General features: G+C 48.7%; 2 protein-coding genes across 3 annotated transcripts in view; one reads left to right on the top strand and one right to left on the bottom strand.

The window, feature by feature from the left end:
• The first annotated feature begins 27,384 nt into the window (after positions 1-27,384).
• On the top strand, positions 27,385-122,470 carry LOC142585275 (protein Wnt-5b-like). 2 transcript variants are annotated; one of them, XM_075695907.1, is made up of 6 exons: positions 27,385-27,939; positions 35,654-35,861; positions 85,128-85,387; positions 102,345-102,637; positions 117,103-117,364; positions 118,198-122,470. In XM_075695907.1, the coding sequence occupies exons 2-6, from the start codon at positions 35,728-35,730 to the stop codon at positions 118,392-118,394; spliced, it is 1,146 nt and encodes a 381-aa protein (XP_075552022.1). In that variant the 5' UTR covers positions 27,385-27,939; positions 35,654-35,727; the 3' UTR covers positions 118,395-122,470. The 2 variants fall into 2 exon arrangements, with proteins under 2 accessions (XP_075552022.1, XP_075552021.1); XM_075695906.1 differs by having other exon boundaries at positions 27,385-28,297.
• A 21,150-nt stretch (positions 122,471-143,620) lies between these two features.
• Positions 143,621-144,179, bottom strand: part of LOC142585274 (protein Wnt-2-like) — a 91,181-nt gene continuing 90,622 nt past the window's right edge. The window contains exon 5 of the mRNA XM_075695904.1: positions 143,621-144,179. This exon is cut by the window's right edge and continues 1,730 nt beyond it. The gene's annotated coding sequence lies outside the window, so the exon portion shown is untranslated.

Genomic DNA, 144,179 nt, shown 5'->3' with positions numbered 1-144,179 from the left:
TGATCGCCTTTGCACTAACATCACCACATTCACCACTGTGTAAATGACAGGCACTCGCAGTAAGCAATACTTGACGCTTCCGACGTAATAGCCTTTCCACAGACATAGAGCAGGGAATTTTCTTGGTTATGGGGACGTGGAAAATGCCCTATGCAAACAACTAACCCCGAAAATGCGCCAGTGCAGACAACTGAAAGCAATCAAGGGCAGCAGCAGCAGCGGACGCGGCGTCAAAACACAGCGGAAGAAAAAAAAAACGTTCAGGGCCAAGGTTTGTACTAACCTGGGTAATAGCGAAGACATTTTCAGTGCGCTGTCCAACCTGTCTGACGCGGCGCTACTACTGCTGCCTGCTTTGTGGAGACAGCAGAGTAAGACCGCATTTTTTGTCACTTGCAAGTTCGATGCCGATGTGCCTGCGCCGTATGGGTGCTCCGTAGCAGATCAGATATTCTGTCCTCGGCAGGTAGCCGTTCCCGCGGCAGCGGTAATTAACTTGCAGCGGTGAAATTCGGCTCTGACCGAAGTCCGGGGGTGCCTAACAAAAAAAAAAAGCAATCCTGGGAGAACCTGAAGAAACAGTTTCAGTGTGCTCTCCAACCAGTCCCACCATCCGCAACCACTGCTGCCTGCTTTGTGAGCACTGTCAGTGCTCACTATTCAAAGTAGTGCCACTGACAAATTATATCAGATGTTTTCAATGCGTAGGCGTTATAGGCGACTCACCCTGGAAATCTGTCTGTCGATCTGTCTGTCCGTAACGCGTAACGTGATGCTCTCCATAAAAAACAATAATAGCAAAGGAAAAATTTGAAAGAAAAAGAGTTGGCGGTGGCGAGTCGCAAACCTACGAGCCCACGCTCAGAAGCCGAGTGCTTTACCTACTGGGCTTAACACTCACGCTTGCAGAAGGTGAATATATCTGAACCATATGAATGTGTTGTATACTAGCGGTACAAAACAAATGCCAAAAGTTTCTGTGAAGGCTTGTTGAAAGATTTGGTGATGATGGAATAAAAGCCATCTTTGTAGCCCTGCAAGACGTCAGGAAAAGTTTGGTTTTGTCAAAATAAAATGCCAAACACGCCTCATGCGCCTTTCGTTGGGGCGTTCCTTCACACACCGAATTGCCACCGATCTCTGAGGGCTTATGCGCTTCGCGTTGCACAACACAGACAGATAAGCAGTCAATCAGTGTAGAGAGAGAAAGTGAGAGAGAGAGAGATGCAAATGAGAGAAAGGCAGGGAGCTTGACCAAAGTTAAAACCCCCGGTTTGCTACCCTGCACTAGGGCAAGGGAAAGGGGAAGTACAGACGGAAAGAAGAGCATGACAAAAATAAAAGCGTGAAAAAAAATTAGAAGGGAAATGAGGAATGAGAAATTATACTCTTTCTAATAGGCCACTGCCACGAAAAAGGTCACAAAGCCTTGACGGATTTTCGGTGCGACGACAGTTCATGTCGGCTTTCCAAGGCTGTTCTGAAAGTGGCCTGTCGTCAAGGTGTGCCAACGCGGTCGCTAGTGACAGCCAGTGCACGCTGTATCGAGGACACTGGCAAAGTACATGTTCGATAGTCTCCTCGCGCCGCACTGACTGCAAGCCGCGCTCTCGTCCATACCGACTCGGAAGGCTAAAGATCTTGTGTAAGCGACACCAAGCCACAGTCGGCAAAGTACTGCTGTCTCGAGTCGAGAGTCCAGATGGGGGTCGAAATCGAAGGGATGGGTCCAGTCGGTGTAGACGTGTGTGCTTCAAGCTTGGTGTATTCCATAAAATTCTGATGGCTTCATTTGCAAGCACACGAATTTTCATTGCAGCGTCTGTTCTTGAGAATGGAATGGAGTCTTGCAAGCCCTCCTCATGTGCAGTTCGTGCTGCTGCGTCGGCATGTTCATTGCCCATTATGCCACAGTGGCTTGGAATCCACTGTAACGTGATGTGTTCTTGCTCGACGAGGTGGTGAAGCAGCAGTTTTATTTCTAGAACTAGTTGTTCGTGGGGTCCGCGGCGTAAGGCAGAAACCAAACAATGAAGAGCAGCCTTAGAATCACTTAACACGCTCCACTTCTTGGGTAGTTCATCAGAAATTACACGAAGTGCACAACGAATAGCAGCAAGCTCCTTGGAAGTCGATGTAGTCTGGTGAGATTGTCGAATCTTTATGGCGGAGGCTTTTGCAGGAAATATCACCGATCCTGCAGATCCATTCACCGTGTTTGAAGCGTCAGTATATAGATGATAATGCTCGTTGTATGTCTCGTACAGCAAGAGCAGTGAAAGCTGCTTGAGTGCTGGAGACGAGATTTGGGCTTTTGTTCGTATTCCTGGTACCATTAGTCGACCTTTTGCTTGAGCCAAGCACCATGGGGGAAACGGAACCCTCGCTGAAGCTGTATAACCTGATGGAAGGTATGCACGAGAGGGCAGGACTGTTTCACAAAAGGAGGCACGTGGTCGATCCTCTGGCAGTGAGGCTAGATGATGGGCAGGGGCTCAAGCAAGGTGTCTTACGTGTGCTCTGAGCGCTTCCATGAATATGTGGGTATTGGCTGGCAAATCGTGTGCAATCGCAATTGTTTCAGCTGTTGACGAGCCCCGCGGCAATCCAAGACACACTACGTGCCTGGGCCTGGACGCTTTCGACTGTATGGATATTACTTCTGTAGGTGTTGGTCAGCACAGGCAAACTGAATCGCAAATACCAAGAAAGAGCGTCCTGTATAGTTGCATCATTGCATTTACTGACGTACCCCAGGCTTTTCCTCCGAGAAACTTGAACACTTTAGAAACATCTGTGAGGCGCTTCTTTAGGAGGCCACATGAGGAGTCCAGCAGAGGTCACGATCAATGATTACGCCTAAGAATTGGTGTGTCGTGACATAAGGTATGCTTTGACCGTCGATAGAGACATCGTATTATCTCATTGGCTTTCGGCTAAACACGACCAATGTGCATTTTTCTGGCGAGATCTTGAGGCCTTGTTCATTTAAGTACGTCGATGTTGACACCACAGCTTTTTGAAGCCTTGCGCGTACTTGCGGCCGTGTCACGCCAGATGCCTAGACGCAGATGTCGTCGGCATACATTGATAATTTAACTGTGTTCGGAAGTCGTTCCACGAGACCAATGAGTACAAGGTTGAAAAGCGTGGGACTCAAGACACCGCCTTGTGGAACTTCATGGTGCGCATATTGGAGGTTGGGCCAGCTTGAGTGTTAATAGAGTCCGCCTGTGTAATAACTGCGTGTCCAACGATATAATGGACTGCCTAGGCCCACTGATCCCAATGATTCAAGTATGGCGTAGTGAAGAACGTTGTCATAGGCTCCCTTTATATCTCAGAACTTTTCAACAGATAACCTCTTACACGTCTTTTGGTGTTGAACATAGGTTACCATATCGATAACGTTGTCGCTAGAACATCGGTGACGTCGAAAGCCAGCCATGGCGTTCGGGTAGATTTTGTAATGCCCAAGGTACCACTCAAGTCTGGCGAGGATCATTCGCTCCATTACCTTCCCAGCGCAACTTGCCAGCGCAATTGGTCGGTATGAAGTAATCTCTAAGGGAGACTTGCCGGCTTAAGAAGCGGTACCAGGCGGCTGATCTTCCAATCTTGAGGAACCTTGCCCTCCTGCCAGGACTCGTTATGGATATTAAGGAGCGCACTTCGTGCCCGTTCACCAAGGTGACATAGCATACGGCAAGATATGTCATCCGGACCAGGCGACGACAACCGATTACATAGGGCGAGCGCCGCGTCAAGCTCTTGCGTCGTGAAAGGCAGATCCATACGTGAATCTCGTGAATCTGGAATACGGTTCAATGTAAGCCAACCTGTGCGAGTTGGCTGGCTCGCAATCATAGCACAGAAGTCTTCCGCCACATCAATGTCTTGCCGGCGCTGGAATAGTGCTAGGGCCTTAAACGGAAAACGCTGTTCCGGAACAGAACGTAGACCTCGCAAAGTTCTCCATACTTGAGATAGCGGTTTGCGGGGATCTAGCGACGCACAAAATTTCGACCACCGCTGAGCCTCTAGTTTATCCATGCGGTGTTGTATCTTCTTTTGCATTCGCCGTGCTGTCCTTAGATCCTGAATTGACTTAGTGCGTCGATATCTTCTTTCAACATATAATAATAATAATAATAATATTTTGGGGTTTTACGTGCCAAAAGCACTTTCTGATTATGAGGCACGCCGTAGTGGAGGACTCCGGAAATTTTGACCACCTGGGGTTCTTTAACGTGCACCTAAATCTAAGCACACGGGTGTTTTCGCATTTCGCCCCCATCGAAATGCGGCCGCCGTGGCCGGGATTCGATCCCGCGACCTCGTGCTCAGCAGCCCAAGACCATAGCCACTGAGCAACCACGGCGGGTATTCTTTCAACATGACGGCGAATCATACGAAGCCGCTCCAATTCCAGGTCGAATTCAGAATACCTTGGAGAACACGTGAATGTGCGCCTGGCTGTCTGTGCCGTTTTCTTGATAGCTTGTTGAAGTTCACAAGAGAGGCCTTTGTGACAGGCCTCCTCAATCTGGGATTTAAAGACAGTCCAATCTGCTCTTCGTATCGTGGTGGACGTACACGTGTTAGACATCCCCTTGTTCTTGAGGTAAATGGGGATGTGGTCACTTCCGTGCGTTTCGATGTCCAAAAACCACTTAGCATGTGCGGCGAGGCGGTAGGAGACAAAAGTCAAGTCGAGGCAGCTGCTGTACTTTATTCCCCGCAGAAACGTCGGACTCGCGTCATTGAGCAGGTAGAGACCATTGTTGGAAACTAATGAAGCTAGTCGTCGTCCCATCGTGTTAACCTTTGAACTTCCCGAAATGGTATGGTGCGCATTGAAGTCCCCGGTGATAATCCATGGACCAGGTTGTGTTTTTAAGATGTCTTCTAGTCTTTTGGTGTCAAATCGACTTGATGGAGACAGATACACCCCTAAGAGTGCAAAGTTGACTTTCCTATTTTTAACAGTCATGCACACATACTGATTGTCATCAGGTGGTTGCACCGGCTGGACGACGTAAGTGAGCTCACGGCGAATAAACACGACGACCTTGCTACTTTTGCTGTCGCTTGATGAGAATATTGTATGGTAGCCGGATATTCTTATCAGAAATTAAATTAAATTATGGGGTTTTACGTGCCGAAACCACTTTCTGATTATGAGGCACGCCGTAGTAGAGGACTCCGGAAATTTCGACCACCTGGGGTTCTTTAACGTGCACATAAATCTAAGTACACGGGTGTTTTCGCATTTAGCCCCTATCGAAATGCAGCCGCCGTGGCCGGGATTCGATCCCGCGACCTCATGCTCAGCAGCCTAACACCATAGCCACTGAGCAATCACGGCGGGTGATATTCTTATTGGACGTAATAATCTTGGTTCACAGATGACAATGATTGGAAATCGATTAGTGAGAACAAATTGACGAAAATCGGTGATGCGAGATATTAGACCTCTCGCATTCCACTGAAGGATCGACGCTTCTCTGACCTCCTGACGAAATTACTGGTGATTGTCAGTCATGGCTTCACTTAAGGCTTGCTAGAGCGGGGCTCAGCGCGTCGAGCACTTGTTGCCCACTTCGAGCAGACGGGGTGTCAATGCTTGTCAGCAGACCCCTGATGACATTCACAATGGATCGCAGCACCGGAATCATTTGGCAGTCTACTGTTGAAACCTCACCAACAGAAGCGGGATTCGATGGGAGCACCAAGCGTGGAGGCTCTTTAGGAGACTGAGAGCTTGCGAGCGCCGGCCCGGGCCACTCTTCCACGGGGGCAGCCTTTTCAGTCTGAGGCCTCCTTGCGCAATCAGTTGATAAGGATGATAAGGTGGAGTATGAGGGGCTATACAAGTGCTACCATGGTTGACAATGGTTCGACGCTGATCGATAATGTGCTAAAGAGCGATAAGGTCTTATAATGGTCGGAACAATCATGATAAGGTTGATAAAGAGCGCTAAGGGTTGATAAGGGTCGGGTCAAGTCCGATAAGGTTGATAACAACCGATAAGGGTTGATAATGGTCGGATCATGTCCGATAGGATTGATAAGGATAGATAGCGATTGATAAGGATCGGATCTATTTCGATAGAATTGATAGCGACTGATAAGGGTTGCCAAGGGTTGCATCGGCTCCGACGACTGATGATGGTTTATAAAGGTTTATACCGGTCGGATGAAGTTTGATAAGGTTTATAATGAGACCGGGATGCGTGGAGATGAGTAAGTGGCACAATGCTTAGCCATACTTCGAGTGAGATTGCTCAAGGAGTAGAAACAAGCTGTGTGGGCAGCTTTTGGTCAGCTTCCGATAGAAACTCCAGTGGAGTTTCTGCATATTTTTTTATCTGTACAGAATTAACAAAATTGCGACAATGGGCTAGTTGGTTGAACATACTAAGGATTTTGCGCAAGGATAATGAAAGGAATAGTCTGAATTCTCAAATTCACCTGCGGTAGATATACCACGATTCTGCACCTTAAGATGAATCCCTGGAAGAGACAGTGCATAATCAACTAAGCAACCAAATCTTACTAAATAAAATTTTAACTGACTAATTCAAAGCACGTATTGCAAATGGTGAATTAGGGCCGGTCGGTTAGCAAGACATCGGAAGCACTCGGCGCTCAGAAGGAACTCTGAGGCTGGCACTAATATCTAGATATGTTCCCCAAATTGTGCGATCAAAGGCATAGATGTTCCAAGTTAGACTTGTCTTGGAATGTTTAAAGAAAAAAAAAACATGCGCTATGCGAAAAAGAGAAGAAATGTATGTGGAAAAATAACGTCTACTGCCGCAAGTTTGAGGCGCTTATATCGAAACTGGCGCTGGTTTCCAATTCGTTCGAAGCTGACGTGACTTGAGATCTCACTGGATTCATTTTATCAATCGTCACAGATGCCCTAAAGTCATAAATTCCAAAATCATCAGTAAAGATTTGTCGATTACTGGAGTGTACATACCTCTATCTCCTGCGAGTAATGTCAGCATCTTCGATTAAAAATTCTCAAGGAATAGAAGCGTGCTATGCGGGCAGCTTTCGGGCAGCTTTCGAAGGAAAATTAAAGTAACGTTTGCAGCGAGAACAAAGACGTTCAGAGCAAACTGCGGATACGTCTCTAATCCGCGTGGTCACGAAATTGAACAGCGACACAGTGGAGTGCGCGTAATAAGACGTGTTGCTTGAACAGGAAATTTCGAAAACGAATGTTCTAAAAGACTTGGTACATGAAGCTCGCTGTTGTAACGGTCGATCGAGACTTGCTGACTTGGCTGTAGAAATTCAGAGGGCGAATCGGATCATACATTTGTATCAGACATTTTCACGGCGGAAACATTTGAAAAATTTGCTAACCAAGTGCAACGCAACCTAACTCAATTGTGTTTGTTAAAAATATGTGCAGCCCATAGCTAAACAGAAATGGAACGGAGATGACGTGCAATGCTACTGGCACATCTCTAGATTTCATGAAACGAGGCAGCAACAGGTGCAAAAAAAAAAAAGAAAGAATCAGTTCAACGTCCCCGCAACATAAGCGAGAACTTAGAAGAAATAATAAAGCACAAATAACCCCGACAACAAAGTGCGACAGGGCGTATACAGCACAATGTGAGCGGCGACGAAATGAAGAAAAATACGGAGAAGACATGTCGCGAGTCAAAAGCCCCCACCTCCTTCCTACTCGGGTAGGGTTCATTTCGCTTTCTTTCCTTTTTTTCACTTCTTACAGGCTAAGCACGTTCGCAGTGCCAGGTGTCGGGCCGACGCTACACCTGGCGTGAGTATTGGCTCAATTCGCGCATTCACACTCCTACGCCACGTGACGCGAGTATAGGCGCAATGCACGGGCTTGCAGAGCACTGCGCCGCTTGGAAGAAGCTCTGCTGCATCGAGGACCTCGCAGGCGTGGATTCTGGCGAGATAGGTCATTTAAAAGAAGAGAGAGAGAGAGAGGAAACGGCTCAAAAAAGAAGGGCTCATTCAAACCGAACAACGCCCTGCTTTATTTCCACCCGCTGCATCTCCACTTCGCACTTCTTGCATCCTTTTTTTTTAAAACTCAGAAGCGGATGTCGTTAGCGCTGCCGCCTAAATCCTGCTGCGTGGTGTTGGTCGGGGTCCTCCTACTTTTCGCGCTATAGCTTACTCGAAGGAAAAAAAAGAAACACTCGCACCCTTGTTCGTCCCACGGGTTTCGCGGTGGTTGCATTAGACACTTCTGGCCATTTTTTTTATTAAAGTTCTTTAATGATACAGAAATAAAGGACAAGTTATCTGAGCTCGTGCGGTCTTTGACCGGACTAGATCTGTTGACCACAAAAGCATGGCGTCCCAAAGAGTGCCATCATCCCGTTAAGGTGCGCAAATGGTAGGTTTAAGGCACATCAGACCGCAGTTTGCAATTTTTTTTTTAGGTGGTGTCCACTTACTCTATACGAACAAAGCGATTGAGTTCTGGCGACTCTTTTATACGAAAGTAAACGCTTATCCTATATTTGACCCCCATTTTGAGAGTTATTTTACTCTCATACGGGCATACGTTTACTCTCAGCGAACGCACTTTTTTGGAAGGTGCACAAGTACTCCGGAGGCAAACATTTACTCGCCTCATGGAGGAGTCGCTAACTCTCCTTCCGTTCTTTGAGCACATATATGGAGGGGCATCTTTTTATTATTCTTTTTGTTATCGTTAACGAAATTTGTAAAAGTCACCCATGCCATTCAGTAAAATATAACTTCCTGACCTAGATTACTCTTAGAGGTGGATATTCCTTGCACGGGACATCAAAATGAATATGCAACTAATTAACAAAGGTTTGTTAATTTATAACAAATTACCTTACAGCGCATGTTGCAATTGCCGAATCGTAGCCGGTAACTTCGAAGGTCACATCTATTTAGAGCGAACTCCGAGCATGTCACCATGCTAAATTGGAGATCGCACTCCTAAAGGGAGAGATTAAACAGAAGGAAATAAAGACGGGGAGATTAACCGAAGGACATCTCCATGGCTACCATGCACTGGGGAAAGAAATGAGGGTTGATGTCGCGAGCGTGTTCACCTATATAGAATGCTACTCCTCGAAAAGTCTATAACGGCTTTCGTCGCAAAGCGAGCCCGTCCTCAAGTATAGGGTCGCGCACTCAAGCTGAGTGCTTGACTTAGCAGCGGTCGGTATATGGTTCAGTCGCACCAAGCGGCCCGGGTTCTGTGACACTGTCTCTGTTTCGAGTACTTAGGAACCTGTCAACGGCAGTGAACTGCGGCATGTGTCATACGACCGTGCTGTAAGCCGCAGCTTGGGAAGCTGTATTGGCTCAATGAGATTCAGGGACTTTATAAGACGCAGCTGCCTCAGTGATGTGTCGAGGGAGCCGACGACCACCGTCATGACGCTGGTATTCCGAGGGCATAGTTCAAATTTTGATTCCATCAGTGCTATACTTATTCAGACAGAAAACAGTGCAGAGATGAAGTTATATACCTAACGCACAATGTCGTTGGAACGCCATTCTTTTGTAATGAGAGAGAGAAGAGATGAACTGTCAAGGTAGGAAGGATGACCACAAGAGGTCTACCTTGCTTCGCTGCGCGGATGGAAACAGGAAAACGAATCTGAAAACAGACAGAAGATAATTGGCAGAGAAACATAAATAGGTGTGCTAAAATGCAAGGCAACGCGCGCCACGTAGGTGCATGTAACGCATGAACCGATCTAGCACGCCAGTACGTTTCTTTTCCTTAGGCATCCGTTGTTGCCACTCTGCGGATGTCTTGATTTTAACAGTGCACGACGCCTCTCCTCCCCCACCCATTCAGGCTTCGCACATAGAACTTGCCTCTCGGTACTGAAACAAAGGCAAATTCAAGGCAGCTGCACGATTCTTTGTTACAGCCCTGCAAGTGTCACAGGTAATAAGGCCGCGGCACCATTGCAATGAGAAAGTAATTGGGCCTGTAATAAACGCGACAGCAATCCACTCACAATGCACAGCAGAGTTTACTTCCCACTGTATTAGTACAGGGAGAATGCTTAGCTCAAAGCCAGAAGCTCGCGAAAGTTTTGGACATTTAGTAGGCCAATGGCCGCTCGCGTACTACCAGACAAGGTTAAGCCGCGGCGTTCGTTTTTGAAAGCGGGATCTAGGCGCACCTCCCGTTGGCGACTCTCGCGAGCAGATCGAACGGCGTCATCGCTGCGACCATTTCTCCTGACACCAGGTCATCGAGTAACAGGCAAGGAGCAGAGAGAGAGAGAGAGAGGGAGGGGGAAAGGGGAATGGCAGGGAGGTTAACCAGAGGGGAAGAACTGGTTTGCTACCCTACGCTAGGGAAAGAGGGGAAGGGGAGGTAGAGTGATAACAAAGTAGAGATAAAGAAAGAACGGTGCGCAGACATACAATCACAGTTGGTCACTGTCGCCGCACACTGTAACCGCACAGCACAGTAGCACTTGCAGCACCATGAACATCTGTTCAGGCTACAGCCGCTTGTCCAATTCTGTCGCCCTAAAAAACCGCAACAGTGCCCTCGTCGCCCTCTGCTGCGATGGCTTGTGATGGCGGCATGTTAATATAACTTCCTCTGTTGGAGGTCTTCGGTCAAAGCTCCCTATCATGTTTGCGAGCGATCGTCTTCGTAAATTATAGTGAGGACAGTCACAGAGAAGGTGCTGAGGAGTCTCCTCGTTACCACAGTTATCACACGAGGCGTCGTCGGCCCATCCTATTTGGAAAGCAAAAGACTTGGTGAACGCCATCCCTAGCCATATTCGACAAAGCAGGGTAGCTTCGCGACGGCAGAGTCCAGCTGGAATGCAAAGGCGTAGAGAAGAGTCTAGGTTGTGCAGCCGGTTGTTTTGAAAACTTCCTGCATTACACAAGGAGAACGTGATATCTCGGCTGAGCATTCGAAGTTTTCTTGCGGCATCTGTCCTTGATAATGGTATCGGCTCCCCTTCGCCGCCTTGAAGAGCCTACCGAGCTGCGTTATCGGCGTGTTCGTTTCCTATCACGCCGCAGTGACTTGGAAGCCACTGAAATGTCACGTGGTGTCCTTTCTCAGTCAAGGTATGGATTAGTTCTGTAATCTCGTATACCAGTTGTTCGTGTGGTCCACGCCGCAGGGCTGATAGCAAAGACTGCAGTGCTGCCTTCGAGTCACTGAATATTGACTATCTTCGAGGTTGTCCTTGGCTGACGAGACGAAGTGCAGCCCGAATAACTGCAAGATCCGCAGCCATCGGTGTCGTTGGGTGACATGTCTTGAAACTGATGGTGGTGGTTTTCGCTGGAAAAACCACGGCTCCAGAGGAACACTGGAGAATTGCCGACCCATCAGTATAAATATGTACGTGGTCGGTGTACCTCTCGTGCAAAAGGAGCAGAGTTAGTTGTTTAGGAGCAGGTGATGACAGCTCAGATTTTTTCCTGATTCCTGGCATGGTGACGTCCACTGCAGGTTGAGCCAAACACCATGGAGGAATCGATGGCTTAGTTGCGGGGGTGAAGCCTGATGGAAGGCAGATGTAATACTCCGAAATCGTAGTACAAACTGATGCCTGCGGCTTTTCTGACGGTAGTGTTGCCAGATGGTGGGAACGGGCACGGGCAACGTGCCTAATGTGCACTCTCAACACTTCCACCGCAATGTGTGTTTGTATGGGTTGGTCCCGGGCGATTGCAATAGTCGTTACTGTCGATGTGCATTTTGGCAAACCAAGGCAAACCCTGAGAACCCGAGCTTGAATAGCCTGTAGAGCACGAAGATTTGTCTGGCAAGTGTTGGTCAGTACGGGCAAACTGTATCTCAAGAAGCCCATAAAAAGAGCCCTGTACTATTCCAACATTGCATGCACTGACATTCCCCAAGTCTTTCCGCCCAGAAACTTGAAAAGCTGGGAAATTCCTGTCAGACGCTGTTTCAAGTAGGTCACGTGTGGGATTCATGAGAGATCTCTATCAATGATTATTCCAAGAAATCTGTGAGTCTTCTCGTAAGAAATTATGTGGCCATTCATTGAGATGGCGTAGGGTGCCATTGGTTTGCGAGTGAATGCCATCAGTGCACATTTGTCTGACGAAATTTCAAGACCTTAGTTGCGGAGGTATATAGCTGTCAGAGTAGCAGCTTTTTGAAGTCTTGCACGTATCTGAGCACGTGTCACACCTGAAGTCCATATACATATGTCGTCTGCGTACATTGATATCTTGATCGCTGCTGGCAGATGATCAACGAGACCAATGAGTGTGAGGTTAAATAGGGTAGGGCTTTGTACACCGCCTTGAACACTTCGGTAGGTGTAGTGTCGTGAGGTCTTATCGCCGATACACATAAAGAAAGATCTCATAAAAGGGTAATGAGAAATCCATTGCAAAACTCGACCACCTAGGCCAACCATCTCAAGAGCATCGAGGATAGCCTCGTGAGATACGTTATCGTATGCCCCCTTGACATCCATGAACAAAGCTGCAGATAACCTTTTGCGTGACTTTTGATGCTGGACATACGTAGCGAGATCAACAACACTGCCTACCGATGAGCGATCTCGGCGAAAACCAGCCATGCAATTTGGTAACAGGTTGTAGTGTTCCAGGTACCACTCCAAGCGGGCAAGGATCACCTTTTCCATTATTTTTCCCCCACAGCTAGCCAGCGCTATTGGGCGGTATGAGGTGAGTTCAAGTGGGGACTTGCCTTGCTTCAGGAGAGGGACCAAGCGGCTTGTCTTCCATTCTTCGGGTACGATGCCATCTTGCCAAGATACGTCGTATAGATGTAACAGTTCTCTCCGTGCGCCATTACTCAGGTTGTTCAAGGCGCGGTAGGATATTCCATCTGGTCCCGGGGATGAAGAACGCCTGCATAGAGCAAGAGCCGCTTCTTGTTCCTCCATTATGAAAGGAAGATCCATGCGGCAGTCACGTGAAACAGGGATGTGACTGGGGGCTGGAAAGCCTGGACCGGTTGCTTGGCCAGCGATCCTTGAACAAAAGTCTTCGGCAACGTCAGCATCCTGTCGCTTCTGGAAGAGCGCCAGCGCTTTGAATGGGAAGCATTGTTCAGGGAGGGAACGCAGACCACGTATGGTTCTCCAGATGTGGGAAAGTGGCTTTCGTGGGTCTAGTGACTGGCAAAACGTTTTCCAACGTCGAGATGCCAACCTATCCATGCGACGTTGAATTTTCTTTTGTAGTCGTCTGGCTGTCCTAAGGTCTTCGACGGATTTTGTACGCCGGTAACGCCGCTCCGCACGCCGACGGAGCGCACGAAGTCGCTCCAACTTTATATCAAGTTCCGTGTGCTTCGACGAAACCGTGACCGTGCGCGTGGCGTCTCGTATTGCAGACTTGATTGTTTCCTCTAATCCAGAGGAGAAGCCCTCCCGACAAGCATCTTCCATGGTGGAAGTAAAATTATTCCAGTCAATTAATCGAATGGTGTTCCGTGGGAAGGACCTGGACATCCCTTTGATGACAAGGTACGTGGGAATGTGATCACTTCCGTGTGTCTCGATATCCGAGAACCATTTAACACATCTTGTGAAAGAGCTGGAGACGAAAGATAGGTCAAGACAGCTGCCATAATTGACGCCTCGTATAAACGTAGGGCTGCCGTGATTCAGGAGTGAAAGGCCGTGGTTACAGGCGAAGTTTGCAAGTCTTTGCCCTCTTGCATTTGTTCTTGCGCTTCCCCATGCTATATGGTGCGCATTAAAATCTCCGATAATGACATATGGAGCAGGGCACGCCGACAAGATGTTCCTTAATCTTTTGAGATCAAAATTACTTGAAGGCGATGTATAAACACCTACAAGTGTAAACATGAGTTTGTCCTTTTTAATTGTTAGGCAAACATATTGATTGTTATCATAAGGCGGCATCGGCTGGCAAACATAGGTCAGTTCTCGACGAATAAAAACGATGACTTTGCTGCATGCCTCAGTTGTTGCGGATATAACAGCTTCGTATCCCGATAATCTGACTGGTTTTGACACGTTAGGCTCACATATGACAATGATTGGGAACAAATTCGTATATATATACTGACGAAAGTCTGAAAGGCGTGACCTTAGTCCTCTTGCGTTCCGCTGCATGATTGACGCTGCCTTTACTTCTCCTCGAAAGGATGGGCGATGGTTGGCCATGTCTTTACTCGAGAGACTCAAGCACTGGGCTTAAGGCGTCCAGTACTTTCAGTGCCCTTCGAGCAGACGTTGTTCCAAGGTTCGACAAGATAACTCGAATGGCATCTATGAGGGGACGCAGCATTGAAATTACTTGTCGATTTGCTTTGGGCGTGTCATCAGCGGCAGGAGTAGGCTCCCGAGCGACCTTGACAATCTGTGGTTCTGTGGGAAGTTGCTGGCTCGGAAGCGCAGGCCATTCTTCCTGTGCTGTTCTTCCTGTGCTTCTTGTGCTGTTCAGCCCCTTTTTGGCCTGATTGGAGAATGTCGGAGCTACACTGGAAGGACCCCTCTCCTTTCGTGTGTCTGCCTTTTTTTGAGGAGGTTCGGTGACGCCAACGCCGGATCGTTTCAGCAGCCTCCCTGTGAGTCGAATTGCCTCGAACCATTTGCTTGAGAACAGCGACCTCTTTTTTGATGCGAGGGCAGTCCCTAGACGAGGCAGCATGGCACCCATTACAGTTGCCGCACTTTAGGACAGTAGCCCGGCACGTGTCCTCCGCGTGAGGTTCAGCACACCGGGGACACAGTAACGAGTTTGGACAGACCCCCTTGACATGTCCAAGCCTAAAGCGCTGATGACATTGAAGAGGCTTTTGTACGAAGGGCCAAACAGGGTGTCGGAAGTGGCCGACTTTGACGTGAGATGGTAGGCAGTCTCCTTTGAAAATCACTTTGACGCAACGCGAAGTTCCAAGGCGGCTCACACGCGTGATGACAACACCCTCACTCGCTGGTTTCACGAGGATGGGCAAGTCAACGTTGGGAATGGGGACATCAATGTCATAAATTACACCTGCTGTGGATACATGATCCATCGGGATATAGGAACGCACAGCTCCGAGATTTGCTTAAATTTTTCGAGCGCACTCCCGTTCGAAACATCGATTGCGAGGGCATTTTTTGTGTATTTATCCGAATGTCCTTAATTTCATTCGGCACGACCTCTTCCAAGAAAACGGATAGTTCTTGCCTGTTTAGCAGTCGGAGGTTGCTTGAGGGTACCTCGGGTACGAACATGATGGGGTGAGGCCAGCGTTCAGGCCTTGACTTCCGAGTCGCCGTGCTCGCTTGCGTTGATGTACTCGCGTTGACAATCCTCCTTTTGGCCCTCTTTCGGCGGACAGTGATGAAGCTATCATCCGAAGAGTCATCATCTGACACGGAGTACAGCTCAGTGTCCTCGGTGTCACTGAGCACGCTTCTTCTCTTCCTCGTGAAGGACGGCCTTGATGACCTCTGGCCAGGAGGGCCTCTGGAAGGCTCCACGTCCATGACCACAAGGCCGGGAGCCGAAGCACCAGGATATTCCGAATATTTTGCCAGAAACCAGAGAACACAGATAGAAGCGTTCTACCAAGAAGGCACTTCGTCGTCGTCCATCCAGGCAAGGAACAGAATGTGCATTGTCAATACATGTCTTCTTATGCGAATTTATCTTTAGAAGAATGCATTATAATCGGGTTGTATTCATTCATGAACTCAAAGTGCAGTGCTCATGAGCTCCCTTCACAATGACAGCATAGTCATCAACATTGTTAGTCTCTAGCTTCCTCGCATTTTCTGCCTTTCTGACCTTTACGCACAGTATAGCTGGCGTGAACCCGATGATGAACGGCAAAATCTCACACTTCTTCCCGGTGACATCTCACCTCGATGTTTCGACAAGACTCCTTTTCGAAACGTTGGCTCGAGCGACATTCCTTGTTCGACTATGCATTGACAACAGTTACCGCACACTGTACGCAGGGGCTTATTCTCCTAGTCCTCCCTCATCGAGGGTTGAGGGAGAGTGAGTTATACGCGTAAGTAAAAAAGCTGCTAAGGAAAGCGGTTGCTGCCCTTTCAAAAAAAAAAAAAAATTAGTCGGAGCATTGGCTCCGCTGACACTTCCTGGCCGACTGCTGCTCATCACTTCCTTCCAATTTAGTTATTCATCTCATTAGTGAATTTATTCTTTATTCCTTTTATAAAGATAATTTCAGGGCGCAATGATATTACAGAAAGGAGGGGTTTCATACATACGAAAGTATGCACACAATACATGACCAGCATCCTGTATGGCAGTTTTGGAAACTAGGCAATGACAGCGATGGGGTCGCGAGGTGGCACCATTCAGCGCTGGTGTTCGCGATGTGAGAGTCATGTGGCGCGTGTTTCGTTTGTTTTAGTTCTCGCGCAGCAAGCCTAGCGGTCCCTGCGAAACACCTCCTAAGCAACGCGTCCCTGAAAAGCCAGGCACCCAGCCGGGGTCCGCTTGCACTGGGTCTGTAATTCGGTGGGTGTTCGGCGATGGGGTTCCAAACACTTGCAAGTTGCCTCACTTCCTCTCTCAGCGAGTAAACGTCTGTCACTGAAATAGTTCAACAACGAGAGCGACGGACGACAGATGTTTCCGGGCTGACACGTTTTGTTTTCGCACTGTCGTTATGTGTAAAATTATTATTTCTCCGGTTCCGTGAGTTTCTTTCAGCTTGCTTTCCTTCGTTACGTTCCCCACTTCGTCCCATAACAGTGCCGGTGTGCGGGGCCGGATGCGAAAATACGGCAACTCTTCACATATATATATATATATATATATATATATATATATATATATATATATATATATATATATATATATATATATATATATATGTATAGAGAGAGACAGAGAGAGAGAGAGAGTTCTCTTCTTTGCTATATCTTCTCTGCCATCATTTCATTAGTAAGCTGTACCTCGCCATTTCCCTCACGACCTCTAAGAAGGCCTTGAGACATCATCTAGAATATGTTTCCACCTGATCTGTGACAAAGCTGCCCTGAATATAGCGGGGACGGAGTTTGAACAAGTTGGCGCAACAGCAAGCGGTGGCGAAAACGGTAAAAGACGACGTCTTCCCCACACAAAGTTTGTTTTACTGAGTGTGACGCACACGCCTTCAGCGAGTCACTGTACATCCCCAAGTTTTTCCGTAGCACTTGCACACTGTGCACAAAACGAACAGCTATATGGCCTGAGTTATGTGGAACGAAGCGGCTCAGCCTAAGAGACTAATGACATACCTCTCACAGCTCAGCACCAAGAAAGCACGAGGGAGGTGTGCAGTACGCATATATATAGAGAGAGCCGAGCAGCGGAAATATGGCCTTCTATAGTTCGCGTCCGCGCAACTCCGTTAACGCTTTGCGGAGCGAACCGCCGTGAGATAAGACCTCTCGTGGCGGCAGACAGCCACGGCTTTATAGCGCGATGGCTGAGGCGAAGTGGGGGCGAGTGTTGCACACTTCACAAACGAGCGGCACCGCCTTTTTTTTGCGAGGCTTCGCGCTGTATAAAGACTACAGGGCCGCTCTGTATGCGTGCGTGCGCGCAAAAGCTGTCCGCATCTCTGGCGGACTCCTCGAGCCAGGCGAGGCGCTTGGCCCCACAATGGCGCCCTTTGTGTCTCACCTGTGGCCCAATTGGTGCCGCCTCTTGGAAGGGCAACGCCGCGGGCCGACACGCACATACGCACAAGCACACACAAACACACACGCACACACACACAAATATACATGCACGGTGGAGTGAAGAGGGTAGTCCGCGGCGGCGGCGGCGGCGGCACGCCGCAGGTGTTGGACGGGACTTCCATTAGCGGCTCTGCGCCACGCTCTGTACACCGACGCGCTAACAACCGTACAGTGTTGTGGACGCTATGCAAGAATCGGTGTCTTTCATTTCTGATATTGCTCGTGTTTTTGACGCAGTTAGCGGGTCTCCGGAACTCTGGTCACTGACGAAACCCAACATGCCCTGTACGATTTCCGAGGATGACGATACGGCAAACTCGAGTTGTCGTTCACCTCGGTGATTGCCAGCGAAGGACGATGAGAAGCACGCGGACGCAAGCGCCGACCCGAAACCCGCATTTCGCTTGAAATTTGTGCCGCTATGTGTTGTATGCATACCCACATTTGGAACCCTGACATCAACGGTGCACGAAAAAGAGACGTGAAAGAATTTACGCCATGCCATGTCATTAAACCATAATATCGAGAAATTGAGTGTAATAGAGCTGGACACGTGCGGGTGTCTCACAACGAGCGCAGCAGTACCAGGATTACGAGATACTGAAAATCGCTAGAAAACACGTTTGCTTGTCGTCCGCCTGAGCCACAACCACTACCTCCCTCCGCCCGAAGTGATTTCCGCGACATCAAACCAATCACGAACCAGAAAGAATTAGGCGCGAATGGATCCGCGAACTCGTGCCCCTTTGCACGGTTAACGCCATTAACAGCTTTGACAACATTGCACGGTATTAAGTGTGGCAGAGCACGAGGCGTCCACTGCAGAGGTACTGCGTCGGGAGAGAGAGAGCGAGAGAGAGAGAGAGAGAGAGGGAACGGGGGAGAGAAGGTGGCACGGACAGTGGACGCTGGATGCGAGGCCCGCTATACATGTGAGCTGCCATTGTCTGAGCTTGCGTGTGCGTGTGTGTGTACGTGTACGTGTGCCTCCGTTCGCGGGCGTTGTGCATTCGTCGGCGTGTTTCTGCGAGGAGCCAGCGAAGAACAAACTCGGTTATCTCCGCGAGTCCTTAATAGGCCTAATGACGGACTGCGCGAGTGCCACGCCGCCGATCGAGGCACGTGTACACCGCTCAGAGAGGGCTATGCACCTTCGCGCCCCTCGGCTTACGGGAGCGCATCGGGCTGCATAAGAGCCTCTCTCTATCCTCAGGTGGACACCGAGGCTACGCTTGAGAGATAACTTGTTTAGTGTCGCAGCTGCTACTCTCTCCTAGGTATCCTGTTGAGATCCGAAAACAGATCGGAGACGTAATCGCTTTTCAAGTCGGTCCTTATTACCGACTGGCACGTTACTAATGCGAAAAAAAGAAAATGCCAATACTTTGTTTGAAGTACACCGGTTAAAAGCTGGAGGTGGCTTTTCAAGCCGTTTCAAATAAAGTTGCATTCGCTTATTCGCTCATTATGTTCCTTGTAGTAAAAGGGATATACTGTGCCTAAACGCATAGATGAAGGTGCAACATCGTGTGGTAAGCTGGCATGTTGATGCTACGTCGCGATACTTTGTCCAACTTGCTGTATTCGAAACTCGCTTCACGGGCACTTGTCCTCGCCTGCATGGGATGACACGACTGTCGAGATAAAATTATTGTTAATTTTTTTTAGTAAAACTTACCGCAAGGATTTGATTAAACCACTTGCATCCATTTCCGGATGGATCAAGGTTTATATCTGCGATGACTACCTTACGCATACTTCCTTTAGAGTCAGTTTTAAAAAGGGATTTAAGCCAATGGGCATTACAATGTACAAGAATTCGCAGAGCGAACGAAGCTACAGTCGTGTCTTCCAGTGTTGTAACCAAAAACGTTGGTTGTGACGCAGACTTGTTGGTACACGCCATCTTGGATCCGCCGTGTCTGTGTGTTCACGTGCCTTCTATTGTTCCCGCCTGTGGGCGCTACGCTAGTATTGCAAATGTCTTCGAAGAGTGCACTCAGCGCGCGCAATATATGAGGCGCCAAAGAACGATGGCGGTCATCGTCACGCGTGAAATTCGCGCACACGTCCCAAATGACGAGCACGTGGGCGCTGCAACTTGCGGCACAGGCTCCACTTGAAACTCCGCACATACTTTGAGTGCGGCGTTGATTGATTGATTGATTGATTGATTGATTGATTGATTGATTGATTGATTGATTGATTGATTGATTGATTGGAGTGCCACCAGTGAGCCAGAAAATAAAACTTCGCTTCGATGTACCGTCATGTATCGCCGGGTAAAAGGTTTCCAATGGGAGAGAAAGAGGTCAGGCATGGAGCTTAACCAGATGAATGCGTTTGGTTTCCTACTTTGCGGTGGTGTAGGAGAAATAGCTCGGAAAGAGCGCAGAGACAACTTATTTTTTTTTTAAAGTAGGAAGTGCGTTTCCAGACTCGCCATGCACGTAGCATACACCTATAGTGACTATGACGTTGCGCTGATGGGCTCGAGGTCTCAAGTTCAATCTCGGCGACGGCGGCCGCATTTAGATGAGAGCGAAATGCAGAAACGCTCGAGTACTTAGATTTAGGTGCATGTTAAAGGACTCCATGCACTCAGAATTAACCTGGAGTCCTCCATTACGGCGTGACTTATACTCACATCGAGGCTTTGGCATGTAAAACCCAGGAACTACATTTCTTCGGAACGTTCTTATTGAAGGCGCTTACGCATGGTGGTGAACGGAAGAAAGCACAGTAACGCTTGCACGACGTTCTGATATGACAATAAGTCCCGTAGATGCCCTGCAGAGTACTCAATATGAAAAATCTTGATTAAGAAAAGTATCGATTCGCAATGATTTATACATTTATGCTTACATTTTTTTGTGGCGGTGCTGCGAAAGCAGAGCTTTATAGTTATTTTTGTTATCCATAGGTGACGCAGCAATCAGCACACTCCTATTCTCTTCGTCTAGATTTTTAAATTCTGTGAGTAGTTTTGTTACTGCAGGTCTTACTGAAGAACACTGGCTCGCAATCTAACAAATGTGGGACGGTTTCTTACCCTTGACCTCTTGCATAATTGTCGAGTGGAGTGTCACGTTAATGGAATAAATTCAATCGTATGCAAATTCCGTCGTTTCCGCGTTTGAACAATTGGCGAGATGAAGGCGTCTGGTTGCGCTCGCGTGCAACAGCATGCATACCCGCGCGCGCATTCCTTCTGCGCCTCCTCCCACAAGTCTCTGTCCGCTTATCATGAAACGTCGCTTCAACCCCTGACGCCGAAGTAAAACATTGCGCGCAAACAACGCAGACGCACCTCCTCGCACTGAAGTCCAGGCACACAAGCGCTTCGACTAAGCGGCAGAGAACACTGGGGAAGAGATAAGAGAGAGATAATTTATTTGAAAGAAGGCAGAGGGGTCACGGCCTGAGCCAGCGCGCTCTGTATAGGCTGCTACTCTGCACAGGGGGAGGGGGAACGGGGTCGTAAAGGCGTGTTGGGGATGACGTAGACGATGATGACGTAGATGATGACGTAGGACGGATGCGCAATGGGGAAGACAAGCTCAGCATTTTGTTGATAAACATTAGGAAATGTCACCTGGGTATCCGCCACCGGGTTCCAGGTCCTTGCAGCGGTCATCGTACGTAGTTCAAGTAAGTTTTCGGGAAAACGCGCAAAGAAAGATTATGTGTGAGCTTCCTCCATATGGGCACAGCACAGATGCCAAGAAGAGGCTTCGCGGTGTGTATGTAAAGAGCTGCGACAAATGTCTCCAGCACACGGCGAGTACCTGCACGGCACTTTCAGCGGCTGGAGACCGTGAAGAATGGCGCGCATTGACTCTAGCAGATGCTTCAGCATTTCCTGAACGAGGCTTTTGTTCTCGTCGTATACCCATCCCTTTGCTTGCCTGTAGTTTCGCCTGCTTTATTCGCCCTATCATTTGTGTCTTCTCGGTGTAGATGACCACTGAAGATAGCATAGCAAGAATGTGATCAGTAGGCGTCAAATTATATTTTCTTAATTGAAAAATATTAAAAAGAAATTAGATAAGGTAGATTCATGTGCCAGAGAGAGAGAGAAGGGAAGAAGGAAAGGCAGGGAGGTTAACCAGACTGAGTCCAGTTTGCTACTCTACACGTGGGGAGGGGAATGGAGAGAGAGAGAGAGAGAGAGAGAGAGAGAGAGAGAGAGAGAGAGAGAACTTAGGTGTAGGATGTCTATAGTCGGGCACTCAAGTCTATTGCCCTCAGGTAGTGAAAAAGCGCTCGAACTGCTTTCTGGGCTAATGAACTGTGAGGCCAGGCTCCCAAGATCTTCGCTTCCGTAAATGGCCTGTCATCCAGTCTATTTAAACCACACTGGAGAGTCTCACGTTTATTATCGAAGCGAGAACAGTGGCACAGAAAGTGACTGATGCCAAAGCCACGATCTGCTTATGAGGCACGCTGTAGTGGGGTACTCGGAAGAGCTTAGGCCCATCTCTCTTACATCATGTCTAGGAAAGGTGTTCGAAAGGTTAGTAAAAGCTAGACTCCAACTTCTTCTTGAAGAAAACAACTTAATGCCTGACACCACGTTTGGCTTCAGATCACATATTTCGATACAGGACGTACACTCCTGCAGGACGTAACACTCCTGCTTTTAAAAGAGGAAGTGTTAACCAACGTCCCCAAGTCAGGAGAACACATTTTCATGGTTGTCGACACAAAAGTGACCTTTGACAAGTTAAGTCACAAAGGGTTACTGGATGCACTAGCAGAGAGCAGCTATGGTCAAAGGACGTACCAGTACACCCGAAGCTTCCTCAGCCAGAGAACAGCAGTTATCAAAGTAGGAGATGCCGAATCTCAAGTCATCTATCCTCCTAACAAACGAACGCCCCAGGGTGCGGTAATCTCGCATACGCTCTTCAATATAGCCATGAATGGACTAGCTAAAGAACTTAAAGAAATTCCCGACATCCGTCATTCCCCATACGGGGATGATATAACAATGCGGATAACCAAGGGAAACTTGGAAGTGAAGGAGGAGAAGCTTCAACAGGCAGCCAATACAATAGAAAAACATACCCAACAATTAGAGGTTGGACTGCGCAACATTTTGACGAGACACACGGAAGAGAAACACCCACCACAGAGCGCCCTGTGGTGTGCGTTTTTCTTCTGTGTGTCTCGTCAAAATGTTGCGCAATCCAACCTCTAATATTCTATACCAACACGCCCAGTCTTCAACCTTGGCAAGTTTCATGCCCAACAAAGAGGACTCCAATGCTCGGCGTAGAAATCAGAGCTCATTCGCCTCACAAAAAATAATGAACTGACCCGAGACTCAAACTCGAGATCAGGCTGGAAGGGAAAATTATTCCTTAGAGGTCAATAGTGAGAGTGTTGGCGATGTGTCTGCAATCGAATCTCAGATGTCTCTACAGTTTAAACACGATCAGAAAAACAACGCAAGAGATTAATTGGATGATAGGCCGTGTGGGTCATAATCGGACAGGGATGAAGGAAGAAGACACCCCGCAGACTAATGTACTCCCTACCTAAGCATGCCATGAATAGGGAGGAAGAAGAAAAGGCTGATCAAATAATAAGGATGGCATGCATATAAGACAGCCCTGAGGCTGCCACGCAACACTTCAACTGAGAGAAGCTTCTAGACCTCGGCCTCCACAATACATTTCGTGAGCTGGCTGAGGCCCAACTCATAGCGCAGACTAGTCGATTGGCGCAAACGACAGCCACCAGAGCTCCTCTTCAAAGAGTCGGCCTTCGAGAATGCATACAAGTGCAAAAAAACACCAAGGGGCTACCCCGCCAGATATTTGTATGGAGTATCACCAATACCACAAAACGACGCATATCGGGCCAACGCAAAGAATATGGTGACAGTTGTCGTAAACGCTGAAGGTGAAATCACGGCCTGTGCATCGGTTTCCCGAGCAAACATTATAGCAGCCGAAGAGACAGCCATCGCCTTACTGTAAGAGAAGGCATACAGCGCAATGCTACAATGACAATAATCACAGATTCTCAGGCCGGATGTAGGAACTATCAGAGGGGACAAATCGGCGCGAAAGCAAACCGGATATTTACCGAGATCAGCAGAGGACTCAACGTCAGGTACACCCAAACAATAACATGTGCCCCGGGACACGAGGGTGTTACTGGGAACCTCCATGCGGATGAGGCGGCTCGAGGTTTCACTAATTGCCGAGCTGCCGATGGCAACGCCATCGCGGACCCGACACCCATAGATCCACGTTATTGATCAATCTTGAAATACCACAGGGAACTGAGATGACTCTACCCATCACCGCATAGGAACCTTTCAGCCATGGACTCTGCGACTTTACGCAGGCTCCTAACGGACACATATACAAACCTCCATAAATTGCACATATGCTATCCCACCAGCATACAAAGACATATATGCCCGTGGTGTGGGAGCACACCGACACTGTACCACATCACATGGGAATGCACTGCTCACAGCGAAGAGCAAGAAGAGAATAACATGAGAGTGAGGTGAGAGGCATTGCTATCCAGCTCTGCCCTCGGGGACCAACACAGGCTGGTCCAGAGGGCAGAAAGGATAGCGAGGGCCAGCGGTGCAATGGAATAGGGGCCAGACCACACGGCGTTACCCCGTTTTAAGGGCAACGAATTCCTTTATGGAAATAAAGTTTCGTTCTTCTTCTTCCGAGAGTTTCTTTTCCTTCTTCCCTTGAGGTTTCCGTCTTTGTTTTGCCGTGCTTCTTTTCGCGTGCAAGTTGCTCCGCCGCTTAATGTGCGGAACCATTATTCCAAAGCTCCGTATATTGGGCGCGGGTGCTGGAATTGTTTTGACGATTGGTTGAATTGGTTTGACAATCGACGTGGCTGCCGGAACTTCTTGCTGGCGCAAGTACCGGCAGCCACGCGCGCCTGTAGTGTCGCGATTCAATCGCTGCGCACTGTTCGTTGGCCGCAAACCGCCAGCATAACATTGGTTTCTTTCGCGGCAGGGTGGAATCATTCGTCGATAAATTCGATGCCTATCTGGCTCCATCGTCGGAAATGCACCGCGCGACAACCGTATAAATTTCGCATATAAGACAGCATTCTCACGGGGGGAAAGGAGTCACTCCAACCCCTCTCCTCCTGTTGAGCTCTTCTTTTCCTCTCCCTCTATAGGTCTCGTGGTCCCTTTTTAGCGAAGTTCGACAACGACGACACATGATCCGCATAAACAGCTTCGCTGTAAAAGCTTTCTGTTATAAGCGGCTGTTTGCCATTGACGTACCGTCTTCGCTAATAACATGCGTCGAACATACCGAATTGCTGGAAAGTGATTTCACCAACAGTTCCGTCGTAAGTCGTTTGTAGGTGAATACGGGCTATTTCATTCTTCAGATACACTGTCTGCTTGCATTAAAGTCAAGAAGGCCAGGCACCTATAGCTATTTTACCAGACTATAATGTCTGCTGCGATGCCGTGATGAGCCCGATGCACCGCCTGCCCAATTCACCAGTCGTGCAGCTAATGCCGCCGCGTTCGAGAGCCGCTCTCAAGCGAAGGCAAAGCGAGAACGCGCGCACACGCACAAGCACTCGAGGTCCGATAGAAGCGCGAATCGGGCTTATCGCCACCGCGTATACGCTTCATTAAAATGAAAGTTTGACCGCGCCGTGCACGGTGGCCTTCTCCGCACTCCCGTCGGGCGGCAAGTCACGAACTTCTAGACAAAGCTCGCATGTAAAGAAAACCGACGAAAGAAAGAAAGAAAGAAAGAAAAGAAAGCGGAGAAAGCGGAATCAACACCAACAAAAGAAACAGTCTCCTGGGTACTGAAACAGCGAACCCTGCAAATGCACTGTCGCGCGCCAGAGGCGAGCGAGCACTAATTTGTTCGTGAACTCGAGAGAGAGAGAGAGAGAGAGAGAGAGAAGGCGAGATAGAGGGTGAGGCAGAGCAGTAACGTTGAGGCAGACCGAGTGAGAAGGCGAGATAGAGGGTGAGGCAGACCGAGTCGGGACAACGCGTAGAGTGTAGACAAGACGGCGGCGCACTTTGAGCGCCCTCCGCGGGCCAATAAGATAACGCGAGCGAGGCTGTCAGGCGAAGCGCACGAAGAGGGCCTAAATCATCCGGCCTGGCCTGTATGCCTTCGAGAAAGGCGTTCGCCGGTGCCTGTAGTGCATGCTGTGGCGGAAACAGTCCTGTAAACAAACAAAGCGAAACGTATACACAGGATGGCGCAACGAGTACCCGTCGGTGCCCAGCGTAAGCTCCGAGAGAGACTGTACGAGCGCAAGCATTATTTCGGCATCAGGCGAGTTAGTTGGCACGATGTCGTGCCCGGGAAGCTAACTTCCAGCCCGTTCGCCCGGAGTGTAATTAACCGGTAACTCAGTGCTCGCGTATAGCGTCTTCAAGTGGACGGATCGCGCGACGACGAATCGAAGCAATGTGTTTTGAATATCGCTTTTCTGTGGCAAAAAAGTGATCCTGGCCTCGGCTCTATAGAGGAAGTCGGGTCTGTTGTGGAATACTCCCGTTGAATCGCTTTTGGGGAGAAATTGTGCGCAGGGTATCAACAAAAGTTGCTGCAGCTTGGTGGTGGGTACAGGATAATAACTGCACCGTGCAAGCAATGAAGGAAAGCTCATTCTTTCTTCTGTGTCATTTCTCTCTTTTCGAGACTGCCTCGGCAGTACGCTACATTTAGACAATTAAACCATCAAAATTGGCTGGCGGGGTAGGCAATGCGCAAGCACTCAAACTATAAACACTTCGAGTACAGTGCTGAAAAACGAATTTAACTAAGGAAATACGAAAGTCAGTAATAGGAAAGAACAAAGCTTCATGAAATCACTGCAAGAAGCAACCATAGACATAAAGAAAAGAACATGTTCCATGGTACTCCTAAACATAGCCCTTAAGAATGTTATAATGAGGGGGTTTTCATCGTGTTTGTCTAGTTGGATGACACAGACAACTGCTTGCCTTTGCGGCGTTCCAAAAACGGGTGAATTGGAATGCACCGTAACCAATCATTGCTGTGCCCAGTAAAACGAAAACATCGTGGTGTTTCTTCACTGTTTTTGGATACCTTGTTTGCTTCTTGACAGGGCCTCCTTTCTTACTTTTCGGTGTAGGCTTTAATTACGGGAGCATAACTTTTTTTTTTTCGCCGAAGGACATCGTAAGTTATACTAATTACTCGCCATGACAATGGACTGACACGTAACGACAATCTTCGCAAATGAAACTAAAGAACGAGAATGCCCCTGAATGAGAAAGTGGCTCATCGAAAACTTTTTTTAAAAAAATCAGTGCGACCACTATATTTGCCGTCAGACAGGTCACTTGAAGCCGGGGCTCGTCTACCAGCGTCCCCAAAAGGACCAAAAGAAGCCAGCGCGCGACACCGTAAACTTTGGGAAAACGAAAACTTCTCCGCACAACCGAAGAAGGAACCGGTGCGTCCGAAAAGCACGCCGGCGAGCACCTTTCGCGACCCCCGGGGACCAATCGGAGAGGGGCGCGAGGCGCGACGTCAGCGGTCGCGCGGGCGCTGATTGATCAGCCGCGTCGCGTGGAGAGAGAGAGAGCGGCCGCTATGAATGAGGGAACGGGAAGGGGGGGTGGGGGGGCACCCGACCGCCGCCGCCACCACCATCACCACCACTACAGCCACCAGCCGCTTCGGCAGGCGCACGCCGCGCGCACCACCGGTCTACGGGCGCGTTATTTTTCCTTCGAGCAAGCCAGCCAGACTGGATGTGTCGAGAAGTTTCGGCGTTGGCAACTATACTAACTGGTTGTCGGGGTGGTCGTCGCAGCCGACGACGTTCGACGGCTTCGTCTCCTCGTCGGCGTGCAGACGAGTCAGGAGAGCGTGCCCAAAGCTGCTGTTCTTCTTCTGGGACCGCGTAGTCGTCCATCCTTGTCGGCTGTCTCGGCAGCAGCGATCGACTCCCGTGTTTAGGACATCGAACACGTCGTCGGTCTTGTTGACCACCGAGACGGTGGCAGCAATACCTCGTGTTGCTTCATACCAGAGATTGCCAGAGAAGGTTTGGACACACGCACTGAGGTACGGCATACACGCACTGACACGTGCGATGAAGAGAAAAGTGACTCGTCCAAGGTCCAGGTTACCTGTCTACCTGGAATTCGGGGAGCGCCGACGGTGGTGTTGGCGGCACTGTCCCTGACTTCGACGTCTCGGAATTGACGACGACTGTGGTGCGCTCGTTTCTATTATTATTTTTTTTTCGCGTGTTCCTGGCTTCGAAAGTGCGCGTGTGTGCTTGTGGTGCCGCTGCCGCGGCTTGTTTCATTTTGTGCTCGCGTTTGCACCGGAGGATGACGCCGCGAACCTCCTCGTCTCCGTCCCGTTGACGTGGCCCCGTTGCTTCACCTCTCGTCTGACAGTTCCTGGTTTTTCTTTTTTTATTTTTTTTATTTCGTTTCTGGCAACCGCTTTGTGACAGCGTCAACCGCTGACATTCACGACACATCGCTGTCGGCTCCATCCGCACCTTCGCGAAACGGAAGGAAGAGGGAATAGACCTTGCTGGAGTGTCGTACTTCATGGTTCGGGGTAAGTCTATAGATCGTAGCCAATCGGTTTCTACCTATACAAACGCGTTCTGCATGGTTGGTGTCCTTCAATTAATTTCGAGTCATTGTTAAAAGCTTGCCGAGACCGCCAGCAAATGAACGCGCACAGATAACGTCAAATGTTTTTTTTTGTTGTTGTTGTTTAATGCGGGATTTCGCCGAAGCATTGCATAGTGGTTTCGGGAGTAAGGCCGAGACCACCTCATGGGTGATGATGTTTGCTTTCGAAGTTGTCAACATTATCGTGATACGGAGCCGACATTTCGGCTCCAGTCGTCCATCTGATCGAATAGCGATTACGACTAAAGTAGTACGACAGTGGTAAGTGATGTTCTTTTCCTTGTCATGTCGTTCTGCACGATTGTGGAAGCGTGACGTTTTGTTCGAGGGTAGCAGAGCTACACGATGAAAGAGTTCGCAGACTAACCGACCTTGTTTATAGCGCAGGCCATAGGAAAAAAAAAAAAAAGCTGAATGAATTTTTTTTTAAATTAAGGGGTTTTACGTGCCAAAACCACTTTCTTATTATGAGGCACGCCGTAGTGGGGGACTCCGGTACTTTGGACCACCTGGGGTTCTTTAAGGTGCACCTAAACCTAAGTACACGGGTGTTTTCGCCCCCATGGACATGCGGCCGCCGTGGCCGAGATTCGATCCAGCGACCTCGTGCTCAGCAGCCCAACACCATAGCCACTGAGCAACCGCGGCGGGTAATGAACAAATTAACGAAGCTGTTGCTGCCACTCGTTAAGACAACCCCTTCTGTCAAATGTAAGCCCTTCCTTAAGGTAAGTGTACACAATAGATAATAACTGGGACACGAGGTACAAAATTATTCGTTCGCTTAGCGGCTATGGTGTTGCAGCCACATTACGATGGCAGCGAAAGGCACTAAGGCGTCCCTCATAATCAAATGGTGGTTTTGGCACGTAAAACACCAGAACTCATTCAAAATGATTCACTTTTTTTTTACGCCACACTGACCCTTACCACATTGATGGCTCGCAATTTCACAAAGAGCTGTCCACAAGGTAAGCTATGCTGGGCAAAAATAGACTTCCATCGTTCTTGTCCTCGAAGCAAGCAAACGTTGTGAACTGAACATCATTCGCGTTTTTTTTTCTGTCGAGCGAAAGGCCAATCGAAGCAGTTCGACACGTACTTGGCCCAAGTGCACGGCGAACTTTCATTTCGAAGACGCATGCGAGTTGTCAAAGTTACAAGGTCGCCCGCGGCAGATAAGCAGCTCGGACTGCTTTGGTTTTCCTTCACTGTACCATTATGGAACTGGATTTTCTGGATACAGTCGGTGGCGCCCGCAGTGCTTCGCTTATAGTGTAGCGATCCAAAAGTGATTGAGAACGAGAGCACTCATCGCTTACCCAGAAAGCGGCATAGATTCCCAACTGGGAGCCCTGTAGCGATGACCATTCATCACTGCAGGTTACAGCGTATACGTAAATGTGCGCAGTCGTTTGTTTTGCTTCGAATTCAAAACATGCGCGCAGGTAGGTTGGAACTGCCTGTATACCCCTCAGCCGAGTCTTTCTTGCCACTCTTCTTTTTTTGTTTGTGGGTCTTGCTTTTGTTCAATTGACAGCGCCATCGACGAAACGCGACCTCTTTTCTTCAGGAGAGATAAGATCTGGTCTTATTGATGACGCTCAGCGCTACTGTAAGAGAAAGAACCAGGAAAACAATGAAGTGTGACACTGTTGTTATCCGTGTTATATTTCACCGAAAGTGCTCCAAATGCGAGTTGGGAGCAGATATGTGGAACAAGTCTTGAAAATCTCGTTTTCGAGGCGACAATGTAAATTTATGTTTGGGTGCGTCTTAACTCGTCCAAATTGGGTCATCTGGATGCTTAAGCCTGGTATGACCTGAATTTGTCGAATAGAAGAAGGCTATTTTAGTGGAGGGTTACTTTTGTGGTGACAACATCCAAAAATGTAAATATTTGTTCACATCAATTGTCTTTATGTACTTGTATACCTTTTCGTGATTTACGCCTTCTGACTTGAGAAAAGCAGCGGCCCATTTCTTTGGCATCCTGCGAAACCGAACTTTGGAATTGGTTCATCTGAGTCCTTGAGGCCACCTGAATTGCTTGAAGTCTTCAGCATCGTAGTAAAATCGGTGTTCAAAGTTTTGTTTTCAAAACGAGAGTTCCTGATTCACCCTTACTTTGTTTTCAGGCAGACAGACGTGATATCAGCTTTCTTTCTTTTTTCGGAGACGCACCCCGTTTTGATTTATGAGCTCACAGCCGGTGTACCGCGAAATCTAGACGATTGACTACAACAAGTCAATAGAGCAATAGTAATGATGGTTGTTACACTCTGCAGAGGACTGACTTTGCAGACAACACCATCTCTCGTAATTATTAGAGACCAGAAACCTGTGGTAATTTGACATTGGTGTTTGCCTCTCGAACTCTAAATCCATTACCAATATTTGAAAGTTACTTTCTTTAAATATCTAGATAACCTTTTTACTGCAGGAAACGCTCATACTTTATCACTGAATCATAGTGTCTGGTTTTGACAATTCTGTCGCAAGGCGATTCATTTAGGCCACGGGACACCAACGAGAAACCCAGCTCGCTCAAGCACGAGCTCCGATTTCGCGCACAGCGAAAGACCAGAAGCACATCTTCTTCTTCGTGATAATATCCCCCCTGGAGAGAAGTGAAGTCATCCTGGTGACTTGTGGCGTACGTAGAATGAGCCGGTCGCAACGCGGCTTAAGTCGGCTGACACGGACTGCGTTGCGCTCACGATGTCTCTCAGGTCGTGTGATTGTGCCAAAGGTTCGAAGACTTGATGGACAGTGTAGCTGAGGTATATGAAGCGACCATCATGGCGCGCGGCAAGTTTCGGTGAAAGGCGAGGGCTGTGAGGTGAGATCAATATAGGGAGTCCATTGGAGAAGCTGCTTAGGCAGGTCGCTGCAGGGTCATGCCTTTGGCGACTCTTAAGCCGCAGTATTCCGCATGCCTGGCCGCCAAAGACACCGGCGTGCACTGGGAAGCGTCGGGTCGGCATGGGAGCGAAGCGTGCAGTCTATATACGTGAGGTTCCTCGTTCGTACAACAGGAAGAATGGCAAAAACAGAGTTGTAGCTTGCGTAGAAGTATATACGTATACTATAGAGGCGTACGTGACGAACGGTAGAACAGTGTCTCAGTTTGTGTTAGCCGCTGCGACATTCATAGTCAACATGTCGCCGAGTGCGCTGTTGGAGCGTACGCGCTTCAACCGCACACTTGGCGACCTGTTCAAAACAAAGTAGGTGGCTGCATACATTTTCATGTTTTTTTTTTCACAGTAGGAATTTTGGGTATGCTTACTATAGTAAAAATATGGTATGATGGTAGCTTCATACGAAGTGAATGAAAATGCACCGCGATGGATACACAACATAACCTTTTAGAAAAAAAAAGAAAGAAAACGCGCATAAAATTGCTGCGATGTAGCTGTTTCTTGTCTTCACCATGCACTGAACACAGTTTACATGGGTGCGGGTAGAACAACAACATGAACGTTCAAACCGCAAGACGAGAACGAAAAAAAAAAGGAGGAACTTGCCACGTTTCGCAGTAACGTCGACCAGACATAGGTATACGATTCAAAGAACGTCTTTATAATTGTATTTCAGGATCAATTGGTCAGTTAACCCCATGAGCGCTGCGGAAATCCGCTCATGGGGTTAAAAGCCGTCATCAGGAGGTAATTTCATTGTGGTTTCGCGTAGACGCCAAGTTCCATATCCCTAATTACAACTTTAGGTCTGATGAGGAGTCAGTGGTTTTGTCGTTCAGAAAAGTTTAAGCGACATCAAGCTCTGCTTCGCCGGTCGTGTGGAAGTGGTCGAACTATTCAATGGCAACGTGATTTTCGTTTGCCGGTGCAAAGTGAGCATAAACACGCAGAAGTAGTTTTAAAAATAAGTGAGAAATGTTGCCCCTGTCCTGTGACATCTCGCTCAGACGCGACAGGGAAACTCCAGGCACTTTCTTCTTAAGATTTGTGCCGTTTTTACATCGTTCAATCTTAGGACCCTCGTTACCAATGCTGCGCGAACTGCCACACTCCATGGAACATCCAGCTTGGCTCCCTCACTTAGCAGCTAGAAAGAGACACTGCGTTTAAATGCAACACCGTACATCCAATGAGGACAAATTTTCTATTACGTCGCTTTGCACCTCCGCATCAAAATTTTACTGAATACGATATCGTGCAACAAGTGGAAGTGACGAAAAATGGGGGGAACTGCGATGATGCGTAGCGAACTCCAAGTGACTCCGTTCGAAAATAAATGGAAAAATTCGTGACTCTCGTAAAACTGCGACTTTGATGTTCTGCAGCTCGAGGCCGGGCGTTCGAACCCGGCGACCGCATTCGATGGGGGGCAAAATGCGGCAACCTTCGTGTAGTTAGATTTAAATGCACGTTAAAAAACCCCAGATGATCAAAATTAACCCATAACCCTACTACGGCATGCCTCTTAATAATATCGTAGTTTTGGCACGGAAAACCACATAATTTAATCTTTTTTTTTAATTGTCGGGTGTTCGACTGACCAGCTGTTTATCAATCCGTAATTTACAGCACATCGTGTGTTGATGTCCTATCATTCAAATTCAAGAACGGCCGTTGCGGAACTTCACGTCATTTTGCATGCAAAAGTTTGTTGACTCGAGTAAATCGACTAAGAAACATGTATTGTGAATAGATTTAACATCACCGCTGCATGCGCTATTGGGGCACAAACTGTCACGCAGTAAAACCAATGTGAGAACTCCGGAGCTTACGCACACTGGAGTAGCCTATATACCACCGCGAGATTGTGTTTCAGTGGGTGCCCAATCACGCTTACTTGTTTGAAAGTGGAACAGCGGATAAACTAGCGCTCACCGACTGGAAAGGGAAGCACATCATTCCAGAACTCAGAGGAGTTGTCAACGAGGGATTAAAAAAAAAAAAAATCCCCGACGATTTAGCGATTTAGTGGTAAACGCGACAGAAGCACGCTAACATTACGTAGGACCTATTTGATATCCTGAATCCGTGATTTAATCGCGTTCACCACATTACAAAGTGTCGTTCAGAAGCTCACTCGACAGGCATCCTGCCTCTCTGAGGAGTGAAGCGCACCTGACGTAGGTCCGGAGTATAGACCGCGGTCAGTTGCGCTATCTGTATACAGTGGCGTTACATGTCTGTAGCGCGCATCGACAGCTGGCGGTGTTTGATCTTGGGGTCCATGACTCGACCCTATCAGTGCGATAGTGACAGTGAAGGGTGCTTGAAATATTTTGCTTTATAACGCGGACGCGTAGCGAATTGCAGCATAACAAAGGACGCTTGCCTTATGTTGCGGTATACATACGCATTCCTTATCCCCTGGCTTCATTTTGATTATACTTCAGCTTTCTTTTCTTCCCACGTCGACTATTAGCCGCCAACAGTTTCGCATAGACTTGTATGAAACTGTATTAACAGGTAACCAATCAAAAATGAGTATCCATCTTCGTTTCAGGTTTATACGTATTATGCTATTCCACATTGTTAGTTATTTCTACGTTTGTACTGCTTTAGCTATTATTATAGTAACAGGAATATAACAAACCCTGCAATCACGCACTTCGAAGTACGTACTGTTCCCCTCATAATGCCTCTGGCCGTGAGGTTGACAGAAATAAAGAAATAAATTAAATAGTTTAATTATTTTTTTTCAGGGCAGGCCGCAATGCAGAATGCTAAGTCAGTCTCTACCTTATTTTGGCAATCAATTCTTTCTCAAGTGGCACCCTGGTTCGCCAAGATAGAGTTGAAAAATGGTGCAGAAACAAATGATTCTCGCTCTTAATACGACGGGGGAACTTTGCTATGGGATGACATCTTCAGTCCCACTTCACATTTTTATAATCGCTGGACATGTTAACCTAGTCCCACACCTGTCAAGCTACTCGGGATGTCGTGGGTTACGATCAAACTTTAATCGGTGCTTTGTGTTATGTGAGCAACCGCGAGGCTACTGGTTTCATTGTCGCGCTCGCAGTTTTCTGTACTCTTCCAGATATTGAGCAGTCAGGTGATGCGAAGTAGAACACATACTTTCCTACCTACACTTTCAAGGTGCGTCACGCCCTCTAGGAACTAGTAGTAATTTTTTTACGTATTTATTTATCTCATTGGAACATTAATTCTCGGCAATTGCGAAACACGCAAAGCCTATTCTACCGAATATTTGAAGCTCTCTTTGGTTAGTAATTCCTAATAGTATTACATCCTTACTCCTTTATTTTTTCAAGACACCTCGCAGCCGCAGCATCACCAGTCAGTCCGATTCTTCGTGCAGAAGAAAAAAAAAATGGAAGCATAAACCAACCGAAATGACCCTCCACTGTGTTACCAAAGTTAGCTTATTGAAAAATAGTTTATCGGCGCAATAAGTGAATTCCCGTAAGAGATCTCTCAGTACGGCTTCATCAAAATCGCGTTCGCACATCGTACCAGATTATTAAATTTTGTAATGCAAGTATAAGACAAAAAGAGTGCGTGCCTCACGGCAAAGCTTGGCGGAAAATTCCGATGTGGCTTTGAGCAATGACGTAAACATTGTATTTGATGTTAGGTAAAAAAGGAAAAAGCTGCTGTTTCTTAACTGCAGTGTAATAATAATATTTGGGGTTTTACGTGCCAAAACCACTTTCTGATTATGAGGCACGCCGTAGTGGAGGACTCCGGAAATTTTGACCACCTGGGGTTCTTTAACGTGCACCTAAATCTAAGCACACGGGTGTTTTCGCATTTCGCCCCCATCGAAATGCGGCCGCCGTGGCCGGGATTCGATCCCGCGACCTCGTGCTCAGCAGCCCAACACCATAGCCACTGAGCAACCACAGCGGGTTAACTGCAGTGTAGTCAACACGAAGCGGGGCCATGCTTCCGTCTCTCATAAAGCTGCGTCTCCGGTTCTGGCTTTAAATGTTATCCTGAGGGTGTAGTTTCAGAGCTCAGATACAATTCGACGGGCTTGTGTGAACGTCTGTGACTATTAGTGCAAGTACTATTAGACCACACGCGTCAGCGACCTCACCGCTAATTTCCTTCTTTCCTTCCCTCCTCTCTCTTCCTGCCATATTTGTTTCCCCCTTTCGCATTCCTCCGGTGTAACACCTTGATGTGAACCCTTTTCTCGACGTTCTCGAGGCGCGTGGGCTTCACAAACCCTCTCCAATCTCCACGTGGCTGGCGAAAACAAAACATACAAATAAAAAAAACTACTGTTGCAGCTCATGCCGCCTCGTCTCTTTATCGCATCGCAGGATCTCTATCGGGCTACGGCGCACCACCGCGGGAACGGAGGCGCGGCACGGCGGAAGATGTGAAACAACGCGTCATGCCGGGCGCTGCCGCCGCCGCCTCCACGGCGTCTGTGCCGTCCGCGTCGGCGATGGCCCGCGGCTGCATGGTGCTGCTCGCGCTGGCCATGGCGGGCCTGCCACCCGCCGCCATGTCCCTGGGAACGTGGATGTGAGTGAACTCTTCCTGTTGTTTCTCCAGTGAGCGCGCATGCCGGACATCTTTTTTTCCTCATTGTCCGAAACATTAAGGGCACGCAAATGGACGCTCCATGGGGGCGCATTCACGTATACGCAAGAGATGCGTCGCTGTTGAAGGTGTATGTATACTACGTGCTCGTATATACGGCACTCTTGTAGGCACTTCAAGCGCGACTTTTCACAGAGGCATCAGCCTTATTTCAAGTCAAAAAGGCTGGGGTTTAGCTTAACGATATACCGCCACGCACTGCAACGCACTACTGACGCCCACCGACTCCTTGATCTTCACTGGTGACTGCAACGTGCATCACCAGCTATGGGGAAGCACCAAGGTTATATAGCTTCAGACAGCAGAATGAGGGAAGCCTAACGTATCGGCGGAGCACTTGTTTGGACTTGACCGATTTCCAGGCGCTTTGCTGCGTGCACAGACAGTGTTCCCTCTCTCTCGCTTTCCTCTTTCTGTTCCGCTTTCCCTTCACCCAATGTAGGGTAGCAAACCAGAGGCTCCTCTGGTTGTCCTCCCTGCCTTTCCTCTCTCTCTCTCTCTATCACACACACACACACACACACACACACACACACACACACACACACACACACACACACACACACACACACACACACACACACACACACACACACACACACACACACACACACACACACACGCGCACGCACGCACGCACACACGCACACACGCACAAGTGCGAATGACGACGCAAACATTGATCAAAGACGGCCTGGCTGACCTGCAAGCTGCGTCAGCGCTGCCGCGCAAATAATTTTGAATTCATGTTTGCGTAATCCTAGATAGTATATATAGACTTCAATAACTAAACGCCGCGCAGCCATTTGACACGAGAGGTGCGGATCTTGTCGCTAAATTCTTCGAAAAGCCGTGGCACCTTTGAACAATACAGTCGCTGGACCGCTTGTAGGGGGGGGAGGGGCTCTGAATATGTTTGGGTATACTCCAGTGACCCCTGATGATGCCCAGATATCGCGAGAGATAGTGGCGCTTGCGTGCCTGCTATCCCGGTATACCGGGATAGCAGGCACGGGATACCGTAAGGCCGCCTGATATATCAGGCGGGCTTACGGGAACCCTGCCAAAGCGCTTTGGGACTTGTGGAAGTAGCTGAAGAAGGTTTTGACAAAGACAATGTGTAAAAATTTCCCCCGTTGCCAATTCAGTGAAAGAGCACGTTGAGATTTGTGCTCGCTGTGGCCGTTTGATGACAGAAGGAGGTTGAAAAAGAATGCAAAAGCGGGCTCCCCGCTCTTCGCTACGGCGCATGGATGCTGCGTGTTTCCTTTTTCTTATTAAGGCACGAACATCATATCGAACATTACATTTTAAGTACGGCAGAGAAAGTAGTTCATTCTTTTATGAATAACGAGAGGAAAAGATCACTTCTTCCTGCTTTCTGTAATGTGGAAATACTTTTACAAACATTTAAAAAGATGGATGGATGCCCAGGATCCACATTTTATATGCTTTCTCACTCTTGGACAACAAGCGTGTGTTCTCGCCTCATGCGCAGCGATGCATCGCGTCGCGCCAGCAGGCAGTTCCTGATTACGCTTCGGTAACTGCTGGTAAGCGCCCGCAAATTACGCATAAGAAATTAGAACACGCAAAACAAGCAACTTATGGCGCTGGATAACACTTCCAAAGGGCCGGATTCAGTGCCCGTAAGAAACACCGAAGAAAGTGCACAGGAGGACTGCTACCACCGTAGCTCAGTCGATTTTTACATTTGGATTGAAACCACAATTAATTTCCCCTATGCTTTGCTTGGTTTAGTTTTCTACTTGCCGTATGTGGTTGTGTCTAACAAGAATCGGGCCCCTTGAATCTCATTCTTATCGTTCATGAACGACATAGTCCGTCAGACTTTGCCATATTTTCTCTTTCGCTCGTTTTCGTTTCGTCCTTCTCTTTCCGCAACTCTCAATCACACCGACGTTCACATCAATCGAAGTCATATGCACAGAACGACTGCCCCCCCCTTCCCCCCGTCCTGTAATTTCGAAGCATGCTCTGATCGTCCGCAACCACACCACCAACACGCGACACTGAGCGACAGACGCCGTTCACGAGACGACGACTACACGGTCCAGGAAAGCTTTCGGCGCATATCTTGTTCCGGCACCTCTCAGATCTACCCGAGTCGAGCGACACCACGCTGGCTGTCATCACCGACGTCATCATTCTCACGACGACGGCGCTTGCAAAAAGATGCTCGCACCATCCGCGCAACAAAAGACTCGCGAAACCTCTGCTCGAAACGGAGGTGACGGCCTCGTCGGCGGCACAGCTCTACAGAGGCATAGCCGCGCGTCCTTCTCGTACGCTCCGCGTCTGCCAGCGCTCCGGTACATCTCGGCATCACACACACACACAGGGCCTTACAGGCTTACGGCAGGAGCAGCAGCCGCGCCCCCCTGGTAGTCGACAAACGAACGCGAAAAGCCGAACGGCGCGTCCGTTTGATGTCTCCGGCCCTTAAACAGGAGGGGCAAGGCATTCCGACACGACCTTGCATGTAACGCTCACCACGCCGAGAACGCGACTACTTGGCTCTGCGTGTGCGTGTGTATGTGGATGGATGCGTGTGAGGCGGCGGCGGCGGCAGCGTGGCAATCCGCAAGGCGAAAAAATGGGCGGCTACCGGTATACCCGCGAGTGCGGAGTTGTGCCGCGGGAGCAGGCAGGAGGAGGCTGAGGAGGAGAGAAAGAAAGGAGGAGGCGCGAAAAACAGCGCACAAAACGGTGGCGACGGCCCCGCCGGCGGCACTAGTTGGCGAGGAAGAAAGGGGAGCCTTCGTCTTCGTCGCCGCTGGCTGCATGGCACCTGAGAAGAAGCGGTCAGGGAGGGAAAAGTGGCCGGCATAACGAAGAAGGTGTCCGCGGAAAGATCGAAAGGCCGAGAAAGACGGAGGCTCCATGGAGCCCGCGGACACTCCGGCCGACCCCTCTCACTTTCCCGGTCGTTCCTTCTTCTAAAAGACCCCGGCGCTTTAGATCATTCCGAGTACACGCATGCGCCGTAGACGTGAAAAAAAGCTTCCCCACCTTGCCGGAACGAGGCACGTTTAGGCCGTCGCTTTTGTTGCTGGTGGTTTGTGCACCTTTCTTGAGACTTACGTTCTCCCTCCCTCGGATACTAGGACGACGGACACTGGGACCCGTCCGCGGTTTCCGCACTACAGGACATGTTTTAAGCAGAGGACGCCTGCAAAGTTTGCATTGTGTCTGTAATTGCGGATACACATAAAACGGTGAAAGTGTTGCCTTCGCGCGCGCGCGCGCACGCGTGTGTGTGTTTGCGTGTCGACATGCGCACACGCACACGCACTGAACACCGCAACTGAAGTTGGAATTCCTGCTTGTAGCAGGGCTGACATCTTCAGCTTTGTTTAAACCATCTCTTTCTCAGATGTGTTAAGCGCTCCTCGTTCAGAGGCGTTACCTCGACATCTCCGACAGCAGGACACCGGACATCTCTCAACTAAAAATATCGCAGACCTTCGAAATGTGAGACCTGCTACATGACCCCTTTGTTGAGAAACACTTGCATTTCAGTAATGTCTGAAGGCCGATCAAAGTATGTTTTAAAGAACACTTGTATGCAGTTTGTGTGCTCAAGTGATCCAGTCGCCGTGAAGTGTCGCCGAAGCGTAGCGAATGTACAAGAAAAGGCAGCAGTTCACTTACCACTTCCACATAGCCGCTCGAACGGTGGCTTAAGGTTGGGTTAATATTATTTCTCCTTAGTACGCTTTTTCATAGACCACCTTAGATAGGTCACCTTGCAGACTTTAGTAATTATCCAAATAGTCATCATCATGATAAAATTGAGGTGAGGGGGCATTACCTGGATATGCAACAACGTTTTATTTTATTTTTTTCATACGCCCGCATCCGCGGCGTTGCAAATCCTTGGCACTACATATACCTTTGAGGTGTCATACCTGTAGAAGCGTTTAACGTAACACTTAAGAGAGAAAAAAATAACTTTACCTGCGTCAGTAAATTACCCTTCTGCGATACCGAAAGCACACTCTCACCGTAAGAAAAGATTTGGTAAACCATACAGGGAGGGAAGATAACCGATGGTCATTAAGGGTTACGGACTGGATTCCGAGGAAAGGGAAGCGTAGCAGGGGGCGGCAGAAAGTTAGGTGGGCGAATTAGATTAAGAAGTTTGCAGGGACAACATGGCCACAATCAGTACATGACCGGGGTAGTTGGAGAAGTATGGGAGAGGCCTTTGCCCTGCAGTAGGCGTAACCAGGCTGATGATGATGATGAAACCATACACACACAAAAAGAAAGAATAAAGAAAGAAAAACGAGAAACGGGAAGACACGTGGCGACGCCGCCTTGAAGTTCCCGCAACGGCACGCTGTGACGTCATGGATTTTGACGGCATCTTCTCAAACCTGATTAAGTTTCATTTATCGTCGGATATGGACTAAAGGAGTCAAAGACAGCATTAATCAAGTTTCAAGAGCCTATTACAGCGAGCCAAACAACGACACGTATAGGAGAATACATATTGAAACGAGTGACGTCACAATGACATGTCGGCGCTGCTGCTGCGTTGGCACGAAATTCAAAATATGAAAGTTTGTCTTCTTTCACAATAATCAAACATATCACCATGAAGCTAGAGAACATAGAGTTATTAAAGAAATGGATTCTTGGTCTAAACTGGTGTAGTATTTTGTTTGTAGTGTCATTTTAAGAGACGGGGATGAAATGGGCGAGGGAATGGCTCCTCAAAGATGCTACTAGAGGTTGCTTGAAACAAGGGGACTACAGCATTCCAGTTCGATGCCTTATTTCGCCGCCCCCCCCCCCCCCCCTCAATATAGAGAGGGGGATGTCCTGCCCGGTTTATACGTGGGTGGGTTCACGAGTGCGGTGTGCACCATGTGGTTGCAGGCTGTAAAGCGCTCCGCAGAGCCCAATATAGCCGACTTGTGGATACGTGCGGGTCTCCGAATGACTTGCGGTTCGCACCCTTTCATGTGCCACAGAGATACCCCGCTGTTGCCTCGGCTCTTCAAAAATAAACGCTCCGAAGTCAGGTGCTCGCCAGACGTAAAAAGGTCATTCGGATGAGTCACTTGCGCAAGTATGGTAGATTCATTTTGGGAGCCCTGCGGACGATCAAGAAGAGGCGGCATCGAGCAGAAGATACGAAGTCGTGTTCCTTGCGGTAACGGTTTCTTAAAGGGACACTAAAGGTTACTATGAAGTCAAGTTAAAGGGATAAAGCAATGCTCTAGGACGTCTAAGGCGTCAATATAATCGCGAACAGAGCTTTAGTTATCGAGAAATTAAGGTAAATGCATGACACGATTTGAGACTCCCCAGCGACATTCCGGTACTAGCCCGATGACGAAGGCACTCCTCATCATAATTTATGTCACTAGTACTCAACTACTCAAATTAAAAAGATAATTTCATTAGATTATAAGACGGAAGAAAATGCTGCTTGTTTACTTCTATCCGATTCTAAGAAAAAATAACATTTTGACGTTACCCTTGAGTAGTATGGGTGATCGAAAGATTTCGTTTTCGCTCGACTCTGCGCGCTGGACTTTGAGCCGCGCGCGCTTTGGAGTTTCAGTTGTTTCGTTATCGCGTCGTGCTGCGCTGGTCCTGCTGGCTCGCGAAACTTGCATTTGGAACAAGCAGCGAGAATGCCACGCCCATGTGATGTCGTGGGATGCGCGAACGGTCCGCGAAACTTGGCCAAGGGCAGTTGCAGCGGCGAATCCAACGTTACTTATCACTGTGTGCCAACGAGTGAACCTCTCCGTTCGAAGTGGTTAAGTGCCGTACCTCTGCCACAGCGCGCTGGCAAAGAGCCGAAAAACCACGTAGTGTGCTCGCTGCACTTTCGTCCAGAGGATTACGAGTTCAACGCCGACGTACTGAAGTCGCGTGAAGTGCTTTTCAAAGCAGGCCGTCGTTGTAGTAGTACGCAACGATGCCGGCAGTGCGAGCCTTCAGCAGCAGGTCACGTTCATCAGTGCTTAAATCGCTGAAGTCGAGCCCAGCATCGCGAGCCAATGTGTCGTTGTCAGGGTCGTCCATTGCAAGGAGCGTCAAAGTTGGCGTCCTAAAATAAAGAACCAGCTTATCGTCGCGCGCTTTCCCTTCCGCTAGCCACCATAGTTCCGCTTTCGCAGTGCTGACGGCTCTACTTGGCTCTGTTTCTGGCCGCGCACTTGCGTTTTGCGCAGAAAAGCTGTAGCGCCACCTGCGGGCGCCGTTTTACTCACCGACGGAGAAACGTCACTATTAGACCATGACATCACCATTCCTCGATCGGAGGGCGGGCGATTTGAAGTGCGCTAGAGGTACGCGGACGCTTCAGAACGCATTTTCTCTTAATATAAGTCTCTTCCTCGCACGAAACAAGCGTTTCGAGGTTTCTGGGGTGGTATTTCAACAGTCCACGTGGACTTAATATTAACCTTTCGTGTCCCTTTAATGTGCACCGTGGCTTGCGCAAAACCTTCATATTTCTTTATAATTACTTACACATATAAAAGCATTATTTTATGTGTTTAAGGAATCACACCATAGTAGCAAGAACTTCACCTCGTAGATTCTTTATAGGAAGAAAAGAGAAAAGCAGAAGGCAGGGAGGTTAGCCAGAATAACGTCCGGTTGGCTACCCTACACCGGATGAACGGGAAAAGGGAAACAAAGATGAGGGAGAGAGAGGAAGGAGATTCTTAAGAATAACTGCTTTTCGTCGATACTCTACCATATTCTGGCTCGGAACTGTTTCACCCGCGAATATACAACGCACACTGAATCATGCACTCCACATTCAGTTGAATCTAGACGACAACGATGCTTATCTTTTCATTTTTTTCTAAAGCGAGACCACGGCAGCGAATTCGCACTCGTATCCGCTCCCACGTGACACTTGGGCGCCTTCGACAAACGCGCTCAAGAGCATCCCCATCCATCTTGCGGACACCACACCGGGGCGTTGTACACAACGGACCGTGGAACAACCCTACGCAAACTGCCACGGAGCGGGTCACGAGCTCGCGCGCCAGGAGGACTTCGGCGAGAGCATGCAAAATTGAGGAGCAGCAGCAGCGAACGGACAAAAGGGATCAACGCGGGCGCTCGCCGTTGAGACCACCCCTGCTCGCGCCTCTACACTACAAAAGCCTACGCTCTCTCGCGCAACGCGTACGTTTCCTGGCAAAAGAATGCCCACGTCGCACATCACGTACGCGCGCAAACACGCACGCACGCCAGAGACACACGCCCCTGCTGCTGCTGCGGCTACAGCGCCATGCATGCATGCGGGAAGAGCGCCTCCGTCGTCGCCAACACCGAGCTCGGGGCGCGATGACAAATGACGGGCTCGCGGGGCAGGTGGCATGTTGCACGCCATCGGCGGGCGAGGGACGAACATTAGGGCGCCTGCGCGCCAATCGATGCTTGTTCGGGGCGGTGCGCGGGCACGCGATGAGCTCGGGGAACACACGGACGACTATGACGATCCGAAGGGTCATCAGTCCAACAGGGGTAGGTGGGTGGGTGGGGGGGTCAAGGGTCCGCGAGAGCGTGCGGGCGCGCGAATATATAACCCGTAGTAAAGACTCGCCTCCTCCCTCTTAACCTGTACGCGTACCGCGCGCACACACGCACGCCTTCTCGCCCGCAAACTCGTCGTCTGCACGCTCTTTCCTCCAGTTTTCTTCCAGATTTTCTTTTATCTTCTGCTTCTTCCCACATGTCGTCTTCTGCACGTATGTAGAGCACGCAGGCGTTGTGGCCCAGAACACGGTCGTTATTACACAAGCACGGCTTGGGACAGGATCGACCTCTCTCGCTACGCCTGCCCCCCCCCCCCCCCCCCTTCCCTTGTGTCCCCGTCTGGTTTGTCTTACCACGAGGTGCTCGTTTCTTCGCGTGGCCCTGCCGAGGTCACGTGGCGCGGAGTTGACGGAAGAGTGCAAATTCAAGATAGGGCTCTAACCTCGCAAACTGGCTTGACCCTCGCGAGCTGGTCTTTTGTTTTTAGACGGCCACTTCGCCGTCTAGAGCGGCTAATGTTGGTCGTGTTTGACCTGAAACCGAGAAGAGAAAAAAAGATATGTGGGTGTAACCCCGCTGACCCGGTGCTGTACCTACACGCCCACTCCTACTCTCTTTCTAAACTACTGCTTTCTTTGTCGAGAACGAATATAGGCTTTGCGGTGTTCAACCTGCAAATTAGCACTCGTTCTGTTTCGTTCTCCTCTTTTTCGCCTGTGTAATTTCACCGCCTGTACCGCCTCCACCGCGTAGAGTACAGTTCACGCAATGTTCGCATCATTTTTTGTGTGTGTTCATTGTTTCTAAAGCAGTGCGTTTCGCGTGATCCGCGTGGATTGGTGTAGATTTCACGCCTACAGCCCCGAGAGATCATTTGGTGGACAATAATGATCTTGTTTACGTCGCTGACTATTCTCTCTCTCTTTCTTTTTGTCCACGATGTGCCACTGTATCTGTTGCACTGGGTGGAGCATGTGTTTCCGCTTATACGACCGCTGAGGTCCTGTCACTTTGGCTATGACAGTGCAACCGCAAAAAAGAGAGTGCAATCGCCCAAAAAAGTGTTTGTGCTGATCCTCTGACGAAAATTAAAGCTTGCATTGTACGTAGATGAAAAAATTATGGGGTTTTACGAGCCAAAACCACTTTCTGATTATGAGGCACGCCGTAGTGGAGGACTCCGGAAATTTCGACCACCTGAGGTTCTTTAACGTGCACCTAAATCTAAGTACACGGGTGTTTTCGCATTTCGCCTCCATCGAAAGGCGGCCGCCGTGGCCGGGATTCGATCCCGCGACCTCGTGCTCAGCAGCCTAACACCATAGTGTACGTAGATTCAGAAACCCGTATAACGATTGATCGCGCTGGTGGTTGCTGTTAATTCGTGCGATAGAAAAGGGGTGGACTTGTTTGATGGAGTTCACGGGTGCGTTAAGAAACTGTACAAGGACCGTCAGCGCATGCGGTCGACACGCGTTCACCAAGCAGATGTAACGCCACTTATTTATAGAAGGACGTCGATCGTATGGGAGGCGACTCGTGATCGCTTTTCGAAAAGTCAGGTCCCCATTGCTGTATCTCGTTGAATTTTAGGATGTAGATAGACAGCCTAAACGCACGTACATTCATGGTTATTGTGAAATTTCTCGCCATTAAACTGTTTTATACATAACGGGAACTTTAGGATTTCAGTGAGGCTACTTTCTCCTCATTAGCGCAACCTCAAAAAAAGAAAAAAATACCCCTCCATATCTATTTCCCATGGCCAATTTGCAAGATGTCTTAGGGCGACATCCCCCCAATCAAGCAGGAACGGGGGAAAGGGTTAGGTAGCCTCTCAGATCCCCCCACTAGACCTTGCCGAAGAGCATGTGCACATTCCAGGTCTGAAACCTCAAGACAGGGAGACACATACCTTCTGTCTGAGAGCCTCGGACGCAATACGCAGGCGACATATCACGGCATGCCCGTGAGGTCGTGTAGCCATTCATTCTTCTCCGACTGGAAACGCGCAGGTAACCAGGTAACCATAACCGGCAACAAGGCGCAACATATTTGTTTTTCACATTCTCGCTCGTTTCGCCCCGTCTCGACCTTGTATACCTCAACCAATCACCCCCCGGAGCCCAATACGTTCCCGCCACGCACCCTCGCCCTTCGCGACGGGGTTCAAGTCGTAATTTTCTCATCAGACAGGATCGGTGATTATAATTAGCATCGCAACTCCAAGTTCTGCTTGGCGCGGCGTGTGTTCGCCACGGCTGGCGCTATACCGAGAAGTGGCCGACGCGGCCAAAGCCGCAGCCGTAGCCATTGCGCCCCTGCTTCCGAAGTACACAGTCTGCTTCCAGGCAATTGGAACGGCTGGCTGCCTGCTGGCTGGCTTCTTGGCTGTCGGGAGGCACGGGTGACCGCTGCCGTTGGCCCAGCGCGCGCGCGCGCCTGCTCATGGAAAACGTTTGCCGGTCCCGCGCGCTCGCTCGAGGAGCCCAGGCGCCTCGCACCTTCCCAAAACGCGCCGCGTACACCCCTGCCAGCCCTCGGGACGCCCTCTCCTGGGCCCCGGACCTTTTTGATTTACGACTCGAGGCACCGATGTTTGTTTATTCTCAGTGGAGGGGGTAGAGGAGCGGCCATTTAGAAGAGAACCTGCCTTCCACCAAGGGTCGTGAGCTGCTCCCGCAGCTCCTTCGGCATTCCGCGGTACAACGCCATTCAACGCTGGCTGGTTGGCTGCGTGCTGCAGGCTATCCAGCACTGCGTCATCGTCGTCGTCTGCACGCACGTTGAACGCAGCAGACGACAGGAAAAGAGAAAGAGAGAAAAAAAAGAAGAAATGAAAACGTGAAGTTCCCAGAGGAATATATATATATATGCATGCGAAGAGAGGGAAAGGTGCGAGCTAACAGTCTTCTCGCACCTTTGTATGAGACGCAGAGTGTAACGAACAGAGTGTTTATACAGGTCCTGCTTCGCTTTCTTTCTTCCCTGTTCCTTACCACCTCCTTCTGCGTTTAAATATACACACGCACGCTCGACCGATGCCGCCGGTGGGTGCGGAGACGTCGACAGTGCGCGTGCACGGTGGCGGTGGAAGTGGCATCGCCGCCGTTTGTACGAGCGGCGCGGGGAGGTTGAAGAACGGCGCAAATTCAATATTTCTGCGGAGGACGTTTAATGCCGTCCGAGGGGGAGGCGTTCGTGCTTGCTCTGTTGTTCGTTTTCAGCAGCTGCGCGAGCGGATGGACGACACATGCTCGCAGATCGGGAAAACAGAAAGAGAAAAGGAGCAATGGCACTCGCCGGAGGTCAACGGCACGGAGGCACGCATACGTGGGCACATAACACGCGTAGCCGGCGACACGAAGCCGGAACAGCGGTATTGACTGAAGCCTACCGAAAATTGTGCAGCAAGGGTCGTGCGTGCGAATGCCGGTGGACTCGAATATCCAATCCGGAGAGAGGAGAGAGAAAATAGAGATAGAAAGAAGGCAGGTAGGTCGACCGGACATGAGGTCGGTTTGCTACCCCCTGCGCAGTAGAGACAAAGGAAAAAAAAGCTTACCTTATATTGGTTGGGTGGTGGTAGCGCTCGCTGGGAGGAGCCCTTAGTCCAGGTTCCCTGCTAACCGCAATATGTCTCGAGACCGCCGGATGACCCGGCGTTGGCCTTCGAACTTACGCAGAAGGAAGCGGGATGAGCTATCAGATATAGAACATTCTTTATCTTGTTTACATGCCGTGGCTAGGGACATTTAGTGACGGTTGGAAGTTTAGCTTACAGGGTATGAGACATCCGAACATTGTCGCACACAGCATCCCGCACGATGGCGTGCACCTTGCTAGTGAAACTATGTTAACTGGCTAGCATCACACTACCAGTTATCGCGCAAGTAATATCAGCTTCTTCAATATCAAATGTGACGCAATTGCGCTATTCGGGAAAAACTGACATACACAGTAACATGGAGACTTGAAGTGATCAAGAGTGGTCCAACAGGGAATCTCGAAAGCGTTTTTAGGCGCAACGAAAGACGGTATACGAAGGAAGAAAAGAAAGAGTAAAGCAATTTGCCCTGTCGTTTCTTCGTGTGCGCTCTTTTGTTGCTCTTAAAAGTTTTTTTTTTAATATTCAAATCAGCCAACAACCTCGAACGACCATATTGTTGCAAACGAGGAATGTCGCCCAAACAAAAATTTTACTTTACATTCTATCGCATCACAAGAAGAACTCAATTGGAGAACACAAAACTAACTAAAAAAATATATATAACAGAATCCCTATAACAATTTTTTGTAAGGGGAGTCACTGGAGGCCCTTGTCAAAACCTTGACTCCAGCTATATATACACCTCTCGTTCGACGACCGTTGGAATTTAGCTACGCTTTTGTAACAGTGTTCTTAAAATAAACCCCTTTTCGCTCATACACAAGAAGTCGTCTATAGACGGCATATATTTTGACCACGTGTTACACTCTACGCAATTAAGTCGGCAACCTTTGAGACTTCTAAGCTCGTATATATACAGCAAAATCGGTCGGCCAACAACCTCATGCGGGCAGGTTTCTCACGACAACTGCGCATGCGCGCCGCCGCGCACGACTTGAAGGAAGGCGGTGAACGAGTACAGAACCTCGTTCGACGTATAGGACAAAGAGTATGAGTTACGACTCCTGCGCTTGCGGCTACGCACACAACGCTTCTGCGTAGCTTTTCTCGTAGCGAAATGCAAAACTAAATGAAAATATTAAACGCTGAGCGCGACCACTATAATTGCTCACCGAGCAATAAACGAGGTCGCAGCGTGAGTCCATTTCTTTCGAGTCAACACGCTTTCAGCGACGGGATCATCGCTCCGAGGCTTGTAAGCCCGTCGTAATCTCCGTTCTTCATCGCGCTTGATCACTGAAGGGTCGATAGCTGGCTTCGATTAGCGTTGCCCAAGGCTCTGGTTCTGTAGAGACGGTGGAGCCGACACCGTTTTTGTTTGAGCATCTGGAGATGTCGCCTAAAAAGAGCAGCGGCGTCGGTGTCTGACCGGGGCGACTCTTGTGTTGCCAACGGTGGCCACTGGCGCTTTGATCCGAAAGATATCGCTAGCGAGAGCGATGGTTTCAGATTACGGGTGTCTCGGGTTTGCAGCGTATGGAGGACGCCTCGCGGCGCCAATTTTTTGGCTATACGTATACTTTCTCCGGGTACTTGGGAGGCGCGGTGGAACGTGAAATCACTCGGGGCGAGCGCTCGTGCTCGTGGTTTTGCGTGCTTCGAGATTAACTGTTATCGATCGTCCTATGGGCTGTCTTCGCAAGTTGTCTTCGTTGCAATGGTTAGATTCTCGATTGTTTTAAAATATAAATATATAAAATTGGGCTTCTTTGACTAATCTATAAGTAAATGTATTATTCCTCCCCCCCCCCCTCTCTATGCATTACCGAGCACTTGTTTAGTTGAGAATCTCACTCTTGCATTCACGGAGGAGTATCAGGTTGATCTACGTAGGCGTGTACTTTTTCTTCTGAATCAATGCAAACGCAGTAGTGAAATGCCCGATTATGTTTTCTTCTTTTTCGGGACATCTCGAAAGAGTTCGGCCTTATACCTCCGCTCTTTTGTGATCAAGAAAGCAGCACGAACGCAGAAGGGCGATATCATATATTCCCGGGCGTCTCGAAGGAATGGGACTTCACCTCTGCTATATATCTATTGTTCTGCTATTGGTGCTATTGTTCTGATATATATATATATATATATATCGAGAACAAACTGCACCACTGTCCTTCCATTCTGCATCTTCGCCTTCCGATACATGACCTATCACTAGTGCGGGGAGTAATTCGTAGATAGCAAGTTGCCTGTCCCGACGAGTTCCTTCTATAATTCAGCAGAGATTACGGAACAAACTTTCCTCGCTCGTAAGCGAGTGCTATTCGCATTATTCTTTTTGCGGGTAACTTCCAAGTCTACAGCAGAAAACCGATATGATATGCACTCTACATAATTAAGTTGGTATGCGCCCTTTGGCGAAGGGGGAACTGAAACTGGCGACTTGTGAATAATGGCCTGCACCGAGGCAGTTCAAGACAAGCCTCACATGAGAATGCAGGACGTATTATTAGCACAATTATGCTACAGAAGGGGTTCTGCTCGGGCTTATATTATGCACGACGAATATAGAGATCAAACTCAGGCCCCTAACGCGTCTGAGTTCGCTAAATAAGCAAGTGCATGGTCCAAGCTTCTTCCATGCTATGCTATTTTATCCGAAACAACATGTTATATTGAAATGTAGACTTGGGAGGCAAGAAAAAGGGCGATTCACAAGAAAAAGCAACTTCGTTTGCTATATAGACTGTGCATTGTTCCACTGCTAAAATGTATAGCAACGACGGTAACTGCTGTAGCGTTGCTGATAGGAATCACGCTTCGCCCAAAATATAAAACAGGAGCATAGTGTTCTCCACAACAAAAAATGCGAAGTCAGTCAAAGTTTGAAGGCACGGCGTTGTCGTGCTCCTTTTTCTCGAGCCTCTGTTCTTGAGTTCAGTCGCAGAAACGTTTGCGCCGAAGCCCCGAACTGTCTTATTGAAACGAAACGAATACGTTGGTGAGCCCTCTTTTCGTCTGCTCCCGTTATTTATTAACACACCGTTCTTGCTCAACTTATTTTTTTACACCAATTGGACAACGTCAGAAATGTTAGTATACCCAAAACTGTTTCCTTTTGCGGTTACCACAAGAGTGGCCATGACTGGGTATCTGCGAAATGGAACATAGGCACTCAGGTCAACAACAACAACAACGACGACGACGACGACGACGGACTTCGAGCGCCGGCTAATCTGCTAGGTTAATGACACGCACGCCCGCACATTTACTTCACCAGAGGGGTTGCCAGCTCACTTGGGCGTGGCAGGGTGCGCGCAATGGACGCTTCAGTGGAGGAGAAGCCACGCTATTTCCTCAGGATTTAGCGCTTTTTTCCCGCTCGGTGGCTGCCCTTCCCTTATTCCCACTTCCTCCCTTCTCTCTCTCTCCTCTGTTACACCAGCGTATACAACGGGGGAGCGGGGAGGGGTAGTCGATGACTTTTACTACCAGACACAGGGGGCAGCTGTCCGCGGATAGCGGGAGCCGCGGCGCACCGCACGGAGTACAGACGGCACGGAGGTGGCAGGGCGCAGATGTCCTGCTCTCCAGCGTCGGCCGCGTCGCCTCCGCAACTCGCTCGCCCGCCGCGTCGGCATCGGAAGCGTCGTACAGGCGGGCAGCAGCGGCGGCAGAGGCGCAGAAAGACCGAACAAAAGCTCTCTCGGCAAACGAACGCCGACGCCTCGTTGCCGTGCCGCGGCGTCGCGCGCGCGCGCGACAGCCTTCCCCGTGACACTCGTGATGGACGGAACCACGGCATTAATACACGCGCACAGAGCGTGGGCGTAACGGCGCGCGCCGTTGCAGCGCCGGCATGTCGCCGTACACACACACACATACACACACACACGCGGCTGTATATACCAGCGACAATCCTGCAGGCAGCTCGCGGCCGCCAGCCTGACTGGCCCAAGTCGCGCGTGCATGCGGCATGTAGCGCAAGGGGGGTCGACGACATCGAGCCCGATTCCTCTCCCGTGGGGCGCCTGTAGCTGCTGCTTCTAGTGCGCGTGTCGCTGCCGCGCTACTGCGGAAGTGAGAGCAGCGTCGTCAGTGCTGGCGCAGCGTTACACACGCTGAGGGGCATATGCGTGTACGCGTACGTACTGTCATGTCTCGGCGGGCAGCCTGCGAAGGCTGCCGTGCCGGCACCGCGGCTCGCCCTGTCTCGCTCTTCAGCGGTCGTGTAAACTGTGGCCAGACAAGAGTCATTAATCCTTCGCGCAGCGCGTCGTGTACGTAGCCGACGGGAATGTTTACGAGGGAGCCAAATATGTCGGCGGTGATCCCGCCTGCGGTACTGTGTACGGGAACGTACTCGCTTGCGCCGTGGTGGAAGACCGCCTATGAAGACAAGCACGTTAAAGAAAGAAAGACAGAAAACGGCGGTATATTATAGTCAGTGTGGGAATGAGGACGTTTCGTGGTGACTCCACGCCACACGCAACCGATCGCATATGGGTTTAATGCACGGGCAAGGCTACCGGCAGAGTTGTCAGACTGACCTTCATGTCAAATATGAAATTATATTTCACATCTGCACAGTCGGGAAAGCATTAGAACTGCATGCTACCTCAGATGAGCACGTATTTGCGCAATATGTTCTTTGATTTGCAACAACATTTGACGGCATAAAGCGAAACGAAACAACAGGAGCACGCGTAGAAACTGAAATACTCGTTCCTGTTTCACAACAAGACTCGATATCGAAAGGCCGTCCGCTGACCAATGTTAATCGAGGAACGTCATTGCCACCAGTCGATTCACGTCATATGATGAAACACATTTTCACTACGTGCTTCTCCGGTAGACACCGTGTGATGAACTTAGACTTAGCCTTTCGTTAGCCCTCCTTTCATATTGTGCAACGAGGTCATGTTACAAAATATGTCCCTTGATTTCTTACGGTGTGTATATATATATGAGAGCTCCTTTGCGAACTTGGTTGCGCTGGTAGGAGCCTAACAAACAATATATTGCCTTTAGTGAATACCTTAGCCTATATTTCAGCGTTCTGAATATAGCGGGGCTGATGCTATTATTCCTGGATCCATGCGCTGCTCACAAGTTTCGCACAAACGATCTTCTAGTTTATTGCAGGCGTATAGAACACCGGGACACCGCCACACAGCGCGCAGCTCGCTTCGAGCAAAGCAAGCCGCCGACGCACGCGCGATCAGCGCGTCGAGCCAAGTGACGAAAGTCCGCCGGCCGGCATAAATTGGCCCACGCCAGTCCGCAGTTACTTCGCACGTCGCGCAGCTGCATGTTCCGGCGTGAATGATTAAGACGACAGGCTCATCAAGTCGCTCGAGAGCCTCTGTAAGGCAACAGAATGAGAGCGAGAGAGAGAGAGAGAGAGCAAGAGATGTCAGCATTCTTGGCCACATTATAGAATGACGTGCCGCCGAGCACCCGCTTCTTAACGAGAGGCCCACAGGCGTGCTTGTGGTGAGTACCCCGCCCGTCGCCAAAGAAAAAGCGCACATCCGCCCACTTGACCTAGCGGACGCTCGGCAAAAGCCAATCTCGTGTAACACATTGCAGGCCCGACCTCTATATCTGCGTCCTTCTCACATCGCGCCTCAAACGAAGCCGCGCAGCTCGCGCGCGCGCGCACAGGAAGACCCCTTAACCTCTCGTCTTCGCACACGAGAGGCTTGCGGGAATCTCCCCGAGCGTCCCCTTTGTCTTCGGTGCCCATGCCGCGGCTTCCAGACCCAGCGGACGACGTCCTGCCGCCTTTATCTTGAAGGAGGCGTGTCACGCTGGGTGTGGACACGAACGCTTAGCTCCTATTTGTTTTTTGAAAGCTTTATTTCCCGGTTCCTTCAAGCCCAATGATGTGGAGAATGGGGACAGAAGTGGGGCAGAGCCCGCCATAGAGCGTGTATCTCAAGATCAGAAGCCCGCGGTTACCGCCGCTTGTGAGTCTTACTGCTTCGTAGGAGAGTGCCGAGGTCTCTTAAGCTCTTGCCGCCGTGGCGATGGCGTAGCTACAGCGTCTTATTTCTTTTTCTTTTTTTTTGTCGTAAGTCTTGCGCGTTGTTTCGGCACGTAATACCGCGTGTTGGTAAAGCCGAGCACGCTGAAGCCTGCGCTAGTATCCACTCATGCGTACAGGCTCGGTTCATCAGGTTGCACTGAGACCCTCGTCCCCTGAGCCGAGTTGCGTGAGCTTTGAACGAGAAAAATGAGTGAATGCACTTTGTTTTACGCGCTAATTCCAAACGTCACGCGAGCCGCTCTCATTAAGAGGGAGGGCATTCTACTCGACGTATATAAGAATTTATAAGCCACTTGATGCAATTTATTTATTTATTTACAATGACCTTACAGGCCCCCGTAGGAGCATGACGTAAGGGGGGGGGGGTGTATAAACAGAAACAGTACTACATGAGCTAGTGAACATATTATGTAGCAAGTGGCACTTATACATTTCTACTATAAAGCATTCAAACACAAGAGATGCAGCACTTTAAAAATGTAACTGATGCGCAGTACAAACCACGATGCAACTGAGAAATAGCAATGAAAAGCAGTAAGTTGGTGAACAGATTAAAAGGGTGTTATTGAAAGATGACTGCTGACTTGGTTGCGGAAGGAATCATGGTTTGTTAAGGAAGCGGTAGTGTCGGGCAAATCGTTCCACAGAGAAATGGCACGTGGAAGCGCAGAGCTGTTGAAGGTTAATGTGTGACCGAAGATGCGCGAGTAACTGAAATTGTTATGGAGGCGTTTTGACATGCGCAAAGGCCTTTCGAGAGGTAGCGGAGACAGCCTGTTACCATGAACGTACTTGTGGCACAAACAGAGAAGTGCGATGCAACGGCGAGTTTCAAGTGAAATGATGTCACGATTCTGTTTAATTTCAGTTACGCTGTGAGAAGGGTTATAATCGCAAGAAATAAAACGTGCTGCTCTGTTCTGTACGGCTTCTAGCATATTGATTAGATATTTTTGATGAGGCGACCACACAGGGCTTGCAAATTCTAGTTGAGGCCGGACAAATGTTGCATATGCAAGCTTGCGGATGCTGGATGGGGCGTTTTTTAAGTTTCTTCGTAAGTACCCCAAAGTTCGTTTAGGAACACGAACAAGTTTAGGAACACGAATAAGAAAAAAAAATCACCTGTGCAAACTTCTAGAGAACTGTACATGTTAGACAGCGAATAGCATATTCTCGCACTCCTTAAATTGTGTCCAGCCTTGTGCCTCATACCTTAATAACGCCTAAATGGCATCATCGAAATCGTGGCGATCGTGTGAAGATGTTCACACTGTTCATATGTACTGCTCCTTCATGCTGGCGCGCATACTATACCACGGTCCGCCTTGCAAACTGCGTGCCTAAAAGCCTACGGCTCATAGGCAGACAACCTGTTAGCATACGCTGAAATGATTACTGAGAAATTAATTCTTCTAAGCCTAAAGCGTACGTAAAGGTATATTTTGTTGTGGGCTGTAGCATCCCCAAACTTTACAGTAAGCTATGAGGGACAGTGTAGAGGAGGGCAACGGATTAATTTCGACCACTTACGGTTCTTTTTAGGTGGCCACCATGGTACATGAGCGTTTTATTGAAGCGAAAGCGTCAAATGACCCATTGAGCGAAAAAGCCGGCGGCGTACATAGCAGAGAAATTTCCCATTAGCTGCGACACTTCGTCGTGCTGCCGCGGTATTGTGTGAAGGGAGAGGGCATCAACACGACGCCACGTCATCCTAACTCTCTTTCTCGGAAGTTTGTGTTATCCGCGCGAGCTCTCGCCTGCGTTCTAACTGCGCCTCGGTTAGGCCGAATCAAAACGCGCCGAGTGTCTCAACGTGCTCGCTTGCCCGCGATAATTCCATAATTCGAACGTGTATTAGTGTATGAGTTGTGGATGCTTTCGCATTCACAACTCATACAAGTGCTTAGGTGTCCTCCCACTTTTGCGATAGCGATTGTGTGGACACTCCAAGCGAATTTTTGCCGTCATCGTCGACATCGCCATGGAGTATATACTTAGGTATATGCATGTTATACGTCACGCGATGCTATACATCATCCGGTATACGCGGGCTATACACCATTCAATCACTAAATTTTATCATACCGTTTCTTACATTCTTGACAAAATTGTTCCTCAGGATATTGGGAATAACGATCCGCACACGAAGCTCAGGAAACAAAACACAGATAGCGCGCGCATGCCTTTTATCTTAAACCTTCTCAGACTTAAATATTAAAAGTGCGGAACTATAACAGAGCTCAAACCTGAAAAACTAGCTAATTTTATGGGCGCGGCTGTGCGCTACCTCCTCGCATCCCTCCGACGCCGAGGAAAGACGAGGCGAAAAGCGTCCGACTTTCTCGCGCCCTTCTGAGAAATTCAGGGCCAAAAGCACTTTCTCTTCAACCGTATATACTCGCCACCGTCATCGTGACTCGAGAAGACACGCCGGCAGACGTGCGATGCACGTGTGCACGCCGAAACGTAAGCAAAACGCTCGCGAAGGCAAAAAAATGTCGGGGGCACTCATGCCAGGCCCTGTGCTGCTGACCATCTGTCACTTGGGAACCACCGGCGTTCTCCATCACACACGCACAGGTCCACCTGTATGGGGGCCGAACAGCCGAAACACCGCGGCCTCCCGCCGTGAGCATATATATATATATATATATATATATATATATATATATATATATATATATATATATATATATATATATATATATATATATATATATATATATATATATATATATATATATATATATATATATATATACTCCGCAAGTTTAGAGGCTTTCGTTCGAGGCGCGTGATCGCGGACCGCTTGCTGAGCTGGCTCACACGTGAGTTACTTTACAGTGATTTAATATAGGACTTATAACGCCAGTGTATAGGTGGCTACCACATCCTGCCGCTGCTGAGCCTCAGGTCACAGGTTCGAGTCCACATCTTGGGGCCCGCATTTGGATAGGGGCGGAATGTAAAAGCACTCACCTCCCTAACAGTTGGTACTCGTTATACGAACCGTATGCAGTGACAGATAAGCCGGAGCCTTTCACTGCGGCGCCTCTATAGTATTCAATCGTGCAGCTTTGGCACTTCAAACGCGTAGTCGATTCTCTGCGCATGACTTTTGCCACGTCGTCTCTAGTGTTTAGAAACGTGCAGTGGCATCTGTGAGCATGTTTAGGGCAAGACTGAGCCGTCGCTCGCCGCTCATATTCCGTTGACTTCAGGTGAGGAAGTCCTCTGTCATAGGTCACAGGAACCTCCACCGCAGCTGGCATATGGAACTATGGTGCATTTTATGACGGACCCCCCACCACACGCTAAAAGAAATCTAGGTAACACGCGACGTGGATGCCCCTAATGCACTCAGGGTATCTAAATGTACTCGAAAAGAAGTAAATTTGGTTTGTGGGTAATATTTAGATTTTAGCCTGGCGTGCCCAACAAAACGATAACGGGTCGGGCTGAGTCAACCCACTTTTACGACGCAAGTTGATTCAGTCTGCTCGGCATGAGTTGGTTGTGTCGGGTCGGCTGTACTTAGTGTTTGGATCCGACTGCTGGTACGATCTGTTGGGAACTCGGCGCTGACGCCCGTGGTTGTACCTGGGTCGCAAGCCCCAAGGGTAGCGTTGGCCTGGCGGCCTGGGGTACAACTGGAAGCATCCGAAGGTCCCGGCAAAGCATGAGTCGACTGGTAACAACGAAACAACTTGTTTATTTTAACATCGCAAAGAGTTGGCGGTCAGGTTTGACCGAAGTAGAGAGACGGGAGAGCACTTCACTCAACAGAAGAAATCGGAGCCCTCCTCTGGCGTCCGGGGGCAGCTGTTTTTATACTCTCGCAGTTGAGGGCAAGAAGGAACCCCTCAAAAGACGAGCACGTGAATGTACAATGGGCTAATGGTGACGCACACTGTCGTAGCGATGCCGTAGCACCATGTCGTGGCGCTGCGCACGATCTCGTAGCACCTGGTCGTGGCGCTGCGCAGCACACTGTCGTGGCGCTGCGCAGCACACTGTCGTGGCGCTGCCGGTCGGACACAATGACTGTAACGAGAAGATGGTCCCTGCTTTGGCTTCGCCTGTTTCGGGCACAATGACTGGAACGAGATCCCTGCTTTGGCATCGCCTGTTTCGGGCCCAATAACTGGAATGAGATCCCTGCTTTGGCATCGCCTGTTTCGGGCACAATGACTGGAACGAAATCCCTAGGCGGTCGCATCGCCGCAGACGCGCCTGGAAACACCTGGCGATGAGTGTTGCGGTGACGACGATCGGGCCAAAATGTCCGCCGCCCCGCCGCCGTCGCGCCGGCAAAACCACGTGTCGCAGGCGAAACGCAACAGACCGCCCCGCCGGGGAAAGGAGATCCCGATGGACAGGGGACTGCATCCGCTGTCCGGAGGGATGTCGCTCGATGATGCTCATAACCGAAGTCGGGCGTCCCTTGACGTTTCTTGAGCGCAGCGCACAGAGAAGGCCTCGTTCTCTCGTTCAGGTTCGCACGGGACACTGCAAAGTGACTTCGGGAGAGTTCACATTTTTGTTCTCGTTCCCGGCAAGCGTTAGAACTACGCTGAAAACTCAACCGCTCAGTCAGCAAGCACGGCACAACCCTCACTAAGCCCTGCCAGGCTCTTTCCCCTTTTTATACCACTGCCTAGTTCCTTACAGTAGTCTAGCATCACTCAGAACGCGTCCACAAATTGAAAAATTGCACTAGAAAGCATATCATCACTTTGAAACACTAAACAAAAGCAATACGTTAAAAAAAATCCTGCCTCAGGAAGAAAAACATCAGTAACAAACAATTTTGAGGCTGATTCCTACGTTAGGGGCTTCGACTTAAGCCATCGGCGTTACCGTTGAGACTCCCCTTTTTGTAACGCACCTCAAAGGAATATTGTTGTAAAGCGAGGCTCCAGCGCAGGAGGCGGCCATTTTTGGGAGAGATGGTCTGCAGCCATTGGAGAGGGCAGTGATCTGTCTCAATGATAAACCTCGAGCCGGCTAGATAGCATGACAATTTCTGAACGGCCCACACGAGACATGCACACTCTTTCTCGGTGGCGCTATACGCCTGCTCACGACTGGTCAGCTTACGACTAGCATACAGGACGGGGTGTTCTACTTCTCCATTTTCCCGTTGGCACAGTACAACGCCCATGCCTCGCTCACTAGCATCGCACTGAACAATGAACCCTTTTGTATAGTCTGGCGATCGTAGCACAGGCTGGCTTGTTAGGGCACTCTTTAGGGCGCTAAAAGCTCTTTCCTTTGTCTCGTCCCAGACGACTGTTTGAGGCTCTGTCTTTCTTAGAGCATCCGTCAGGGGAGCCGCGATATCAGAGTACCTAGGGATGTACCTCTGATAGTAGCCGGCGACACCTAAGAACGACCGAATATCGGTCTTTGTGCGCGGTTGCGGAAAGTCTCGCACAGCGGCCACTTTTATTTCAGAGGGGCGGCGACGACCCTGACCAATCACGTGACCGAGGTAGACAACCTCGGCCTGTGCTAACTGGCACTTAGGAGCCTTTACTGTCAAGCCTGCTTCGCGCAGGCGGGTTAGCACTGCCCGCAAGTGTGTCATATGCTCAGACCAGGATGCGGAGAATATCGCTACGTCGTCTAGATACGGTAAAGCGAATTCTTGCTGTCCCCGCAACACTTTATCCATGAGACTTGAAAAACAGTATGGCGCGTTCTTCAAACCAAAACTCAACACTTTAGGACGGAATGTTCCCATTGGTGAAATGAACGCCGCATACCTACTAGCCTCTTCTGTAAGTGGAACCTGCCAATAACCCCTGACAAGATCTAGGGTGGAAATAAACTGAGCGCTACTAACTTTCTCAAGGCGCTCCTCGATGTTAGGGATCGGATAAATTTGATCCTTAGTGATGGAATTAAGCCTGCGGTAGTCGACGCAAGGACGAGGTTCCTTGCCCGGTACCTCAACTAAAATCAAAGGGGAGGTATAATCACTCTCACCTGCCTCAATAACACCGAGCTGTAGCATTTTCTTTACCTCAGCCTCCATAATATCGCTCTGGCGGGGTGACACCCGATACGCCTTGGATCGTACTGGCTCTGTGGAGGTAAGTTCTATATCATGAGTAAGTACAGAAGTCCTACCAGGCCTCTCAGAGAACAGACCTTGAAACTCTTGTAATAGCTGGTGTAGTTCGGTTTTCTGCTCAGGCGACAGCGGTGCTTTACTGATAAGGTCACTAATGACTTGACCGGTGTCTTCCCTGTTCGTCACTGAGCCTAGTCCCGGAAGCTCGACCGGAAGCTCTTCAGGAACGTTTACCATCATGCACACCACTGCTTCCCTTTGTCTATAAGGTTTGAGCAGATTACAGTGGTAAACTTGCTGTGCTTTCCGCTTTCCTGGCAGACTTACCACGTAGTTAACGTCCGACAGTTTCTGAACAATTCGCGCTGGGCCCTCCCACTGCACGTCTAGTTTGTTGTTTAGCGATGTGCGCAATATCATGACCTCATCGCCAACCTCAAAACGACGGGCCCTGGCTGTCCGATCATAATAAACCTTGGCCCTCTGCTGGGCCTTTGTCATTGCTTCACCTGACAACTCCTGTGCCCTTCTTAAGCGTTCGAGGAGCTTAAGCACGTACTCCACCACGACTGGGTCGTCGCCCCTACCTTCCCATGATTCTCGAAGCATGCGAAGCGGAGATCGAAGCGAGCGACCGTACACCAGTTCAGCTGGCGAAAACCCCGTAGCCGCATGCGGCGCGGTCCTTAAAGCAAACATCACCCCAGGCAGACACAGCTCCCAGTCAGTTTGATGTTCAAAACACAAGGCTCTCAACACGCGCTTCATGACGGAGTGGAGCTTCTCAACGGAATTCGACTGTGGGTGGTACACTGAGCTGTGTAGCAGCTTTACCCCACACCTTTCGAGAAAAGTTGTCGTCAAAGCGCTAGTAAACACTGTGCCCTGATCTGATTGAATTTCTGCAGGAAAACCAACTCGCGCAAATATGGACAGTAGAGCATTAACTATCTCAACTGAGCTGAGTTCTTTAAGCGGCACTGCTTCAGGGAACTTTGTCGCTGGGCAGATCACAGTCAAAATGTGTCTGTACCCCGTGGCTGTTACCGGCAGAGGTCCCACTGTATCAATAACGAGCCGTCTAAAAGGCTCCGTAATGATAGGTACCAATTTCAACGGCGCCCTCGATTTGTCCCCTGGTTTGCCCACCCGCTGACAAGTGTCACATGTCCTCACGAAATGGTCTGCGTCCCGAAAACACCCTGGCCAATAGTACTCTTGCAAGAGACGGTCCTTAGTTTTCTTAACTCCTAGGTGTCCGGACCACGAACCCCCATGTGACAAGCGCAACAGATCCTGACGATAGCATTGAGGCACGACCAGCTGATCGAACTCCACTCCTCGGCGGTCTAGATACTTCCGGTACAGGACTCCACCTCTTTCCACAAAACGCGCAGTTTTCCTGGCGATACCTTCTTTGACATTGCAGCGCACGTTTTCCAGGCTGCCATCCTTTTTTTGCTCGGCTATCAAAGCCGTCCGGCTGACTTTTAGCAACCTATCAAGTCCGTCTGACGTAGGCGCGATGAGCAAATCAGTAGATAGCTCTTCTAACTTTCCCGCGTCGGGATTTTCCTCTCCAGTATCTGGCGCCTTCAACGCTACAGACTCAATTTTATTCTGTTCGGGCGTGCTCTGAATATCAGCTTGCTGCGCCTCTGACCCTTTTTCGTTGTTTGATAACGTCGGCCCCGCAACTACCGCCTTTGCAGCGAGCTCCCGAACCTTCGATCTGGTTAAGGCCTGAACACTAGCTTCACCAAACAAAAGCCCCTTCTCGCGCAGGAGGTGATCGGACCTGTTTGAAAATAGGTACGGGTACTGGGGTGGCAGCATAGATGACACTGCCGCCTCCGTCTCAAGCGCTCCGAAAGGTCCTTCAATAAGCACTTTTGCTACCGGCAGACACACGCTATGAGCTTCCACGGCTTGCTTGATCCACGCGCACTCGCCCGTGAACATATGGGGTTCTACATAAGACGGGTGAACTACATCCATTGTAGCTGCGGAATCGCGAAGCACTCGGCACTCTTTCCCGTTCACGAGGAGGTCTCGCATGTAAGGCTCGAGAAGCTTCATGTTCTCGTCAGTGCTGCCTATTGAAAAAAACACAACTTTTGGTGTTGTTTCCGGACACTGCGCCGAAAAGTGACCCGGCTTCTGGCACGTATAACAAACGCCCGCTCGCCTCATCTCGAACCGCTTTCTGCGTTTGGCTTCGGCTGCCGTCTCTTTACGTTTGGTCGGATTGCTTTCACTCGCATCCTCACTACGCGTGTCCCCCTTAAATCTCATGGGCGTGAACCTTGGCCTCTCAGACTTGGAGCCAAATTCACCCTTTTGACCGTCCTTAGCTCCGCGAGCTCGACGCGTCACAAACTCCTCGGCTAGCTCAGCGGCTCTAGCCACCGTACTCACGTCTGGCCTATCCAAGACCCAGTATCGCACGTTCTCCGGTAACCGACTATAAAACTGTTCTAGCCCGAAACACTGCAGAACTTTATCGTGGTCACCAAACGCTTTCTCTTCTTTGAGCCACTCCTGCATGTTCGACATAAGCCTATACGCAAACTCTGTATATGACTCACTTTTGCCTTTCTCATTTTCCCGAAACTTCCGACGGAACGCTTCCGCAGACAGCCGGTACTTTTTTAGCAGACTCGATTTTACTTTGTCGAAATCCTCTGCTTCCTCTCTATCCAAGCGAGCGACTACGTCGGCCGCCTCGCCGGGTAACAAAGTGAGCAAGCGCTGTGGCCACGTTTCCCGAGAGAACCCCTGCTTCTCGCACGTTCGCTCAAAGTTAACCAGGAACAAACCAATGTCCTCTCCAAGCTTAAACGGCCGCATTAGGTCAGTCATTTTGAACAATACGCGTTCTCCTGCACCGTGTGCCTGACTTCCATTACGAGCGCGTTCCATCTCTATCTCGAGACGCTTCATTTCCAAAGCGTGTTGACGGTCACGCTCTTCTTTTTTCTCTTGTTGCTCTCGCTCTTTCTGTTCTTTACGTTCGCGCTCTTCTCTTTTTGCAGTCTCCCTCTCTTCAATAGTCTCAAGGCATTCCGACAGCTCGTCATCCTCAGCCTCTAACTCAAGAATAGCCTTTATCAGTTCTGGTTTTCTGAGTTTGTCTGAGACATCCAGACCCAACTCTCTTGCAAGCTCCAACAATTTCGGTTTGCGCAACGACTTCAAATCCATGGCTGCTCTGAATGCTGCTTTCTCTACTGCTTACTATTGTCTTGCCGCAAACTAACCCGGCAGCAACGACAACCACAATTACCAGCTCTGTTTCTGACACTAACAAAAAGCCTGGCAACGCTCAGAAGAAGAAAGTCCCGCACTCACCAAACCTCGCAGGCAGGAATTCCGCGCAGTCGTTCCGCTGCAGGCAACCAGTCGTCACACAGGGCTCGTTGCACTGCTCCCGGATCGTCGTTGAGCTGCTCAGCATACAGTCAACTGCATCTCTTCGCTGCTGGCCTCCGTTGTCGTGATCTCGCCGCTGGCAGACAGTTGTTTGAAGTCGTAGGCGATCTCACCGCTGGCAACCAGATGTTTGGATCCGACTGCTGGTACGATCTGTTGGGAACTCGGCGCTGACGCCCGTGGTTGTACCTGGGTCGCAAGCCCCAAGGGTAGCGTTGGCCTGGCGGCCTGGGGTACAACTGGAAGCATCCGAAGGTCCCGGCAAAGCATGAGTCGACTGGTAACAACGAAACAACTTGTTTATTTTAACATCGCAAAGAGTTGGCGGTCAGGTTTGACCGAAGTAGAGAGACGGGAGAGCACTTCACTCAACAGAAGAAATCGGAGCCCTCCTCTGGCGTCCGGGGGCAGCTGTTTTTATACTCTCGCAGTTGAGGGCAAGAAGGAACCCCTCAAAAGACGAGCACGTGAATGTACAATGGGCTAATGGTGACGCACACTGTCGTAGCGATGCCGTAGCACCATGTCGTGGCGCTGCGCACGATCTCGTAGCACCTGGTCGTGGCGCTGCGCAGCACACTGTCGTGGCGCTGCGCAGCACACTGTCGTGGCGCTGCCGGTCGGACACAATGACTGTAACGAGAAGATGGTCCCTGCTTTGGCTTCGCCTGTTTCGGGCACAATGACTGGAACGAGATCCCTGCTTTGGCATCGCCTGTTTCGGGCCCAATAACTGGAATGAGATCCCTGCTTTGGCATCGCCTGTTTCGGGCACAATGACTGGAACGAAATCCCTAGGCGGTCGCATCGCCGCAGACGCGCCTGGAAACACCTGGCGATGAGTGTTGCGGTGACGACGATCGGGCCAAAATGTCCGCCGCCCCGCCGCCGTCGCGCCGGCAAAACCACGTGTCGCAGGCGAAACGCAACATTAGTAAACAACTGGAAGCCTCAAGAAAATTTTTTCACCGCCCTCTCATGTACCACTTTTCTTTAAATTTAGGTGTAGAAGCATGGGAAGGAAGGCTACGTCACAGCCGGCTATCCCAAAATACCAGATTCCTTACGCAAGGACAATAAAAGAAAGAGCGAAGAAAATTTAATAAGAAAAGAAAACACGATACACACACTTCGTTCTCGCTAAACTCTGCAATCTCGACCAACTGCCCATGTGAGTTCCAGTTAGGAATAAGGGTAACTGTTGAGTAAAGGCTTGGACCAGGCACTCATCAAATTAAACACCATATTTAATCCCACATCCTCCATTCTTCTTAAGACAAAGAACAAAATAACATAGAACAGGCTTTGCAGACACTGTAGGTAGTGCCTCCGACATGATTAACAAGTGCAACGGCGAAGAACCGTCTATAGTCGGCGGCTACTGTTGATTTTTTCTGTTCGGCAATTACCGAGAAACCCGTTGACCACCTCACGTATACGCGCTGCACTCTGCCGGAAGTGCCTCCCGGTTAAGGGCCTCGTGTCGCATATAATCCGGTGTCGGCATCATGCGTCGGAAGTCATTTCGCCAAAAATCATTCCGAACCACAACCACGCAGGCCCTCCGCGTGGGACAGAGGGGCTACTGAACTAATTGAATTCCTCAAAGTAAGATAGATGCGTCAGAAAAAAAAAACATAAAATACAACCTAAACATAAGCTAGAGACATGATAGCGTCGGATTGTAATTTGAATATACCAGAAAACATAGTTCTGTTTCCCGGAAACTCAAACATAAACCCCTTTTCCAGCGTTTCTACCATTCATAGAGCTTCACTTGCTCACTTCGCTCGGTTACTTGCAACGACCCCACCCAGATGGCGCTCGCCTCCGCGCATGCGTGGCCCTCGCAAGAGGCGGCGTTTCTACCAGAAAGCTCGCCCGCTCGCCTTCATGCATAGCGATCGCCGTCAGCGTTTCCCGGTAAACATTAGGGTTACAGAAGCTGCAGTTGCCGAGAAGCGTGAGAATCAGTCGGGGATCCTTGGAGGCTGTCGCGTTCCGCTCTTAAAGGCGAAGCTTAAGAGTGCCCCAAATTTAAAGCAACCCATGGCACACAACACGCAACTTCCAGATTTTGCTGCACGGCGTTATTCGCAAGCATTCAAAGCGACAAATACCGCTTGCTTCTCCAAGACTTCAGCGAGGATTTGCGCTCGGCGTTTCCGTTCTTTGGCGACGTGACGTCACTGCGTTCGTGACGTCGCCAGTGCCGCGTTCAGTGTGACCGGAGCTCGCAAGGAGTTTGCGAGAAGCCACGTGGGAACGAATATCGCGTCGACTTGCTCGGCAAAAGACAACTCTTCGCCGTAAAATCACTGGTTGTAGTGTCACAGGTTGCAATGTCAGATTGCATGTCGAGAGACCATTTTTGCACAACACGTAAGGAAGAATGAGAGAACGTATTCGCAGAGCTGTCAAAAACTTGAAGAGGTAGAAAACGAGATATGAAACCACAGGTGGTGGTACTTCAACTGTGTCACTTGAATTACGAAGGGAAACTGTGAAATAAGGAAGATTGATAAGAATTCACGAGTGCTGGTTTTCCCAGAGTTGCGCTAGAGCTATCATTGGCAGCTTTATCTTTGTGGGCGAAAATGCGTGCCCGAGGAGCTGTTTTTTTCGCGAACATGCATATAGTTGGTCCATAGCGCAGTGATGGGAATACATCACTTTACGATAGCTCAGAATACTAGAATAAAAGGATATAGCCAGTCTATATATTGTCTATAGGCATTTGGCAGACTATACTTTGCCTTCTTACAGACTTATATAGTTGCCTTCCTAATGCCCTGTATACGATTTCTATGATCGTATTTAGCTAGCTTATTTTCTTTATTCCAGCTGTACACTGTGGTTCACAGACTTCCGAACGGCTTAGATTGCGGAAAGTCTGTATAGATATAAGCTCACACAAAGTGTAAGGCTACACGTCCCCAGACTCTCAAAAGAAAATCTGCAATCTTGAAGGAAGAGAATACCTACAGGCATTCTGTAGGCTGTCTCAATATAAATTGGAATAGTTGGACTCATTCTCATTGTGCGGCGCAACAAGGCCGCAACGAACCCTCGCTAAAACTAATTTGTTCGTCGTCATTTTTTACACATCACGGTGGAATAGCAGTCAACTCTCCCATCGTTTGACTTCAGTAAAAAAAAAAAAATGAAACGACAGGAATAATAACTCGCTGTCATGCCGAACTTTGATGCAGGCGTAGCGTGAACAATAGCTGTTTATGATTGATGAAGCCTTCACCACACGTACTGTTGGGGGCCCGCCTGTCCTCACCTCTGACGTCCGCTCAAACGGCCTTTAAGTACATTCCATGGCTGCTCCGATCACTGCTTCGATTGTCCATCGACGCAATAGAACGACTATAGCGACGGAAGATACTTTATCAAGTTTGTAGGACACGCGGGCGGGACTAAGTAAGCGTGGACAACTCTGTATACGCCGTTGGCAAGCATGTGTAGTTTAATGTTCAGCATCGGAGTTTCAGGGCCACCCTGCAAAGGTTTACCGACTCATTTCACGGCGGATACCTTTACGATTAAGAATATTCAGTCTGAAATGCTATTTTAGGTGCACATTCGATTTTGGCAGCCTTTAGTTAGTCGATTTCTTCTTTGCTTAAGTTGATGCACAGATCTGGCCTGGTGTAAGTTCTACTTCTAATTATAGTCCATTAAATTTAGTGAATGAAATAGTGCATTGAAGTAGAAGTGAGCTTCGTAGCCAGTACAGTTGTTTTTGTGGATAGTAGCCTTCATAAGCGGGCCGCGCGCGCAGCTAGCCACTCTTTCTTTACGAGCAAACATTTTTGGCAATACTAAAGCCCGTCAACTGACGCTGGTTGAGGCCTTGTACTGAAGAGCAGTGCGTTTGGTATGGCATATCCAGAAACTTCCGATATAGAACGATTCAGGCGCTTCATACGAGGGCGGTCGCGAGTGAATGAGTGACCGCTCGAGGTTATCCGTGCTGAATAGTTATTTCAAGAGAAAAAGCAATCATGTGACTCGAGGAATGAGAGCGCGAACGAAAGTCATCTATACATCTGCGTCCTTCCGTTTGAAAAAAAAAAAAAAAAACATCCCTCCTTGCATACCACAAACGATTCTTGACAAGTTTCTCTCAACTTGTCGGCTCCACATCCTTAGCGTAATTATTTGACACTTTTAGGTGCATTTCCGGGCACTTCTCCAACCGTTACCTAGGGAATGTAGCGTCACCACGGAATTTGTAACTCGCAGTCATCTCAGTGCAAAGTTCCCTCCTTCTTTACTAACTACCGGAGGATGGACACAGCGGCGCAAGAAAAACAAGATTTGTGCAAATCCAGGCAAGAACCTTACAGGGTCGCAAGAAGCACAAGACTTGGAAATGAATTACCAGTTAGCGAATAACTAAGGAAGCAACCAGACGAAACGTTCGCTCTGTGGATGCTGGGTCTTCTCTCGTTCACGGGGATTGAATCACTAAGATTTGCAGAGCCCGATCTTCTCACATTGAGCGCAAGGGCGACCTTGTCCGGGACCTTGGCAACACCGCCCATGATGCCACGTCTCCTGGAGCTTAGTTCCAGAGATGGAAACGAAGCGTTCTTTTCCTGGAACGTAAAGAAAGGAAACGTCGACGCCCACGAGGACCAGCGAGAACTGTAGCGTTAGCCAGTGAAAAGAAAAACAAATGAAAACGGCGCTGCAAACGGGGTTGGAGGCGTGGCCGCTCCATGCGCTGCAGCCACGGGGTCCGTTGATCATCGCCTTCGTCCTGCCTCGTCTGCACACTGAGTATATAGCAGGGTGCCACTTACGGTATATGTGTACGGGGCCGGCGGCGGGACAATCGGCGCTTGCCCGCCTTCTGCTACGCTGCCAACCGCGCGCTAAGCAGACGACTGCAAGAACCCCGCTGAAAGCCATTGTGAAGAGAGCTTTGCCGCGTGGTTCCCACACACTGTGTGTGTTTTTCTCGTTGTGCTCGTGGCCCAAGCAGCGCCCTCGGCGTCCTTACAGAGTCATTACGGTCGTTGCGATGGCAGTGGAGAATAGAAAGCCGACACTCTTAAACCGGATGCGCGAGCACTGCCGTTTTCGACGACGACGACGAGCAATCCAGCTCATTAGGTCCCGTTTGTAGAAAACTTTCTTGACGGCTGTACTGGCCCAGGGTTCCCAACTCTTTAGTAAGCTCGAAAACGAATATACACTCCCGTGCCGCAGGGGAGGCCTATTGCGGGTGCCGCCGAATTTCGCCGAATCGGGGAATTCAACCGTGTTAGCGTTTCGAGCCAATCATAGAGCGAGTATAATACAGCTGCTTCGTGAACCAGTCAGGGCTGACAAAATGTCTAATTCGGCACTATATCATAATTTTCACTGTGCATGGATTGTATACAGAAATCGAATTGGGCGTGTCGACAAGGGCTCACGATTCAGCGAGATTCTTGTGCTCAAAGAGAGACAGAGAAACGCTTAATAATAATAATAATAAAGTCAAAGATGTCGGGTCCGAGGCTCATCCCTCTAGCCAGCTAATACGGTCTGGGTCCTTCAGGCTGACCTCTCCACCTTTCTAGCATAGAATTCTCTCTCTCTCTCTCTGTGCTGGGGAAAGGAAAGGCGAAGACGAGCCACGATGACGACAGGTGCAAGAGGCGAGAAACGGATGCAACGTTATGCGAAAGACAAGGCATAGAGCGTCGTTGTAAATCCGACACTGTTGTCAGAGGGCGCACAGCAAAGCAATGTTCCACAAGCAATAACGGGCCGAAGACGCGAGAACTGAATTATTATTATGCGAAGAGCCTGCCACCTCTTTTTTTGTCGGTTATAACCATACCTTTCATTCGTAATTTCTGGCGTAGCAGTGCTCTTGCACACATGCACGCGGTGACAACAGCATATGGACCCTATATAGTTCTTCCCGCGCGTTTCCTTTCTTTTTTTGACGCGTACCATCTTTACGCTGCCGCCATAGGGTACCGCTTGACAACAACCCAGAAGCCAACTGTAGTTAAACCCGCTCAGCTTGCTGAAGCTCTTAGACGAGACATTCCGAGCGCAGTTGATGTCCGCAGCGTTGTCGTATGAAACATGATTCGGTAGCAAAGAGCCGGTTGCGCACACTCTGTGCGATTCTCCTCGTTTAAGTGCGGAAAGAAAAGTGTTCTCCACCACGCTCTACAAGCCTGACAACGGTCCTCTTGCGAAAAACAGAACTCGTGGACCCTGGGCGCCCAGCTAACATTAGCCCTAGTTTCTGTAGAAACGCCACTGGATGTTCCCTCTTTCCTCAGCATCGAGACTGGATAAAAAACTGCAGTCACTGTCCGCTGTCTTCCACGTGTTTGTGCGGGTAGTTTTCCTCCGCATCTCCTGTTCGTGTCTCCTCCTCTTCGTTTCTCCTCATCTTTTTTACCCTATTCCCATTTGCCAGTTCAGAGTAGCCATCCAGACAGTTAATCTGGTTAACCTCTCTGCCATTCATGTCTTATTTGCCCTCTATCTGTTAGAAGTATTCGTTGCAGTTCACCCTAGCTACTCCTCTAGTATATGTTGAGGTCGGGGACGATGCACTTGGACGTTACCAGTGCTAGCCGTATCTTAGTTTCGTGCAACGGCGAGTGAGGGGCAAATTTCGGGCTACTATAGAACACTCAGAGCAGTGCATCTGCAAATGTGCAAGCAAATTTCTAATTGAGAGGTAGTGCTCCGAGCTCGAGCGTTTCCGCCATAGTCCCTGCTTCCCAATGCATACCTTGCCGCATGTTAAATGAATCTCGTAAACGGTGTCAATGCTGAAAGCAGCATAAGATTTGGAATGTCTCTTTTTATGCGATTTCTAGTCAGGGGATTTATTTAATCTTTAGAGGAAAACGAATACAGATTTAATATTCATGTGTTAACTTTGTTCATATATAGTAATGCCTTCAGGATTCGGCAGTCTGCAAGGAGGTCCTTCTTGTACGCTAACATAGAAGACGCTGCTCACGTCACCCATTTGACTGTTTTAGTGAACACGTATTATAGAGTGAGAACGATGAGAAGTATATTTCTTGAGCGATAACCATTGTCGGTTGGCTGGAGAAACGTTTAGCACAGTTTGAGTTTTGTGCAAACAAATCTTGCGTCATGGTTAAACAAAATACAGCGCGAAAAAAAATATACAGCGCGAAAACGGAACATCTCGCTGCTGTTTATTTTTTTTAATAACGGTTATTCACCAGCTAACTTGCACTGACACACGGGACTCGCAATCTTTGCAGTATAAAACGTTCCAGGCCTGCTGACACGACAATGCTTCAATAGAAACAGATCAAAGCGCCCACAACATGCTGTCTGCCTGACGACACCGCCGTAGTTCAGAAGAAATCCTTCGTAAAGAAAAACAGTTTTCCTAAACGGATACACAACAGGCTTTTCTCGCAGGAGCAAGCCTGCTCAGCGTTAAAGAAAAACAAAAAAACCCGCTTTTCCAACGCTGCTCCTGTCGCTCAATTGCCGGCATATCCCCGTCGCGTACAACAGCGAGGTCCGGCCCGGGCGAACATCTGCTCAACACGGAAGGTAACAACAGGCCGTCACACCAGTTTATTTTTTGTCTTCTTTTTTTCCCCCTGCAATGCAAGGGCCCTCCAGGGCATGTAAATGCGGCCATCGACTTCTTCTGAAGGTGCCGACCTCACGTGTAAAGACCGACCGGCTGCCCGCACCTATGGTATAACGCGCGCGTTTCTTCCCCGAGTTCGTGTTCCTTTGTTTCTCATCCTGCGTTACGAGGTAGCCAACAGCGCCGCGGCTATTTCCTTATTCTGCCAGCCAAACGGTGCGGGCGCGTGAAAGAAGACACGACTCTCGGTGCGACGGACCGATATTCAGGCACCGACCGATATCCCTCCCTCTGGCGGAAAGCGGCCGCCAGGGCAGAGGAGGTAGAAGGGGGATGGGGAAGAGAGCTGATGGGGGAGGGGGGGAGGGAGGGAGTGGAGACGCGCCGTGCATCGCGCTCGAGTTGAGGCCCCTGGTCACCCTCGACTGCGTAGGCATAAAAGGAGCGCGCCGACGATCGGCCCCCGTCGAATTAGGTCTTCTTTCCCGCTGTCTTCCATTCTTTCGCATGTTCTCGGGCTAACCGCAGCTGGCGACCTCTGAACCGTGAACGCCCACCAGAATGCAGCAGACCTCCCCCCAACCCCCCATGCCAGCTTGTCCTCCCACGGCTGCGTGCGATCACGAGCGACAATGGACCGTCGTGCACAGTGCGCGCGAAGCTCGCTGGTTCACTAGCTGCGGGAGACGACGCGAGTGGAATCCCTGCGAGCCGCGCAGCAAGCCGCGGACGCCCGCTGGGATATACCCCTAATCGTCGTCACGTAGTAGCGTGCAGTGGCGAGAAAAGGGCGCGCACAGTTCGGATTGGAAACAACCAAGAACGGGAGTGGTGGTGGTGTCATTCATTAAAACATGTTGTGGGGCTAGTTGGTGCATAGCTTTCAATAGGTGAAGCGCCAATAGTGACTGCACACAAGAAGAAATACAGCGCCTTGTCCTGTCTGTATTTCTTCTTGTGTGCCGTCACTATTGGCGCTTCACCTATTGAAAGTGTCATTCATCCTGCCCGCATTTCTCAATCTAGCAAACGCACTAATCCGCGTTGCCGCGCTTTGAAAAGCATAACGAGTAGACGCGGCGCTGACCGCCTTCGAATCCTGTGAACCAAGTGAGAGATCAGTTCGCATACATTTAAGCAGCTCTAATCATTTCGATGCAGCGCACCGAAGAGCAGACATCGATGACTGCGAAGGGCTGTGAAGTGGTTAATGAAATGACCGATGCGGCCCTCCAACCTTCGCATAGCCGGCACTAGAGCGAAGAGGCGCTACCTGTCTTCTTCAACATGATAGTTCACTTGTTGCTCAGGCGCGCAGGAGAGGGGCCGGGAGATACTGAGACGGCAAAGTTGAACCCTATAGGATCCTCGATACCCGAAAAGCGCGCTCCCTATCAGTTTCATGCATGCGACTACGTGGAACATAATAAGTGCAGCGTAGGACAGAGCCTCTCGAGCCAATGCGTCACGGTACCGCTCCCACACTAAGAAGCCAAAAGACAATGAAGCGTTTGGACAATGAAATCCATACGCGCACGTCTTACATGGGCGTACAAGGCGAGGAGGAAAGGAAACGCGTTCTCTGTAGTAGTTGTAGTTTCAAATAACACGAACTTGCGAGCGCCGTTGAGAGTGATTCTGCAGCTCAGTTCGGCGCAGCGAGCATTCGGAGTACATGAGAAATATTCGCCGTCAAAGACCGCTAAATAAGGCTACTGCTTTGAGAAACGATTCCCGCTTGTAGAAGGGCCCCAGTAGCAAAAGTCCACACATACCGCACGGTGGTCTCACACAAGTTTGCGGAACACGGAAATTTCTAAAGAACACGAATTCCCGCGAGATATGTGTCTCATTGTTTCACTGTTGCAGCCTAGACAGCCATTTAATAAACTGGAAGCGTCATATGGCTTCCAATTTTCCAGAAAGCTCAACCTTGTCCTGGAATTCCTGTGCCGTAGACTTTCGTGGCCGACTGCACGTATAGTCTCGAGCTATACTGCACCGAACCTTGCTCCCCCTTCCCTCCCTTCACTCGGCATAGTTGCTTCTTTTTACGCTAGACGTTCGCTACAGCAGCACCGGCGAAGCGCTTCTCTCTAAAGAAAAAGAAAGAGAGATGATCAGTTCCGGAGGCTCACCCCGCTTGTCTAGAGCCTACGAAAGCAGTATCGGCATCGAAAGCGGCTCAGAAGGAGGTGTGGAAAGGGAGTCTCCCGCCGAGACGGGCCGTAACCAGGGGCTCTCTTCCTCGTCGGCACTTCCATTGAGGGGAGTCATGATTTTCAGAAACTTGTTGCCACAATGGCCCGTCGTCGTCCTCGTTGTCGTCGCTTGCAAGAGCGGGCTCTTGGGGCGTCCCTTTTGTGCCTTCCCGTCTACTTCTGCGGCCGTCCCATAAACGACGTATCTACTTTTTTTTTTCTTTCTCATACGCAGTCGCGGGGCTCTATAGTTGGCTGACTTGGGGAGGATGTAAGAGAGCGTCGTGTCGCTCACTTTCTATGCCCCGCTGGTGCTTTTGTTGCTGCTGCTGCTTCTCGCTTGGCTTCTGTGGTTGCTTCTCCTCCTGCACGACAGTGCCGGTTCACGTATAGGACAAGCCAAGGGACGTCTCTATATATTGGCCAGACTGCCCTTTTCTCTTCTTTCTATACCTCTGCGGGAGCCGTGAATGCGACGAATCCGTGGCTGAAGAGGTGCGCTCCAGAAAAAAAAGCGCATAATAATAATAATAATAAAAAAAGCAGTTCGAATACTGGACGACGAGAACTGCGGACGTAAGGTATACCTAATACTTTCTCATTGAGGTCGTGCAGTGGTTTGAAAGCTACGACCACAGTCGGCCAGTTATGTGGGAGCGTAGTTCACAAAACCGAGTGACGACGGTGCGGTAATTGGCCAGCCCGCCTCGGCTGAACGTTTCGGGTTGCACGTTGGGTTCCGGCAGTATATTTGGCAGACTGTCAAACAACAACAACAACAACAACAACAAAGTTACCAGTCTAGTAATCTTAGTAGTTTAACGGCAATAACTCGTTTATGGTGATGATGGTTGGTGGCTGAGGAACACTTTCTAAGAATTGCATCCGATGTAGTAACTGGCACGCCCGCACAAGAAGAGGTTTTGACAGTGCATTGATTGTCTACATGCTCCTCTAATCTTTATATTCTCCTCCCCCAGCGTATAGGTTAGCGCACCTGATGCTTTTCTCGTTAACTACCCCGCCTTCTACCTTCCTTTTCTCTCTCAGACTGACTGGCCTCCCTATAGACTCGTCCTTAAGGCTATGAAAACTATATATAATCTGTCAAGCCTCGTTATAACGAAACGGGACATAACGAACTAATAAACGTAGCGAAGTGAAATTCTTCTGGAAATCAGAAATAGAGGTTAATAATGCAGTACAAGCAATAATTGATATAAAGAAGTAATTTATATAACGAAGTAATTGTGGCTTCCCCTTCGAATTCGTTATAACAAGATTTTACTGCTGTTTAAGACAAAAGTATTTAATAAATGCATTTTCTTTTGTCTGCTGTGTTCCGTCGGATTATGAACGGTGCCGTATATATACACAAACGGATGAAAAGCGCAAGATCACAACTCCGGAAGCTGTCGATAGGCAAATTTGTAGACACCAATTTGTAGACAACTTAACACTGTTTACAATTTACAGACTGCCCAAATAATTTTTGTGAGGGAGCGCGCCTTTCTCATGCGCCGCGGTTACGTGCGAATAGCCTTGTGAACATCGGCTGCCGATTGGCTGAAACCAGCTCCAGCTTAAACGCCGCTGAGCCACTCTCCGTAGTCGCGTCTGCATGATAGAGAGAGAGAGAGAGAGAGAGAGAGAGAGAGAGAGAGAGAGAGAGAGAGAGAGAGAAACCCTAATTTATCGGTCGCACGCGGCGCTTCTTTGGGACACTATAGGTGTGCGTGGCGGTGAACAACATCTTTGTGTCCGGTCGTTCATCTTGTCACCGCCCGCGTTGGAGCCTCCCTCCTGACTCACGCACATTGGGGGTGGGGGGGAGGTGAGGTTGGACTACTTCTGTCGGTGCCGTTGCGCGAACACGAACACGCCGTAAATTCGCACCTCTCGGAAACGTTCGGCCGTCTACTTCTTTGGAGCTTCACAATACCTGTTGAAAACCTATAAACCTGAGCGGCAGCGGTGGACGAAGAGACAGGCGAAACACGTGTGAAGGGTCTGGGAGGCCCAGATGACTTACTCACGGGAGGCAACGTGCCATAGAGTTGAAACCGGTCGGTCGTATACCGAAGACGAAGAAAACGAGAAGAAAAGCCGGCTGTATGTGATGCGAGACGACTTTCCTTTTTTTTGCCTATATTTGTTTATAGGGCCAAGGGACATTCTGTGGGAACAAAGCTGTTGAAGGATGGGACTTGCAACTCATGTTGACGCATGGTTTAGGAGCAGACGACGCCGGTTTACTGCCAGAGAAACAGAGCCGAAAGAGTCTAAAGAGAAATTATGCAGCCCGTCCCTGAATGTAGAACATGCAAATGCGAAGAAACAGCTGTACGAGAGCCGCCGCTGCGAATTCTTGATTGATTTCGCTCTTTTCGTATTGTACATTGCCTGCATTTAGAAAAGTGGGCTCGTAGAGAGTAGAATAGAATAAACATTTTTATTGGGTGAATGCAGCTTTGGAGAGGCGTCCTCATTCCAGAATGCCTTGAGCTCGGGCCACGTCCTGGGCCCTCGCAATCAGCCGTTGCTGATCCTCGAGGTCAGAGCTGGCCAAGGCTCTCTCGCAAAGCTCGTTAGTGGGGTAAGGGTTCGGAGGATTTAATGGTGCCGCACTGCAACCCCCTACTATGTGCTTGAGGGACCCGGGCTCTGCGCAGAAGCGGCATTGCGGAGAGAATTGTGTAGGGTCTGTGGGGTGATTTCTGGTTGGGGGGGGGGGGAATGTATTAACCTGTAGAGCTCGGAGGAATCGCTCCTGCTCTCTAGGTAGTGACTTGTGTGGGGGTGCATACGTTCTGCGGGTTAGCTTGTAGTGTTGTGTGATGCTCGTAGAATCTGTACCGCGCAGCACACAAGCATTGAGGTATAGATATGGCTACGGGGCGTGCGCGTTTGTGGAGGCAATCTGTAGACAAAAAAACCTTGACACACATTGCAATTTAAAGACTGAAATTCGCGTGGGCAGGCCATACTATGTTTACGGAAAGTTAGCGGCTAAGCAACGCACGCGGAGTAAAACAAAAGAAAAGAAATGTACAAGCATTGAAGGATACTTCTAACATGCAACCATTAATCATACGCTGGGTAAACGCTGAGCGATAGTATTGATTAATTCGTCACGTGTAAGGCACACGTAAGCGTACAGATTCACTATAAAAGACTGTCCTCCAGGAGGCACTGTGTATAACCGTGGCCAGACACGTTCCAAAAGACAAGTCTTTTAAGTTTTAAGCGATCGCCTTTTTCGGCGCCACAATTTTACAGCGGCGTTAACCGGGGCTTTACCCGCGGTTTAACGTCGCTATAAGATTGCCGCGCCGAAAAGGTTGCTAGCGACGGTTCGTTCGTCGGCTATAGCATTTGATTATTCCGACATTGAAGTCGATGTCTTAGAGTCTCTTATCGTGGTGACTGGAACACGCCCATCGACACGCTAAAGAAAACGGTTATTTTTAAAACCACACTAGCCACTTAGCCATCTGATGACCCGTCTCGCGCGTGGTACGGAGAGCGCAAAGTCCAACCCTTCGTCGCTCAACGGTTGGCTCAAAACGTGAGCACTTGCCTATACAGACACTTAGCTCTCGATTCAGCATTCCGCATCTGGGCAGGACAACTGGTGTATACCACTCCGCTGAAGCTTGCGTACCACCACCTTTTTTAACTCGCTTTCCCGCAAAACTCGGCGCTGTACTCAAGCTATGGCGTCGTCGGTTGCACACTACACCACGCGCATGCGTACAACGTCCTACGCCAATTCCTCGCCGGTGTTTGCCAACGGGGCGAGGTCGGCGCGCAAGGCATGCGCGAGATTCGGGAATGACAGGGGAAGAGAGACCGGGACCCTCGTTCGTTCTCTCTCCGCCGACCAGCGCTCTCGGCGGTGGCGGCGGAGGCTTGGCGACGCGACATGCCGGCGTCCTCGCGTCGAACGCGCTTCGCAACCCTCAAGCGTGCTCGACGTTGCACGTACCGACGACGACCGCGGGTCCCTCGGAAGAGTGGAAGTGGAGTGGTTGAGAGAGGGGAAGCCGCCACCGACCCTATCGAGCGGCATTGCACGCAGCCGGGCTCGACAAACGATGGATGAGAAGCCGTCAAAGTTGTTTGCGCAGGCGCGCGCCATCGGCTTTCTTTGTGGCAGCGGCGACGGAACTGTTCGCCATCTAGTCCCTCCTTGCCTGCCTGCGTTCCTACACCGAGACCGATGCTTGCATACATGAGTCGGTGGTCGCGAGGTTCGCGAACCTCCCATCAGTGGTTCGAAGCAAACGCGTGTGTGTGTGTGTGCGTGTTTGTGTACGCCCGCGCACTGCAAGAGATATGGACCCGAGGCGGCTGTACTGTATGTAGGCTCGCGTCGCGTTCCTGCGACCACCGTATATACGCTGGCGAGCGAGAACAAACACCGCGAGGGCGCTCGCTCACGGGTTTTTTGCATTATGAACGACGTGGTCTGGCCAAACCGCCCGGTTTGCGAGAGCGATGAGTTATTCTTGCGGCTCCGGCGATTAAGTGCCTCCGCGGTGTTGACACTGTCGTCGTGAATAGCTCAGTGAAGTCCGCGTAGACATGCGATAAGACCGCGCAGAGATTCTTCTTCCGGGTTCGCCGCGGGATCGTACAAACACGCGTCTGCGGATGTTGATATTCCTAGCGCCCGCGAGATTGACTTATTTTGTTATGCTAATTTACCGGAAGTCGCGTCTCTGTGTTGTGTTTAAGGTTGATTAAATGTGATAAATCATTTGGCCGTTTGTTCGTCGCATTCACTTTCACGACTTTATTGATGAATCAATATGCACGCGAGAAAAACATTGCGATCCGAAATACTTATTGATCCGCCGTTGCATAAGACAATATACCATCAGGCGACATTATCGTGCTCCCCCCCCCTTCTTTTGTCTTTTTACCGTGGCCGGCCACTCTAGTAGTCCAGTTTGGCTTGTCGATATTTACATTACAATTGCGTGACCATGCGCTTCACACGCACGCACCTAACATGGCTTCGAGTAGCGTTACTGCAAACACTCTGCTTCAACTGCTGTACTGCTGGCACCGGACCGCTGACATGGAGATGACAGTCTTACGTAATATGCATACATTCGAAAAACTAGCAACAAAATCATACGAGTTTTGAACGAGCGTATACATTATACCATCACTTCAGAGTAAGCGAGTCGCATGCGTTGGTTCTCAGTGGTCATAACTCTGAGTAGCAATTCACCGTTTGCGAATTTTTGATATTTCGAACATTCACACAAATAATTGACGGGGTGATAAGTTGCGAACGGTATTACGCGCATGCATAAAGTCACGTAAATAGGCCGTTTATGACGAGGTGGGATCCACGCAACCCTATATATACATAATTTTGCTTCGATCTAAGGAAGCATTCGGTATTCAGTTCAACATTTATTCGAAGGTCGTTTTCCAGGAATCATCGCATTCGAATTTATTCGGAAATTTTACTGTTTGAATACCCCCCCCCCCCCATTAACAGTAATTCGTGCAGTACAAGCGGGCATGAACAGATGCACCCCCCCCCCCTACTCCCTCCCGCTTAAAAAAAAAAAAAAAATCTCCGGCTTTACCTACTAAAACCCAGATCTGATTATGAGCCACGCCATAGTTGGGCACTTAAGAATAACTTTGACCACTTGGAATTCTTCGCCGTGCATCCAATGCACAGCAAACGGGCACTTTTGCATGATCGCGCAACATAGGGCTTAGCAGCGTCATGCTGCCCCCCCCCCCCTCCTCCTTGCCATTTTTTTTTCCCGTGCAATGTCAAGTCATTCGCCCAACATTTTTAGAATGACAATGAAAACAAAGAGAGAGAAGTGCTCTTTTGTCAACGATTGGCCTGCTCGGTATTGCGGAACGATGCCGATAGCCTCGTGTAGTATTAGCGGAGTAGTGAGTGGCCCTCGTCACAGAGTGCTCTTCCCCCACTAACAAGGCACTTCTGTTGGGAAGTACTTGACTTAAGAGGGGTGGGCGCCCCTGCTATAGAGCGCACGTCGTCCTCCGACGAGCACTCGCGAGAGAATGGCTTTACAAAAGCATCTCCCCCTCCCCCCTCCCCCATACTTTGGTTCTTTCCCAAATAACGAGTGGCCACACGACCGAGAACTTGCGCCGGCCTGCACGCGGGAACGTGACATATGTCCCTGCCGCAGCCTGCTTTGTTGGTCGCGGCGGAGAGCGATGTCCCCGCTTTTCTTTATACTTTGAGCACGTGACCTGCCTCTGACCATTTCCCCTCACTCTATTTCTGCGGCTTTGTGAGGAAGACGTCACATGTCTTCTACAATTTTACGCTCATAAACTAATAATTGCTATTTAAATAGCATCACCGGATTCTTCGTTCCGGAATTCTCTGGCAGATGCGCAAGGGCTGGCAAATATAGTGATTTAAGGCAGTATGGCGAAGTCAAACGAGGCTAACTGCAGCAATTGTGCTTCATCAAATAGCCATATTGGATCCCGCTATGCTCGTTGTAAAACGTTGTTGTAAGCTTATAGTTGCAGTCTTATTTGATGCATCCTTAAAGCGTCCGGATCCGACCTGTCGGAGATGTCACAGTATGGTTACCCAGAGGCTACAGCATTCAGCTTGTCTGTATGCTCAGGACAAGGTTTGAAGAACCAAGTTGGGCATTCAAAAAATACAACCACAGGAAAAGGCAATGGAGACGGAAATGGCGCTCTTTCCGTCTCCGTCGCATTTTCCTGTGGTTGTCGTTTTTGAATGCGCAACTTGGTTCTTCAAAGCAACGCACCAACTAGCCCAGCAAGAAATTCTTCTCAACTATCAGGACAAGGTATAGCCTCGGCTCAACAGCGCCAGCGTGAAGGTGGAGAGAGAGAGAAAAGAATGCATAGAAAGGCAGGGAGTTTAAGAGGAAGCTTTAGCTCGGGTGCTCCTATCGAAATACACGTAAAAGCAGAATTCGTTTTTCTCGGCAACCACTGCACCAAATTTGACGAGGTTTGTTGCATTTAAAGGAAAAACTTAGAATCTAGTGACTGTTGGTTCCGGATTTTTGATTTAGGTCGTCAATTTTTTATTAAAAATTGGCAGAAATCGAAAATTTTCAGAAAACGAAACTATCAAGTTTACAACTCTGTAACTCAGTAACGAAAATTGATAATACAATTCAGTGAACTGCATCTAATAGTACATCTAAAGCGGACAAAATTGATAGGTTACACATGAATGTCAAAAAATATAACAAAATGGAAATATAGGTTTTGCAGAACCCTTGTAAACAACGTAACAAATTCACGTAAGATATAAAATGACGAATCGAATTTGTCCGCTTTCAATGATCTGATGGATCTCGTTTACAGAACCGCGATATCTGCTCTTGATGCAGAGTTATGAATTTGTAAACTTCGTGCTTCTATTTTGTTCAAACTTTCGAATTTTTGAAAATCCTTTTAACAAAATTCAGGACATAAATAGAAATTCCGCGACCAACAGTCACTAGAATTTCACTTTCCCTCTCAAATGCAACAAATTTCATTAAAATCGGTCCAGGGGTTATCGCAGAAAAACGTTTTTGCGTTTTTACATGTATTAGAATAGGCCGCGTCGGAGTTGGGCCCGAGCTAAAGCTTCCTCTTAACCAGACGCAGTTACGGTTGGCTACCCTGCACGGGGGGAAGGGTGAAGGAGGGATAAGAAGAGAAAGAGAGCGTGAAGGTGAAATTTTGTTGGGATACGAATGCGAAAGCACCCCCTGCGTTGGTACTTTATGGCGCGATGAAGAGCTTTTTTTTTTCTCACCATGTATAACACATCATAGCAAGCTTGAAATTTGTTGCATCGCACTGATGTAGAGGTGCGATGGTTCGGGCTCGAAGTATTACGAAAAAAGGCAGGCTTGGGATTTTCAAGACAAAGCTTCCTTTGCGAACCGTCGTCGACGGTCCTGACCGTGGCTGCTGGGTGCTGCTGCTGTCCTGCCGAATGGCTCCTGCTTAGAAAAGAAATTCAGCAGCGGGCCTGATGAACCGCGGGCCCGAGGCCCGGAAGAAGCGTCACGCGGAGCAGGAACGTCTTCGCTGTATGCATACAATTATATTAATTAATTGAATTACGTACAGCCCCATAATTCAGTTAAAGTTTAATATTGCTGCCGCGATGTGATGTGCCGTGTGAGGCAATGGAAATGGTCAACCCTCTCAGAGATTGTGAACACGTCCCCTATGGGTTCCTGCGGACTATACGCGGACAAAGTGCTGCACGCAAGGTAGCCTTTAACATCAACTCACCACTCTCGTATTGGACTACAAACGCTGAAGAAATTACACATTCACCACCAACATGGCCGCTAATGATCATCAATCGAAGCAAACAGCATACAAAGCTTCGCTTACATCGATTCCCACAGTGTGTGGGATCCCCAAACTCTCTTGAGTAGGGTGCATTTGCTGCCGCCTTGTTTCAGAATTTTCTGCCTCCCCCTCCCCTCTCTCTCCAGCGTAGGGTAGCAAGCCGGATCTTCCCATCTGGTTAACCATCCTGCCTTCCCCCTTTTTACTCTCCCTCTGGCTAATGAATGCACGTAACGTGTTTTTAAACATGCTATTCATGTTTCTATTAAGCCTGCTGGATGGAGACTAGTTTCACCGTATTTCTTGCATCTTCAAGATAATTAAAAGCGCACTTCAGCAGAAGAGATCAAGGATTTTCCTTTCGTCATTTCGCGTTGTCAAGTTTACAGAAATGTGGACTCTACTCGAAATTTCTCTACGAGAATGCTAGGTATGAGAAAATGAACTGTTTCATTCCAGCATACGTAGAAAGCACCCATTCAGCCGCATAAAATTATGTCTTGAAGCAATGGAAGAAGTAAGCCTGCTGCATGACGACATCCTGGCACCGAGAGCAAAGGCCGAGATAGTGCTACACCTTCTGCATCCATGTCATTTCACTAAAGAACATCGACGAAAGCATTAGAATTTGTAGCTGAAGTCTTATCGGCTGTGTCTTAAGATGTATGCGACATATTTAAGATCTTAACTTGAATACAGTTTAAAGGGACACTAAAGTGAAAAATGATTTCTTCTGCATCAGTAAATTACCGTTCTACAACACTAAATACACCACTCTTACGACGATAAGACGTTTGGTAAGCCAGAAAAAGCGCAAGAACGAAATACGGGTGGCGACGCCTACTTAAGTTCCCGCACCTCGGGGCTGTGATGTCTTGGATTTTGATGACATGTTCTAGGGCCTACTAAACATATATAGCGGTACAGATTGACTACATTGTGTTCTAAAGGAACCAAATATTAAATATGGCAAGTTTCGGGAACCTTTATTCAGCCAACGCGGCCCAAATGCGAAAACATGCTTTGGAATCCCTGACGTCACGCTGACGTACCGGCTCTGGGGTTACGGCGCGAAATTCAAATACTGTTGCTTGGCCCTTCATTTTCTCATCTAATAATCAAACTATAATTTCTTAAATGACTGCCTGCAAGGTTCTCAAACAATGCTTCATTAGTCTAAACTGATTTATTGTTTCGCTTTAGTGTCCCTTTAAGCATGTTTTAAAGATCCTAAACACAAACATCTCAATCCTTGTGTTCTTCATGCGCTCTCATTGCATTTACACACAGCTTGAAAGGGACACACATTAACGGTATAAACCGGGGTGGAATTTGTAAGTGCTATCTTCCAGTGGCTCCACCTTCCCGAATAATACGTTCGGCATCAGGATTGGCTGTAATTCGCTCTTATACGGTGGTGGTGGTAGTAGGGTATCAAGCGGGCAGGGTTAGCCTGGGATGCTTAGCCGACAATTGTTCCGCCTGAGCATCTCACATTTTCAGTCAAGGGTCTTGCACAAATATCCCAGCGCAAAATGCTTTCTGCAAATACGGGCCTCGGCTCAGTGTCGTTCACGGCCGTCCCGTCATTGGGGCGAAAAAATATCCCCCATATGAAGTGAGTCAACACGGCCCGAAGGCTCTTACCGGTGAACTAGAGACGGCGTGTCTCCTTATCTAACAGCAGCGGTCGCGATGACCGGTCCCGATAAGGGGCCACGGCGGACGTATATAGTTTACGTCGCCGCGACAGGCGCAAGTGTGATGATGGAGCGCTGCCGGTGGCCGCCGCCACGGTCACCTATACTCTTTCGCGCGCTCATACAGGCCTGCACAGAGCCAACAGCGGCGCCCAGGCGCGTAATTGCCCGCACTTAATGGGTCTCTTCTCGCGAGCGACTCGCCTCATTAATTAGCTCGCCTTGTCTCGGGCGCCGACCATCGCACTCGATCGACTTCTGCGCATATCTACTTCCTCGCACCGCGGCCGCGCGTGGATTCCTCGTGTCCGAGTTCGGAGCGTGCGAGCGCGCGTAAAGATATGCATGGTGCAGCTCGCTGTGTGTGTGTGCCCAGAATGCGTAATTACTCGGTCACCCGGACTGTATACATAAGAAGCCGAGTTCACTCGCCGCGGGAACGCACGACGAGGGGAGACGCAGACTACGCTGTAGAATATATATATATATATATATATATATATATATATATATATATATATATATATATATATATATATATATATATATATATAGTTCCGTTTGTGCGAAACGTACGGGATGAGAAAGCTCTCATGGCGTGCCCTTCGGATACGGCACTGTGCTCAAGGTTGAGTGGAAGCGTGTCTCTCCTTTCGCGGTGGTCAGCCAGTGGTCGAGCTAGGAATTGTGTCTGGAGCCAAAGTGCTCGACAAGAAAACTTGTCTTCGTCGGGGCAGGAATTGTGTCAAGTAAACAACAGTAAAGCAGTCGCAGCCCTGACGTAGTCCCATGGCGCGAAACGTTGGCTCCATCGACATTCCGTGTTCGAGAACTGTGGATAACTCAAAGCCTCCACATATTTTGGGGCCCTGGACTAAGGGCCCCAACCACATAAATCCTTCCATTTTATAAAGTTTCTTCTCTCTCTCTCTCTCTCTCTCTCTCTCTCTCTCCATATCTCTGTGAGATTTCGTCTTGTTTGGCATCCCTTCGCGGCTGTTTTTTTTTTTTTTTTTTGTAACACGAAGTATAATTGGCAACCAAAAAAAAGAAAGAAAGGGTTCGCGCGATGGAGGTTTGAAGTTACGAAACATGTCCGAACGAGGGAAGCCTCATGGTGGAGCCGTCATTCTGGCAAGGCGTCTTGTCTCCGTCCGTGGGCGAGCGCGAGTGCTCCTGAGAAACGTTGACTCCAAGCTGAGGCTTGCATTGTTCGTCAGCTATTGGTGGAGATGTTATTGGGAGGAATTCAAAACATAGGCAGGGGGAGCGAAATCTGTGTACTTTACATGAAGCCGGCGAAATCTGCATAGTTTTCTGAAGCTGGCAGAGAAAAGGAGCACCTTGTGAACCGCTTGAAAAGTACTTCTGTGACAGTTCGTTTCACTCTGATCGGCACCACCAAGGTGACCACGTAAGAACTTGCGAGGCAGTTTTTAGCGCAGTTTGTTCAAGCACTGGAAGTTACCGTAAATTTAAGCGTCGTGATCTGGTGCCTTTAACGTAGGCTTTAACGTCTACGTTGAAGCTAAATATTTGTGGCGCATGGAGATTCTGCATGCCCGCACAAGGCATACTTCGCCTACATTTCCGAACATTTAGCAGGGCTTGTGTCTTTTACCTATTCGTGGAAAGCGGTTAGCTTTTTGGTATACCTTGCTCAATTTCTTCCCTCCCTGAAGTGTCCCCAAACAAAACGCCAGCTTGTTTGACATATCGACTCACTACGTACCAAGGCCTGCATATTATACCTTAACATCGCCCTTCAGTGGTTGGCTGCCCGCTGCGGCAGAGAGGGCAACTTCCACACTGACTGCTCCACTGGAATGGTGCAAGGCGGCTCACCGGAATCGGGGCCTTCTCTAAAAGAGACGGGTCATACTGTTCGAGTGCCATTTCGCGGAGTTTTCAGTTTCAGCGTGCTCTCTGATGCAATGCGGAGCGGCAATAGTGACCCATTCGTATACATGACCGACCAGAAATGCGACTCTCAAATGCCGGGTGACACTGAGACGCGTGACCGTACGCATTCATAGCGCATTCGGCTAACTGTCGCCCGTTTACTTCTTGCACAAACTGTAAGTGACGCGTTCTCAACATCGCAATGTGTGCGATGAGTTGAACTTCGTTTTACGCATGCGCATGTGCGCGAATTGTCGCTTCAAGTGCTACTCTGAGGAAGAACAAGACGATAGGGGGAAAACGAGCGAGGTTAGGCAATGTTAAAGTGCTACTACAAAATACACTTAAAATTTACATCCTAGCTCCGTTGAGTTACAACCTGTACGTGGACCTCGGAGCAGCGCAGTAGTTGTACTTGGCACGCAACGAAGCAAATATTTGCATTCCACCGAGACACCGTCCTCGGATACAGAGTTTCTAGCAGAGGTGTAGTAGAACACGTGTCTGTAGATGCCTGTTCATGTATGTGTACTTGTGCTTGATGTGCGTACGTTTTCATGCCTCACCATTGTGGGCCGGTGCAGCGTGATAGCGCCACATGGCCAGGCAGGTCTCGTCCCTCCATTTAGTAATAATATCATGCCCGCCAAATAACGGAAGCGCCTTAATTCCTTGTCCCTGTCTCGTGCAGCAACATGGGTCTGCAAGGAATCGACGTGCTGCAGAACCCGCAGATGTACGTGCTCGGAGCGCATCTGCTGTGCGGCCAACTGCAGCTGGGTCTCTCCCGAGGCCAGACCAAGCTGTGCCACCTGTACGAGGACCACATGCCCCACGTGGGCCGTGGCGCACGGATGGGCATCGGCGAGTGCCAGCACCAGTTCAGGCACCGCCGGTGGAACTGCTCCACGGTCGCCGACACCAGCGTGTTCGGACCCGTGCTCAACATACGTGAGTTCTTCCTTTCTTTCTTTCTTTCTTTCTTTCTTTCCGTAATCAAACAACCAAAGAAGTATAAAATTATCTATAATTGAGCCAAGATCGTGCAAGAGAGAGAGAGAGAGAGAAGGATACAAGGAAGGCAGGGATGTTAACCAGTCAAGAGTCTGGTTGGCTACCCTACGCTCGGGGAAGGGAGAAGGGGCAGAAGGAGAGAGAGAGAGAGAGAGAGAGAGAGAGAGAGAGAGAGAGAGAGAGAGAGAGAGACGTGCACAGACAGTCATTGAGTCAAAGGAGCTCGCGCAGACCAGACGTTTTCAGAAAGCACAAAAGGCTTTCACTGCCTTCTGAGCCGATGATAAGAACGTGCAAAGTTCCGATAAAAGTACCACAGGTAACATTTCGAAGTAGATGGTAGACGTTGCCGGATATGACTACATTTGCTTGCTTGACCTGGTCACATTGGGTGTTCTCCGCGTCCGCTTATAGTTGCATTTTCAGTTGCCGGTTGGCCACGGCCTTGCCACTCACTTTCGCTTGCATCACGAGCGGGGCCGTCTGAGTTTCCCGCATTAATGCATCCTGGCAGCTACAGCGATTCGAGATGTTGTGTTAGACTGCACTCCCTTCAGCGCCGGCTCGATTTCGTCCATCTAGTAACTCTTCGAAGAACTCCAAACGGGGCTGGATAGCCAGCTATACATGCACGATGCTTCGCATAATACCGATTCCCACACATTGCATGGGATCCGCAATTTTTTTCTTTTTTGAACGATGTTCATTTGATTGCAATTTGTTTATGAGGTTAAAGTGTAACTGGTTTATCTATTACTCAAACAAAATTAAGGATACTACAGCTAATATGCCGACCTGAAGTTCTAGCAGAAAGGCCGCATAAATCCGTTTGGCGCCCAATTTGACGAGCACTCACGTCCTCGGCTGTCTGAAATGTATGTCCAAAGCATTTCTCCAAAAGAAAAAAAGGGAAACCTGTGTATCTCGCGTTTAAAACGCACATCGTTATGGCGAAGTGCTGCCTATACACCAGCTGATGTGCTGGAGGAAACGATCGCAGCCTTCACTCTGCAAATTTATTTCCCCGCAAGTCATACAGAAAGATGAAAACAAGAGGACAACGTCCGAGCGAGTGAAAGTGCGCGACATGCACGAGCAGAAAAATGCGCCATGAAGGCGCTGTAGCTTTCGTGCTTTGACCATATGCATAGAGTCTCGACAGACAGCAATGCGTGACAGCTCCAGCACAAACAGCCTTAACGATTTTCTTGTTTCATTATTTTCCTTTTTAATTTATTCTAATCTTTTCTAGCCATTCCTCATTCCCCCAGTACGGGGTACCGAACTGGGGATATTCTCCAGTCAACCTCGCCATGTTTTCCTTTCTCTCTTCTTACTCACACTCTCCTGTCCTGTATGTCGCTGCACCCTAAAAACGATCACTATACACCCTGCCGGTTCGCTGTTCCCCCGAGATGCCAGAGGGCAAAGGCCGCATGCCGTACGACACTTCGCCTCCTCGGAGTTCGCGCACAGCCAACAACACAGCACGCCGTGGGCGATTAGCGTGAAACGCTCGACTGCAGCAGCCAACTGGAGGGACCGCGAAGCGCACAGTATGATGTGCTCTCTCCTATTCAGCGATTTGCAATAGCGTAATAGCTAAACCAAAGAAAGAAAGAAAGAAAGAAAGAAAGAAAGAAAGAAAGAAAGAAAGAAAGAAGGAAAGAGAAAAGATGGTACGCCAGCAGACCGGTGTGGCTGGGAAACCCACTGGTCGAGCCGCTGACGTGGTCAGCGCTATTACCTGCCTGCCAGACCGGAAGGTGGCAGCGTCGGCCATTACAGCGGATCACGCGCATTAAACAGACACCCCCACCCGTTCTTACACGTTCCTTTTCTTTTTTTTTTCGCGCCCACAAGCTCGAGTGCCGAGCTTACCCGCAGTGCGACGAACCGCGAGGGAGGAGCCATACTGTACGTAGGTGCGCGTTGCGTGGTGGCGTGCGTAGCTCGTTGCGGCCGACAGATGGCGGGGCGAACGAAACGCGCGGTTTATGCGGTTCACGAACGTGCACGCGCGCGCGTGCACTCAGGGCGAGATAAGCGCGGTTGTCGAGCACGTTGGCACGCTGGTTCACATCAGGGGTCGTTAATTATGCACGCATTAACGAAAGGGAGGGGGGGGGGTAGGGAGGTGCTTAACGCTGCCCTGTCTCGTACTGCTCAAGCTGTCGATGGGTGGTTGCGAAACGGTGGGGATTGCGGTTGCACCGCTGACATTCTCTCGAATGATCGAACAATGAACGATGTACGGTGGGAGGACCGGCGCCGTTGTGGTGGCGCCTCTTAGCACGGAAAGCTTAAGTAGAAATCTCGCCGCGCCTTTGCAAACGCTGATAAAGCGCAATTTTATTTTTTCGTTCGCCTGAGCGATATTGCGAGCTTGCATGAACCGTGAGAGACTATGATCATTTCTAAACGATGCGAAAAAGAAAATACGCTTCTTCAACCGTTGGTTTTTTTCTTACCGATGCCTATTGCGGCAAAGAAAGAAAGAAAACAGAAAATGTGAATCTAAAAACATCGCCTCGTGTGATAAGTAGAAATTTGTAGTGAAAGGTCTAAAACTGCAGCCTAAAAATATATGAACCGTGACAAGTGGCCTACAATCAGGAAGCCATCCGTTTCCCATCGGCAGCCGTTCTCGTGGCTTCAGTCGCACTTATCATCCTCATATCTTTATCATTAGCATTTTTCATTGCGACATCAATTAAGTGCTCGGAACAATTGCTTCTCTCCGTCCTCCGTCCGTCGATTCTCGATGACGACCACGGTCGTCATCGAGGAGATCGTGTCGTCAGGCACCTTTCCATAATCAGCTTTACGTGACGTCGCCATGGGGCGAAGAAGGAACATTTCTTGCTGCCAAAGCCACCACATTGCTCGGACAGCAGACAACGCAAGGCCCGGCAAAATTCCCTACATAGAACGACGTCTTGACCAGCACAGTGGTGCCAAGCAGCTTGCATTGACACAGCGTGCACTCAACTGCTGTTTCAGTAAGAGTTCCCACGCTAGCCAAAGTGCCAATGAGTCGTGACGTTGCGTATATTAGCAAATGGGGCCTGTCATTGGTAAACAGTGCTCACCTTGCAAAAAAGCCTCGTGAACATGGCCAGAGTTGAATGGAAATTAAGATGGGAAAGACTGTCCGCGCACGTGCTCTCAGGCGACTCACAGAGATCACAGTCTTTCACTCAACTCCCCCGGCAGAAAGAGGAGCTGACTGATCTGTTGATTGCGTTCAACCCCTCAAAGGAACAAAATGGGGCGACTGAAGGTGACAGTGGAGGACTCCGGAATGGTTTCGACCACTCGTTACTCTTTAACGCACACCCGATGCTGGGTATACGAACGTTCTTGCGTGGCTTCCGCATCGGAATGCGTCCGCCACATCAGGGAGTCGAACACACGACCTAACGCTCAGCATCACAGTGCATAGCCATGAGTCACCGCGGCGGGTGAAAAACCCAGTGCCCTTCCACTCTGTGAAGAAGGATGACTGCAGCGAAGCTGTGTACGTGGGCCCCTTAATGGCGAACTGCACCTCCGCTGCGTGTCGGCCCGGCATTGCACATCTTCGGGATCGGCCCACGTATGGGCCGTATGGGCCCACGTATGGGCCGATTTTGTGCCTGCACACGGACACGATCCCGGGGAAACGAGCAGTTAAATACAACTTCGCTGTAATTCACTGTGAAATTGGTTACGTCTTGGTGTTTATTAATCAAGCGTTCTTAATTAATTAATGCCGCCGACAGACGGGCGGGAGCAATGACGCGATCGCGCGGTAGCGCCGAGGGGCGCCAGCGAGCAAGCTGTGGAAGACGGCGCTGGAGCCAACCGTGATGATGATAGTTTTGTTTTAACACGTGGACACAATCCTGGGGGAAGTAGCCCATAACAGCTTCGCTGCAAAAAATGTGCAGAAACTAATGTAAGCGAATAGCCCGGACGAACGCACCAGTGTGTGAGCGAGCGAACGAAAGAGGGAACAAGAGAGCAAGAGAGGCAGCTAGAGAGAGAGAGAGAGTGATGTAGAGAGAGAGAGAGTGATGTAGAGAGAGAGAGTAAAAGAGAGCAAACGAATGTTTTCCTTTCCGAGTCCGACCACCAACGTACCTGTCTACGACCTACCACGAAAACGCCAGGAAGAACCAAAGAATCACCCTATATGCCTGCTATACATGTATTCTGTTACAATAATTCTACAGTTTCGTTCACTATGTCCCCCCCACCCCCCCTATCCTGCTTGGTATTGGGACAGGAGTATGTACTAAATAAATAAAACTAAGTAAATGTTCAACAGCTGTACCAACTCAAGGTTTTGTAGCGCCACAGACGGGCGAGCAAGCTCCTTGCAGGACGACACGGCTGCTCTCGATCGAGCGAGAAGGAAGCTCGCGCAAATTAGCGGCGATTAACGTCGGCGCGCGAAAGTAGCAAACAAACAAAAAAGTAAGAGACACAGAAACGTAACAAGTCTGGCTGGCGACGCCTGGCCGTGTCGCAACAAATAATTCTCCTCCCTCTTCGCGCGCTTACTCGCAAACGAAGTTCCCGGAGTTTCCTTCCATCGGCCGGAGCAGTCGCCTCGCCCCTGAAACCTATTTGATTACCTCTACGCGAGCTCAGGAGCGAGCATTAAGAAAAATATGACTGCGTAGGAAGAGGACAGAGCGACGAAGGAGAGAGAGGGGGTAGGGGTGCCTCGTCCTTAAACGAACTGCCCTATGCCCGCATGCGCGTCGGCCGTTAAATACGCGCGCATATCACGGTAAAGGTGTGCAGCGTTGCGGGAGCTGGTGGGACCGATGTATCGTCGATGTATGCACGTAGCCACGGAAGAGCCAGTTTGGAACCTACGTGAAGCCGATCGGAGGTTTCCGAGCCTCTCCAGGCTGTTCGCGTGTTTTTTGGTGCGAATGGCGACGCGTATCGCAGGCTGACAGCATGACAGAAAATGGCATTCAGTCGTGCTCGTCATCGATAAAACGCCCACAGATGCGCATATATACGCGCGTACCTTGACGACCATGCGTAGCCATATAGAATTAGGCGCCCACCCCGCTCCAGTCACATTCTCCCTTGCAATTTCTCTTTCTGCCAGGTACCAATATTGATGGTACACCACTTTTGTTCGACACGAGGTTTTTGTTGCCTCAGATCTACGTTACGCTACCCGGACCCGACCTTGTGTGGAGAACAACCATGCTTCCTGTTCGGCAGTCGCGCGAGTCTACACAGCGTCGCCAGCACTGCACACTTTTATCGAGGCATAGCAGAACCTCTGGCGCCTGGTATGCGGGGATACCAATGGCGTTTTAGCTTCGTGACGATTTGACTAATTACCGGCCGGAGCGCAGCAAACCGGTTTCCGAGCTATAGCTTCTCTGCGTGGCGGCGGAGCCCGGCGGCGATGCCACGCCTGCATCTCGCGCCTACAGGACTCAGCCGCTCTTATTGAAACAATCCCATCAAAATTCTTCTCGGAACGAATTCATCACCGACCTCTGCCGGTGGCGCGGTGGTGGAGAAAAAACAAAAACAAGAAACGTTCCGGCTGCTGCTGGCTACTGCTGGCTTCCTCCAAATTGATTAGGCGGAGCCCGAGACGCGTTCCTCGACTTGTTTTACGGCGCGTTTGTTTTTACTGCAGATTTTTTTTTTCGCCGTAGCGCAGCAGAACTAGGGGCAGGGTTACCCGCTTTACGATTGATGGGTTACTTGAACCTCGGCAATGTCGAACATTGTGACCACACTGTTACTGGTTTCTTACATGTGTCTCTCACGTCAGCAAGAACCTATAAGCGACGCCAGTTCAAAGCGCGTGGCTAACCGCCTAGCAAGCCCTCTCTGATTCCTACAATGTGCCATTCCTTTCGTGTCGCTGATTCGATTGTGTGAGTTTCGAAAGAAATTTAAATTAGAGCCCTTAAATAACTTTTTTTTTATTAAGGAAACGTTATTAAGTGACTCTGGCAAAGCTATTTGACGTTTGTAGAGATGAAATTGCCTTGGCATAGACAGACAGAAAGAGATAGAGAGGGGATGATAACTGAAATGCAGGGAGGTTAAAGGGACACTAAAGGTTACCAGAAACTCAAGTTAAAGTGGTAGAGCAATGTTCTAGAACGTCTAAGGCGTCAATATAATCGCGAACAGAGCTTTAGTAACCGAGAAATTGAGGTAAATGCATGACACGATTTGAGACCCCCCAGCGACATTCCGGTACTAGCCCGATGACGAAAGGTCTCCTCATAATTTGTGTTACTAATACTCAACTACTCGTATTAAAAATATCATTTCATTCGATTATAAGCCGGAAAAAATGCTACTTGTCTACGTCTATTCGATTCTAGGAAAAAATAACATTTTGACGTTACCCTTCAGTAATATGGGTGTTCGAAAGGTTTCGTTTTCGCTCGACTCTGCGCCGCGCACGCTTTGGAGTTTCAGTAGTTTCGTTATCGCGTCGTGCTGTGAGGGTTCTGCTCGCGAAACTTTCATTTGGAACAAGCAGCGACAATGCCACGTCCATGTGATGTCGTGGGAAGCCCTCGTTGCTTTCCCGCTCCGGAGAGCCGGTGTCGAGGCCGCCGTCGTAGTACGCAACGACGCCGGCAGTGCGAGCCCTCAGAAGCAGGTCGCGCTCGTCGGTGCTCAAATCGCTGAAGTTGAGCCCACCATCGCGAGCCAATCTGTCGGTGTCAGGGTCCATTGCGACGAGCGTCGAAGTTAGCGTCATAGAATGAAGTGCCAGCTTATGGGCGTCTTGCGCTGGAGTGTGAGGTATAGTAGCGGCGCCTGGTGGCGGTGCGGGAAACGACATCTGGGTCGTGCCAGCTTGGGTCGTATTGAGCCCTGGCTGTGGCGAAGCACGTTTCTAGGCCGAGTTTTGCGTCGATTCGCACATTTTTATGCCCTGTTGCGAGTGCGAAAAGGCTCATCGCTTCTCATAGACCACGCCGACCACGCTGCGAGCTCGCTGCAGCCTATAGTTTAACGAAAACGGACTCTCCGTGTGCCGTGGGACGTAACGTGGGACGTAATTCGTTTCTCCTTCCGCTAGCCACCATACTCCCGCTTTCGCTCTGCTGTCGGCTCTGTCTTGGCTCTGTTTCTGGCCGCGCGTTCGCGTTTTGCGCAGAAAAGCCGTAGCGCCGTCTGCGGACGCCGTTCTACTCACCGATGGCGCAACGTCACTATGAGACCATGATGTCAGTTCTCCTCGATCGGAGGGCGGGCGATTTGAACTGCGCTAGAGGTACGCGGACGCTTCAGAACGCATTTTCTCTTAAAATAAGTCTTTCCTTGGCACGAAACAAGCGTTTCGAGGTTTCTGGGATGGTATTTCAACAGTCCACGTTGACTTAATAGTAACCTTTAGTGTCCCTTTAACGAGGATTGACCCTGGTTGGCTAACCTACACTGGGGGTAAGGGAAAATGGGAGGGAAACATTAAGAGAAGAGAAAGTCCACTGTGGATATCGTCGACACGGTAACAGTTTTCCGCTCTATAACACTAACGGTCACTCAATCCACTAGCTTTCATAAATCGCAACAGCGCTTTTGCGGCATTTTGTATAGCTGCTATATAAAATTCTCAAGCATGCACAGCATGCCGATAGGGCAGGTAGAGTTTCTGTACCGCCTTATAAAGTCTTCTCCCCTCTCTTGCACTTGTAGATTGCAAGCGGAATATGTGCGAATTATCCCCCCCCCCTTCCACCTTCCTGAAGCATGGAACCTATGAAGAGCTTCAATGTAAGCTTATGTACCCGACTCGAAACGCATGCCATGGTTCTATGAACAGAACGACAACGGAGACAATCAGCAGTGCGGTGAAGACGACGGCGCAGGCTTTCTAGGCTAAGCTACCCGCCATATTGGCGACTGCTCGATACTTTGTAAATAGTTTGCAAATACATTTTCATTCGTCTATTCATGTGTGAACACCGTAGTGTAACCTATGTGTAAACACTGACCTAAATAAGTTATACCGGATGACGGTCTTCGATGGAAACTATGTCATATCTCAGGAACTGTGGCCGTGAATCGCGTTTAGTATGAAGAGTGCATAGAGACGGAGAGATAAATAAAAAAGAAATATGGACAAAAAATACATAGAAGAAAACAAAAGTTGCCAAGGCAGCGTGTCACGACACCGCCTCTTGTCCTCGCTGTACAACAGCTACACGTGTACGAAGGTCCTTCGCGATGCTCGCGTGCTCCGTCCTAACATCCGTCCCGGCGTGGAATATTCTCACGTCGTGTGCGGAACGTGGCGTGGCGGCTGCTGCTGCTGCGGCTGTCGTTTGCGGAATGTGGACGTGAGCCAGGCCGTATCGTGTCCGGCGCGAAGCGGCGACCGAGGCAACCAGCAACGCCATGTTATACTACAGGCTCGTTGGCCGTCGAAGTCCCCCCGCCGCCTCCAGTTCCTCCCCTCTTCATTGGAGGCTTCGTGATCGATGCGGTCCGGTGCCCACAGCGAGGCTGGACCGCTCACGCCTTCGAGGCGCCGCGGCAGGCGCCGGACACGGCGCTTAATCACGGTGGCCCTACGCATGCGCATGCCCTCCCCCCCTCCCCCTCATGCATTTACACCGCTCCGCCTGCGTCTCTGTCTAGGCACTGTTCGACCCCGAACACCCACCTCCCAATCAGTGGCCAGCCTGCTCCTCCTCTGCCCCGTCTGTTAAATGCCGGCTGAAGGAAGAAAGAAAGCGAGAAATAAAGAAAGGAAGACCACGATGAAAGAAATAAAGAAAGATAGAAGAAATGAAACAAACAAAGAAAGAACAAAAGACCGGGCCGTCGCGCTGGAACAAACCCGGCCGGGGGTCTTGTGCGGACGACATTATTCTCCGATAAGGGTGTCAATTCGGGCAAGTTGGTTGCAGTCGTCTTGGATTGGCCTTTAGCGCCAAGTGACAATGTGACAAGAACGGAAATTTTGGAGGACACGCGAAGTGGTCTGTGCCTGTTAGTGTTAACATATTACGAAGGTATTCTCGGTGTCCTATATGCACTTGCTAACACTACTCCGCAGGCAAAGCTGGGCTAATTCCTGCGTCGACGATATGCGAAAGACGGTATCTGACTGTACCTCAAAGATGGTAAATCCGACGTAAATTATAGGGTGATCAGAAAGGGAGCGATCGGACGCGCGGGTTATGCTGAGTAGGTATCACAAAGGAAGAAAGAAAACTAAAGTAAGAAAATGCCTAAATCGGACCACTCGAGTAAGCAAATGCATTGATAGGAGATAAATGCGCTATTGTGACTGTAACACTGCGGGCTATTCAGTATTATTCAGACTGGCGCATTCAAAGATTTGCATTTGTCAGATCTCATGGCTGAATTGTCAAGGGAGGCGATTCAGCCATCGGAGGCGCCGTAGAGGCTTTATTTACTATGGCGGAGCAACGCGTGATAGCAAAGTTCCTTACCGTATCGCTAAGGACACCCTCGTTGAAGCTTAGTGCATATCAGTTATCCCGCGCCTGCAAACTATGTGCGCGACCTGAACAGGTGAACAGAGGCTGTGTTGCTATGAAGTGGCTGCATGGAGTCAAGGAGAGGCGGCGTTTTTAGCGGATAAGCCATTATCGGATGTTCCATAACGTGGATACGCGATATCATATTTTAGGGGTGCTGCAGAGTAACGCCTAATCACATTACGCTGGTTCATTATGCTTTCATAACTATTTCCATTTATTTGCCAGAGAAGGGTTGTTTATTACGCATTTAGATGGGAAAGTGAGCGAGCTGGTAGGCGTTTATATTAAAGTTTACACAGCACTCGCACTTGGACGAAGGACTTTACCCTTTAACTTTAGTAACTTTAACTTTAGTAAGAAAGACCTTACCTAGAATGTTTTTATTGCTTTATTTCTTCCTGATATTGTTCAAATACATGCCAAATGAAATATGGAAATGTTTCTCTGAAGACTAAGTGAGATACAGCCGGTCAAAGATACTGTTGACCAGTTGGTCAGAGGGAAATTTATGGTCGAAAAGTTGTGTTTGGTACTTGCTTTGACAAAGCAAATGTGTTTTCTCGAGGTGCACCTCAATGGAGAAAAAAAATATGGTTTTCTTAAAGGAAAAAAATCGCATTAGCCATAAAATGACCACCATGTCCGCTAAGAGAATACCGACGAGGCCTTCGAGTTCCTCACCGAAACATCTGCTGCTGCTCAAAGTCGACATTTTTTGTGACAATCACTGTTTAACAGGTTCATAAATTAAAGTAAATTGAAAGGACAGACTAATATTTGGCTTTGTATAGTGCTTGGAGATATATTTTTAAAGGTCAACAATATTGTCGAGCTGCCACTTAAAAGGTTAAGGAAAATACACAGGATATGCAGCTACTATCAACTGATTTTTATTCGAAAGCACACAATGACAGAAAACGAACTGCGCTTAGTACACGTGACAATAAAATCCGCGACGTATTTGCAAGCTTGAAAGCGTACTATCGAAAGTTACGCGCACAAGTGGCCCTCTATCTCAGGCTGCCACCACGTCCTGACCAAATATTCAAATTCTTCATCCCAGAGCCGTAGTGGTGGCTGGCTCACGCAGCGTTACCCTTTCAATCAATCAAGTTTTATTTTCGCCGCAGACAGTACATTGTTACTGCGAAAATAGGGGGCCAGAGAAAAAAGCTGCATCTGTGCAGCTTGACTAAGCTCTAGCCACCCGTACAACAGCAGTGACACGACGATTTATTATCTTGATTCAGTTATATAAACATATCATCAAATAAACGATCAGGCAGTCCGATCACAAATGACAACTACGAGAACAATTAGAAGCATAAGCAGTTTCAATAAAGTCAAACAAACAGGTCAAATAAGGTTTTGTTAGTAAGGGCCAGAACGTTCACACCTTTCCGGTCTAGCTCATTTAGTGTATATGCCAGGGCGTAGTCAAGTTTTTCTTTCCCATAATGGGTGCGCGAGGAGGGAACGTAGTATGGCGGTTGATATCGGAATGGGTAGGAAATTGTATTTTTCCTGAGATTTGATAATTCTTGGAATAGTTCCGCCCTACCTAATGTGGCGTTTTTATAGGTTCTTAATAATTTGTATTTGTATATATCGTGGATTTTTAGAATTTTATGTTTGTGAAAGAGTGGTTCTGTGTGTTCTAAAAACGAGGAATTTTCTATTGATCTAAGTGCTTTTTTCTGAATAAGGAAGAGTTTCTGCAAGTTGAATGCTGTCGTGTTTCCCCATATTAGCATGCAGTAATGTAAGTGAGAGTTAAAGAGGGCAAAATATAACATCTTTTAATGCTCACTGGAAAAGTGCGACGGTTCTGGCTTAATACACCGGCGGCTCTACTTAATTTTGGTAATAAAGTTTTCACATGTTCATTCCAAGACATGTTTTCTGAAAAAATGACACCTAGAATTTTAACAAACTTTTCTATTTTAATTTTAAATGGCCCGAGAGCAATATGGTCGTCTATATTTTCAAGGTACCTGGGGTGCGAAACAACACACACTTAGTTTTTGACTCATTAAGAATTAGCCTATTGTTCTGGCACCAAATCAGCAAGTTGTGACAGAACTCACTTCCCTTTTGTCTTACAGTATCAATGTTTTTTCCCTTAACGAGCACCGAGCAATCATCGGCATAAATAACATATCTACAATCCTGATATATTTCGCCCCTACCCCCCCTTTTTTTTTTGTCTGTCATGAAAGGATTAAGTTATTTCGCGCGCATGCTGCACTCTGTGCCTCGATAGCACAATTGCGTATTTGAAATTCCGAGTAAAAAAAAAAACAAAAAAAGTACATTCCCGGCAGTGAACCGCTACGTGAGACAACTTGTTTTCTATTAGCAAGCGCTTAAGCTCGGCCTTTTTTTTTTGTTGTTCACTTTGGCTCATGTATCTTTTTCCCACAAGATAACGAAACCTGGTCCACGATGCCAACTTTGTAGTCAACAAAATTAATGCACGTGCCTTTTGCCACATCCATTTCGAGAATCTTTTAGCAGGTAGCCTTGTTTTTCGTTCGCCTTGGCGCACATTCCAGCGAATTTGTTGGGCGAAAAGAAGACATCTACTCCATAGTGCTTCACAATGTTTTTTTTAAGCCACGCGGGTTGCTTGCGTGCGTAAGGAATAACAGCGCGCCTTTTTGGCCTGCGTTTACTTTCGTCCTCTTCTGTCGGCTGTTCCGTCTCCTTTGCAGGCTTCATGTTATTTTTTTTCGCAGGCTTTAGAGACAGTGCAATGAGGGAAGCCTGTTCGCCTTAATCTACCCACTTATCCCTCGAAACAGAGAGAGAGAGAGAGAGAGAGAGAGACAGAGAGAGAGAGAGAGAGAGAGAGAGAGAGAGAGAGAGAGAGAGAGAGAACCACCTCTTGATGATCTGAGAATCAGCATAGAAGCTGACGGATCTTGGGGCTTCGACAGCGATTTCTGCGTCCTTATCTTTACTTATTTGCGATTACCCTTGTCATTTCCTTTGGTAAATTTCTTAGTGGCATACATAAACAAATACTTCCAATAATATGACTGCAAAGAAAAACAAGGAAAGAAAGCAAATCAACCTGAAGACATGACACAAGCAAACTTCTTCCCACAACGCTTGTTAATGTGGGGAAGCCACCTTTAGACGTGTTGGGTTCGTATTTGCGGACACCGTTGAATGGACATTGTAGGAGTTTACATGCTTCGTATAACGCCCATAAAGGAACTATATTATTGACAGAGATATGCGTGTGCAACAAAAAGAAAAATACGTGCAACGAACGGTTAGTAGAATACACGAGAAATGTCGGAGGCAGAGTTTTGAATCCACCATATTCCCTACGAATTTTAAAGAAAGTTCTTCTGCTGATAACGTATACCAGCTGCATCGACTGCAGAGAGAGATTTTCCATTCATAGATCGACCGAAAAGGTTGGCGCGACAAAGCGTGGGATATCGATTAACTACAAAAAAAGCGGAAATTGCAGTCCACAATGTTGGTTAGCTAATTAATGAATTCGTTAATTTTCTCTAAAGACTGAAGTATTGCAAAGAGAAGGCTGGTTTTATCACACTAACAAAGAGCAAATTGAGCAGCAATGTTATACGCGAAAAATAGGAGTGAAGCATACACAGAAGCAATCGTCTTACACAGTAACATCACCCGCCGTGGTTGCTTAGTGGCTATGGTGTTGGGCTACTAAGCACGACGTCGCGGGATCGAATCGCGGCCACGGCGACCGCATTTCGATGGGGGCGAAATGCGAAAACACCCGTATCCTTAGATTTAGGTGCACGTTAAAGAACCCCAGGTGGTCCAAATTTCCGGAGTCCCATACTACGGAATGCCTCATAATCAGAAAGGGGTTTTGGCACGTAAAACCCCATAATTTTTTACGAAGTAATATCGATAACAGCCATCTAGAAAGCGAATCGATGATTTGATTCCTGTTTAACTCTTAAACGATAACATCAGTACATTGATTCACACCAGAAAGGGGTTGAATGAAAGTGTCGGGCGACACCCTCCGTCATAACCACAAAGGACCGGTGGACAGGGAGCCAAGAACGCGAGTACGTCGGCGACGTTATCTACTGCTTATCGACTGGGCTCAAAACAACAACGTTTCATCATGCGTTCGACGCCGCGACGATGCATGCGACATAAAAAAAAGATACCCCACTCTCGCTGCGCAAGTTGGGGAGATCCCGCCCCTATATCGACATTCAGCTTCATACAAATCTTGCGTGCGACCCAACTCCGCGGCCAAACGTTCACGTGTCACAACAGACCGCTCGCGCAGTCGTGTCATCGGGGTTTATGTACTGCGTATACCGACAAAGCGTGCGTTCACGACGCTCGCGCTAGTCGATGTCTCGCGCGCGCGTGCATGTTTGTACGCATGGCGCTTAGAGCAAGGCCGAGCTGCTGCCGCCGGCGTATATACAGCAGCTGCCGCGAAGGGTGCAGCCTCAACAACGGAGCGGGTTCCTTCTTCAAACTCAGCAAAGGGATTAAGGCGGTTTACGCCGGCCTCGAGACGGGTGCACCGCGGGACGTCGAAGCATTCACTTTTCGCGGTGCCGCGCATTCGCTAATAGAATAACGATAATAACAATAAAAAAGAAAGAAAAGAAAAGGGACCGAGAACACCGAATACGGGCGGCATGCACGGCTGACTTCGCCTCTCGCTCGCCCGCCACGAGCTTCTCGCGCGTATAATCCAACGTCACGAACGGTTGGCCACGCCGGTTTGCTTCCAAGGGCACGCCGTCGCCGCTGCATCACTCGATCGGGTGAGCCCTTCTCCACCTGGACGACGCGCAATCGTGCGGCGCGGGCATCACGACGATGCGCAGCGGCTGTCCCATTCGATTGGAGGGAAGGAGCACGCGGAGGTGCACCCGGGAGGGGGGGGGGGGTGGGGGGCTCCCTCTTGGGTCCTTTTTGACAGCGGCCCCTGACGTTTTGTGCGCACCCTGGCCGCCGCTGCCCCGCCAACCGGAACCGCGTGGCGCGTTACGGAGGCCTGACCGATCGTACCGTGGATTATCTGTGCGCGCTCTGGATGCCTCAATGATCTACGGAGAAGTAGGCTTCTCTGCATTGCTTATTTGGTCATCGTTTGGTTCAAATGAAAGTGAATTTTGCCAGCCGCACATGCCGGGGCTCGTCTCTTGCGTCTGTGCTCGCTTAACGTTTCATAAGGTTTCTTCCACGTTAGAAGACAAGCAAAGTGTAGTCGTGTACGCGCAGATTGCTAAAATGACTACACCTCCATTAGTTTAGGAAAGACTGCTTCGCGGAAAAGCTAGCTTTACAATTATGAGAAAAGTGGTTCTGATATGTTAGGCGCGTTGATATATACCATTACTCCATTTATCTTGCCTTCGTATTGCAATGCCCGGTGGGCAAATCAGTCATACGAATAATTATTAAGGCTCAGCGATCATGCTGCTCGGACGTTGAGCACTAGTCGTGGGTTCTATTTCCGTTATTGGTGGCTGTATTTCGTTGGGAACGCTTTCCAAAAGCACATACACCGATTTAGGTGCATACACAGAGCATGCACAGATTTAAATGCACGTTAAATATCCACAGGTGGTCAAAATTAATCCGCACTACTGTGTAATCAACGCGGGCGTTTGCTAGCTACGGTCCATACTGATATCTTCATATAAGATGCTGGTGTTCCCTGAATTGAATAAACAGTAGTGTGTCGCTTATACGCATGGGCGTTACATGCATTCACCAACTCATAGTCATTCTTGATTGGAATGACCAATACCGCGGAATGCAGTGCCTGTAGTGGGGAAGGAATTGAGAACTTCTTTTAAATTAAATTAAATTATGGGGTTGCGCATGCCAAAATAACGATCTGATTATAAGGCATGCCGCAGTGGGGCACTCCGGAAATTTGGCCCATGTGGGGGTCCTTTATTGTGCAGCCAAACCTAAGCACACGCGTGTTTTCACATTTCGCCACGAACTTTTATTGTGCGTGGGTCCAATGTTAAGTGCATAGATATGAAAAAGAAAAAAAATATATATTACCGACGATTACAGTCCTACCCAACGCGAAATTTGAGCGCAGCTCTATACGTGTTTTCCTTTCGCAATATATTGGCTGGCGTGGACAATCTGTCTCGTGCGACACGTTGCAAATGGAGCGAAATTTTGCGCGACTGCCTCGCTACTCGGGAGATCAGGAGAGGCAGCGTGCGGGCGCCGCGTGGGCGCGATTCACAGCAGCCGCCGCGGACAGACCTCCGCTCATGCAGCGCATTGTTCCTATACAGACGACGCGCGCTACACTGGCGCCATCTCGTAGCCATTGTGGCCGCAAAGCCCGCCTTACGCGGCACTAAGCTTTTCGCCGAAGCTTCCTCCTCCGTGTTCCTCCTCGCGCTCTCTTCGTTATCGTCGCCTTTCATCTCCCCCTGCTCTCCGCGTTTGCTTTCATCCTGGGCTGTTCTCGGTCGCTCGGTTACGACGGACAGCGCCGACGCCGACGGTCGCCGCAGGATGGATGGGTTGGATGAAAACTTTTATTGAGCGATTGTAAGGAAAGGGCGCCTAGGAGCTGTGCTCTAAATATGAAAGACCTAAAACGAAGGACTTGTCCTCCGCAGCGCTCCAAACTTAGACGGACGACCGTTTTCTTTGGAAAAGAGGGTGCGACCATGGTCTCGTATATCACAGCTGCAAACGGTCACACAAAATGCTGCTGCGATTTCTGAAGGCTGCAGGACTAAGCGACCGTCTGTGATGCAGCGCTGGGACTTTTCACTGCACTGGCGTGCTCGTCACTAAATTTTCTTTCCTGCTCTTGATCGATTCGTCATCTTTTGCCCTTTCTCCAGCGCAGGGTAGCCAATAGGTCTCAGTCCTGTTTCACCTCCCTGCCTTTCATTTGTGTTTCTCTCTTTCTCTATCTCACTCTCTCTCTCGTCTAAGATGCGTCGCAGTTAAACTCGACTGACTGTTCTCTGAAGCAATGCTGATTGCACGCCTCATTCGCGTTCTGAATTTTTCATCCTTTTCTGTATTCACCCTTGCATTGCTCGAATGCAACGATATTTGCAGCGTACGCGTATCCCTGTACACGGCGACCTATTCACGCTTGCAAGTATTCGTCCATGTTTGTGTTCCCCGCGTTACCCGTGCTTGTGTTGTGTCACCCGCGCAAGAGGGACGGAGTGCAAGTGACGATGTGTGTGCTGTGCTATGTGTTCTCTCTTTCTCTCTCCATCTTTCATCACCCTCCTCCCTCCCGCTCCCATGTGTAGGGTAACAAACCGGTTGAGCTACACTGGTTAACTTCCATGCCTTCTCCGGCCTTCTCCGCCCTTTCCTTCATGCCTCGTGCGCTTGCTCCCTCTTCGCAGCGAGCCGGGAGGCGGCGTTCGCACACGCAGTGGCGGCGGCCGGCGTGGTGCACGCGGTGTCCCGCGCCTGCCGCGACGGGCAGCTGGGCAGCTGCGGCTGCTCGGGCGAGCTGCGGCCCGACAACCTGCACCGCGACTGGATCTGGGGCGGGTGCGGCGACAACGTGGCCTACGGCTACCGCTTCACCGAGGGATTCGTCGACGTGCGGGAGCGCGAGCAGAACCACCCGCGCGGGTCGCTGGCCCAGGGCCGGAAGCTCATGAACCTGCACAACAACGAGGCCGGTCGGAGGGTACGTGCGCACACAAGAAGCTCGCGCCTAAAAGTCAGCAGCAGCGTCGGCAGTTAACAGAACTGCGGACGCTGCTGTCGCGCGACTGGCCGCTCGAGGCACCTTGCGTCTATTTGCGGGCTTCTTTCACGCTCAGAAAAAAAAAAGAAGACTTTTTTTTTGTAGCGCGTATCGAGCAACAGAAATCTGCATCGGGAGTTTCTCACGTTACTCTACAATTTTCTCATTGACACTTCTAATCTAATTATAACATTTAGGAAGTTAATTAATTATGACTAACTATGTAATTAGGCAGAATGAAAAAAAATAATCTGAGCATCTCTGAGCGACGGCAAGCAACATCACCTTGGTTCTGTCCAGCTACATGGCATGTGCAAAATTTTCAAATTTTGGTGCATGATAGTTGGGACACCCTCTATATGTTGTCAGCGAGGGTACCTCTTCATAAATAAATCATACCATCATAAAACTTGTCCATATTAATCTAGGCTCAGGGAGTGTCTCTAAAGCACAGCGACCTCTTGATGCAGCAGGCTATTATATTCAATGGCTTATTTATTTTATTGTCCTAGGTTTAGCCTTTCGATATGCCGCCGTGTATACGAGCATTCTTGGGCAATCCTTCAGAATGAGCATGTGCCACTGTGACAAGCGTAGGCCGGAAAGCAAACAGAACTCACTGAGACTCACTCACAAAATACATATGTTTTGATTAGGCATCACTCAGACTCAGCCCCACCAAAATTCTACTCAGCCGAGATCACTCGAAATCAGACTCACCAGCAGAATTCTGGTTAACCGGCTCACTCGGACTCATGCTCACGGGTCAGTCGGAGTCTGAGTGAGCCGACTTATGAGTCAGTTTGCCGACCTATGCACAAAAGAGGGATGGAATCCTTAAATGTACTTAAGCAAGTGTCGTATACTGTGCGTCATACATTTCTCTACATGTTTCTTCCTTCGACAAGCACCATAGGTCGCCTTTGTCCACGTGACATCGCTGCGCAGTCATCTCACATTGTGCGCCCAACTGATTTGGAGCTTGATTTGGCATAACTTGTGAATGGTATGGTGTGCAAACATTGCGTGAGATTACGCACTGCATAATACCAAAAATGTACACAGTTTCACGCTACGAATTTAGTTGTAGTGTTTAATTAAACGTTTCACTAACGCTCCACTTCACATTGATTCCAGCATATGCGCCGGAGTGGATAATTCTTTTAAAGCGAAGCTTAATTTCTTAGCCTGTTCATGAACTTTGGAGACAAAACTAACCGCGATCGACTGCGCATGCGCACACCGACGTCAGAACTCCGTGTTTTAGCAACACTTGAAAATCGTGCCAATTGATATGTACTTTTATATATTGCTTCACGCGTGTGATATCTGGTTGTTTGAACGAGGCGCGTGGGCGCCATGACTCTAGAAAAGAGGAGGAAGAACGAACGGGGCTCGCGCATGTGAATCTAACCGGTCAGCGCTGCAACCGCTGTTGTAAATATAACCTGTAAATAGTTGCTCGTCTTACTGACTCGTCCTTCGCGTAACATTGTGTATATCACACGCGTGTAGCAATATGTAACCAACCAATGGCTGGTTTCGAACCCGGTTCTCCAGCGCAGGAGCCCAATGCTCGAACCATTAGAGGCTACAACCTCGCGCTTAAAGCGACGAAATAAAACGCCATTACGAATTTCTTTCGTGCAGGCCAGCGCTGTGAGAAGCTTAGTGCGTTCATGTCGCGCATAGGAACGAGTTACTTGTAAAAAAAAAAAAGAAAGCGGGTGGAGCGCACGAATCTTTGTCTGCACGATGAAGAGAGAAGTTACGGGACTCGTTTTCGTAGCTGAACTTTTGCTGCGCGTCTCTCATCGAACTGTGCACCTCTGTGGCGGGTTCTTGTAATGTGCGCAGCACTTCTTGTCACGTGATTCAACACGTTTTAATGTTGAATGAAACATGCGCTTGCTCCGCAAGGTCCATCGCGATGGCTGAGGGACGCGTGATCGCCATTGAAATCTACGTCGCGCGCAGGGCCCCACGTCGTAATGCGCAGATTTTGCTTTTCCGGCTCGTGAAAGCTTCGCTTTTACCACTTCCTACAGTGCGCGGTACCGCCATGCTTTTTTTCTCTCTCTCTTGAAGCTTGCACCTCAGCGATTAGATGACGTTTCCCATTTCTTGCTAATCTGTTTCATTTATCGATATGTGGCAGATCTTCCTGATGTGTATGTACGGCCATCATCAACAACAATGTCGGGAAAGGTGGCGTGCCTACGAGAGCTAAACCAAAGCCCCTGAAAAATGAGCTAAGCGTGGGTCTGAGAAACGTCAGGAAAAGGGAGTGCGATCCACCGGACATTAGACCAGAAATTCGATAACTTTTATTTTAGTAAAGATGTTAGATTAATAGACCCACGATGTGAACAATATGGTTTGTTACTTTAATTGTCCTTTTGATGTCGCTGAATTTTCTAAAACAATACGTATTAAAGGACTCCGGATACAGCTCGAGAGACAATGAAGGATGTTAAAAGAGACATACAGGCAGTTCGAAAATTTACCCGTCTGAGCCACACGTTCTACGTAGCAAACCATCGAGGCTTCGGCGCTCTTTCATCTCGTAATACATTTGGAGTCAATTGTTAATCCGTGTTACTTCGAGACATATCTGCTAAAACTTAACAGTCGATTACACTTCTCTTTGTCCCTGCTAGTCACCTGCTAGTCACATCGTCACCTGCTAGTTTCTTGTCACTCAATTTCGCAACATGTCCCCGGACGTTCACCTAAATTACAGCCTGCAGTCTTCCCACCTAAAGTATACACCCCAGTTTTTCATGCATCTACATTTACGTTACATAGGTGGCGCTCAATCGACACGTCCACGTACAGCAGGTCTGTCCTGACCTGGAAGCCCCCGATAGCCGCTTTGTGGGCATAATGGCAGCCTTACTGGCCCCTGTTGTTCTCCCAGCATGCCTTGCGCATTACAGCCGCTGGTAGTAAGCCTCACTAACAGCATCACTTTAAAGCGAACAGCTTCCTTCGGCTCTTTCACCTTGAAGCTATTGTGATCGCCGCACAAACCGCAAAAATATAGCCCAGTATACGCACGAGTCACTGCATTCCTTTCTCGTTTCCAAGACTTTACGATTCCTCTGGCCGTGCCCATTTCACCGTCTGTTCAGCTCCCCTTCTGTTCAGGCCTAACCACACGCCGCTAATTGAACGCGCCTGCAGCTACGCGTCAAGCGTCTGCGAGGCCGTGTGCACTTGTCCTATATACACGCGCCCAGAAAAAAAGAGACGCTCAGATCGCGCGCACATCAAGCAGTGCTTGATTTTTGAGCGTCGATTTGAGCGTACACGACGGAACGGGCAAGCCTGTGGCTTGCACGTAAAATTTCGGCGCGGATTTTGAAGCACGTTGTGGTGGTTTCGGAATCGTGCTGAGGCGCCGGTAGTCACCGCTGGTTCCGTGTCGCATTAAGGCAATCTACGCTGTCAATAACGGAACGCTGGTCGGCTGCGTTGAGGTCCGGCCTGCACTTTGGCCGGCGAAGTGCAAGCACCGCCTGGGCACGTGACGAGATGCTTGCTGGCCGAGGTGGCTACAAATGTGACGCCCAGTGCTGCCGTAACAGGCAAGTGCTCCAAATTTTGTAGAGGTGTCGTAAGGCGGGGCACATTGACTCGCGATCGAGCCCGATCGGGATCAGAGTTCACGATCGCGATTACCTCTTTTGCTCAAGTTAGGGATAAAGTATACTCACACTTAAACACGAACGCTTCCCTCGGAGGTGATTTATAGGAGTATATGTGCTATGCGCAATGAAGCGTTCTCTGTGCGCTCCTTGTAGCTGGCTCATCTTTCCCTTCGTCACACGAGTCGGTGACGCTTACGCTCACGTTTAACCCTTACCGAGACGCCTATCCCGTGCTCCGTGTAGCCGATGCTTTAGCAGCTCGCCATCAGAGTAATCTGTACGTGCCGTGCGAGACGTGCTTTTACGCGCTCCCGTGTTCACTCTCATAACGCTTGTGCTTGTACGTCTGGAACTGGGTATGTGTCCACATGCATTTTTCGACCAACCCCCCCAGACTGGGTATGTATGCGTCAGTGCGACACAAGTTGTGTAGAAGCCTTACCCGTATTTATACAGATGTCGTACTTTGTGTGTTTACGTATACCCCTTGTCAACATCTTTTTTTGCCGTCGACAAGCATCAATACCTCGCCTTCGTCCTCCTGACACAGACAGCTAACAGCTGCAGGTGACGAGAATGTGCTCGTGTCATCCCCTACTGCTGCTATACCTCGCTAACGCAAACAAGCTTCACGTTATTCGGATTCCAATTAATGTTGTATTGCGTCTGCGTATTTCCTTTTTGTTACTTGTCGACTTCTCCGTGCGTGGTAAGAGTGCACCTGCTCGCTAACCGGTACACTGTTATTATATTGTACACCGTTACAGGCACGCTGTCATATCCCTTTATATATGTATAAAAGGCATACAAACAGGAGTGGTTGGTGGAGTCACAGCTTTGGTGTCTCGTAGTTATCTCCCATCTGGCTAGCCAGGCAGCCCGTCAGTTGATTGGGATAGGTATACGCGCAGAAGCAATCCTTCACCCATTTTATTTATTACCTTTATTTATACTTTTGTCGTTCTCAAACGACACACGCGCTTGCGCCGTATTCACACCTCTTCTCGCATGCGTCCGTCGCTCCGTATGCACACAGAACGGACAGACCCATCAATCAACCGAGTCGGATCGCCCAATCAACGTCGACCCAGAGGCGACAAAGAGGCGTGTTTAAACATTTCACGGCCACGCGGGCGTGCGCGCGTGAATCTTCGCGAGTTGGCAGGAATAGAGAAAGAAAGAAAAGCAGAAGGAAAGAAGGAAAGCACTAAAAGAAAGAAAGAGAGGCGGTGCGTATCGGCGAGTTACCTTTACATGCGGTGGAGTGTGTAGATTCGCTCGCGCCGGCCCGAGCCGCGAAATGTCTACGGTCTCTTTTCCCTCGCCTCCTTCGCTCCTGCGCCCCCCACCCCCGTCCTCCCCTCGAGAGCAGGTGACAGACCGAAGGGTATACGAGGTCTACTGTCGTCCAGGAGCGCCTGGCTCGCTCCGGAGACTGCGAACCAGGAGGCGCGCCGTTTCTTCTTTGCTGCAAATGCCTCCGTCGTCGTGAGTTCAACGACTCCGCGGTGCGTTTGCAGCGGCAACAGGGCCCGTCTCGCGCGCACTCCTCCTCCTGGGGCTGGAGCGAGTTGTACGAGAGCGAGAGGTGCATTGCGAGGAGGGACACGCGGCACGCCGTGATTCATGGTGGGACAAAAAAATGACGCTTCGAGAGGGCACGCGTTAGTTGCCTGCCAGCATCTCGCCCTTACTATACTGCCGCTGCTGCTGCAGCTTCTGTTGCCTTTATACACGTATGCACTGCAGGCATTGCCACTACTCGGAACTGGCTTTCCTCGGTTTTTAGTTTTCTCTGTTTTTGAAACTGGCTGCGCGGTGTATATATATATACAACTTTGTGGCCCGCATATCTGCATAACAACGCAGCCGGAGGACAGGCTGTCCCGGAGAGGCTTCACGTATTTTTGCGGTTTTTTTTTCTTCTTTACCTTTTTTTTATTTTTATTTCAGCTCTTGCTCAGTATCTTGCCGCCAGCTTCGGACACTCTCGTTCCGTCGTCGACGACAGTGTGTAAAACTGAAATACGACGATCTGCCTTGTTGTGGATATAATGCGGCTGAGCCTTATGAATACGCGCCGATTGGGGTAATGCCTTGACCCGAGGGTCCTTCTGTCCATTCTTTTTTTGGTAGATGTTTTGTTTGCTCGTCGTATAGCTGACGTGCCGGGATTCGAGAACGCGCATGTGCGAAGGACTCGGAACTGCTCGACACGCCTCCGACGGCGTGCCTAACAAATGGCTCACCGCACGCTGAGACGAAAGGGAGACTGAGAATCTCGTAAACAGTTCCTCTTTGCCAGCATCCGATCGCTAAACGTTTAATGAAACGCAGAACCGGAACCGATGCGCCTGTCCTTCAAGCTTTCTTCAACGTTTTTGTTTGGTTTCATGCTTATAAATAAGTACGCCATTTTTCGACGGACAGTGTGTACGTCAACTTCAGGCACCGTGAGACCCACTCAACACAAATAATTCAAGCAAGACAGAGCGATCTCAAGAAGTTGTAGACGAAGTGAAGTGACGAACGGCAGACGAACGAGGTAGATTTTAGCCTGAGACTTACCATGACCATGACCTACCGTGAACCTACGCACAATCCCATATCGGCCGTATCGGCTTCAGCCTGGAACCACGATTTCCAAAAGGCGACCTGTCTTTTTCAAGGGCCTAACGATGGCAAGTCTTCTCGTTGAATAGTTGGCATCTGGTTTAGGCAACCGCCGCGTGATTGCTAAGTTGCGATGGTGTTCTGCTGCTGTCCACTAGGTAGCCCGTTGGCTTGCCCGCAGCTCATGCTGCATTATGGTGGCGAAACGCAAAGGAAAACAAAAAAGAAATAGGTGCGTCTCAAAGAACCCCAGGCGACCAAAGTTAGTCTGGAGTCCTCCACCACGTCGTCTCGCATAGACAGAGTGTTGCTTTGGGAAGTTAAAATCAATCAATCAATCAATCAATCAATCAATCAATCAATCAATCAATCAATCATCAATCAATCAATCGAAACCTCAGCAGTCATGGAGGCATTACGGAATCAGGGTGTAGACGAGCCGTATGTAAAAATACTGAAAGATATCTATAGCGGCTCCACAGCCACCGTAGTCCTCCATAAAGAAAGCAACAAAATCCCAATAAAGAAAGGTGTCAGTCAGGGAGATACGATCTCTCCAATGCTATTCACAGCGTGTTTACAGGAGGTATTCAGAGACCTGGATTGGGAAGAATTGGGGATACGAGTTAATGGAGAACACCTTAGTAACTTGCGATTCGCTGATGATATTGCCTTGCTTAGTAACTCAGGGGACCAACTGCAATGCATGCTCACTGACCTGGAGAGGCAAAGCAGAAGAGTGGGTCTAAAAATAATCTGCAGGAAACTAAAGTAATGTTTAACAGTCTCGGAAGAGAACAGCAGTTTACGATAGGTAGCGAGGCACTGGAAGTGGCAAGGGAATACATCTACTTAGGGCAGGTAGTGACGGCGGAGCCGGATCATGAGACTGAAATAATCAGAAGAATAATAATGGGCTGGGGTGCGTTTGGCAGGCATTCTCAGATCATGAACAGCAGGTTGCCATTATCCCTCAAGAGAAAAGTGTATAATACGTAAGTGTAATACGTAAGTATAATATAACGTAAGTGAGTCTTACCAGTACTCACTTACGGGGCAGAAACCTGGAGGGTCACGAAAAGGGTTCTACTTAAATTGAGGACGACGCAACGAGCTATGGAAAGAACAATGATGGGTGTAACGTTAAGGAATAAGAAAAGAGCAGATTGGGTGAGGGAACAAACGCGAGTTAATGACATCTTAGCTGAAATCAAGAAAGAAGAAATGGGGGGGGGGGGCATGGGCAGGACATGTAATGAGGAGGGAAGATAACCGATGGTCACTAAGGTTTACGGACTGGATTCCAAGGAAAGGGAAGCGTTGCAGGGGGCGGCAGAAAGTTAGGTGGGCGGATGAGATTAAGAAGTTTGCAGGGACGACATGGCCACAATTAGTACATGACCGGGGTTGTTGGAGAAATATGGGAGAGGCCTTTGCCCTGCAGTAGGCGTAACCAGGCTGCTGCTGCTGCTGCTGCTGCTGATGAATCAATCAATCAATCAATCAATCAATCAATCAATCAATCAATCAATCAATCAATCAATCAATCAATCAATCAATCAATTAGGCTTAATTGTCTCGTTTGACCACTGCTGTTGATCACTTCAAACACTTGGGCAGCAAAAAGGTCTGAAAGGGCGCGGCCTCATGTGCCAAGTAAAGCGAGCTTATGCTTAGCTTTTGACGTTTCATGCATCCGCGGAGAAAGAACGGCGGGTATTGTCACTCGGAAATCGCTTCCCGTTTTCATGGCAGCGGCGACGACGTTCGCGAATCGCTCCAGGCTTTCGCTCCTCTTTTTTTGTTGGTCGGTCCCTGTCTCCAGTCAGCACTCGAGCACGGAAATCTCCGACAGGCCACTCAGGTCCGCACACACGGGCTGCGGGTTCTTCTGCGCTCCCTCGTACACGGATACTTGAGCGCCCAACCAACTATGACAATTGCGCAGCGCTCTTCTCAAAACCCATTCTCAGTCGCGATTCCCGATCCGCCATCCGCGTTCTCCGGGCTGGCGAGCATTTGCATATATAGCTCGCGCGTCGAGCACGCACTCGCGTCTGGCGTGCCGAGAACGTTTGCAGCAACGAGCGAGCACGGTAGCACTCGACGAGGCTGCCATTATTCGGGTCTCGCCACTCGCGCCTTTCTTTCTCCGTGTTTCTTTTTTTCCTTTATGCTGTTTAAAAAAATGAGGGAAACGATTCAGAAAAAGAATAAAAAAAGGACGGGAGGGACCAGGGAGGCCCGTCGGTGCTGCAGGAGCGTCAAGCGCACGTTCTAAAAGCTCTCGATCCGTGCTTGGCACGCTAATGAACCGTTGTCAGCAGGCCATCGCATCAGGAGTTCGGACGGGGCGCAGCGGCTCAAGAGCGCGCCGGGGTCGGGTCGAGCGGCGACGGCGGGCGCTGTTGCCCCGGTGAAAGGGCTGGACGAGCTTCCACCGCGTAAACCTCCTTCGCGCGCTGGGCCTTGGGCGACGTCGTTACGGGCGCGGCGCGCCCAGGCCGTGTGATGCAACAGAGGCGGAATCACGCGCCACTTAGAGGAACCCGTTGGCAGAGGACTGGCGTGCGTGCATGCGTATGCGGGCAAGCTGGTCTGATCGGCAGGGGCACTGTTAAAGGAGTACCGAGAGGGCGTTTTCTACTTGCCCTCTCCTTTCTTTCTTTCTTTCCTTCTTTCTTTCTTTCTTTCTTTCTTTCTTTCTTTCTTTCTTTCTTTCTTTCTTTCTTTCTTTCATAAGGTTCAAGCCTCTCAAATGATAGAAAAAATACTGGCAAACGTCAGTGCGTCCGAAATATCTTGCTGTAATACTCGTGTCTAACGAATCAGTTTCGGATTCGGCACCCAGGATGTGGATGATTCCCGACTAAGGTCACCAGACATCGCGATTTAGGAGAGACGCGCACCGCTTTTTACCGCCGCAGTCCCGCTGACCCACGGCTTACGTGTGGGATGGGGCTTTTGTGCCGCTTTGGTTCCTCCGGACTCCGAGTCGCCCTGAAGTAACCTGCCCTGTGGTGCCCAATTGGCTGTTCGATTTCTCGGGTGTGGTGGCATCACGTTCGAAAAAAAGACTCGAGAGGCAGTTGGCAAAGCGCAACACTTGCGGCAATGAGGCAACAGCACCGGCGATTTTATAACGATTCGGAAAGCGAACTGTTCGCACCTCTCCCCTAGAACGCATGACCGCTTACGGCTCGTACGTTTTCTCGGTCCAGCACGCAATAAACTTCTAGATGCGCTAGCTAACGAACCGCACAAGCCAAAGCGCTTCATACCGTCTTGCTTGTTACGCACGAGGTGTTGGAAGCACGTGGAATAATACCGAAAGGCAAGTGAAACATTGCTGAATAGCTTGGAAAAGAGTTCGCGTTCACGCAAACAAAACTTGAAGTAAATAAATGTAGAATTTCCTTTCTATCTGCGACGCGCACTCACCGCTCCCCCCTTCCGCTCCGCTTTGGCGTCCGTGGAATCTGGTCACATTATTCATGACGCCATGACACTTTGGCTCGCTACGTTCCAGCAATCTCTGCGGCTGCTACACGCGAGCGCAGTCAGAACTGCCGGCAGCACTTCTCTGTATGAGCAGCTTCACCATGTCTCACCTCCTGGAACACCACGTCAGCGAATTTCGCTGCGTTATGACGTCAGCATAACGTCATGCACGGTCCAGTGTTTCAAGATCAACTTTAGTACCAAATTAATATGTCTTATAAGTGCTTCTGGAGATTTATACTTTCCAAGTGAAATCCTTTTACGTGCGAAAAGAGTGTGGTAGAGTTTCGAGAAATAGGTGGTGTCCAAAACGTCGCGTCTAAGACGTGTGTCTGGCTCCGTCATTGCTTCTGGAACGTGCAGTTAGCAAGAGCATAGCCTTCGATATCTATTTCAGTTACTCAGAGGCGACCACCGATAAGGCGTCGATTTGGACACCATCTATTCCAAGATGTGTGTCAGTACGCCTTTAACAGCGAGACGCGCGAAGAAACAGTCCAAGTATTTCTTCGTGGCATCTGCGCGCACAATTTTGTGCCTTTTATTTTCAATTTGAATACTTGCCCTGCGACATTGCTTGCCCTGCGAATGCTTGCCCTGCGACAGCCGGATATTTAAATGTTTCTGTTGAGTGAACTTCAGAAGGGCTCTATTGTGTGAACCATAATTAAACTACATATTTTAATCCAATGACCCACCCTCCATTACCTGCAGTTTTCACGACGAATGCATCGGCGAGCGGTGCGTTGAACTGCAACATGAATAGATGCCACTTGGTATTGCTTAGTCAGGATATGACCGTGAACATGTCACTCATTCATTCTGCGGGCAGCGCAATGAAGTAAATATGAAGTGTAAGGCATTTCAGTGCAATAGGTCGGTCTTTTTTTTTAACTTGTAAATTTCCCATTGATTCCAGCATCGCGTCTCTGACGTGAAATTGAAGCCCATTCCAAAAGAAAAAGCGATGGCACTTTCATTGTATTCACGTATATTATGCCCAAGAGAAGGGAACGCGATCGAGAAAGTCAGACCGAAACAACAAAATTCACAAATAAATATTTTGGCCGCAAGGCGCGCTCTTTTCTCACTCGCGAATCAACCCTGCAATCGCGCCACAACTTTCTCGGTCGGTCCTTCAAATACTTCCGAGCGGCCAAGGTTTTTCCAAACGGCTTCCGAGCGCGCCTCGGAAACATTACTCCGAGCTCTCGTTCAGATATGACAAACTAGTCCTGCCGCGCGCGCGCTCGCTCTTTGCTGTGCAACTCGCCGGCTGCGTCTCACGAAGCCGCCCGTGATGGTAGCGACTGATAATCGACTGCCCCGTTTGCGTTCCGCCGCCATCCATCACGCACGCCGCCGCTGCGCGGAGTCCGGCAGCGCGCGGAAAGCTGCCGCGGCGGCGTCGGGAGCCGTGAGAAACTGCGGCCGAGCCAACGTAAATGGACTCTTCGGCAGCACGCCATTATATCGTTCGGCGTTCTCCAGAGGGCGCTCGCCACCGACGCTTTACGCACTCCGCGCGGCTGCAGAAGGCGTCCGCTCTACAAGACGCCGAAGAGGCGGCGAACAATGCTCATCCCAGCATGTCGTTGCCGATCTGTCACGTGGACAGGCTGCCTTCGCGCGCTGTTTATCGCTCTTTCTTCATTTTTTCTCTTTTTTTCAGACGTATTATTTAACAGAGGGAGGTGGGGTACACGGCGCGGAACAGGCCATCTACAGAATCTGTGAATAGAGGCGTGAGGATATTAGCGGTTCGTGACCGTTCACTCTCGTATACGGACGGTTTTCGAGAGGCATGCAGAATTCTCCGTTTGCGAAACCCTGAATTTCCACTTGCTGCATGACGCATCTAGGACACCTTATGAGTGTGCAACCGAGCTGGAAATGTAAATTTATGCCAACTAATTCTCATGGGTCGAAAAAGAAGGCGGTATGCTGTATGTGGACGCCCAATGTGTTCAGCCCTGTTCAACGAGCATATGCGATGGCTTGCCGTCAAATGCAGGCAAGGATTCAGAGGGCGGCCCAGCTCTGACGGCACCCGGTCTCCTAAAAAAGGCCTCAGCTTGCATACCTAAAGTCGCCCGTTGATTGACTTGCGTGCATGCCTATATCGCCTAGCCCATTCCTATCGGCCGTGAAACTGTGGTTATGTTAGGCCACAGCTTCTCATTAATTCTCCATTGTTTGTGGTGCGAAGGATTTCGGTTACAGTACACAAGCGGTACACATGTGTCATCCGTGATAGAAGCGCACATCGGGGTACTATTTTTGATACTTCAGCATTATAGTCTGTCATGTGTCATGAAATACATGTAAAACCAGTATTAGACACTGAAGAGTGTGCAGGGTCAAGTCCTACGTACTGTTGTGCCATTACCACTAGCCCGGAATCCGAATCTACAAGGTGCAGAATTTCTCCTGCGAACGCCCTTTGGACAAACCCGGGGCTGCGCCGAAGGGCACAGCGCCCTGATTCTCCCTTGACAAGTCAAGATGTTGAGCCGTCAGGCAGCGGCGTCCTGCGGAGAAGCATCGGCAAGCGACATGTCCAAACGTGCAACAAAGTGCTAGACAGCCCGGCGCCGTTATTTCCTTTTGCCTGGAGGTCACTGCGCGCGGCAACTTTGAACCGGGTGGCCAGAGCGGTCGCTGGTTGGACCTCTTGGACGACCGTCGAGTGCTGGCTTTGTATTATTGGGCCGTTTGAGTGACAATGGTTTCTCGGGGCTTTATAAGCCCCGACGCCGCCGCCTGGAAAACCGGATCCACCGACCCATTGGGAGCCGAGTGCCGCTCTCGAGTGGAGTGAGATGTGTCACGCGTTGGAGTCTCAACGGACGTCGCCGAGCGGGAACAGTCGCGTTTGCTGTTAGCTCTCGGCCCCAGTGCCGATCCGATCTTGTCCTGTATAATGACCTGTATATAGTGTATAAAGTCCCTTTTGTTATTCTCACCGACGCCTGACTCGGAGTCTTCGCTACCAACGCTCTGTCACGAAACGGGTGACGAGCGCTACAGGACCACCTCAGAGTCGCAACACGAGCTGGCAACGCTCTGTCACGAAACGGCTGACGAGCGCTACGGGACCACCTCAAAGTCGTAATAGTACTTGTACGTAGCTACCTCGATGCGCCGCATGATCAGTAACAGGTGCCATTACCAGAAACCGTTTGAGTACAAACGCACGTAGCTGCCGCTCTCTCAGAGGTCTAATTCACCACTTTTCAACAATTCGTTACCGTCTGTTGGCTTCCCTGCCGGCACATAGAGGTCGAGCTACATTCTCGTCACTCATCAACCCTCATCGAAACTGTATACAATGAAATTATATGCAGGATGCAAAACTTTCACCTCCGCTGAGGTGCCTAGCCTCGAACGTATCTCCCAATCCTGGTTACCTAGCTTCAGGTAGTGCCGTTAAAATAATGTGACACCAGCTGAAACCGCTCACCTTGCTGTTAGATTGCCAGGCATACGGAGACCGCGTGCATATTTATACCGATGGCCCGAATTCTCGTTTCAGCTCAGCAGCAGCTATGGTCATTCCAGTGAAAGAGGACTCAGTTAAATTCAAAGTTTCACACATAGAAACATGACAGAACCTGTAGCCCTTCACGCTCCACTGAATTATGTTACCAATCAACTGATTCTCTTGAAACTGTGTCTTGTTTTCTTCTTCTGAAGCAATTTTCAGAAACGCGAATTCGGTTTATGTCACAGAACATACGAGCAACTGGTGACCGTATAGTCGTGTTATGCACCTTCCTGTGTGCGCGCAGTGCTCCACCCTATCCCTCTTTCTTCATATTCAACAAATTAGGTCAACACCTTTAAGAAAGCTGCTGATCTAACGTGTTGCCGCGTTGTTTATGCGTCTGCGCAAAGAACACCGTTTAAGCACCGGTGCATAGCATTGTTTAGCAGTTGGTGACTACGCACATTGCACGCTGCGGTCGCCTCAGTTTTCTGATAATATAAACACTTGGAGTCAGTCAGAGGCGAAAACCAATGATAAGTTCGTCCGATTAGAGAAAACTGAAAGATCTCTTTAGGAACTTCTTTTCTAGCATGGTCGGTCTTAAAAAGCAAAGAAAGCAATACAGAAATAGAGATCTTGCTAAAAGAAAAGACTTTCAGAATGTGCTTTTAAAATATCAGTCGCTTGTGGTAGGAATCAGGCGTTTGTACTGCAAGTCCCGCAGAAATGTAACTCTAACTTGCCTGTTACTATCATTGAGTACATTTTGAGGTAATTCGGACGTTTTCTTATAACGCTATAAGGGCTGATGAGGGTTTATCAAGAGAAACATTGCTGTGAATAAGCATATCACTATTTGCGATAGCTAGCTGTGCTGTGTGAGGACAGAGGACTTTCAGACATGTGAGAAATCCCACCGCTGTCATATTCAAGACAAGGCAGAACCGCTCTTGAAGGCGGTGTCGTAACTTTTAGACATACGGGGAGCCGGTTCTTATTCTCTTTTTGCCAACATTTCATTTAGTTAAAGCTAAACCACAGGCCGCTGCATTAGCGTATCAATACATTTATCGTGCTTAGGAACACAACTCATGTTGAATGCGGACTGGGGACATGCACCATTGTCACTTTACTGAATCGCAATGCAGGCGGTGATCCGTAAGATGCGCCTGACGTGCAAGTGCCACGGCGTGTCCGGGTCGTGCTCACTGGTGACTTGCTGGAAGCAGCTGGCTCCCTTCCGCGAAGTGGGTGACCACCTCAAGGACAAGTACGACAGCGCCACCGAGGTGAAGCTGAACCGGCGCGGCAAGCTGCAGGTGCGCCATCGCAAATTCAACGTGCCCACACTCGAGGACCTCGTGTACCTGCACGAGTCGCCGGACTACTGCGTGTACAACGAGACACTCGGTGAGTGCGGGTTTCTCCTATCGGCACGCAAAGCTAGAAGGCGAAACATTCGTGCACGCATACATTATTTCTGCCGACACAGGCAGCACGTAACATGCTACCGATATTTGGTATTTGTTTTGGCGGACCGTTGACGTTGGACAACCAGTGCAGTAAGTGCCTACTACCACTTGTCGCCATGTTAAGGGGCTTGCGACATTATATCGATTTCACCTCTTCTACTGTCAATGACATTATATTGGCAAGCTTTTGTGCCCAGTGTGCTGTGCAGACAGGTATAAGTGCTATGCGAAGCGCTGTACTTTCTCGCCCTTATGAGCAGATAAACATTATTTTGTTAAACTGGATGGCTTGTCAACAATGGTTTGTACGTTGAATTCTGGGGTAGATGCTCAGCGCGCACGATGGGAACACCCGATATTGAAAGTTGTTATTGTACGAATGTGTGTCCAACTGTGTCTCCTAAATCGCGAATAAGTGCCGCGCAAAATCCCAGTGTCCATTTTCCGATAGTGAAGACCAGCAGAAACGCTGGATCTCCAAACTCAGGTACGGCTCTTGATCACCTCATAAATGCACCAATGAAGTAGAAAGTCAGGCCGCCAAATCTCCGCCATTTACTGCTAACAAAATACTCTCAATAACAATTGCGTTTACATTAGCTTTAGCTGCAATTTTTTTTTCAGCTTCGCCATTGACTTTTATCACTTAAGTGTTGATTTGTGGTCGCTAGAGAGACGAGCCTTCTTTCTTACGCCGCAACTTTGTCAGACACTGTGAATTCATACTTTGCAAATACAACGTGACCATCATCAACAACAATGTTTATGCAGGATCCCTGGGCACCATGGGACGGCGATGCAACAAGACCTCGTCATTCACAGACGGCTGCGGTCTCATGTGCTGTGGCCGGGGTTACAACAGCCACAAGCTAAAGCTGCGCGAGCGATGCAAGTGCAAGTTCCACTGGTGCTGCTACGTGGAATGCAAGACCTGCGTCAGCGTCATCGACGCGCAGACCTGCAAATAGCGGGCTGCCTGTGCACCTCTGACACGAATGCTGACGCTGAGAGTGAACCAGTGGCATTGAGCAACTCAAACGTTTCTGTGCGGGCCAACTCACTTTCACCGAGGGTAGTGAACTGTCGCCGAGGGACCGACGCACTTCTGTAGCGTCAGCAGACACGAGTGCCACAACAAGTTGCATACATCTTGTATCTTTTTTTTGCTCGCTGTTAACATGAGTACACCTGGTGGTGCGCGCCTGACCAAAGCGGGTTTACACGTGAAAGTCATTTTATAGCTGTGGAGGAGACGTCTCTCTGCACGGGAGCGGAAGTTTCGGAGGGATGCTTCCTTTTACGGAAAGCCGCGTCTTTTAAGGGTACAAGCAGAAGAATTGCACGTCTTTTGCTCGCTTTCTCCAGCGATATTTGACGGCTCGACGTACACCTGGCGAATCGACTCAGTTGTTGTTGGCATCGCTCAGACGGACAGATCGCCGGTCAAGCTTGCGAGGTTAAACCAGCTATGAACAATACCGCAACTACCACTACCTTCGCCAGCAAGCGGCAATTACAAACTTATGACTCTTGCTACTTAAGAAAGGACCTTTTGGAAGTGAAGAGTAAATACGGACAAGCAGTCATTACGTCGCTGTGTTTATGCTGCAGAAACGAAAAGTGTCAATGAGACTATTTGCTTTTGCGGCGTGTGGCCTGGCGCCAACCACCGATAACCTTGGTTAATCGACGCAGCAAATCACGAGCTCCCTGATCGAACCCAGGAAACATCGCTGCGAAGGTATCGGAGAAGGCTTCAGCTGCCCGTCGAGGTCGTGAAATTATCCCTGTGAAGGATGTGTCTTTTGTACTGCGATCACTCAAATTGTCGTGCTAAGACTCACGAGTGAAGCGAAGCCATTGTTTGTTAAGACTTCACCTCTTCTCGCGTCACTATGACTTGTGTCTTTTTTTCTTCTCCCGCAGAACGTTGTCTGCATGTTTGTCTCATAAATGACACCTTGAAAAAGATTATTACTAGAAGTTGAGCGCATCGGTTTTCATCGTGTACGTGTGTCATTCCCGTGAAAATGTGCTTCTGTTTCTCACTGCTGAAAAAAAAAAACGCCCTGATTCATCCGATATAATCCTGTAGATTATTTATTGTGTTTTAAACTTGCACTACAAGCATGGTGTAACGTTTGTGCTGCTCTTTGTATTTTGTAGTTCTAAAGTACTACAGTGTACCTTTTTTTGTTTCATATGTGCTCCCAATAACGTTAAAATGCTTACTACGGACACAGTACCCCTTGAGGAGTCGTGTTGTTGGGCGAGCTGATTCATGATACATCTTTTTGATTGATTTGCCCATATGAACGCGCCTGTGATGTATTATGTCTACTTACACTATTGATATATTACAAAAATTCGAGAACAGCCGTCGTATATACAGCAGTTCAAAGTGTGTGCAAACACAGGACCAAGATCCCTATACGGATATGCAAGAGTCCAACTAGTCATGGGACATGTGTCTCTGACTTGTTTGAAAGGTTTTTAAAAGCGGTAGAGAGGTGCTGCGCACGAATATTCATGATCAGGGGGCAATGTCAAGGAGTCACTCTTAACGTAAAGTGAAACAAAAAGCGACTCAATATTCAAATTTGTGTTATCTGCAACATGCATGTCGAGACCAAAAAGTCATTTGGAATTTGCTGAACATTTCTGATAGCTATTTGCCACGAGGGAGAAAAGTTTTGGAATGCTTGACTTGGCTTCAAGAGGTTAATAGTCTAAGTTTATTTAGGAAAGTTCTACTACGCTGCACAGCTAGCGATGCTCACACATTTGATTCTACGTCTCCGCGGTAAAGAGCAACCACGCATAGCCGGCAGCATCATTTTTCGCGTCTGAGTAGTTAGAGACATCCAAGTTGGCCACCATTCGGCAACCAGCATTTGTAGTTTGTGTACAGACAAAATATAAATATTTTGCAGGAGTGTGAACAGTTTCATGCTGTTGGGAAGACTAGTGTTACTTCGTGCTTGGCACGATAACCGTAGACGCCTCCCCCCACTCCAAAAGATGGAAGAAAAAAAAAGCACCATAGCAGAACTTTTGAAGAACTCCGTATGTGCTTTTTGAGAAGTGGTCCAGTGCTAGTTATTCTGTCGCCGACACCGTAGGAAAGCTAAACGGATATGTAGTGTCATCGCCCAATTTTCGACAGTGCAGTCAGCTAATCAAGCCGGGCTTGATGTACCTGCAAATGCAATTAGGTGCTTACTTCAGGAGAATCCACAGAATGCTCTTAGCAAGTCCTCATTGATCAAAAACGACACCGATTCACTATTGCAGCAAATACTGAGTCATCGGACGGGCCAGTCGTTTTCGTTCTGCAGGAAATGTCAGCGATTGTTTGATTGACCGATTGATTAATTTCTTCATTCGTTCATTCATTAATGGTGATTAATACCCGAAAGAAACACTGGGGCTATGACAGACATTGTAGTGAAGGGCTCCCCTTCCGATTCATTCTGACTACCTGGGGTTCTTTAACGTGTACGTAAATGTAAGTACTTGAGTTTATTTTTTCTTCTTTTTTTTGGCATTTACCGTCACCGAAATGCAGTCGCCGCGGACAGGGAACGAACCGGCGACCTCGTGTTCAGCGGCAGAACGACAGCCCGATGGGTTGAGTTTTTGACGGCCCCGCCATTGCAACAGGACTGTTGCAAGGCGGCGGGAATCTTACACCTTTCTTTAGTATAGGTGGCATTGACCGTTATACATTTGGATATCGACGATTCATGTTCCTTCTAGAAATAGGCAACCCGAAAATCCAAACTAACTTTTCATCTAGATGCATTTATTTTATATGAAAACGCACCCCTTGACTTCCTGTCACTGAAGATCTTAGTGCTTCAGTTTAGCTGAATGACCTTTTGCTGGAGTTCAGGGGTGATCTTTCCACTTGTAGCTGATGTAACTTTTTCCACCGTCGTGAAGAAATCCATTTTATATGCTGCCTGTAAGCCTGGAAAGGTGGCGTGGATCGCCCAATGGTGAAACGTGGCCTAACGTACAGCGTATATCAAAAGTGCGAACACCACCGTCTGTCCGTGTGCGATCAGAGCCGTATCTAAGTAACGTGTTGATTGTTTCATAGCAAAACTTGTACACAGCGCGTCAAAGCGATCGACAGATTAAAGAAGCGTATTCATCATACACTGGCCTCCCGGCTAAATGCCACCAAGAAAGGCAACAAAACGCCATAATTAGCCAGAAATAGCCAATATTTGACTAAACAGTTTCCAGTGAAAAAAATAAAACAATCGCACAAAGAGAGCTGAAATAATCAGTCGACTATGAATCAAACAATAAATAGCTCCTTCAGAATAGTTGAAAGAACATTGTTTAAATTTCACAGTCAAGGTGAACCCAGCAATGCGGCTAAGAACTCTTTCAGTAGCTCTCAGAGTCAACTGTAAAGCACGAGAGTGCTTTACAGTTGACAGAATGACAGAGCAATTCCGTGGCTCAGGCGCAGTACTTGATGTTTTCTTTAGGGAAGTTTTGATGGTATTTTCAACGACTGCGATATCTCATACCTCCGATACCTCCGTGGTGGCAGAAGCGTGTACGAACCTAACATTCACCAAAAGTTTTGTACCAAGAGGCCTCAGGAATAACCTTCTTTCCGCAATGTCAAGTCAAACCTCGAAACTCCGGTGAGAACTTTCACAATAGTCGCAGAATACAAGGGAGTTATAGGACCTATAGCTCTGGTCACACGTGGGGTATCCGATACACTTTTGATGAATGCTGTACCAATTTCGGATGCAAGATCTTCGCGATGAAGTTAAGAGCGCACGACATGTTCACCTTGGTGACGAATGTGCGACACTTTTACATGCAGATGACTATAAATGTAAAGCCTGTTTCTCAGAGCTCGGAAGGGCAATTGTGTGCACTTTTCTCACCGTGAACTTTCTGCCAATCGTTCCCACTCATAACGCTTTATTTTGTTTCAATTTTATGTACATTTCTTACGCAAAGCATAGCACCGTATTGTATTTTGTAAATAAAGTTCATGTGGATATGTATACGCTTCATACTTGTCACTATAATCTGCGCACATGGGATCACAGTTGATCGCATGTCCCTTTGGTAGACTTTATGCGTTATTTAGCCTGTCACAGCTTTTGTCGTTTGTTTCTTCTTCTTCTTTTCCTTCGCAACAGCACTTAAGAATTGAGAAAGGGGTCATCAAGATAAAGCAGCCTACGTTAACGCCAGTGGGCCACGACGATACTACCGCAGTGGAGACAGATCAACTACGGAGTTTAGGTGGCCATATTCCCGCCGCGACGAGTCTTGCGTTAAGTTCGCTCAGGCGATCGCTTGATCTCCCCAGAAGACCCGCAGGAGACGTGAATTTCGCTCGAGCTACAAGACAGATACTCAGCAAGGGTATTATATGGGTTAATGGTGGAGGTGCTTTAGCAAGCTTCTCCGCAATACGCATAAATATTGCGATGAACTTATCTAGCATCCAAAAATAAGAAAATAAAACCGCCGAACGGAGGCTTTCGGAAAGCTTCTGAAGTTGTAATGAAGTAGGCAGCGCAGGATCTCCAGGGCACTCGAGGGGTAACGGTGGGCCCCAACAGGGGATCAAAGATAGAACCAGCTAGGGTTGATGCCTCGGTAAGTCCCCAACCCACGGATCAGTCTGGGTTCCTGCTTTGTTGTCCCCGTTGCGCTTTGGCGTCCTGGAGTCGCAACCAAGGTATACGAAATAATGACACGTTTACGCTTAGTAAATTATCAGTACCCTTGACCGCAATACACCACGCGTAGTTTTCACCACGTTGCACAACTACATTGCAGTGAAGCCATTACCGGGGTGTTCTGTAAACCGTTGAATCTAAAACCACGTCAACTTCCCAAAGGTCTATCACGTGGAGGGCAAGTCCTCGTTGACAAGGCGAGAGCTGGTGCAGGCCTCGCAGAAGACTCACTCGCCAAATGGTGAACACGTGCAAGACGCCGCTGCACGCAACAGAACTTGGGTACCGTCAGCACAACATGCAGGACATGAAACCGGGGTCACTGTCCTACAACGAAGCATCTCATTCGCGAATGTCATGGTCTCGAGGCTGCTCGGGAACTCTACCATGTTAATCTGCCATCGTACGGAACACTCTATTTCCTCGCCGCCTCAAGTCATCACTACTCTGGTCGTATCCACTCACCGTGGAAATTTCTCCCGTGAAGAAGGAATCACCACAGGTATGCATACATTTACCCCTTTTTTATGGTTACACTTTCCCTAACCTAATCCAGGGTGCTCTCAATTAGCATAAAAACATTTTTTTCTTACGTTCCACTTCCTCTCTCCAGCTGCGAGTCCTACCGTCTGGACAAGACGTAGCTTGGGTCGCGCATCTTTGTAAGCAACAGCTTATACAGGGGGACCATGGCATTGCGCATGCCAACGTAGACTTGGACCAGGGGTCCCGCCCACTTGTAGTTATCTATTTATTTATGTAAATAAGGTTTATCCTCGGAGTCCTCCTCCTTCCAAATGTCCGCCAAATCCGCCGCCGCCGTTACCGAGAGCCTGTTGCGGGACGGGATTGTCCTCCGAGTTGAAGGATGAGGAAAGTGTTTACTGAAAGATGAAAATCGCGGTAGCTAGTCTTCACTTGGTGGTGGAAACCTATAGTAACATGGGCATTGAACATTCAATCACGCCCGTTGTACTACCATTGGCTACTTGGAAAGTGGCAGAACTTAATGGAGACGGCTACACTAATCTGAGCGCATCATTGAAACTTGCGCTCCAGTATCAATAAAAGCTTGAGCAGGCACATCAGCTACAAGAACTTCGATTAGGTTGCGTGTGCGAGCGTGGATCAACACAGGTTTTAGAGTTTTTGTCTCCAATGCAGCTTTACTTGCAAGAATGCTCCGCTTACTAAATGGAACCTACGTGGAACGAATTTCCTTGAGCGCCGGCCTACTACTTCGGTTAAGATAACGTATTTACTTGTGTAAGAGGGGTCTTTATTTTTTGTTTTTAGCAGGTGCGGGCTTTACAGGAGTTATGGCTAACCACTGAAGCCTCTAACTCCACTCCGACTGCCACGCAAGTAAATGCAACTACTGGCAGCCGACTATGAACCCATTTACAGTACCCGACCGATTTTTCAGACACAGATTAGTGCTCCCCTTACTAGGTCGCGGGAATTGACCAGCACTCAAGTATGCGCGTGACGCTTAGTGAAACGTTATTTTTGCCTATTTTTTTCCGCTTCAAAGTAGGAGTGCGGCGTTTACACGAGGGCTGGCCTTACGCAAGTAAACACTGTACTTGCCACTGGTTCCTGTACGTCACTATAAGTATCGTTGAACATAATTTTCACTAAGTGGAACATCGTACTAACTGCTCATATGTGCAAACACGTATACTTTTTGGACGCATAAGCACGTGACCAAACACGTGAATACATCGACAAAACGGCAACTGTTACATCGTTTATTGCATAGGAGTTCATAAAACTTCGCGTAAGCTTCGCTTAACCATGGTTGTGGACACGTCTGTTAGGAGCTACAATTTTTCTTTATTTCCATAGCAATTATATGGACACCCAGGCGCATTTTTGTCGTCGGCGTCGCCGTGATCTTCCACACAAAGTCCAAGGGCGACAACACCGTCGCCGCGCGTCGTATGCCGCACGTGCGACGGAAAGCACGCGAGGGAAGCAGACGATTGCCGCTCAATCTGGTGCGCGCGCGAAGGAAGAAAGCGGAGAGCAAACGCGCCGTCTTCCGTCGCGCCTATGGCCGTGGGTCTATGGGAGGGAGGGAGGCTGCGGCGTGGTGCTCCGGCAGCTACTGGGCATTTCGCGACCGGGCGAAGGTGAACTGACGATCGCGGCTCAATCTCGCTGGCCATGTATGGAGGAAAGCGGGAGGGACGGAGGGGGGAGGCGGCTTCGACTCCGCCCACAAGTGCGTACCATATGTGCGTACTTTGCACGGCCGCTCGCGGTCGCCGTATCTTGAAATGGATCTGCAGATAGCCCATACCTTTGTGCGTGCTTTGTTCTCGCCGTTCTTGCGTTGAAGCGACAGACCGCACGAATGTCACTTCGGTTGCTGCCGCTGCCTCGCATGCTCATATCGGCGCTTTGTCAGCGAGTGTCCGCGCTGATCGAGTGTGATGTGTTCATGTTTGCTTGTGCGCGATCATGCTTGTTAATTCATTTAATAAGCGAATGTTTCCAAGTTTATACGGCCGATAAAACTACTATCCTTACTTCGTATAGCTGTCTACTAATTTGCTATCGCAATCGATGCTTCGCCTTTCGGGCGAAACTGCTACTTTTTTTTAAATACATACCGCTGTTACTCTATTCATTTGATCTTGGTAATCGCTTCTTCGAAATTCTCGATAATTCGTGGTTCATTTGTATATAGCATGTTTACTTCCACGTTGCGCTGTTACACTGATCTGATGTGAAGTGGTCAACATGACGTTACGTCGAGTTATAACCACACATAATATTGCTGAATGGCAGCAGAAGCGGGAGCCTTTGTCAGGTCTTGTAGCATTTTGCTTATTGCTTCAGTTTCTGTAAAAGTAACAAACTTCAAACTCTAGCGGAGCGTGAAATACGCTGCTGCGCAATGCCCGTAGTTCCTATGGGAGCAAGGCGTCGTACAGAATCGCTGACCGGAGCCTGAGACTCGAGATGTGTTGCGCGGGGTGCGAATGAAGAGCACGCCTCCGTTATCATCTTGCGCATGTCTATTTTTCTAGCTCAGAACATGAGTTCTGCGACGGATGCTTGCACCCAGCTTCTTGTTTAGTGAAACACAGGAAACTGTTGAGATCGTTTATCTTAGTTACCTCGCCACTCTTTTGCAATGCTGGCGAGGCCCTCGCTTGTGCAAGGAGCAAGAGAGAAGACGACTACAGCTGGCGCTCTCTTCTTTCTTTCTTTCTTTCTTTCTTTCTGCAAATAAAGTTTATTCCTCCTCCTCTTCCTTTTCGTCCGGCTTTCCTCTCAAGGCTATCAAGCGAGGCTCCAAACACGTCGCCCACAATGTTTCCATCTCACTGGCACTTTTGAGCGCACGTGAGTTAATGCATATTCAACCAAGTTTGACACGATCATTGCAAAGCATGTTTTGTCCGCTGACTGTTCCGTCATGCTTCGCGCTGCATCAATTACGCCTGAAAAGGTCAGCGCAGATGTACCTCGAGTAGGATCAAAAGTACCTGTCCGAACAACATCAGCATCAAAGATAAGTGCCAGCACACCTATCCGCGTATCCGCATTTGATGACACCTGTTTGTGACTGCTAGCAGTCTTAATTATCTCCTCCTCTTTCCTAATGGTGTCCAACCCACCCTCATGTGCAGAGGCCCCTCAGCCGCCGTTCTCCAAAGGAAGACAAGCACGCATACGTACGTATCAATGTGGTCGAGTAAATACACGTTGGGATGCCACAGCGTGAGCTTGAATTATACATGTTCATCTTGGGACACGCACTGGGACGAGCACTCCATTGGCAGTGTGTTAAACTTCAAAATTCCTTTCGCGTAAGGAATTTTATTCTCGAAAAAGTCGAGCGCAATGCGCTAGAAAGATCACAAGTTGTGCCATACAAGATTAGCCACAACCGTAACAAGGTGGCGTGATGAACAGGTACGCGGTAGCTACACCTTTTTTTTTCGCCCCAAGACAAACTTGCCTGCCTCTGCCCCAGCGTCATGGGATTCGCTATGCAAGGGTGCGCAGCGTCAACCGCTATGCGGTGTGTTTCACAGGAGAGGCATATCAAATTCCACTAAGCTGTGGTAGAATCTGCGTCGGGCAAACTGAGGGGGCAGGTAAACAGTTTAGAGAAGGATTTGGGCGCGCACCTTTCAGCGCAATGGCGATCTTGCCTATGTGATGTCTCGCGGTTTTCTGATGAGAGGATCCAGGGAAAAATCAAAGATAAAACTTCGCGAAAACTGTTAGAATGCTTTCTTTTTCATATTCGTATCAGTGGTCAAGAACACGCCGGCCAAGCCTCAAATTCTTTTATATGACGTCGAAATACGATTGATAAGTTCTTGTCGTTAATGGCGTCTTCCGTGCTCCGTCACCCCTTGTTATCGCGCGTTTGCGTTGTAAATACGTGACACGACTTGCGACGACATAAACAGTTGTGAGTGTAGCACCTGCATTTGTGTCTGCTCTGTCCTTTCACTGGTTTTTATTTTTCTGTATTTTTGCGCTATAAACATAAAACTGTAAACACCAAAGCTTCCAAGAACTAATCCTGCATAAGAAGTTGGTCTTCTCTGCACGGCAGAGGAGCATCATGGTGAAATTACCGAAAGTTATATTACCGTGACAGAGACCAGTCGTGTATGAAAGCTCTTTACAGAGGTTATAAATGTTGATATAGTGGCGCCAGCTGGCGAATGCCTAAGAAACCGTCATGCGTTTTGCATGGCCAAACTAAAGTACGCGCGCGCGCTCTGGGGAGAGCGTGAGCGTACGCACCACACTCCAGTCCCACACGTTCGAAGGCCCCCGAGAGGTTTGGCGTGGGGGAAACCTGCGCTGCCGTTCAATCTTGGAGGCTTTTTACTAGGAGATGGGCAACACTTTGAATCTCTGAGGCAATGTCGTTATTTTGGCGCTTCCATGCCGGCGCGAATGTTTTCTCTTTTTCGATGGAGGAGAGGTTTCTGCATAGCGTCGCCGTCTGGCGCCACTTTGAAGAGACGTTGGCGAGTGGCGCAGTATTTGAATCTATCTGGGAAGTTACGCTGTCATGGCCTTCCTAAGAACGTAGGAATTGTTTCGCTCTGCGTAAACTCAGCGACACTGAGCCACTCCGTTTCCAATTTGCCGCTTTCAAACAACATTCGGCTAGATTGAACAACAGGTGTCCACTCATTACGATTCATTTTCAGTTATCGTGTGGTGTGCCTGACTTTCCATTTTCTTTCTGGTATCAAACTTTATTGTAGTAAATTCTGAAGCGCGCTGCAAAAGCTGTGTCCATATGATAGCCATCTGGCTATTTGACGGATGAATAGAAAGCAAAATGCGTCCACCGCAGGCAGGAGTATATTCTATCATGAAAACAGCTATAATTAATGTCAAAGTATATAATCAGGGACAATAACGCGAGTTAGGAGATATTTAAGAAACTTGCTGTTTGTTAGGAATGAAGACTTCACACAACTAAACTTGAAGCTGCTTTGCAAGCTTCATGATATGAGGAAAGACTACGGCACATTTTAAAACCACGAAAGTCTATTACAGTCGGTACCCCTCGTCATAACGGAATAGTACTGTGCGAAATATTGGTCTATTTGCAACATTGTGGAGTTTTGAGCGCTGTGCACGCATTTTAAGCCGGATTACTTGAATTTCAGTGGGTGACAGACTTTGCTAAATATGAAGAAAGTGGGAAGTTGTAAACCCGCATGCGGTCGCTCGGTGCAGTATACACTATAACTCTCTGCGTTACTTTTTTATAATTCGTATCTACCTGAAGACAGAATATAATTTTTCAGTACATTTAGTTAATAAGCTTTCTTCCCACTATCTCTGCCTAAAGCTGCGCTTTACATAGATGGCAGCATTGGCGTGAGATCTGCCAAATTATTTTTTAAATATTACCTAGGTGTGACCTGATGAACTCGCGCAATATTTCCATGCAGCTTAGCAGAGCATCGACGTTTGTTACAAAACAAATTAATGCTGTTCTCTTGTAATTATTCTCCCGTTATGCAAGTGAACTTGAACCTATTCGAACCAGTTTGAGCCATTATTTTTTTCGCTGCGAAGTTCAACTGGAACCAGGCACGTACCCAGGATCTTTTTTAGGGGGAGGGGGGGGGGGGGGAGGCAACCCAAGGTAACTTTTCTATGCAAATGAGGGGGGGGGGTTGTACCTTTACTAGTACAAATGGCAATAACGCGCACTATTCGCCATAAAGACGCGTAAACCTGCAAAAAAGACATGAAATAAGCTGTATCTCACAGGTACGCCTGTGAGATACACCTCTCCTGTACTTGACGAACATGATACCACATCGAATGGACTCACGCAGAAAATAAGCGTAAAATAAAGTTTACTATAGTAGAATACAACTTAAAAAGAACAGCAGTTGGCAACCAAGGCACACGGACCACGCGGGGTTGTGTTCACAAGTCAATCACAGAAGCAAACAAAATCGTCGTCATGCGGCCTTTTCAATATGGCGTCGTACTTGATACCTCCGGCGCGTCTGCTGTTCTTGAAGAGCCTTTTCATCGTCGGAAGCAATGAAGTGTGCAACAGACGTGGACAAAGTGTATGGAGTCTGAGCATTTCACTCTTCAAAAGTCTGCGGTACAGCTCATTTCACTGCTACACGTTTTACTCATGAAACTTCACTTCCAACTGAAGTGAAACTTGACAATAAATAGCTGCAGCGAAGCAAGAATCTTATTTCAGTTCAATAAAGAATTAGGCTTTCGTCATTCCACTATAATAGACGAGGGAGAACGTATAAAATTACGCGCTAATAATTTTATTTTTGTAGTTACCGCCTTATTTGGGTAACAGGAAAAGCTTGAAGTATGAGTTATTTGCAGCCTCGCGGAGGAACCGTGCCTGGCGTTCATGAGGACGTGGGCGGGGCTTCACTGCAGACCTAAGTTGTATCCGACTATAGTCACGTTTTTTTAATTAGTTCTGGAAGGATTATGCAGAAATATTTATTTGCGGAACAATCACAGTTCTTTTGGGTCGCTCGTTTACTGATATACCAAGTGCCCAAACTGGCCCGTATCGTTATTTGGGAAGTTGCGTAACGATGCGTGACCGCCAGTCGCGTACAACCTCGTACAGTGCAGGACGCGGCAGTTTTAGACGCACGGCGCCCACTGCGGAAGGTTAGAAAAAACTCACATAAGCACAGCAGAGAAGTGGCTACGTCAGGCGGCTCGATTGATGACTGTAGAAGCGTCATTCAAGATACACGGAATTATTCTCACTTCCGGCGCCGTTTTCTCTACTTCCTTTTTAAATAAATAGATGTTGGTCCATAAATATTTTCATAAACAATGGTTAAATTTGTTACTTTTCGCTTTTCCTTCCTGTTTGGCTGTTGCCTTGGCTCCCTGTATATCCCCCCTTAGTAGTTGCTTCCCTTAGTAGATCACTTAATTTCTCAACTCCTCGCGACTCCTGTTTCCAGTTGCCAATTTTGCACGAAAAGTACTGTACAGTTAGGGAAAACCAGACGAGGTAACGGGTGACAGCCATAGTTCTTATAGGTTTAAGGGCTATTGCATGGTTTGATGATGGACGCTGCCTCGCATTATATTATTTTCCACCTGATCTAACCTATATCGCGGGTTACGGTTCCGAGGATCTGCCAGCGTCGCGGCGAGCCGTCGTTCGAGGATATAATGCAGCGAAAGGAAAAGTTAAATGCAGCTGTTTTTTTTTTCTCCAGCCGTAACTCGTTCCACTAACATACAGCCCCCCTGACCATTAAGCGTTTTCCTTTCCTGGTTCTTGGATCAGTTAAAACAAAGAAGGTTGAACTAACGAAGCAACAGTGATGCGCGTGGCCGTCGAACAGATAGTGACAACTGAACGCATCCCGAGTTTATCGCGCGAGCACCGAATCGATGAGAAAACTGGCCTTCACACCCCAGGAGATGCCGATAACTACACCACCACCTTAAAGGAGTGAAAGAGGCAGCACAACGTTGACCGCCTAATAGCTGTCAAGTCTCAGCGTTGATTTGGCTGAGCTTGAGGAATGTGTGTGAGGGGGGGGGGGTGGCGTGGGCGGTTGCCGCTTAATTTCGGGGGTACACACTGCACCTCTCCCATACATACTAAAATGATGCGCCAAGTGTCAACCCCCCGCTCATCTTCCACTAAATAGCGCAAACGGATGTCACACCGCAAGAAAATAATCAGGGACAGTGTTGAAGCGCGGACGCTGGAACCACGGTACATCCTGAATGCCGCACGGTGTACCCAGACTTCGCACCTCCTCCTAATGTTTCCTTTAGTCGCGAATAGAGCATTGCCTTGTTTTATTCAAGTGAAGCTTCTATTGCCTCACAAGTGGCGTTGTAGTGGTCACGCAAAAACACAGTTGCTCCCTGAGCAGAACAGCTGCGGGAAAGGGCGGTTTGATGAGTTGACAGCTCCGCCGGCGCTAGAACGTGAGTCATGGATGTCATAGCAAGGATTCCGCAACGAGTCATAACTGTTCGGCTTCCGCCGGGGAGACAAAGGACAGGAAAAGGCATCACACGCGCTGCGCCGGCTTCGTCTCCGTTCAGTTCATTCTCGGAAAACAGACGGGACGGCCACGCGTTGTGTTCCCCCGAGGAACTGGCAGCGTTCGACCAGCAGCGGCGACAACTAGCCCGTAAAAGGGCAATCCGGCAGGAACGAGATGATCCCGAGCTGAGGGTGCGGGAGGCGGAAGCAATCCGGCACCGTTACCTGTGGGTTACTTAACCGTGACGAAGGTCTGGTGCGCGCAGGACAAGCTTCGCGTACCACCATTTTCCTGTAGGGGAAGGTCTGGTCATTTTCTTATAAGGTTTCGCAAACTCCCACGCTGTTGGAGTGCACGTGCCGTCTTTCTACGGCTCTTTCATAGCCTCTCCGCTTTTAACAAAATACCGTTTATAACGAAGTACATTTCCTGTCTTGATGACTTCCTTATAAGAGGGTTTAGAGTATTCGTCAAGCGCAATTACGAGTACAGAAGAGAAAATAAACTTCTTTATCCAACATCTACTCTCGCGCCTTATCCAGTACGGTCATGATATGGGGTACCAGGGTTTCCTGGAAGGCTAAGGACGTGGCTGCACAGAGAACAAGCCAGCTCCATAGGAATCTGGGGCGAAAAGTAGCCAGGTATTCTCGACAGGGAAGCTTTTAGGGATGGTGGTAAGTAGTAAACATATCCATAGAATAAGGACGTTGTTAGCGTAATCGCCAAGCGTTCTCATTGTGGTTCCGCGGTGGTATCCTAAATAAAATAGACGAAAAGCACAGAATATGGTGCATTGAAGCTATCATGACCTGCACGTTTTGTTTTCATGATGACAGCTTATGTCTCTCACGAGTTAAATGAAAACGTCAATAAAGCTACGCGCTGTTTACAGGGCTTGCCCTCTAATTCCATACTGTAGCTTATACGACGCAGAAAAAAAAAACATACTGAAAAAAAATGAAACGTACGTAATAAAATGTACGATACGGATGAAATGTTCTCGGTGCATCTGTATTCCTATTTTTTTTGTGTGTGTGTGTCTGGTGCGTTCCTTGGTGTAAGCTACAATGGGATCACTATTCCCAGTTGCCGAGATAAGTACCTTAATGATCTTATCCTCTGAAAAAACCTTGAAGCAAACACCTAGCTGAAAACGAATGCGCACCTCTCTAGAGCAGAACTGTAAGTAACAGGGAGAAGAAAAATGATTCTAAAAAGTCATGATGACGCTACACACCTGTATGGCCTCTCGATCGCTCTGCGGTGAATCAACCCACCAAAGGGACCGGCGAAGAGCAGTTGAAATATCTAACGTATTAGACTCGCCAACGCAATATTTTGAGAGCTTGATAGGGGCAAGTCAGAATTTAAAATCTGATCATCATCCACCCATCTGGGAATGTCAGATGCTGGACATGTCTACATTTTATCTGTTGGAACTATCAAAATTTGTCAAAGTGTGTGGCAATAGAACTTGGTCTTGTGTGTAAGTACGCAAATTTGTGTCTAGTCTACGTAATCTAACCACGCACACTCGAGCTACACTTAATTAGCTTTTCATCTGTGGTTTGTTTCCGAGGCGAAAATAATCGAATATTCCTTTTAATATGTGGGAAAAGGAAAGAAACTACGAAGACTGCTGCACTTGCGTCAATTTCCATTAAGAAAGAAATATATGAATGTCCACCAATGCTTGCATGTGCGCCTTCTACACATCAGTTTTGTTGAGGTGAGCCTACTCAAACACTAATAATTTAAATGATCATATTATCTTTCTGTGCCAGAGTACTTCCGCTTCATCGACACCTTTCCGACACGTCGACAAATTTGGGCGTTGTGAAGCGTGACGTCACGCCGGAGAGCGTGGATCCGTACGTTTGAGCGGATGTTACCGACTATGTTTGGCGTCACCTTACGGCTTTTGGAAACCGAAGCTTTCAGCAGTTCCCTCCATCTGCACATTCTAGATAACAGATCAGCTGAAATGTTGTAGCTTCTTGTCTTTGTGGGCTACTCATCGCGATTAAAAAGAGCTAAGCCTTTTGCTACCTACATGTGATGTATAGGTAGCAAACATGCCCGGTATCGCGCCCACTATCTTCAAGTTATATTCGTAGGAAGTGTCTATATTTTATTTTTCGCGGGCGACTTATTGCCTCGACATGTACGTTGCTCCATATGTCTCATTTTTGTTTTACGTGATTAGTAAAAAAAAAAAAAATGCCAACCGTCACCACTGGTAGTTCAGACGTTCCCGTTAATTTCTTTTCACTTATTCAGCTTCCCATTTCCGAGCCCCCCTGCGAAGCTTACAAGGTATAAGTTTAACAAAGCAATCCAGCTTTAACCGCAACTAAGCGTACTAAGTGTTAACCAACCAGTACGCAATAACGTTATTAAAGTTGTTTGTCCGCGTATTACAGCTGTACTGTTCTTTCCAAGGCCATCAGGGCGTTGTCATAGTGGTTCTTAACGACCAGTCAAATACGTCATCGGATGTAAGCCCTTACCTTCTATTGCAGCGGCAACACTTTTCGGTGCGGACTATAGGCCAAGGCATAGGCTGCGTCCTTTCCTCGGTGCCGCCCGAAGAGGCTGACAAATACCGCGTACGGCAAGAAACCGCACCATCGCCGAGAAACACTTTCGAAGCTGCGTGACGCAAGGTTGTGGCTGAATCGAAATTGTACTGGAGAGCCCGTCCGTAAACTTTTCGGCGCTTACGGAACACACAAACATGACACGGCGGCAGCGCTGTTAGCGACATCTCGCGACCATTTATTCGACTACAAGATACGTTAGGTACGTTTTTGCATTGTATTATGTGTACGCGGCAAAAGAAAACAATTGTAGCCACTATGCGGCATCGATTGTTGCTGCCGTGTGTCTTTACACAAGCAGCTGAGTAGGTTAGATTAGATTTACCTGTTGAATCAGCTGGGTAGGTTGGAAGTACGTGGTTTCTGCTGCTCCTTATTCCTTATATTTGAGCGCTGAGGGGTGGAAAGTACGCGCGCGAGAGAGAGAGAGAGAGAGAGAGAGAGAGAGAGAGAGAGAGAGAGAGAGAGAGAGAACTTTAATGAGCACCAGGAGTTCAGTCGGCTGGGCCTAGGCCTCCCACGATGGGACGTCGAGGTCTTGCCTCTTCGCCGCTTCGTAGGCCTGCTGGGTCGCCCACAGTTGGTCGTCGAGATGGGAGCTGCGCAGGGCGGCGTGCCCTCTTGACGAGAGGGTCACGGGATTAATGTCTTGGTATTGATGTTTGCACTCCCATAGCATGTGGGGGAGTGTTGCCGATTCAGCTTTACAGACCTTGCACGTCTGGCTCGGGTAGATGTCGGGGTATATAGTGTGATAGCGTGTGAGGGAGGGTACGCAAGAAAAAGAATTCTGACTGGCATGACAAAAGTGAAAAATAAACAAATAGTGGAGGTAACAACGTGAAACTTAAGCACGTGGTTAAAAAAAAAACGAACTTCTGAGATGTGCACGCTGTCAATTCTCTGAGGCTATAGGCTGCACGAAAGAAAGCAGAGCAAATTATTCTTTCCTTGCAAATGTCTGGCGAAGGCCATGGCTGCGGAAGTTGAATAGGCCGAAATTTTCTCTTCGTGTGTAACAGTTCAACTTAGCCTGTTATGGTTGCGTCACCAGCAGTGACGCAACCATAACCAAAGCAACGTCGAATACAAATTGGTACATGGCCACAGGGTGGTGTAATCATACGCTTGCTTATCAGGCTCCATCTGTGCAACAACTCGCTAGTGCATTCCCATTCTAACGTACGGTGCTAATAACAACTCCGATTATTTGATGTGTATTTTTTCCGGACATATGTGACCCATCATTTTCTGTTCGCGGTACAAACAACGTAACAATTCGCTTTAGCTTCCACGACGTTGCACCTGAAGCATCAAACGGAATTTCAAGCATACACCCCACCTGGTCAACAAAAGTTCTAACCCCACAGCTCGCGTTTTGAAACTTCGAGAAGTAATCGACAGCACGTCAATCCAGATCTGTAAGCTGTATGTATATGAAACTTCGTATGAATAAAGTGCAATTCATTAAGGACGCGCTTGGTGTCGTAAGAAATATTCATGTGCGTGCTTATCCAGAGACTAAAAAGGGATCTGCTAGGTGTATGACTATCATTTTTTTAGAAATAAGGTGCGCTGGTTAGTTGTACGTCACTGCAGACGTATCTGCACCAGCAAAAAAAGAAGGGGGGAGAAGAAAAAACTCCCTTTCTGCCTCAAACTGTACTTCGTATGTATGTATGTATGTATGTATGTATGTATGTATGTATGTATGTATGTATGTATGTATGTATGTATGTATGTATGTATGTATGTATGTATGTATGTATGTATGTATGTATGTATGTATGTATGTATGTATGTCTCCCCTCATTGGATATACCGGCCAGTTTATTACTGAATAGACACAATCAAGATATAAAGAACAGGCTGGTAGGCAATTCATAATGAAAGCAACTGCAGCACGCAAACAGCTGAAGGACGAACAACAGGGACAGACACAACCGCTTGCGTCTGTCCCTGCTGTTAGTCCTTCGTTTCTGCGCTGTAGCCACTTACATACAGTCAGTCACGCGAAATTATGTCTGCGCTCCTTCGTTCACCATACGGTTTTTCAGCACTACCTCTGTATTAAATGATTAGTATATTCAGAGTACTTTCAATTCATTTCAGTTTGTTTACCAGATAGTTCTCCCTGACCACCTTCACGCACATCCTGGGGTCTAAATCTATCTATCTATCTATCTATCTATCTATCTATCTATCTATCTATCTATCTATCTATCTATCTATCTATCTATCTATCTATCTATCTATCTATCTATCTATCTATCTATCTATCTATCTATCTATCTATCTATCTATCTATCTATCTATCTATCTATCTATCTATCTATCTATCTATCTATCTATCTATCTATCTATCTATCTATCTATCTATCTATCTATCTATCTATCTATCTATACACAAAGACAAGTACTATGAGAGAAAACCGGACGAGGCGCTTACACAGAACTGGTAAATTTTATTGAAAGGAAACAAATATATGCGCGCAAAGAAGGAATAGGGGGCCTGCGCATGCGTGTCAAGGATCACAGCTCAAAGCTTTCAACGTCAACGTTGAAATTGAAGAAAATCTAACTACTAAGAAACTCAAATTTCTTTTCATGCTGCAAGATCGAAGGGTGGCTGAAGCAGTTAACTCCTTTTTTCTTTATGCGGCAGTCCTGTGCCATTCCATCGGTTAGCTGGTCGTTGCTCTTGTAGATAATGTGAGTGTCTTTCAAAACAGGACATGCAGCAACCACATTCCCTGCGGTGGGCGGCTAGATGTGTCGCTCCGAGTGAATCGTGCCCCGCCAGGCGTTCCCTTAGTCGCACGTTGACGCAGCGCCCAGACTGGCCTACGTAAACCTTATCGCACCTGAACGAGATCATATACACTATGCCCACTGCGCAATCTACAATTTTTTGGGTGTGCTTATTACTATATTGCGATGGCTTCCTGCGAATACGCGAATAAATTGTCTGAAGTTTGTTTGTTATTGAAAAAAGAACCTCACCATTATGTCTACTGCCTATATGTTTTAATTCGTGCGATGTTCTACGTAGATAGGGAAAGACGGCTATTTTATTCTTTTTACGACGATACCCTGGGCGCTCTGACTGTCTTCTTCGGCTTTCAGTTCTTTCAAAGTGTTAGCACAAACAGATTTAATGACATTTTGAGAATAACCAGGTTGTTCTAGCTTGTCGATCTGGTTGGGAAAGTTCGATTTCATCGTGTGCTGACAAGTTTTTTTTTTTAAGAAATATTTCTTTGCGAGTATAAGCGCCTTGTCCTGTCTTCTCTCTTCGTACTAGTCTTTGTGCGCTTTTGCAGTTTCGCGATCCCGGGGTAATGTGCCAGTAGATGCGTCCAGCTCTTCTGTGAACGTATTTGTCGCCAACTCGGTAACTAGGTAATTGCCATTGGGAACGTGCCACTCTATAACGAAAAAAAAAAACTATTTGATGTCTCTCGTGCTCGGGGGTAGAATCTCACCCACACCGAGCATGGACTTTACTTTTACGCCGGTGGATGGCGTTGCGTGGGCTGCATTGGGAATGAGTGCACAGTAGCAGCGGGAGATGAGCCCTGGCGAACCTTAACCAGACGATTATTGCGACGGAAGACTTCGACCAGCAGACGCGTACCAGTAGACAAAACCTTCGAAATTTTCCACCTGCCGCAGGCAGAATCGAAGCCCCCTTCACATGCTTTCCTCGGTGACAGCAGCCCGACGCGTTATCAAGCTGCGCCACAAGTGGACTAGGTGTGCGCCGCTTTTCAGTGAACGCCTCTCACGCGAACTAACTAGCTCTGCCACGAATACTGCGGGTATTGCGGCCAGAAAGAAGTGAAAGAGCCCGGCTTCCACGTGGTGTGTTTCTCAACTGTGCGCACCGGCGCTCCATGCATTTCGGAGGGCACGCGCACGGCTTCGCGGCGGTGCCGCTATGTGGCGCAGCGTGTCCACAAAGGAAGCGCGAGAGAGTAGCCAAGCTGCAGTACGCGCCCGTATGCACACAAGGCGTTTCGACGGTGGTAATACGTTGTCTCGCTGTATTGCTTCAATGGTAAGCGCGTTACCATCGACAGTAATCATGAGATCAGCTCTTCCGGTTTCTTTTTCTTTCTTTTTTGTAACCATCAGCAGTGGTCTTTCTACTGCCTAAAGCTCTTTCGTGGCATTTAGCCGGCGGTGCAGGCGGCCAGAATTAACGAGTGTGGAGGTGCTGTTGCATACTCTCCGCCCAGCAGGGGGTGACATATTGACAAACGTGCGGCGCGGCTTGTAATGAGGGAGTGCCTTTCCTGTTCGCACCGGGGAAGCAGCACGCGACACTTGCGGCCGCTACAGGAATCCTGCCGCGCCAGCGATCCGCGGGCACAGTGATCGCGAGAAGACCGGGTGGTCCATGTGGAGCGCCGCGGGGCTTGAGTCGTGAAATTTGACTTCTGCATTTTCTTTTTCTGTTTTTCCCACTGCGGCACTGCTGGGCGTGCAGCATGTCCACGGCGTGCGGAAGCGTTTTTTCTGGCTTAACTTAAAAGAAAAAAAAAATCCGCTATTCCGCTTCCCGAGCATTCGTTTACGTAGCTTTCGCCAAAATGGAAGCATGTGTCCCTGCCCGCTGAAAACCAGCAACGGGCGCGACTAGAGGTGCTTTAAAAAAAAAGGGGGGTTCAATGGCCTCGGAAAGAAGCGGGGATGATATTCGCCGTTATCCTATCAACTTCGGTACGACTGCCGCCCCAGACACTGGGCGAGGTTGCTCAGTGGAGGGCAGTGACCGATCCCGACTTCTTCCGAACTCCTGTAGGCACTTCCAACGCCCCTGGTATATGCCCCCTTGGTTCGATGACCTTGGCGTTCTAATGAGCTTGCTTCTTTCTCTAAAGGCTTTGCTCGTTGCAGTCAAGACATCATTTTTCACTAACTTTTCGGACATTTTGGAGAAGAGAAGCGGCATGCTGTAGGATATTGCCTATATCGCTGTAGCATATTTTCTCTCGGTTTTACAGCGTGCGTTCGGCGAAGAAGCCTACGTTAAACGAAAGCCAGGAGAACATGTCCTCGCAATCTTTTGTTAACCATAACTTTCAGGACTCGAGCAGACTTACAGGAACCAATTATCTCGTCTGTCAATCACACCCATCTTTTTGCAATGCTCTAGCCAAAATTGTTGCTGCAGGACGTTAAGAAAGCATTTGCTATATATGTTTTCCCCATATGTACGCAGTCCCAATAATATTCTTCTTGAAACTGAAGGTAACTCAAGTAAGTAAGTAAGTAAATAAATAAAGAAGAATATTAGCTAGCGAAGGATATTACGAAGTTCTCTACAAGAAACACTACTCAAGAACACCTCGAGTTCGGCAAAGGCAACGCCGACCGGTAAGGTCAATGCACACCCTCAAATCCTCGTACAGTGTTACCAGCGTTCGCTAACTCGGCCATCGGCGCTTGACCCGCGTTATCCTAAACGCTGCAGAAACCATCCGTGGAGCCAGCATAAAAGCACTCGCAGATGTCATTACTTAACACACAGAAGTACAAAACAACGCCGACTCCATCGCGCATTAGGAACGCTCATCAAATTAAGCGCAGCATCGCCGTTCTTTCCGTGAGATTCAAGCTCGGTCGGGATGCTGCATAGCGGGTTTTCGTGCCGTCCTGCCATAAACGACTCGAGATACTTGCTTACAGCCATCGTAACAGCGACCCCGGTTAATTACCTAATCGATACCGCCATAAATACCGTCGCTCTTATTGCATCGCGCGGAGTACTTATATGAACAGAGAGTTCCGGCTCTGCGCCTCCTTTCCGCAACGCCTGTTACTCACCGTACCATCCGTACTTACTTGCGATTTGTGGCTAATGGCTATGTAGCGCTCGAACAGCGTGTCTTGTGGAGTTGTTTGTTGTTTTCATGCCCACATAACCGGAACGCGTCGCCTCTTTCAGTAATGGCGGAGTGTATAGGGAGGAAGACATTGCGTCCCATGTCGATACGAGCTAGCACGAGAAGAATGGTTATTAAGGGCGAAAAAAAAAATGCTTCTTCCAAGAAACGCACGCCTGTTGTCCATAGCCTCCTCCTCCAGGAAACGGGTCCGCGGAGCGTTGTATATGCGTTAGCATTAAATCTGCGCTTCAGTGCATGCCAGGTAATTCGGAAGAAAAGGCGTTTTGAGCCGTTACAGCTATAGATAATCGATTTCATTGAACACATTTTTATGACGAGCACTTGGCGACTACACATTCTCGAGGGACGCAACTAAGAAGCATACCTACTTATGCTGTTGACGAAGATTCTAACCACGTAATACGTGTTCGCAGGTATTTTTGCGATGTTAATGATTGTCTGAAAGAACACTTTAAGCATTGGATGCAACACGCCTATTGGAGTGCGGGACGTTTTTCGACCGTGTCGGCGCCCTGGCCATTCTTTGGTCGCCACTAAAGTCCTTCATAGCGTTCTTGCGAAATGCGTGGCTCTGTAAGGAAACCGCTTACATAACTTGCGTGCTCGTGCATATCGGGCGAGTCTTTGCATGAGTGCATGCATGTGTGGTGTTTTATTTCACTCAGACTCTTTCATCCTGAATTACCAATTACGTATGTAGTAACCTATCACTATGGCTGGCGTCTCTAGTCAACTATGAACGTTTCTTTCTCTCTCTCGCTTTCCATCTCTTAGCAAGACATCTAGCTCGTGTAATTAGTTACATTTAGGTTCACGTTAAAGAACACCGATTGGTCACAATCAATCTAGAGTTCCACACTACGATGTGCCCCATAATCAGATTGTGGTTCTGACGCATAAAACCCCAGCAGTAGAGTTTTAAGACGCATACGTTCTCTTTTCCGCGGCTACTTTGTCTACACTCCACATCTGGTGTACGTGTTGAGTGTGGAAAACGTTCCCAGGCCAGAACACCTCCGTCTCGATGAGGCATAAAGCAAAGTAAGCGCAGTCGTTGGTACTTACCACAGCCAGCGTACATCAATGGCTCCTGATATGTTAGAGTGTAGTTTGTGAATTCTTGATGGCCCAAACGTGCATATTCTCGCATTGATTGAAGCACGCTTTCTCACCTTCTACACGGCGAGGTCTTCTTGGTCGTCTAGAGAGGCCAGGAGCCCATTGCTGGCCTAGGGCAAGTCGCGACCAAGTTTGTATGCAAATGAAAGGAAAGCTTTAAGGAGGCGAAGCCCTCGCAAGAATGGTCCTGAAAGAAGCCCCACCGGTCTCATCAGCGTTAGTTGTAGCTCAAGAACAAGCAACAAATCAGACAAAAAACAACATAAAAGCCTGATTTGCAACAGCAATTGCAATAATGCAGAGAACAGCACTGAGTGTTAAGTCGGAATTTTTTGACCCCATTTTTCTTGCACATTTTAATCCGAAACAGCTGCACTTGGAAGGTATACGCCGATTCAGTATTTTGTTCAACAAACCGAAAGCACTGACAAACGCTGCCGGAATGCTCGGCGCAATAACACATGTGTGGAAGCTGCGCGCCCCTCTTGTCGCTTTCACACTAATTGCAACAGAAAGTTGTCCGATATATATAACGTTCTCAAAGCCACAGCTCGCATTACGAGCAAGAGAAGTTCGCTTCACGTCTCGTATAACGTGGTAACGGATTGTCGACATCAAGGAGGTCAGAAAAAAAATTTCAATGTTTTTTTTTCCTTATAGGATTCTGGGTCGACATACTTTGGTATACTAGCATACGAGTTGGCCTCGACGGCTGTCACTTCTCGAAAATATGACTCTTACCCGCCGTGGTTGCTCAGTGGCTATGGTGTTGGGCTGCTGAGCACGAGGTCGCGGGATCGAATCCCGGCCACGGCGGCCGCATTTCGATGGGGGCGAAATGCGAAAACACCCGTGTGCTTAGATTTAGGTGCACGTTAAAGAACCCCAGGTGGTCAAAATTTCCGGAATCCTCCACTACGGCGTGCCTCATAATCAGAAAGTGGTTTTGGCGCGTAAAACCCCAAATATTATTAAAATATGACTCGCATTTTGCACAACAAACCATCGTGACACATTTCAGCTAAATGAAGTTTGCAGTGTACCAGCTCACGGAGGGTCATTCCGAGAAGGACGATAACTGAATTGACTGCTTTTGCTATGTCATTAAATTTCCCGCTGACACCATCGTTAGTTTGAACATCGTGATGCACCGAGGCACGTTCAGCGTATACTCACGGTGGGTTATACAGTATCGCTCTTCCCCTCGCCCCCCCCCCCCCCCATTTTTTTTTAGTTTGATTTGGTTGCCAATTGCGTTGCAAACATCTTCAGGGCAAAACCCACACGGTGCGCGTCGCACTGCGAGAACGCCCTGGCTTATTTGTTTCGTCTCCCTCACGCTAGGGGTCACTTGCGCGACGGTGCTGCTCGGGCACGCGTGTAACGTACCGTTTCTAACGCAATTTATTACAGGGAGGTGTCCCACTACGACCGTTCATCAACCACGGCAACTGTGAGTAGAACACGGAATTTATCGAACCTTCGTGCATATGGCTTCATAATTAAGTTTTTTTTTTTTTTTTGCCTTCGTTTATTACGCCTTATATTTCTAAATCTCCAACAAGACCCACTTTTTTGTAAGGTGATGCGAGCCACAAGTTTGGGCACAAGTACGCATTCATCGCGAATTCTTCAATTTAAAACGCAATATTTTGTCGCAAAAAGAAAAAGAGAAAAAGTTATCGTTTTGCAAAGTCACGAAGTCGCGTGTGAAGACAGAAGGACAAAGTTGAGGCAAATCCACGCGGTAAACCCACCATCCCCGCGCTTTCAGGAGCCGCCACATATACTTGCAGGCACCCCGTAAACATTTGGGCCAAAATTCTTTCCAGTAGCTTTCTTTTCTCTTGCAAAAAAAAAAAGAAAAGAAAGGGCTATGCACCGCTGTCACATTAATTGAGAGCGAGAGCCCCCGACGTCGACGTGAAACATTCTTCAGCGACTGGTACTGCCTTCGCATGTAATAGAAAAAAAAACAAAGCCCCACCAGCGAGAGACCGTGGAGAGCCCACATACGTTCAGTCCTCCATAATATGAGTTATATTAATAAAGGTACAAAAACTTGCTGTTGGCAGTACATGACTTTGGCTATACACTGACTGTACACATTGGTTTCTTGTTTGTTTTATCACCTGCACTGGTGTCGATATAACAAGGAGAATAAAGCGATGCTGGCGACAGTTTCCACCGGCCTACGTTTGCAACATATAAAGCGTACGTATCTTAACTTACTCCTGCTTCGGGGCCTGGAGCCGACGATTATCCTTTCAATTAAAATCTACCGATCGGCAAATCTCACCAACGAGAGGCCAGAAAGCATGTTTATTTAACCGTGGTGGTCACATGATGACCTTATACAGAGCTTCAAACAACAGTATCTTTGTACAGTGGGGTAAGTTATATTCTAATGAACAATAAGAATAAGTATCTTGAATATATTAACTGTATAATAGCTATTGCACTCTGCAGAGCTCAAAACGTTTTAGTTTCATGGATCATTCTGCAGAAAAAAAATAGATCTTTAGAAGGAACAGTAATGCCGTAGCGCTTATTTTTGTTATCGCGCACGTACGCGTGAAGATATAACGTCTGCGTTGTGCTATTAAGAATTGCATTTTCCTAGCTATACGTGGCCTTCGGCGGGACTTTCGAAGCATCAGAACGGCGCTCCATGGTGATCTTGGTCGACACGTGTCCACAACTTATCTTGTGGCCCTAACTTCCAGCGCAAAATGCCAAAATGTCCTTGCAGAACACGACGCTGTGCCCGCCTTTGACACCGCGGCAGTCACGCCCGACTAAATATGCGAACAGCGCAATGAGGAGTCAATTAAGAAACGTTTACTTAGCCCCTTAGTTCAA

This window comes from Dermacentor variabilis, chromosome 6, assembly GCF_050947875.1.
Source record: "Dermacentor variabilis isolate Ectoservices chromosome 6, ASM5094787v1, whole genome shotgun sequence".
NCBI classification, from domain to species: Eukaryota; Metazoa; Arthropoda; class Arachnida; order Ixodida; family Ixodidae; genus Dermacentor; species Dermacentor variabilis.
Note: the sequence above shows the minus strand (reverse complement) of the source record. Positions and strands in the feature narration are given on the sequence as shown.

Excerpts from the sequence above, each read along its gene's own strand:
- LOC142585275 (XM_075695906.1), top strand. Across the intron at positions 35,862-85,127 it reads ATGTCCCTGGGAACGTGGAT|CAACATGGGTCTGCAAGGAA; the intron begins GTGAGTGAACTC and ends TGTCTCGTGCAG. Across the intron at positions 85,388-102,344 it reads CGGACCCGTGCTCAACATAC|CGAGCCGGGAGGCGGCGTTC; the intron begins GTGAGTTCTTCC and ends CCCTCTTCGCAG.